The sequence below is a fragment of the Prionailurus bengalensis genome, chromosome A3 (assembly GCF_016509475.1).
Source record: "Prionailurus bengalensis isolate Pbe53 chromosome A3, Fcat_Pben_1.1_paternal_pri, whole genome shotgun sequence".
In the NCBI taxonomy this organism is placed as follows: Eukaryota; Metazoa; Chordata; class Mammalia; order Carnivora; family Felidae; genus Prionailurus; species Prionailurus bengalensis.
Window position 1 is genome coordinate 105,317,054 of NC_057354.1, and position 125,188 is coordinate 105,442,241.

The 125,188-nt window shown below is 47.3% G+C and overlaps 5 protein-coding genes and 1 long non-coding RNA gene across 10 annotated transcripts; 2 read left to right on the forward strand and 4 right to left on the reverse strand.

Annotated features, from left to right (window-relative positions):
- Positions 1-4,775: 4,775 nt before the first annotated feature.
- Positions 4,776-17,764, reverse strand: TMEM127 (transmembrane protein 127). Its single transcript, XM_043604055.1, has 4 exons — positions 17,584-17,764; positions 16,860-17,177; positions 7,954-8,118; positions 4,776-7,174 (listed from the first exon to the last, which is right to left on the reverse strand). The coding sequence occupies exons 2-4, from the start codon at positions 17,101-17,103 to the stop codon at positions 6,867-6,869; spliced, it is 717 nt and encodes a 238-aa protein (XP_043459990.1). The 5' UTR covers positions 17,104-17,177; positions 17,584-17,764; the 3' UTR covers positions 4,776-6,866.
- A 140-nt stretch (positions 17,765-17,904) lies between these two features.
- Positions 17,905-22,324, forward strand: CIAO1 (cytosolic iron-sulfur assembly component 1). Its single transcript, XM_043604054.1, has 7 exons — positions 17,905-18,207; positions 18,789-18,937; positions 19,092-19,203; positions 19,306-19,394; positions 19,641-19,842; positions 20,474-20,561; positions 21,436-22,324. The coding sequence occupies exons 1-7, from the start codon at positions 18,069-18,071 to the stop codon at positions 21,674-21,676; spliced, it is 1,020 nt and encodes a 339-aa protein (XP_043459989.1). The 5' UTR covers positions 17,905-18,068; the 3' UTR covers positions 21,677-22,324.
- A 2,639-nt stretch (positions 22,325-24,963) lies between these two features.
- SNRNP200 (small nuclear ribonucleoprotein U5 subunit 200) lies at positions 24,964-53,807 on the reverse strand. The gene is made up of 45 exons (XM_043604057.1): positions 53,606-53,807; positions 52,930-53,093; positions 50,901-51,072; positions 49,995-50,187; positions 49,547-49,602; positions 47,841-47,939; positions 47,318-47,470; positions 47,109-47,208; positions 46,787-46,923; positions 46,114-46,197; positions 45,837-46,010; positions 45,401-45,538; positions 45,042-45,197; positions 44,337-44,507; positions 42,395-42,588; positions 42,069-42,192; positions 40,690-40,839; positions 40,336-40,446; positions 39,677-39,808; positions 39,307-39,495; positions 38,547-38,744; positions 37,991-38,143; positions 37,797-37,877; positions 37,199-37,282; positions 36,237-36,343; positions 35,782-35,900; positions 35,335-35,489; positions 35,033-35,222; positions 34,652-34,825; positions 33,070-33,230; positions 32,529-32,756; positions 31,982-32,173; positions 31,714-31,892; positions 31,374-31,525; positions 30,412-30,520; positions 29,494-29,602; positions 28,803-28,992; positions 28,544-28,708; positions 28,201-28,322; positions 27,836-27,979; positions 27,561-27,737; positions 27,092-27,252; positions 26,895-26,976; positions 25,504-25,596; positions 24,964-25,400 (listed from the first exon to the last, which is right to left on the reverse strand). Exons 1-45 carry the CDS (start codon positions 53,648-53,650, stop codon positions 25,257-25,259), a joined length of 6,411 nt encoding a protein of 2,136 aa, XP_043459992.1. The 5' UTR covers positions 53,651-53,807; the 3' UTR covers positions 24,964-25,256.
- A 9,919-nt stretch (positions 53,808-63,726) lies between these two features.
- Positions 63,727-97,977, reverse strand: NCAPH (non-SMC condensin I complex subunit H). 2 transcript variants are annotated; one of them, XM_043604059.1, is made up of 18 exons: positions 97,849-97,977; positions 93,473-93,692; positions 93,222-93,312; positions 92,223-92,315; positions 91,763-91,898; positions 90,744-90,868; positions 83,914-84,103; positions 82,215-82,306; positions 81,298-81,503; positions 77,217-77,365; positions 76,759-76,865; positions 75,553-75,675; positions 72,819-72,929; positions 71,438-71,614; positions 70,421-70,534; positions 67,884-67,975; positions 67,471-67,546; positions 63,727-64,253 (listed from the first exon to the last, which is right to left on the reverse strand). In XM_043604059.1, the coding sequence occupies exons 1-18, from the start codon at positions 97,865-97,867 to the stop codon at positions 64,194-64,196; spliced, it is 2,181 nt and encodes a 726-aa protein (XP_043459994.1). In that variant the 5' UTR covers positions 97,868-97,977; the 3' UTR covers positions 63,727-64,193. The 2 variants fall into 2 exon arrangements, with proteins under 2 accessions (XP_043459994.1, XP_043459993.1); XM_043604058.1 differs by having other exon boundaries at positions 71,432-71,614.
- Positions 97,978-98,278: 301 nt separating this feature from the next.
- LOC122497221 lies at positions 98,279-99,940 on the forward strand. Its single transcript, XR_006301057.1, has 2 exons — positions 98,279-98,381; positions 99,759-99,940. It is a non-coding gene; the product is annotated as an uncharacterized LOC122497221 (long non-coding RNA).
- Positions 99,941-101,631: 1,691 nt separating this feature from the next.
- On the reverse strand, positions 101,632-106,308 carry ITPRIPL1 (ITPRIP like 1). 4 transcript variants are annotated; one of them, XM_043604061.1, is made up of 3 exons: positions 106,015-106,308; positions 105,746-105,858; positions 101,632-104,903 (listed from the first exon to the last, which is right to left on the reverse strand). In XM_043604061.1, the coding sequence occupies exon 3, from the start codon at positions 104,887-104,889 to the stop codon at positions 103,246-103,248; it is 1,644 nt and encodes a 547-aa protein (XP_043459996.1). In that variant the 5' UTR covers positions 104,890-104,903; positions 105,746-105,858; positions 106,015-106,308; the 3' UTR covers positions 101,632-103,245. The 4 variants fall into 4 exon arrangements, with proteins under 4 accessions (XP_043459996.1, XP_043459997.1, XP_043459998.1 ...); XM_043604062.1 differs by having other exon boundaries at positions 101,632-105,182; XM_043604063.1 differs by lacking the exon at positions 105,746-105,858.
- Positions 106,309-125,188: the final 18,880 nt, after the last annotated feature.

A 125,188-nucleotide genomic window follows, 5' to 3' on the forward strand; every position in this document is an offset into this window, starting at 1 on the left:
GAGGCCCTGGTTCCCAAAATGGAAGTATTTTCATCAGGGGCTATAACAAAAATCCTATTGAACTTTAACCTTCAGGTGCCACCAGACACTTTGAGCTCCTTATGCCAAGGGACCAGCAGGCAAGGAGCAGGCGTCACCATCCTAGCAGCAGTAATTGACCCTGATTATCAGGAAGAGCCAGGGCTACAGTTACACAATGGGAGCAAAGAGGAAGATACTTTGTTAGCACCCAGACAGTCCAGCTGGCTGTGTCTTTGTTACACCATTGCTCAATGTTGAGAGTAAATAGAGAAGTGCAGCAACTATGGCCAGAAAAGAACACGGTGACTAGGCACTCAGCGTAAGTGCTTCCTGAGGGTGAGAAGCATCGAAAATGCACAGAAGAGGAAGATGATGTTATCTAGTTGGGGCCTCAAGACCAGCTGTTGTGGGAAATGTGGCTTATCCCATGAGCCATCAGCTTCCTGCAGAAAAATCAAGCTGCTCCCAAAACTTATACAAAGAAGTGGATCTGAGTAGTAAACAGAAGGAAGAGTGGACACCATGATGTGCCATTGCAGGTCCACCTTCATGACTGAAGAGCTTCTTGTTCCTAGGTACTTGGAGTGTTGTTGGCTGACAGCCCTCAGTTATCAGTCCTCTAGGAATTGCCCTCATGTGATGGAGCTTCCTCGCCCGAGGTAACACCTTCCTCTCTGGGGCATGCATCCAGTGACTTGCTGAAGCCAGCATATAAAGGCCTGGTCCCCCCACCCCAATTCAGGACAACTCAAAAGGCCATCATCCCAGCTTCAGAACTCTGTGGGGTCAGGCCTTTGTGGAGATGACTTTGCACCCCACTTTCTCCCTCTGACCAGGACTGCTTCCTTCCCTTCCTCCATAGGTGTTGAACCAGAGAACACCCCCAGTACCACATCACATGCTAATCTTTATCTCACAGTCTGCTGCCCAGGGAACCCAACTCTGTCCTCAAGATCAATAGTCTGTCTGTCCAGAGAACTGGTATTGGGAGTCGGCTCATGGACTCTCTTTGCCTAGAAAGTGCTAGCGGCCCTGAATACTCCCCTCTCCAGATGTCTTTCTCTGGTATCCCTTAGCAGATGCCCTTGCCCTCTGACCCATGCCTCCTTGTGGCAGGTTCCTTATGCAGGCTCCAGGTCCTAGACTAGACATAATCTCTCCCGGTTTGGGGATCTGGCAGTTAGGAAGCACCAACTTATTGGTTTAGCAGCATTTGTAAAAATCACTTCTCAGGCATTCCCCAGAGAGTTAAATGCGCCCACTCTAAATTAGTTAGGATTTGATGCCCATGCCTTGATCCCTTTTCCCCAGTACTTGGAAAGTAAGTTGTCTAAGACTGATGCAAACCCTGGGTTCCAACGGTCAGGCTAAGAGGCAGCAGTAATTGCCTTCTCCTTGCTTCAAAATGGTATGTAACCCAAAGCTCTATTCATCTATTATTTAGAACGGAAAGTATTTACAATATTTATCCACTTATTCATCCATCCGTATGTGAGATCTTTTCATAGCAGGCAGTTTCCCCTAATTCACAACCTAAAAACAATTCAGGAAAACATGTGTTCTTGTCATCAAGGATACAGCTTGAGCTGCCAGGCCAAAGCACTTCAGGTCAAGTCTTCCAGAACCAGATCAAAATCCCTTCGACAAAAGAGACATCCCGGTCCTTAAACAAGAGATTAGTAACAGCTTAGGGCTGCTTTGACCATCTTCACCACCTTTGGGGAGAAATTACCTGAGCCCATGAGAAGAACGGAGAGAGAGAGAGAGAAATGGTGTCTTGACATCATCATTTGAGTACTTGGATCCCGTCAAGTCACTGTTTCAGTTATGCAAACCAATAAATTCCATTTAATTAAGATAGTTCTGTGTTAAGAGTTCTGTATCTTGGAGCTGTAAGTATTCTGACAAAACCTTTGCTTTCCAGGCCCTCACGGGCTGGGTCCCTCCACCTTATTACTCTCCTCCTGTGGGTTATCACCACTTCAAAACACGGACTCATTGCTCCCCCCCCCCCAAAAGCCTGTCCCTTTCTTACCGTCACACCATTGATTACATTATTCTCATGAGAACCTGCCCATTCTTCAATGCCTGTATTAAGTCTCTCCTTCATGAAGCCTTCCGAGACCATTAGTCTCAAGGGGCATCAAACTGCTTTTGTCAGGTCTCTGCAGGTCTTGTAGATTTCCTCTTTCCTGACAGCTGGACTAGAAGGCCCTCAAGAACGAGGATTGTATGAATTCATATATTTGCATCCTTCACAAAGCACACTGTGTTCATTTGGTGAGTGAACATTGCATAAGAAAGCAAGCCTCCCTGCCCCTAACTATGTAAAAAAACAAGACATAAGGCCTGTGCAACCTAATAGTCTGTTGTGTTCAAGTGAACATATGCACAAATTTCTCTCACCACTCTTACTAGAGCACAAGGAAGCAAACAGGTGGGAAAGCATGAATAAGGGACGGCCTTCCCTTTTGAAAACGAAACCCACCCATCACCCCAGTGTTATTCCACAAGGAACCTCTCTGCCAATAGTTGGGGCACCAGAAATCTGGGTGAGAGAACCCCAAGAGGAAGGTAACACCAAGGTGGAGGACCGAGTTACAGGGTCTTGTCAGACCTCGCCATTAAGGGAAGGTCCTTTACAAGGCTAGCTGCCATTTTTGCTACAGAGACCAAGAGAACTGGAACCTTCCAAACAGGGCTGCCTGCAGGCCCGGTAACTCCAGCCCCATTCTCAGAGCCCTCCAAGCCCTTAAGTAAGATGGAACCACAGATGTCTCTTTGAAAGTTTTACATCACCAAACTCTCCAGAGACATGGTTGTCCAAAGGGCTGAGGGGCCTCTATGTCTTCTTGAACTCATGTTACAAAGCCCCTCACCATTCACTGTGTTTTGTTTTTTTTTTTCCCACTCAGCTGAGTGGGCAGACCAGGCCAACATAAATCCTTGAGCTTTAAGAAACCGCTGAAATCTCTTCTGAGGAAACTTCCCCTGCCCACAGCAGCAAAGCCAAGCGTTTTCCCCAAAGTGAGGAACTGTTACATTAATTCTCAAAGTGGGCACCTAATAGAATCCCTTCACTTTAGGTAAACCATTCAAAGAGTCATTTTCTCCATTCCACGTGCCTCCCAAACGTAACTAAAATGCCACTCCCAGAAAAAAATGCAGGGGAGAAGATTTCGGGCTATTTGGAAACAAGGGCCAAAAAGTTTTTTAGTTCCTTTATCTCCCCACAGAACCTTGTGACCTATGAGTTTAGTGGCTGATGGTGTAGACATCTGTGGGTGAGATGTCAGCTGAAGGTTCTCTAGTTATTTTAAGAAACTGCTCTTCCCCAAGACCCAACCACCTCTTCCTCTGTTCTCCAAGGTTCTCTCCTTGCTGCCCTTCACATCCTGCATCTTCTCATCTGTGAGCCCTTCTAAGCCCACACTGCTGACTCTGCCTCCATGCCATGAGATTGCTCTCTTCCCCTTCCGCAAGCTTCCAGGCCCCCACACCACTTCCCATTTCCCACACCCTCAGGCTCTGACACTTAACAGGAGTTGGGCCTCCGTCACACTGTCACCAGTCATTAAAAGAAACCTGGATCCCTCCTGTCTCTTCTCAAAACCTTTCCAGGATTCCCCACTGCTTTTAGTGCCTTCAATGGGCCTCTCACCTTTCTAACCTCTTCTCTCACTACATCCGGGCCTCCAGTTGTGCTCCTGCTCGCCATTCCTTCAGTGGCAACTCCCCACACCCTGCCTCCAAATTCTCACGGTAAGCCTGGTTCAAGCTGCCCTCCTCCGTGAAGCCTTTCGTAATCGCTCAAGTCATAACCAGCCTCCCCTCTTGACACAGCACTTTCCCCAACTGTCCATTAGACCACTTACTTCACTGCCTGTTTGTGAACAAGACCATCTCCTGAACTAAGAATACAAAATTCTTGGAGACGGGGGCCACTGGTCATCTTGTTGCTTCTCATGGTGCCTAAGGGCGCCTCGTATACAACACGGGCCATTTGTAAAGATCTGAAATGAAAGGAGACAGAGCACATCCTAGCTTTCAGGAAAGATGTGTATTCTTCCAAAGGGGGAAAAAAAAAAAAAAAAAAAAAAAAAGAACACCTAAACAGGCTGCTCCTCAAAGGGAGCCCTAAACCCTTCTGCCATGATATACATTTGGCCTAGTGTGTCGTCGGCTGAACGAAGGGAAGATGGGTGGCCACGTGAGGCGTGGACACTAAAGGCAGGATCCTTCTACAAGTTACACTCCTGGAACTGTCTCCACTCGCATGCCTCTCCTTGTAAGTAAGTAATCATTCCCTGTGGTTTCAAAAGGAAGTGCAGCAACTTCTCCAAGTCCTAGCTCTAAAGAAGTCTATTCCTTTCCGCATCATGGCTGGGGTTCAGAAGCAGCTTTCTCTTCTGCAGCTAACCAGCAGCTGCAGAGAAGAGCTCAGGGTCTGAAGACAGGGACCGGGCTGGAGGTGTCTATTGCTCCTACCCTTGGGACCCTGGTGTGGAAGGTCTCAGGATTGGGGGGGGGGGGGTGTCTTAGGGGTGAAAATGCCTTGCATGGAGTAAGCACATGCAAGTCCCTTCTTTTCTTTTTATTTGATTACACGCTTCATCAATTTCTCCTGCTTCTCTAAGAGGAAGGCAACAAACCAAATCAGGGAAACTGCAACAGAAAAATGACAGGGAGCCACTGGCATTTACATTCTTATTTGTAGTTTGTTTTGTTTTGCTTTTTAATTTTTTTTTTTCTAGAAAAAAAAAAAAAAACACAACCAGGGGGATATATATGACAAACTATCAGTGTCAGGATGGCAGGGAAAAAGAGAAAGGCCAGAGGTATGGGGAACTAATAAAAAGTGGGTTCCAAATCACATGGAACGGTCCACAGGGTCATGTCTGGGTCCTCATGAGATGACTGGTCACTTTGGCATGCGTGTTTGGTGCCCGGTCTCTTGGTCTGCCTGCTTGGACACCCACGGTCTGAGAGAGCTGGCCACACCCTGGAGATCTGCCAAAGGCAAACTCGGACTTTACAGACAGACGTAAGACTTAATTTAGCTCCTTGGCTTTGTGCTCAGGTATCATACTGCGGTCTTTCTTGCCGAAAAGTCTGGAAGAGTGTGAGAGTCACCATGGGACACACGTTGGCACCACAGTGAACTCCAGGCAGCCGCTCACTCGTGCGCAGACACGGTCTTCACCTCCCACGCAGGCATCTGTCCAGATGTCCCCAGGACGACAGGCTGAAGAAGGACGAGCCACAAGACAGTCCCTTTCTAGCCCCAACTCAACAGTGGTATCCATTCTCCGGTCTTGTTTGGTCTGTTGCCCGTGAAAGGAAATTGGGATCCAATCTGCTTTTCAGCTCGGCATTGGACACTGATTCCAAAGAAGCCCGGCCATCTGGATCCACGCTGAAGATCTCTCACGTTTCTCCCACTTGTGCCCCAGATCTCAGGGCAGAGTTTCCAGCCAGACCCAAAGCTATGTGTGGCAAACAGGATAGCCAGAGTGATGGCTGGGCAAGGAAGAGCCAGCGGCACACTCCTAGACCAGACAGAGTACATTCGAGAAGAGAAGAGGGGCATGCAGCAAGCCGTTGCCCCAAGTCACAGTCCAGGGGACACACTGAGCCTGAAGGACACAGCCAGGTCCGTTAGTCTGACAGGGTGGTGTTGACACCTCACGCGATGGGACCCCACTGGTGGCGGTTCCTATGTGGAGAGTGGCGGGTTTCCTGCCCTACTGTGGCCCCTGTTCCTGCACGGAGGCCAGGTTACATCTCAGTGCCACAGTCCTGAGGAGCACCACGCTGGCCGGCCAGCCAGGCCACAGTCCTCAGCCCCTCGGGGGCTGCCAGGGCTCTGGGTTCCACAGGAAGGGCCCAGGGAGCCGGGTCACTGCAGGGGAGGGAGCAAGGGAAGAGGCTGCATTCTGCTGGGAGAGGTTCAGGGAGGAACTACCTGGGAGGAGTGGTGGCCCCAAACACTGCGGAGCCGAAAGGAATGGGATACGTGTCTGAAAAAACGACAACAGTCTGGTCGCTAGTTTAAAAACAATGTTGTTGCTGTTGGTTGGTTTTGCTTGATCCTTCTAAAACCACTCACGTTTTAAAAGGTGAAGGGGCTAGGGAGATTTGGCCCCCCTCACTCTGATCCTTTATGGGCACCAGGGGGGCCTCAGGCCCACGCCAGCTGCTGCTCTCTTTGCCTGGGCGCCAGTCACCCAAGCAAGGGCAGGGCGGGGAGAGCGCTGGCTCTGCTTCCCGACAGCAATTCCTTCTTCCCATAAAACCAGAACACACGTTATGGGAAGTCCAAAGACTAAAGTGCAGAGAATTCCGTGGAGTGGACGGCCCGGTACTGGGGCCCTCCAAGAAGGAATGGGGGGGTGGGGTCAGTCCAGGGTTACAACTGTGGGACAAACACGGACTGTTACGAAGTAAGCCTGCAGGGCATAGCCCCCTTTCCCTTTGCACCTGCTGACACTTCTATCTGGGACTGTCCACTGTCAGCAGCATCCCAAGGAAAGTCCCAGTTTCGAAGATACGGCCCATGAAGGGAGAAAAGTTGTATGACCATCCCTGGTTGGTAATGACTAGTGACCGCGAAGGGACAGGAAGGTGACAAAAGGGGAAACAGTGCATTATATAAAATCTGCGAATCCCAGGTTTCGAGAGCAGGGATACATGAACAACCTTAAAGGCAGAGTCTCTCCTGGGAAGGTTTGGTGAAATGGTCAGGATCCTACCAGTGAGGCCTGCTGGGGACAGGAGCTCCTCTGGGGGTGAGAAGCGCCGCAGAGTGGGGAGGGGCTGCTGTGGCAGAAAGCCCTCGGCCGGCATTAGGGTGTGTAGGCCGGGGGCGGCTGGAATTGGTTGATAACCTCATACTCTGCTGGGTAGGGCTCGTTCTCCTCCATCTCGGAGAGCAGCTCTAGGGCCTGCTCCTCCTCCTCTGTGGGGTAGTGGCGCAGGAGGTTGGCTGCTGTGGCCAGGATCGAGGCTCCACCGGCTCCTGCCACCAGGTAGAAACTGACAGCAAAGGTGACATAGACCTGGGAGCCATGGTACTTCTTATGTTGCTGCTGCTGGGCCAGGATGAGTTCAGAAGCCCAGTAGGAAAAGCCGATGACGGTGGCACACTGCAGGACTGGGGGACAGAGCGACAGCATGGGAATTAGTAGGCACCCTGCAGCCAGGATGCTCAAAGAACCAACTGCAGCCTCTCCGCCCAAACCTCATTCTCAGAGAACCTGCCCGGCTCCAGACACTGCCATGGGGAGCTCTCTTGGCCAGGAAAATTCTCGGGCTGGGGCTGGGCCCAGATGCCCGACCCCTTCTTGGCCAGTCAGTCTCTGCGTCTCAAGAATTTGGAATTGGGATATCAGGCTGCTATAAGTCACTGTGTGTTTGAAAGGGATAGACCAGCTCGTGCAGTTTGGGGGTGGAATCGGCACCACCACAAGTCAAATCAACACAGCAGCCCAGTCATGAGGGAGGACAGAGGCTGCACCTAATAGAGAAAGGTGGCATGCAGGGAAGCAGGAAGAGAGAATGCGATGAGACCAGGTATTCCAGGGGAGATACAGTGAGACAACCCGGTTTCCTTCCCTGCTTGTGCCAGGCCCCGTGAACCCCAGCTGAGCCTCCACTCCAGTTCTTAGAGAGCACAGAGATTTCTTGTGGCATACGAACAATATTCCCTCTCCACAGCTGGGCCGAGTGGCTTTGTGGCCCTGGCAGGCATAAATGCGAATGAAAGAAACAAGCTGCTATTACAACTCCATGCTTTGCGAAAGGCTAAAGCTGAAATAAGAATCTGGAATGGTGTCTGCTCACAGAAGCCCCTAGGACCCCAACTGCAACTCCAGACGGGGTGCCTCCACCCTGTGGCAGTTCCTTCCCCACCGTGAGCAGGCCCAAGCGTACCTGTAAGGATGTGGGCGAAGGCATAGCGACGGGTGATCTTCAGAGCTGGATGCTTGGGCCCAAAGACATCTAGGAGGAACGCAGAGAGACTACACAGGATGCCCAGGAAGCAGAAGGCGGCGATGACCCGCAGGAGCAGTACTGTCTGGGGATTCATGCAGAAGTCTGTAGGGGAAGAACCAGATCTTCAGGGCCCCAAGCAACACCCTGGTGCAGAAAGCCTCCCGCTGGGAGGCGTTTGTCCCCCTCTACCACAGTCCTGGGGAACCAGGGGAGTACTGGACCGAGCAGTCTTGGCTCCTGCTCCAGCTGGCCTCCACAGGAGATGGAACAGCAGACAGGAACCCTGGTCACTGCTCCCATGAGCCTCAGGTCCTTCTTCCCTTTCCAACAAAATCAGCCTGAGTGAAGGGCTCCACTTCCTCGTGCTTGCCACCCTCTGCTAACCATTTGTAAAGACCTTGACGATTAGCCTGACATGGTAACCCACTCTGCTAAAAGCGTGCTTTGGGCTGGCAGGAAAAGCCCACTGACTTCTGAGCTGGGACGGCCAAAGAGGCTAAGGCCAGAGGCCGATTAATGTTGACTATCTAGCCACTCATTCATTCCCTTGTTCAAAAAGAAGTTGAAGCAGTTTAGAAAAACAGAGAATTAAAAGAGTGCTAAATAAACCAGGAAAGATGGCAGACTAGTATGTCACATTTATTTTTGCTCCCTCCTTGCACGCTACTAAAACAAAAGAAAAAAAATTTAAGGCATAAACCCACACAAAGAGGAGAGGGGCAAAACAAAATTCTGGAAATTAAAAGGAGTTAGAACTACTCAGAATGGACTTAACGCACCAGATAAGCCCAAGTAGCCCACTAGATAAGCTTCTCCCAGATGGGGGAAAAGCTAAGAAGCAATTCGTTTACGCCACAAAAGCCTAACAGACTCAGAAACTGACAGCCCCCGACACCTTCTAAAATGAGGGCAAAGCCATTGAGGGGTGCATGCTCTACCCAAACGAGGGAGTGAACCAAGAAAAAGGAAGATGCTGAAACAAGAGCCCCAACACTCAGAGTCCCCAGGGTCATGGAGAAGGGAGGTCCCAGGATGACAACCATCACCAGACACAAACAGCAAACTTCTAGAACTTTAGAAACTTCTTTTAGAAAAAAAAAATCATCTAGACAACACTGTTCCATTGTATATCTATGCAAACTACTAGAGCTCCCAGAATCACATAGAATAAAGGCCCATCCAAGAAGAAACCATTTTAGGCTTTGGTAGAAAGAAATGGGCCTTCACTAACTCTCCCCCTTCTATTCTAACCATGGGCAAATTCTTCTTTCATTTAGGCCATGGGTCACCAACTGATTTAGGGCAATTTGGAAAGGGCCGGCAGGACTTAGACTGTAGGCTTCTTTCCTGAGTCTTGATCTGACGCTGAGGCTGACAGGCTGTGGGATGATGGTCATCAATCTAGTTCACATGAAAATCGCAAGGGTGCTGGCTGAGAGCATGTTCCCAGGCCCCAGAGATTCTGAGCTCTCAGCCTGAAGCAGGGCCTAGGGATCTGGATTTTAGCAAGCAGCCCAGGTAATTCCCAGGCAGGTGGGCCAGGCCTTACATTCCAAGAAAGACTGACCCCAGACCTATGACGGAAAGTGGACTGCTGAAGAATAGTCCAGGAACCTGGAGAGACGACCTGAACCCCACAAGGCAGGCTCAAACCAACAGACACTGGCATCACTGGATCTTGGGCAGAGGGTCTGGCCTCCCACCCTGAAGAACCAGACCAAGAGGCTCTGGGCCTTTGTGACAGCATGCATTCCCTGCCTCAGGCTCAGAATTCACCCGGCAGATGTTGGCTGAGCTCACACAGGACTCCTATGCCTCCATCTGGCTGCAGATCATTCATTAAGCCGCCCCAGAGCTATCTGCCGCTCTCTTGTCAGCTGACCATCTGTTTTGGGTCCAATCATCCAGCCTGGGAAACCGTCTGCTGCTAAGAGGCTTGCCTATGAGTGAGCTCTGCCAGCAACCAGGACCAGCCTTCGCTTAACCCAGCCCTGCATCGCCTAAGACAGCGCTATGGCCTGAAGGACTCTAGAAACCCACAGGCCTCACTGAAAGAAAAGCTCGTGGAGGCAGGAGGCTGTCTCCTGCCTTTGCTTGAATATTGTTAAAAGCTCTCTGAGACAGTTCTTCTTGGGCTCCACATGGCACATAGCAGGGACGGGACAGGACGGGACAAAAGTGTTCTTCTAGTGCTTCCAAGAATAACCTGAGAGCGGCGGGGTGTAAGGGCTGACATCACACTCTGCGCTGCAGCAGGCTGTGTTCTGATTTCAGCAGCATTACTTAATGTGGCCAGACACTCTGAGTGGTGCTTTAATTGTGGTTCTTAAAAATCAACTAGGGGCACCTGGGTGGCTCGGTTGATTAAGCATCTGACTTCTGCTCAGGTCACGATCTCATGGTTCCTGTGTTTGAGCCCCACATGGAGCTCCACACGGAGAGTATGGAGCCTGCTTGGGGTTCGTTCTCTCTCTCTCTCTCTCTCTCTCTCTCTCTCTCTCTCTCTCTCCCTCTCTCTCTCTCTCTCTCTCCCCCTCCCCCACTTGCACTTTCTATCAAAATAAATAAATAAATAAACAAACCAAATTTCGGAGTGCCTGGGTGGCTCAGTTGGTTGAACATCTGACTCTTGATCTAGGCTCAGGTCAAGGTCTTGAGGTTCCTGAGTTCAGGCCCCACATCAGGCTCTGTGCGAAAAGCACCCAGCCTGCCTGAGATTCTGTCTCCCTCTCTCTCTGCCCCTCCCCTACTCACACACATGCACGCACATGTGCACGCGTGCTCGCTCTCTCTCAAAAATAAACTTAAAAAAAAAAAATCAACTACATTTTAACAATTAGTTTTAACTGAAAAAAGTAATACATCAGTGCTTCAGACACTTTCTTTGGCTGCATAGGGAGTACAGGATGTTCGTTTTATTACCATCCTTAAAAATGTACATTTATTATATATACTCCTACGTCTTATGTTTCATAATACACTTACTTCGATAATAACGAAGACTTGCACGTGATAAAAAGCTTCAGAGAGGACGTCCCTCCCCTTCCAAATGCCCAACTGCCCCACCCAAGAGACAAATATTATTGGTGGTTTCTTGTGTACCCCTCCAGGAATAGCCTGTATGCACAGATGGGTCATACATTATTTTAGTTGGGGCACCTGGCTGGCTTGATCAGTAGAGCATGTTACTCTTGATCTTGGGGTTGTGAATGCAAGCCCCACATTGGGTGTAGAGCCTACTTTAAAAAAAAAAAAAAAAAAAAAGTGTTACTTTAGGTAAGCCTCACTCCACACTGGGGGACTCATCACACAGCTCAGACGAGGAATCGGAGGCTCCAGGAGGTCAAGGGACTTCCTCCAGGTCGCACAGCAGAGTTAAGACTCCAAACCCGCATCCGCCTCCCTTGCATCATGAGGCTTGGAATCACCAAGCACCAGACTTAGCCGTTTCATTCTTTCCTAATGGAAGTAATCAATCAAATCCTAAAGAGCGGTATTTGAACGAAGGGTCAGAAGTTAATACGAATGCTGTCAGAGCCATCCTCAGAGCCAGTGGCTGCTGGGCTCACTAACGGAACAGCTGGAAGCATGAAAGCTCTTCTAGGCAAGAAAGGTTTGGGTCATTGAGCCATGAGAAGTGGGAATTACTGGGCAAAACCTGCTCGGTGTGGTCTGGGCTTCTGCAGCCATCGGTCTGGCTCTTGAAAGCAGTGGGGACGCCAGAAAGGCACCGAATCCTGGACCGACCACAGACTCTGTGTTACCTTGAGCAAGTCACTTAACTGCCCTGCTCTCTCATCTAGCAAATGAAAGCAGTACCACCTGCTCCCTCTCTGAAGGGGTGTGCTGAAAGAGTCAACTCACACCATGCCAGGAATGGGCCTGTACGCACTGCCGCTGGCCCACTCCCTCGGCACTGGGGCTGTTATGGCTGGGCCACAGCTGGGTCATCCCCGGCGTGCCTTTCCTCCTTCCACTGGTACTTCCTCCTCTGCACATGTCAGCCAGTGTGGGCCAGGGAAAGAGCCGACTAAAGCCAGACTGAGAATCTGCCCACAAGAGTGATAATGTGGTACGGAGAAAGAGCTTTTGACCCAAAATTCAAATGAGTTTTGTTTCAACATGACTGCCTGTGAGTAAACCCTCAGGCGTGGTGGGGAAGCGAAATATAAACTTCCCTTGTAGGAGCGCCTGGGTGGCTTAGTCGGTTGGGCGTCCGACTTTGGCTCAGGTCATGATCTCATGGCTTGTGGGTTCGAGCCCTGCGTTGGGCTCTGTGCTGACAGCTCAGAGCCTGGAGCCTGCTTTGGATTTGTGTATCTCCCTCGTTCTCTGCCCCTCCCCGGCTTGTACTCTGTGTGTGTCTCTCTCTCAAAAATAAATAAAGAAAGAAGTAAATAAACATTAAAAAGTGTTTTAAAAAATAAAATAAACTTCCCTTGGAGTGATGTTTACAGATACCCCAGGAGTCTGCCTCATATCCCAAGAAGTCTTTCATCAGAGAGTCTCCGAGCACACAGAAAAGCCAGGCAGAGTTATTGCAGACATGCTTAGAACTCAGCTCAGACTCTCCCAGGGTCAGGATCTCAATGTCTGTTTCTCTCCTCCCCTGCCAGACATCAGTATGGCAGGGAGGGCAACGAATATCCACTCCCTTGAGGGTTGCTAAAGGGAAAAAAAAAAATCCCCAAATGTTATGTATGTATTATTTTTTTTAATTTTTTAACGTTTATTTATTTTTGAGAGAGAGAGAGAGACAGAGCATGAACGGGGGAGGGGCAGAGAGAGAGGGAGACACAAAACCGGAAGCAGGCTCCAGGCTCCGAGCCATCAGCCCAGAGCCTGACGCGGGGCTCGAACTCATGGAACGTGAGATCGTGACCTGAGCTGAAGTCAGACGCTTAACCAACTGAGCCACCCAGGCGCCCCAAGTATTATTGTATTTGTGGAGAGAAATGGCATATGGGGCAGGGTCCTAATTTTAAATTCAAACCAGTGGTACAGTCTACTACACTCTAGTAAGTCAGAGAACACATCCTCTTCTCCAGTTGTGCTGTTTATTTTGGTAATTATTGCTGACTGTCCCCTCCAGTCACCAGGGAAGAAGGCAGCTGCTGTGTAATAGGATCCCAAGGAACTGACTTTGCCCAAGGTCACTGGTGAGTCACTGGGCTGGATTTGTTTTGAAGGCCCTGGCTCTTCCTGTCTACCTGCCCATTGCTCTCACCCCCTCCTCCTGCAGGCAGGAGGGTTAAAGTGGCTTCTGGACAGTTCCCTTCTTCTGTCTCATCCTCCATCCCTTCGCCCCTCACTGGAGTCCCAGCGAGTCAGAGGCACCTCCCCATTGCCCCAATCCTTCTCAGAGTTCATCTATCCCACCTGCACAGCTCACTGTGACTTTTTAGCTTCCAGACAGGCTTCTGACACAGGACTCCAACAAGGCCCTCTAGTGCCTGGCTGGGTATTACCACAGATACTAAAGGTTCTAGCTGAGCTGCCCCTGGGGACAGGCCCGGCAGGCATTGAAAGTGCCAGCTGCATTAGTCACCACTCAGCAGGCACACTGGCCCTCCCTGGAAGGGCCTTGATCTTCGTGGCTTGTTGTCAACTGTGATTCATTGACTTCAAATCCCAAACTTCCTCATTCTCCAAAGATGCTTCCTGAAGCTGTGAGCTGCCCTTTGCTGGCCACACTTGATAGCAGGGACCGGGGCTCAGAAGGAACAATTATCTGGGGCTCTGCTGCCTGGGGCCACTAGCAGTCTGAGCATATCTATGGACCTGGGCCCAGGGTGAAGAGCTGTGTGAGAAGCAGGCACCCCCTGGAGAGTGGAAGAATTCAGGACCAAATCTTTTGAGCCAGCCAGCATTTGCCAAAGCCTTCTGGGGCTCTGCGAGTGACAGCAAGAGGGTGAGTGGCTTTGCCTCAGGATCACCAACTTGAGCTGGAATGCTGAGGCCACGAGGGATAAGCAGCACAGCTTTGGCTGGGCTTGTGAGAAAAACTCTACTAGAATGGGGAGATAACAAGCCTTGGACAGCTCCAATAGAAGGAAAAAGAAACCTAGAGTGCGCAAAGTACGGTGCTAAGAGTGGAGGTCCACCACCACCTGAGCCTGAGACCTTTGTGAAGTGAGGTTAGGACGTTAGGACAGTACTTACCAAAGAAAGATATTCGGAAGAAACTAAAGGCAGACATGGAGTGCGCTTAGCACAACGCCTGGGACTCAAGAAGGGGGGCTGAGAAACAGGAAGGCACTGCTCCAAACAAAGCCTGCCGGCCCCATCTACTCCCCTTCACCTGCAGAGACCTGGTAGGGCCTGTTCTCCCTCTGGTAGCAACTATAGGCATCAGATCTGTGCCCCACAGCTCTGCTCCCTCCGGAGATACGGAATATCCCAGGCTTTCATGCTAGGACGTGGGTTAGGCCCTAAGGATCAACATAATTGCACAGGAAAGCCCATGTCTAAAGGCCCACGGGGTACCAAAAACCCAACAGGTACAGAGAAAAGGGAGAAGAGAAGCCATCAGGGACCTCCTGATTCCTTGCCTTGTTCTCTGAGAGTTCATGAGGTACAACTGACACCTTCCTTATTAATGGACGCCCACATGTTCCTAGCTTGCAATGGCCAACAAGGTGGCCACAGAAAAGTAGGTTGAAACTATCCATGGGGTAAGATCGCTAAATGCATGAGTAAATGTAATGTAAAGATTAAGGCAACGTGCTTTATAAAAGACCAAATCTGGCTTGAAAACTACTTAAAGAGGGTAAATATATACGTCAACAAAAGAGAACCTGCATCAAGAATTTGTTTTTATTTTTTAAATGCCTTTGACAAGGATGCATACCAACGTGGACCACTCATGAGATCATTCTCTATGACACGCAAGTAAAACAAAGGTGAAGAAACATAGGAGACAGCATCATTTTATACTGGACGCGATAGATGTCAGCAGCCTCAGCTCTGCCCCCAGTTGTGTGACCCTGGAGAGATCACTTCACTTCTCTCAGACACAGCTTGCTGGGCCTCTGAAATAAGGACATGGGACCAAAGTGCCTCTCCCTCCATCACACAGATTCTGTGAGCCTCTCCAGTAATGATTTGAAAGGGGGGAAGCACCATGAACTCTCTCCCAGTTTGCAGGGGGACAGGTTACACTGGAACAGCAGGTGATCAGTGGCAAAGATCTAGATGAAGTAATGGAAAGGCAGCAGCTGTGCTCCAAGGTAGGTAGTGTGCTGAGGGTAAAACCGTCCAGGCTCTACTCAAGCTGGATGGCTTTTCTGCCACCAGCTACACGCCAGAGAAAAAGCTGCACGTCACGAGGCCTCCATCATGTGTATAACGTGGGTCTCAGTGAGCCCAACCAGCAAATTTCATCACGGTGAAATGTAGAAGTAAACAAGAAACCCCCATCCTGTTCTCTACAAAACTATCCTAAAACATCGAAAACTCCAGAGAGATTCAAAATAGCAAGAGAGGGGCGCCTGGGTGGCGCAGTCGGTTAAGCGTCCGACTTCAGCCAGGTCACGATCTCGCGGTCTGTGAGTTCGAGCCCCGCGTCGGGCTCTGGGCTGATGGCTCAGAGCCTGGAGCCTGTTTCCGATTCTGTGTCTCCCTCTCTCTCTGCCCCTCCCCCGTTCATGCTCTGTCTCTCTCTGTCCCACAAATAATTAAACGTTGAAAAAAAAAAAAAGAAAAAAAAAACAGCAAGAGAACTCTTAGAGAAAGACAACATTAGGCTCTAAGGATAGGGTTTTTCAGACTAGGCCTGCAGAAGTGGCATATAATCCAAAGCACAGGAGAGAATTTGACCTTTTCACTAAATCCCAGTGCCTGAATCCTTAAAGAGGCAAAGTGGAGATAGCTAATGCTTCCGATACATAGGGAAGTAAACATCTGGAATGCATCACAGATGGGGGTGGCCCAGGGAGAAAATATGAAGACCTTCATAAACGGTTCAAAAGACCTTGGAGGTAATGAACTGTGCTGTTACTAAGGGCTTTTGGGGATTCTCTGACCATTTTGGGGGTAGAAGCCAGGCAAGTGCAGTCCTGCTTCCCACCACACAGCCTTTACTTTCATTACTGGGAGACAGGGCTGGGCAGGATAACCTATGAGGCTCCCTGGGACAGCCCCCCACCCCCCCCATGCCCACACCCACCTCCGGAAATGTTGGTCTCCCCTGTGCCCAAGTAAAGAGAACAGTCCCTTTCTCCTCTCCTGGCCACCGGGCTAGGAAGCATGATGAAGAACAAAGCAATCTTACTTCACTCGAGCCCACCCGCTTGTCAAGGTTCCAAGAGACAAATTCCGATTGTTTTACCGAGGGGGCAATGGAACTGACTTCTGGTTATCGAAAATGCCATAAACTCCCTTTTTCTCTAGCAAAAACCCAGTTGTGATAGAACTCTAAAATATCTATTGAAATCTGGCCACACTAAAAGTTCCTCTTCCTCCCTCCATCTGGCTGCCCCCAAAGAAACCTTCCTATATTCCGTAGGTTCCTCATAAAGGGGCAGCTAATTGTGATGCCTAGCACCCTTATCAGTTCTCGATATACAGCGCCCTTCCTTAGGCAGAATCCTAAAATAACAGCAGTCCAGATTAGCACGGCGTGAGAAGTAGGTGCCTGGCTGAATAACATCAGAATTAATGAGGGGCCAGACCCCAAACAGAGCCACCTGGTGGGCATGTACACCAGGCAAGAATGGGGGTGTTTTCTTAAAGCCAAGTGCCTGCCCCTGGCTATCTCTGCTCCAGCCCGCACCGCATTCTGTTCTCCACCAAGGAGGTCCCTATCGCTCAGAAAGAAGAGGGCCGGCGCGCAGCGCCCTCACCTTTCAGCAGGTCCGGGTGCACGTAGCCCAGCACGTCGGAGACCCCCAGCTCCTGACGAGAACAGGTGCCACCGTGGATGTGCAGCCAGGCAGGCTCCGCGAGGGCAGTGCACAGCGCCGTGATGGACAGGGCACCCGGCAGAGCCGAGGCCAGACTACGCTCCGGCTGCTTGGGCAGAGCGCTGCCTCCAGGGCTCCTCCGCCGGCGCCCGCCGGGCAGCCCTGCGCCTCCGGGGGCGTACATGCCCGGGGCCGCCCGCCGTCGCTCCGCGGTCGCTGCTGTTCGCCGCGGACCTCCGCAGGGCGCGCTGAGCCTGCCTGTCCCGGGGAGGAGAGCAAGGCAGTGGGTTCACGGAAGGGGGGCTGGCGCAGCGCTGTCAGGGCCCACACTCGAGAATAGGGGGTGGGACCTGGGGCCAAGCCTAGACAGGAGAGCTGCAGGGAGTCGGGGGGCGGGGACAGGGTCCCTGGAATGGGGCTGCGGAGGTGAGGAATAGGGACCCGGAGAGGGATGAGGGCCGGCCAGGTCTGGGCAGGCCAGAGTAGAGGCGCTAGTATCTGCTACTGATGAGAGAAAGATCCGGGGTCTCGGCCAGAGAGTGCCGAGGGGTCGAGGACCGGGCTGGGCCGCGGGGATCGGGGACCCGGGATCTGGAAACAGTCCTCTCGGGGTGCGACCTGTGGCCAGAAAGGAGCCTCCCCTACACCGACTCCTGTTCCTCACCGGTCAGCAGGCCTCAGGGCCGGTATGGCGCCGCTCAGTTCTGTCAGGGGCTCCGCAGCTGCCGGGGGCCGAGCGATCTCAGGCCCCAAACCCGCAACGCCCGGACCGACCCGGGCCCGATCCACTTCCGGCTTCCTCCACCTCTGCCTCCGCCTCCTCCGGCTCTCCGCCCCGTCCCCTGCGCGCGTCACAGCCCGGGCGCGCCGCCGGCTCCCTGCGCAGGGCCTCACGGGACTGGTAGTTCGAGACTGTCCCGCGGTGCTTTCCTCTTGGGGTGGGGGGAAATTGACTACAACTCCCAGAGGGCAGCACGGCCGCAGCAGCGGGCACTTCAGTTCCCAGGAAGACCCGGGCCTTCGGGCGGAAGTGGCGGGACCCGAAGGCTTTGGAAGGCCGGAGTGGGCGTCGCGGGGGTTTGCACCAACTGACTCGTAATCGGCGCTCCTGCATCTGCCCATCTCCTCCGCACCCTGCTCCGGGTCGTCATGAAGGACTCGCTGGTGCTGCTGGCCCGCGTCCCGGCACACCCGGACTCCCGCTGCTGGTTCTTGGCCTGGAACCCCGCGGGAACCTTGCTGGCGTCGTGCGGTGGTGACCGTAGAGTCCGCATTTGGGGAACAGAAGGTCTGTCCCGGCCTCGCTGCGCGACCCTTGCTGCCGTGGGTTCCGCGTGCGCGTAGTGTGGGTGCCGGGCTTAGGGAGTGCGCAGCCTTGGGGGCAAGCCGACCCTGAATGCGGTTACAGGCTAAAGAGGAGGAGGGAGAGGCCGCCTTCAAGTTGGCCACTCTGGGAAAGACTTTTTGGGCAAAGGAGTCGGCAAGTATTGGAAGCAAAGACGTCAGTAGGCTGGAACTGTCGAGGAGATTGTGATAATTGCTGAGGCCGGAAAGGGAGAAGAGAAGGGTGGTAGGAATGTATCGTGCAGAGTAATTTGCGACACAGGGGTGAAGTTTAAATTTTATCCTGAGAGCATTTGGGAGCCATTGACAGTTTTAAATCAGGAAGGTGACTCCTCAGGTTTGTTTTATAAGGATGCCTCCAAAGGAAGTAGAGGAAGTTACAGCTTTCTGAAAGCATGTTGTTAAATATGCCTGTTGAGCCCAGCATGGCTCCCGCACTAGCCCCTATTATCTAACGGCATTGATAGTGCTTCTGCACGTTCTAGTGCACCCAGCTCCAGAGACTGGCCTGTCCTCTGCTTTTAGGTGACAGCTGGACCTGCAAATCTGTCCTTTCCGAAGGCCACCAGCGCACTGTGCGGAAGGTGGCCTGGTCTCCCTGTGGCAATTACCTAGCCTCTGCCAGTTTCGATGCTACCACGTGCATTTGGAAAAAGACCCAGGATGACTTTGAGGTAACCAGGCTGGATGGGAGCAGGATTGTTGCCTTTTTGCTCCCTAGGGCTATTTCGGGAACCTGAGCCAACCTGGACTAGCTGGGCTATACCCATGTGAAGAACCCCAGGGGTCTCAGCTGTTTGATTCTTATCTCTCTTCCCTTTATCACAGTGTGTAACGACTCTGGAGGGCCATGAAAATGAGGTCAAGTCAGTGGCCTGGGCTCCTTCTGGCAACCTCCTTGCCACCTGCAGCCGAGATAAGAGTGTGTGGGTCTGGGAAGGTGAGTCTAGGTCCTTCCAGACGCAGTTGCAAGCCAGTGAACAGACTCTATATCCCTGACAGGGTCAGCTGGTGGGCTCCTTTTTTTTTCCCCTTCCCACAGTTGATGAAGAAGATGAGTATGAATGTGTCAGTGTCCTCAACTCTCATACACAGGATGTCAAGCATGTGGTTTGGCACCCAAGCCAAGAGGTAAGTGTGAGGTGAGCTGTCTCGTTGGGAAGAAATTTTGGTGTGGAGTGTTATGCCCAGCCTTCCTTTCCTCTTCAGCCTCAACCTGGCTTTTATGGGGGATCTCTATCTGTGGCTAAAAGTATTTTTAATCCCTTTATAGAGACAGATCCCTGGGACTGTCCTAGCTGGGAGAGATCTTGGAAATAGGCACTTCCTGAGCCACAGAGACAAGTGCTGTGTTCCCTCTCTCCCCCACACCCCCAGCTGTTAGCCTCTGCCAGCTATGATGACACAGTGAAGCTCTACCGGGAGGAAGAGGATGATTGGGTATGCTATGCCACCCTTGAAGGCCATGAATCCACGGTGTGGAGCTTAGCCTTTGACCCCAGTGGCCAGCGCCTGGCCTCTTGCAGTGATGACCGTACTGTGCGTATCTGGCGCCAGTATCTACCAAACAACGAGCAAGGTGAGGGGCCAGAGAGCTAAAGGAGACTCCTCTTTCGTGCGGTTTATAGTCTACTAAGGGTCTGAGACATATAGATGAGTCACAGCAAATTGGGGTAGAAAGGGCATGTGCCACGAGAGGGCTCCCAAGTGAGTACGGGCAGAATCAGGGAAGACTGTGGAAGAGGAGCCATTTCATCTGAATTTGAAAGTGTACAGGATTTTAACACGAGGAATTTAGCATGAGAATTCTGGGTGAATACAGAATAACATGAGCAAAGGCATTGAAGGCGTAAAAGCCTAGATTTATGTCAGGAACCCTGATTCCTTTAATTGGAGGATAGGGTGTAAAGGATTCTGGGAGAAATAAGGCGGGTTGGGTGGCTGGTTGGTGGTCTTTTAAGACAGGCCAACTAGTCAGACATAGTCTGTAGCAAAAAGTTTTTAAAAAACAGGACGTTTCCTTCTCAGCATTCTGGAAAAACCCCTGTCTGGCCACCGTATGTAAGGCAGATCAGTAAGGATGGGGACAGAGGAACGAAAATGAGGTCTCAGATTGAAGGTGGGGGTAAGGGAGGGCAGACTAGGATCTCCTCCCCTGAGATGCCCGGGACACAGACATGTCTTAGGCTCAAGAGAAGTCTGTTGTGCAGGGGTGGCATGCAGCGGCTCTGACCCCAGCTGGAAATGTATCTGCACTTTGTCAGGCTTCCACTCCAGGACCATTTACGACGTTGCTTGGTAAGACCTCCATCCCCACATCCGCCCATTTGGAGAGATTTTAGAGAAGTCAAGACCCCGTGCATCTCTCTACCACCTTTGAGAGTACATGGAAATGGAGAGCAGCCACTTTCATTTATTGAAATCGGGCAGACTATCTAGCTCAGAGCTGGCTGGCCTGAGGTTCACAGGAGCGGGGAACAGACTTACAAACCCAGGCCTGTACCTATGTTAACATCTAGGCTGTGAGGGCAGCACCAGCCTTGTGGTAGGGGTGGGTATGGGGGGTGGTCACGGCATCATACCGTCCAAAAATATTTATTCTTGAAATTGGGACTCATGGCTGGGGTTTTTATGGTTGGTAACACTGACTCTACCCTTATGGAGTCTAGAAAAGCCATACCATTCATCTAGGAGAGTCCGTCAGAGGGCAGTTCTGGCCATAACTATCTGTCTGTAGGAAAAAATCCTAAGCAATGAAAGAGTTGATGTGCACCTAAGCCTTATTTATATTAGCAAACGTTTGGGAATAACGAAAGTGACCTTAAATAAAGTATGGTGAAGTTCAGTGGCCTAGTACTGTTCAAAAAAATGGTTAAGAATAGCTCACGACAAGGGAAACTGCTTAGGCTAAGTGAAGAAAGTGCAGCTCAGAATCGTGGAGTTTTGGGGTTGACCGGGGAAACCCAACCTAGATGGCAGCACTTGAATTCAGGGGGGACAGATTTGTGGATGTGGTTAGTTAGGGAAGCTTTTCAATAATAGGCGTTTAGCTGAGGCCTGCAGTTTGGGAAGAGCTGGCCAAGGACTGTAGAACCAATCTCTTGTGCCTAATTTGCCAGGGTGGGGATGGAGGAGCCACTTGCATACTCACTGATGCACATGTTCCTCGCAGGTGTCAGCTGACAGGGGCCCTGGCCACAGCTTGTGGGGATGATGCCATCCGTGTGTTTGAGGAGGATCCCAGCTCAGATCCACAGCAGCCCACCTTCTCCCTGACAGCCCACTTGCCTCAGGCCCACTCCCAGGATGTCAATTGTGTGGCCTGGAACCCTAAGGAGCAGGGGCTGCTGGCCTCCTGCAGTGACGACGGGGAGGTGGCCTTCTGGAAGTATCAGCGACCAGAAGGCATCTGAGCTACCTTGACCTTGGAGAGGTACCTTGACCTTGGACAGAATCATGGCTTCCCAGAAAATGCCGTAAGACTTTCCCAGCCCCAAGAGGACCTAGAAAAGCATCCTTGACCTTCGCTTAACTTGGCTCTCTTCCATTCACACTTGGGTAGAAGTACAGAGTCAAAGAACTGCTCACTCTCCCCATCCTTTGACATGGGACCCTTGGTAAAGAACTACAGAACATCCGGTGCATTGTGGTCATGCCACAGATCTTGCTTGCTTGAGGGCAGTGTTAAGTTTTGGGGGATGAATATAGTATTTATAATCACCTTATCTCTATGTAGAAAGGATGCCTCTTAGGCCTTTCAGAAATTGGAAGCTTTGTAGAAATAGGTCATCTGAGTCCCAAGTCCAATTTTATAAGGACATTCACAATTTAAAAGAATTCCATGGTGAGTCCTTTTCTGAAATTGGTCCTGCCTTCCTGATTTCTGGGTAATCCTTACAGATAAGACGTTCAAATCAAGGTTGAAGGAAACTTTTTAACGTAGGCCGGTTTAGAGTAAGATACACTTCTGCTTTCCCTTAGAAACCCTCGTGTATCTTCTGTGCCATATGCTGTGGTGGCAACTGAAAATGCTGAAAAATAAACGAAGACATGAACACTAAGAGTTATTATTGGCTAGGCTGTACATTCTCAGTGGGGCTAAAAATTAGTTTCTGAAAATTTTAGCAAAAAAAATCTAAGAGACCGTTTGTGACTCTCTAAAGGGCCACCAGTTATTAAATTTTCATGGTGGGGGCAAGTAGGAAAAAGCTGGCTAATAAGGCTCATTAGAGGCATAATGAAAAAAGGTAGAGAATCACTCCATAGGCAATCAGTTCTTCAGTGTCACCCAAGTTGTCTTCTGCAAGTCACTTCCAAATGGGTTTTGACTTGAGGACCATCCTCAGAGCTACAGCCTTCGCCTGATTTTTTACACCACGAAAATTATGACCTTAGACTTTGAAAACACACCTGAGGCAACACCTAGCACAATAGCTCTCAGAGTGTGGTCCCAAGAGCCTTTCAGGAGATCTGAGAGGTCAGCTGTTGGCACCTTGGCAGGAATCAAGGCAGTGGCAGCCAATACCAGTGGTCATGGTCTTCAGTCACCTTGCTCTCCTGGTAAAAAAAATACTGGTAACCTCACTTAGAAATATCCTGGATAGAACCAGTAAAAAGTTTGTTAAATCTTGACCCCTAAGAATGAGCTAATATTCTGACAGTGGAAAGCATGATAAAGCCATTCTGTACACTGAAGGTGGTCTCGACAAAAAGTTGTACAGTTGAGTTACAAGCTGAATTAGGTCTTCATGGCATACCATTTTTACTTCAACTAGCAAATTGTTATTTAGAATTGGCTATTTGGCAGACATTTGCTGGGAAACAGATGGAATGAGACTTTCACTTCAAGGGAAACTGACAGTGTTGCCAGTGAAAAAATAGAGCTCTCAAGCAAAAATTAGACTTGTATTGCCACCATGAACTTGACATCTTCCCAACACTTAAGACTTTTCTGATGAGATTGGCGGTACTAACAGATGTGATTTGTATGATGAAATGGGTCATTTGGAAGATTTGCCTAAATCCATGAACCAACATTTTTCAAATGAGTAAGGCGCGATGTCACGAAATCATTCGTGGGTAAGAGATTCATTCAAAGCGGGTTTTAACAATAGAGGACAAAAAGTTTATTACCGATGAGGTTTCAGATTCCACATTGCCTTTAAAAAACTATCACTTGCATGGGGCGCCTGGGTGGCGCAGTCGGTTAAGCGTCCGACTTCAGCCAGGTCACGATCTCGCAGTCCGTGAGTTCAAGCCCCGCGTCAGGCTCTGGGCTGATGGCTCGGAGCCTGGAGCCTGTTTCCGATTCTGTGTCTCCCTCTCTCTCTGCCCCTCCCCCGTTCATGCTCTGTCTCTCTCTGTCCCAAAAATAAATAAACATTGAAAAAAAAAAATTAAAAAAAAAAAAAAAACTATCACTTGCAGGGGCGCCTGGGTGGCTCAGTCGGTTAAGCATCCGACTTCGGCTCAGGTCATGATCTCACGGTCCGTGAGTTCGAGCCCCGCGTCGGGCTCTGTGCTGACAGCTCAGAGCCTGGAGCCTGTTCCAGATTCTGACCCTCCCCTGTTCATGCTCTGTCTCCCTCTGTGTCAAAAATAAATAAAGGTTAAAAAAAAAAAACTATCACTTGCAGAGTCTCCCCGTAGTATCTAGTAGCCAATCGCCTGAAAGGCTTGAAAAGCCCCTCCCTTTTCTGACTTTATGTCTGTATAAAATCAGCTTTACGTCATTTCGCTTCAACTCAAAACAATATACAAAATTGTAGAAACAGCTATGAGAATGCCTTCCATTAAACCAGACATTAAAGATCTGTAGGGGCGCCTCGGTGGCTGTCAGTTAAGCATCTGTCCAACTCTTGATTTTGGTTCAGGTCATGATTTCACAGTTCGTGGGATTGAGCACCCCCCACCCCCCACACACATTGTGCTCTGCACGGACACAGAGCCAGCTTGAGATTCCCTCTCTTCCTCTCTGTCCCTCTCCCACTTGCATTCTCTCAAAATAAAAAAAAATAAAAATAATTGTAGAAGTGTAAAATGCAGTCTTCTCCCTGGATTTGTTTTGGAAGGTATTTTTCATAAAAAATTACTTTTAAATGCATTAAGTTTTGTTTTAATCTTTAGTAAAGGTCGACAGATGATAACATTTCTTTGGGGTTAATTTTTTGTAGTGTAAAAGGGGTCCTAAAGTCATATTATTTGAAAACTACTGGTTTAGAGAAACTGAAAATTATCTCTAACTTTATGCACATTTATTCCTAAAGAACGGAAGGCAAGAATTTGAAGAGGAAAATTTGTAAATCTAAGATCACAAAATTGCTTTACCAAGACTGGGCCCTACCGAGCTGGTGCATTTTAATCCCCTTTTTCTGCTACTGCCTCCTTAAGGGAGGGAAAACTGCAGATCGTGAGAGACTAACATTCAGTGTTAGTTCCCACAGTAGTGCTGATATCTGGGTAACAACTGAGGTAGTAGACAAGGGCATAAATCTGACCAAAGAGAAGCTATCTCACATTGATCCCTCCCTCACACTGACTAAAATGGCTGTGGGTGACAGCCCACCTAAGCAGTAGCCTTATCCTCTAGAGGTATTCATTATAAGCAAGTTCAATGGCTAAAAAAAAAACAAAACATCTTTTTGGCCAAGGGCCTTAGGTAGAAAAAGAAACATTTCTTTGGAAACACTGCAAAGACAAGTGGTTTCTCCAAGTTATTTTATTAGAATGTTTGACAAAAGGAACTACACAGAACATGGCTAAAAATGCTGTACACAGTTTATGCTTGACAGTTACGGGACACCTGCAGACACTGGATCCCAAGTCTAGATGGCAAGGTAACAAGAGGGCAAAGTAGCGGAGGGGGGCCGGGACAGTACCTGCACTGACTGGCCAGACCTCACACGAACAGATCCGGTCCCCACAGGACTGTACATCTTCCTGATTCAGGTGCAACTCTTCTCTCCTCTTTGCAAGAGTTAAGTGCCTCTGGACTCAGTCTGAATCACTGTCTGTCTCCGCTTCTTTCACATCCACGCTGAATTTGTATTCCTGGTCACATCCCATGTAAGCGTCACTCATGAAATACAGAGTGTAGTTGTGGGCGCCAGTGGCTGGGGCCACAAAGTCAAGCTTCACCTACAGAGAGCAGAAGAAATCCAGGTGAGCATGAATGCAGTGGGGGAAGAATTCTCACCCTGACCCCAGCTCAGAACAAATGCCAGGGCCAGCACACACTCACCTTGGCCTTCTGCTGCAAGGTCAGCCTCTTGATGGAGATGAGGCTATTGGACTTGGCATCGCCGATCACCACCCACCAGCCCTCTTCACGTTTCTGCAGGGACCAAAAGCCAAGAATTTCGACATGTAAAACTTGACGGCCATGAGACCATAGGAATGATTATAAAAGCAGGAAAAAAAAGCCCAGACAGAAAGCTTTCTAAAATTTCCTCAATTTGTTATAACTAAGATTTCAAAACTATCGAAAGGTATCTCAAATGAACTCCACTTTTAAGTAGCAAATGAACTCATTGTGGGTTCTGTCTCATTTCCTTATTTGTTCCAGAATGTCTTCTCCCATTCAGTCCTTGTCACTGAATCCAAGATTCCACTATTAGAGATCTAGCCTTTGTGGCCAGGCAGCTGAGTTCTCAGAGATCCTTTTTAAGTAAACACATATGCCAGATAAGCAAAACATGTTAACATGGAGATAAGCTGCCAACAGAGAGGATCCAAAGCAGGCCTTGCCTCTATCGAAAGCCTCTCTGCTGGCCATTCCTGTCAGAAAGCCCAGGTGTTCGTTTAAAGCACTTTCCCCAGAGCCTATTAAACAACTAGTTTGTAAAATAAAACATTACAACGTATCTGGTTTCTGCTTTCAGTCTTCAATTACTCTCTCATATAAGGAATCAGACTTTTTTTTCTGGTGGTAAAGAACCAAGTAACTGGAAGCAGAGTGGGGCGTAGTGAGAGAGGAGAGAGAAGAAACACGGACTGGAAAAACCCAAGTATCCCAGAGCCTTTAAAAACAAATGCATCTTAACAGTCATAGAGAATGACAATATAGAAGTGATGTCTTTAACAATGATCAGTCACCTACTAAATTGTTTTTTTTTTTTTTTAATTTTTTTTAACGTTTATTTAGTTTTTTGAGACAGAGAGAGACAGCATGAACGGGGGAGGGTCAGAGAGAGAGAGGGAGACACAGAATCTGAACAGGCTCCAGGCTCTGAGCTGTGGGCACAGAGCCCGACGCGGGGCTCGAACTCACAGACTGTGAGATCATGACCTGAGCCGAAGTCGGACGCTCAACCGACTGAGCCACCCAGGCGCCCCCTAAATTGTTTTAAAGCAAAAAACAATCAACAAAACCATCCATGGCCCCAAGATTCTCAGCTTTGTGTCTTGTCATGACTCTAAATTTCCCTTCCCCAGTGACAATGCACCCTTGAACTCTGTACTCTAGCCAATGGCTAAGGCCTCCAGAAGACACCTCATACCACTACTTAAAAACGGAGTTGGAGATTCCTTTTGACCATTTAAAAATCTTAGTTATACCAAACTGTCTTTCACAGGGACATTTCAAAAAGCTTTCTATTGGGTTTTTGTTTTTGTCCAGCTATGAAAACACACCTGTGGAAAGAGAGGTGCTATCACAGGGCCCGTGACCTCCTCCTCTCGCTCCAGCTGCACCAGCACCACAACTGGCCCGCCACTGTGGGAGAAGAGCAGGGCAGCACATCAGCAACGTGGCAGTGGGGTCAGAGCGCACTGTCATGTTGTGCCCAGCAGGGACCCTGGGGCAGGGCACCTGGCTGACCATGGCTCACCTGCGGATGCTGTCCTTATCCACCACTTCATAAGACAGCTCAATGTTAGGGTAGCGGTTGCAGAAACGGGCCACGTCCGCGATCTGGCTGTCAGACAGCTGAAGCAACGCATTTCGTTCTTCATCTTCCATCTCCATGATGTCAAAAACACTCTCCACTCCCTGCAGTGCGTATTCAGAGGTCAGGGAAGGAGAACGCATACTAATGGCAAACGAAACCTGGCTCCAAACAACTGCTGGTTCAACTCCTATGCTATCAGATCATCTAAATACACGATTTCAGAAAGAACACAGCCCACAATTGTCCAATCGTCAGGCTCCCTAGTACCTCAATACGTAACACCCTCAGGGGAACCAGAACTAGAACCCCCCCTATACTGTGACTCCCCTCCCACAACCGCCACAAGTCCCCTCCTTCCCCTAGAAACTTGGCTCAGCCACCCAACAATCCGGGTCCAGACTCAGCTCACCTTGTCTGTACAACGTTTAATATGCTCTGAGGTGAAGTGTGGCAGCTGTTTCAGGTATGAGTCCTTGGACCACATGGCTTGGGTGACCATCTGGGCCAGCTCCATAGCTGCCAGAGCAGGGCTAAGCCACCCATTGCTGGAAAGGACATCCACACAGGCCTGGATGAGCCGGATTGCCTGAACCGAGACAGGAGTGCAGGACAAGGTAGGGTTGGAACCACTTCTTCACAGGCCACCACTGGCCCCTCCACTCCACACCCGCACACGCACTATACCTTGCTAAGAATTTCCTCAGTATCCGACTGCAGCTCGGCACTCAGCTGCATGCGGGACAGGTGAGCTTGCAGAAGCAGGTTGGTCTTGACATGTGGGTCATTGAACTTAGGATTATTCAGCTTATGGGGGACCTTCTGAGCCAACTGGAGAGTGGAAGAAAAATAGCTGGTGATGAACAGGTGACCCTGCCTGAGAACAGCTCTCAGGCCCAAAGTACCACCTGCCCCAAGCTCACAACCCTTCAAAACAGAAGTGTGGGTGATGTGTTAGGATCTTCCTGTGGTGACAAGGACAACATGTGCTCTGGGCACACAGGCCAAGTTTCAACTCTAAAGATGTCCTCCTGAATCCAAGAAGCCCTCACCTGCCGCAGGAGGTTATCTTCATGGTGCCGGATGGGAATGTTCTCGTACTCCGCCGCATTGGAGATGATTTCAATAAGCCCTCGCACCTTGGTCTTGGCATTCAGGGACATGCTGAAGAGCTCTGACAGCCAAAGAGGAGAAACGGGAGGAGTCAAACGCAAGTAGAAAAGGAGCAGGCAGGAGAGTTAACTGGGTTACTCCTCCCGACCCTATGATACATCCCTGGAATGTGCTTCCAGGGCACTGGAAGCCCTGTGCTCTCTCATCCCAGTGGGCTGCAGACCCCTGCATAAGGCTTCTTTAGCTTGGGCTCCCCAGACACAGCCCCTGCCGGCCCCTCACCAATGGTGGTGTAGTTGATGTAATAGTAAGCAGCGATCATGCCCAGGTTCAGAGGTGCCACATCCATTTCATCCTCAATGCTGATGCACTTGGACTGCTCTAAGTCACTCAGGGTCTGCTCCACAAGCTCGGACAAGTGGTCAGACAGGTGACGGTGGGAGATCCCTGCAAAGGTGAGAGAGAAGTGGGGAGTCACAGGGAGACTGGCCGGCAAGGTCTATGAGCCACAAAAGGATACCGTGCTCCAAAGTCCACTGACCCTGCAGGTTGTAATAATTGGGGTTCTGTGTCATGCGGCGGTACAGAAAGGTCCAGGTGAGGTAGTCCACAGCATCCTGCTTGTTCTCAATGGTCTTGGTGACAATTTCAGCATTGAAATGGTCATGCATACAGTGGTCCAGGTGGGACTCTACTGGCAAGGGCTCATATAAGAACTTTTTGAAGAAATCCTACAGGTTGGAAAAGGACAGACAGTAATACTCAATGACAACATGGTTACAATAAAGGGCCAAGGGCAAATCAACAGGGAACGGCCCTTGTGTGACAGACATAGCTAATACAATAATGGAAGAAATCAGCTGCAGAGACAAGGTGAACTAGGTCTGGACCTGGAATGCTGGATGTGTGTGTCCGTTCCCACCGGCATCACTGGGTATTTTTATGGTGGGAACAGGGATACAGCAAGTCACACAGGCCTAACAGTACATGAGAAACCACCCAGAAGGTGAAAACCTTGACACATGGGAGTCCACAGCAGTAGCAAAAACAAAGGGCTACAAAATTCCACGTGGCTAAGAGGTTTATTACCAAAGCAATGTGGAAAATTAAAAAAAAAAAAAACAAATAAAAAACAGAAGTTGACAGAAAAACTGTAAACAATGAAAAGCATCTATTAAAGAATCTACTCTGAGGCCCAGGATCTCAAGAGGGTGCACAAGGCCAGGACTGACCTTTTTGGAGCCCTGGCACATGATAACACAGCGCCCCTCATCATCCTGCAAAGGGCGGTTGGCATGGCCCACCATCTGAAGCACGTCGTAGATAGGGTAATCCACATACCTGGTGACAGAGAGAAGAAGGCAGGTAAAAGGTCCATCACCACAGAGGCCATACTCAGGAGGCTAAGACTACCTCAATGTCAAAGAATAAAATGTAAATATGGGACACAGTGGCAAATCACAGCAGACATCTGTATTTACGGCTTCTTGTGCTCAGGTACTAGCTTTACTTGTTTAGAGATCATTACAGTTTTCAAGTTTAAGAGCTGGGACTCTGCTGCTCAGGGTCCTTGAACCAAAGCTACCAACCCATCGAGTGCCAAAAGCAAGTGACTCCCTGTTAAAGGATCAAATATGTAAGTCAAGCTCCCCAAAGAGGTGTATACTTCAAGAATTCTCAAGTCACCAGACTTAAATCCATACCTAGACGCAGTTTTAGGCATTAAAAATAAGCCCATAAATAACAGTCACTTAAAAAAAAGTCTACATTTTGAGAAAAAAAATTAAGAGTTAAATCATTCAATTTTTTTCAGAGAAAAAAGGATCCTTCTACATCTCGTCACCACAAAGGTATGTGACTTGGACCATATCACCTTCCCAGTCTATAAAATACACGAGTTAACTACCTAATCTCCAGCTCAAACTTCCTGGTTCTCTAACTTGCTGAAATGAGAGGAAGATCATAAAAACAAATGTGAACCTAAGTCCTAAGACTAAAAGAACTCTCTGACACCTGGCTGTGGGGGAACCTCAGCTGACTGTTTAGTTCCCTAACACTTCTTTTTCGTAATAGCTAATTTCCAGATCTTCAGATGTTATGTTCATTTTAGGAGGAAGGTTCCCGTTAATGCACAGCACAGCTAGACTCACGCATGAATCTTGCCATTGTAGTACTGGGTGTCCATGATGATCACCAGGTGGGCGGCCACATTCATGCCCCAGCAGAGACTCCGGGAAGCTACCACCACCTGGATAGCCCCTGGATAGTAGAGAGAAGAAGACTGAGTGCAGGGCTCACTGGGAGCCTCCTTCTGTGCAGATAGGGGCTTATCCTGTGCTAAGTTTCAGAACTCAGAGCAAAGTGTGCTGGGAAATGAGCCCTAATAATGGCGAAGGGTTAACACAGTACTAGAAAAGGGAGCTCTATGCTGCTGTTGCCCTGCTTGGGGGCCTATCCTAGAGGAAACAAGGTAATCTTGGAACCGAATCCGAAGCCCAGAGAAAGACAGGCTTCGCCATCTGCCTGGGACACTGGCCTTGTTGACTGGAAAATGCTAACACCAACTCATTAATAGGCTGGCTCAGTACCCGGCAGCAAAACTGAGCTGAGTGTACATCAAACCAAATAGATTCAAGGGCCAAAGCGTGCCAGTAAGTGGTTCTGGCAGGAGCAACTCCATTGCAGCTCCAACAAAGAACGTCAGAGTGACAATACTCTATGTGAAATGCCAGAGGTCAACAAGGGACAGTGGCACACAGGCCACCCAAGGGAGACTCTACCGTTTACTACATCTCTAAGGTCTAACAACCTTGGCGAATCTGGTATCCATAGAAAACCAGGTCTACTGGTCAAAGGTCTAGAAAACCAGGTTCTGAAGTAATACGACCGTATGTGCCTGTTTTCTCAGCTAGCCAGTAGGGATAATATCCTACCTATACCACAAGGTTACTGGGAAAATCAAATGAGATAATACGTAAAACAATCAGAAAAGTATTTTGAAGGTGGTTAAGTGTGCAGTAGGGAAGTATCACCCACATCCTAAAGTTTCGTTCCTACCACCTGTGACACTCCCAGATACAATCTCCCTCTAGGCCACAGCACTTTTTTTCACCTGAGCTGAAGAGCTGTTCTACCAGGCGTCGCTCCATGGGGCTGAGCCCCTCGTGCAGGTAGCCCACTCCATTTAACAGTGTTTCCTTAAGCGTGCTGTCACTTAGTTTCTCCAGGTACGGGATCAGATCCTTCTCCGTGCAGTGCAAAAACCTAGGCAGCACGGGCACTGATTTAGCTCAGAGCAGTTCCAATCCCTTGCAAGACCCTTCCAACTGTGCGGTTGCCCAGCCCCTGGCCCCAATGGGGCTAACCCCCACCCTCATAAACAGAACACTCTTCAGGATCAGCCAACCTCACTGACCCAACTTCCCCCCCCCCCCCCGCCCCCACCATCCCACCTCTGCCGCTGGATATCTGCTGCACATGTGGTGAGAATGTCAATTGCAGTGAGGCGGGTCTGCTTTCGAGACGGAACAAAAACAATGACAGGCTTCTTGGGAGAGTGTTTGGTGATAGCATGGTACACGGGCTTGGCCATGGAGAGCAGGCGAGTTTGTGTATGGCTAATGTTGAAGCCCTGGAGACCGAGGAAAACGAAAAGACAGAAGTTACAATACCTGGTACTTCAACAAGAGGCCACGCAGGAACGGGGAGAGCGGGCCCTACCTGGATGTGCAGCTCCAAGGGCACAGGGCGCACGTTAGGGTGGAAGTTGAAAGTCGAGGTGGCACTGCACCCCAGCCAGTGGGCCACATCCTTGGCATTCGAAAGCGAAGAGCTAAGTGCCACAATGCGAATGGGTCGCTCAATCTGGGAGGAGATGTAGCGCATCCGGGAGCAGATCACTTCTAAGACAGGCTGGGACAGAGGCGGGGAGTCACTAGGGGCCCAGGCTCTCTTTCCCCATCCTCCACCCTGACTTAGGCTTTCTGTCTAGTTCAACCACCTCAAAACCATCACCTAACTCTTCCTTCTAATTAAGGGCTCTCCAATCTTTGGTTCTACCTCCTCCATAGCAGCCAATCTTCACTAAACAATGCTATTTTCCAAGAGTACTACAAAAAAGGCTCACAACGTCCTTTTGGAATAGGGTGACAAGCAGAATCCTCCTGGGAGAAGCACCTAGTCTATGGCCTCAGACCCAAACCTAACTCCCCAAAGCTAAGGACATCAGCCAATCGCAGCCCCTCCAGTGTGCAAGGTTAAGCCATACCCCATTCTCGCCCCCAATAAGGTGGACTTCATCCACCACGAAGAGGTTGATGTTTTGGACATTCTTGCGCTGCTTCCACCGCCGAGAAAGAATGTCCCACTTCTCAGGGGTGCTGATGATGATATTGCCCTTGCCCAGAAGCTTCAGGTCTGTGCTAGTCTCCCCCGTCAGGAGCACCACCTTCTTGTTGAGCCTGTCCTGGAACTTCTCATACCAGTCCATGTAAACCTGGCACGCAGGGAGAGGAAGGGCAGCAAACATCAGGCCATGACAGGCATCGTTTCATTTGTAATGAGAATTGCCTGAGAAGCCAAATAGAGAGACCTGATGGTCTGTAGATCTCAAGCTACCTTATAATCCCACACTGACCTTTAAGAGTATTTTTCTTTAGGACACAAACTGGGGACATGAACAAAACAAAGCAAAGGGTCTCGCCCCAATTAACCCTGCAAATTTCAAGGGCTTAGAAAATCTTGATCGGGACTCAGATAAAAATAGCTTCCAGGAAAATTCACACGTGACACAGCAGCACGCCACATACCTGCTCTGCCAGAGCCTCCATGGGAGTGATATAGACACAGCGTCCCTCTGAGTTCTGCAGCAGCATCCGCAGGATGGCAAATTCCGCACAGATGGTCTTGCCGCTGCCCGTGGGGGCCCCCACGAACACATTGTCATCACTGTTGTAGACGGTGTTGAACACTGGAAGCCGGCAGAGCAGCAGTGGGAACATCAAAGAGAAAAGACACTCAGACCACTCCTCAGAACAGAGGACACCCGGAGAAACTCAGCCAGTCGACTGCCAAGTGCCGTAAACGAAGGGGGAGGCATTAGGGCCTCTAACTGCAGCCAGCCTACTACACTACACCTCTCCCCTCATGCTCTCCCTCTCATACACAAGCAACAAGCGAAGAGCCCAAGACCAAGAAGTCCAGTAGCAGGGAGATCTGCAAGATGGCAGAGAAAGTAGACCAAGTATCCGGTGCTTCTCTGCCAGTCTTCTCAGGGACCAGGATACGGAACAAAAAGGAACTGGCTACCATTCTCTGGCTACCCTCCGACACTCTCCTTGAAAGAAGGTAAAGCCTCAGTCCTGGCATCAAGACTGGTTAAAGTCAGTTGGGGGGGGCACCTGGGTTGTTCAGTCGGTTAAGTGTCCAACTTCGGCTCAGGTCATGATCTCACAGTTCGTGAGTTCAGGCCCCCGCATCAGGCTCTGTGCTGACAGCTCAGAGCCTGGAGTCTGCTTCATATTCTGTGTCTCCCTTTCTCTCTGTCCCTCCCCCGCTCACGCTGTCTCTTAAAAATAAACATTTAAAAAAAAAAAAAAAAAGATTGGTTAAAGTCCAAGTTCTGTTTATTAAATGATTCAGTTGAGGTGCCTCTCTCTGCCTAGCTTCCTCATCTGTAAAGCAAGACACTAATAATAGTATCACAAGTAGTAAATCCCCCATAGGATCAGTGAGAGGAATAAAAGAGAAAATAACCAGATGTACTCAGCCAGAGTACTTAGGAAACAGGGCATGCCCTGTGAACATGCCTGTTATTTAAAACGACAGACAGGGGAGTGCCTGGGTGGCTCAGTCAGTTGAGCATTCGACTCTTTATCTCAGGTCATGATCTCTCAGTCTGTGGGTTCAAGCTCCATGTCAGGGTCTGCGCTGACAGTGCAGAGCCTAGTTAGGACTCTCTCACTCTCTCTCTCTCTCTCTCCCCCCTCTGCCCCTCCCCTGTGTGCACTCTCCCAAAATAAAAATAAACTTAAAATAATGCATTAAAAAAAAATAAAGGGAAAGGAGGCTTCAGTCAACACTGCACATGCTGCACACACATGAGCAACAGGAGCACAGATCCAGCCTCCTGAGCCTGAGAAAGAACAATGCACCATAATACGACCTTGTTCTGACCCTCCTCAATGAGACAGGCAAATAAGCAAAGGAAATCTAAGAGTAACCAAAGACTGAGAAAGGAAGAAGTCCTAGTATGCTCCAACAGTTGCCACTGATGAGCTCCCACACCTACCTGAGCGTCCTACGTCCCTTCTTGCCACTGAATATATCTGTCTCTACGGAACCTTTAAGGTCCTCCAGAGGAATGAACCGCGTGGGGATGGAAACACCTACCTTGGGTCTGGATGGGGTTGAAGAAAGGAAATTTATCCTGGTAAAGGCTCTCAAAAGCACTGTTTCTCAGGGCAGACACGGGCAAAGGCTGCAGGTCCAGAAGCTCAGTTGGAGGTGGGTACTTCTCCGGTAGGATCAGGTGCCGGAAGGAGACAGGCAGCTGGGTCTCACAAGCTGCCAGAACAGAAACGGGAGAGGTCATAAGCACTCCTCTCTTTACCTAATGACCCCTCAGAGTCCCTCCATGCACACTGAAAACCCCAAAGCAGCAGCAGATAGTATCACTCTGACCCCACCAAGTCCAGTCCAGCACGAAGTGAAAGACACTCTTGATTCCCCCAGAAGACCTGTCCCTATGGGACCGTACAGAGACACACTCACAGAGCCAGCGGTCAGACACCACTCGGATGAAGTACTGAGGGGGCAGCGGTTCAAAGACAGGAACGAAAAACGTAATGAGGTGCTCATCCTGAGCATACTTGGCCTTGAGTAGAAAATACTCATGGTGGAGTATCACCTCACTGTCTACATCCTCCACCAGAATCCAGAATGCCTCTGACGAACCATGGACCTGTCAACACAAGCACAAGTAAAAGGAACGTGAGCCAGCGTGGACTTGCACCTCCAATCCAGCTCTCCTCAGGGGCATTCGCGAGTAGTCCCTCCGCCAAGCAAAGCCTCACCTTTTCATCCCACTGGAAATCCGGCGTGATGGTCAGCTCCACTTTTAGGGTGGAGCGTGTGATAGGTTGCAGGTGCACCGACAACTCCAACTTGGGGAAGAGGTGGACGTACTTGTGGATGGTCTTCCCCATTTTCGGCATGCGGATAAGCTCCCCTAGAAGGACAGGAGGGTACGGGGGCTGCAGCCCAGCCTTCCAAGCACAGCTGCAAACCGGGCCTTGAGGGCAAGTGGCAGAGTCCGCTCTGGCGGGCAGACTCCTCCTCCCTCCACTCTCAGTGCAGTCCAGAGGAGTCAAAGTCCCGAGACCAAGAACTAGCCACGTTACTTCAGCAGAATAGGAGAAGTGAACACAGGACAGTAGGGCACCAGGCCCCGGAGATAGAAAGCAAGAGGGCTTAGAAAGATTTCTGAGCAGTAAGGACAAGGAGGACAGCTCCCCACACACCTATCTCATTATGATTCAGGTCATACAGACGCTCGAAGGGGAAGTTTTTCTTCTCAATCTTCTTCACTACCTCTTCAGGGAGTTTCCGGAACTGGCGCAGAGGACACATGGACTGCCACCTAGCCAGGAAGGAAACATTAACTGTCAGTCCCCTGTGAAACAAACTGCCTTTGTCATGGCTTCCAATTAGCTGTGACCACACAAAACAGTCATTAAAGGAAGGCATCTGGAACTGTACCAGCAGTGAGACTTGAAAGCCATCACTCATCACCACTCTCCTCCCACCCCCAGGCTCCACCTCAAAGGGCCCTCCCTCTTCTCAACTTTTAGCCAAGTTCAAGTCCCATTTCATGAGTGAGGACCAGAGATAAGAGCACTCCCAGGCTTCCCCATGACATCCTCAGCCTGGGGACCTTAACTCATGGTGACCGGCTCCCAGCCCAGTAGGTCCTTACATGCGCTTGTCAATCATCTTGCAGAGGTTCAGTGTCTTGTCTGTAAGCTGCGCCCAACCTCGATTCAGGACAATTTCAAAGATGGCACGCATCAACCTGCCAGCCGACTAGGAAAGATAAAGCATTCCCTCTGTTAAGTCCCCATCATCCCCAACCTAATAAAGCCACTCGACACATGGCTTAATTACCTCAAGCTCTGACGCAGTCGGTCACACTACTCAAAAATAAAGTCCTCTGTAATTACTCCCCCACCCTTTTTAAAGACTTTTTTAAAGTTTATTTATTTATTTTGAGAAAGAGGGAGAGCAAGGGAGGGGCAGAGAGAGAGAAAGAATCCCCATCTGTACTGTCAGCACAGAGCCCAACACGGGGCTCAAACTCACGAACTCATGAGATCATGACCTAAGCCAAAATCAAGACTCAGATGCTTAACTGACTGGGCCACCCAGGCGCCCCTGCCTTTCCCCTTTTAGGTAGCAGATGTTTGCTAAATGCAGAATAGTTAGAAAAGGGCAGCTCGAGCTTACTGTACAACATCGATTTTAAAGTTCGGCTCATTTAGCACTCAGGGTTCTAGCAAAAGCAAGGATGCCAATGACTTGCCCTCAAAGGTAAAGACGAAGCGTAGCTAGCTAATAGAACCTTTTGCCATTTCTGGATTTACACATGAGCCTAGCCATAGTGGAAAGTCACTCTCTGTAGAGAAGCAGACATTATGTCTTGTGGCTCTCCCTATGGAACCTGCCCAGCACTCTCTCTTAAGGCCCTACCTCTCCTCATGCTCAAGATCAGCGACACAGAGTGGCTATGCCATATCCACATAATCAACGAGCCAACTAGAACAAAACTTGGCCTTCTCCCCTCCTCACTAGCGTCAGCCCTGTTTTCTCCAAGACACACAACAGCACAAGGGACTGGAACTGTTTAGGCCTCTTCTCCTGGCAGCACAACTGCGCTCTCACCTGCGTAACATACACCATGTCTGCCATCAGCGCAAAGCCCTCCAATTTCAGCTGTGAGATGAAGGCTTGGAGAAGCACATTGATCTGGAAAAAAGCAAGGTCAGCAAGAAGATGGCCAGTCACTGAGGTGCCAGGTGAATCACACTTCTGCTCTGGGATCCATGGATCATGCCGAATCGGATCCACAGCTCCCGCTTTATAGGCATTAAATAACTGGTACTCCACATAAAGAACATGTGGAAAGGATGCAAAACCCAGGAAAACTGAGCAAGTCATCGAACATGAACGTAGATTCAAGGTTCACTTTTTTTTTTTTTTAATTTTTTTTTTTTTTTCCCAATGTTTTTATTTTTGGGACAGAGAGAGACAGAGCATGAACGGGGGAGGGGTAGAGAGAGAGGGAGACACAGAATCGGAAACAGGCTCCAGGCTCTGAGCCATCAGCCCAGAGCCCGACGCGGGGCTCGAGCTCACGGACCGCGAGATCGTGACCTGGCTGAAGTCGGACGCTTAACCGACTGCGCCACCCAGGCGCCCCTCAAGGTTCACTTTTTACAAACCCATCCAATCCTTATGCCAAGCAGAGGAGTGAGCTCACCTTTGCGCTGGGTTCCTCAATGCTCTCCTTTACAGGGATGGGCACCCTCTCCAGCAATTTCTGCAGCTCCAGCTTCTCCTCCTGCCACAAGAAGGGAACCGGTCAAGGAAAAGCCAGGTGACTAAGGAGAGAACCCATCCAGTGACTCAGCAGTGAGTACCAACCACCCATCCCAACACGCTGTGTGGACTCACCTCTCTCACGGTGATGTTCTTGAACTCTGAAGACAACGAGAAGACTCTGAAAAGCTCAATTTCACTTAGGGTGGGCTTCAGCAGCTGGTTGTAGGTCTGTACTGTGTCATTGGTGATGTAGTAGTGGCTGGCTATACGACCCAGTTCTGTCACCTATGAAGGAGGAAGACTCAATCCAACGGCGATCGTTAACAAGTGGCAACCTCTCACTGTAGACAACAGGTACCCACTGGAGGAACTCACAGCAACAAGAGTTTCTGGCCCAAGCACATGAAGAAAGATGGCACAATAAACTGACCTATGGTGAATTGATGCCCATACAGAAAAGACAGTTGAATGAGCTGCCTCGACTCAAGTGACAGAAGGCAGGCACCCTCAGGTTCTACTATACCATTATAGAGGTTCCTAGATTCAAAGGGCACAGTCTAATCCCACCTGTTTTTCTACACAATGGGCAATTACACAGGCAGTGCTCAAATCAAGAAAACAATTTAAAAAATTGCCTGAGATCACCACTTTTACTGAGACCTGTGGCTCAATCCCTCAACCCACTCACCTGGAAGTTGCCTGTCTTCTTGTCATACTTGACCAGATTGTTCTTATCCAGCATCAAGGCAGCAGTATGAACCAGATCCAGTCGGCGCTGGTCCAGCAGGGGATCTCCCTTGAGGTCATCATGAGAGATGCCATAGAGGGTTGGGGATCGGAGCATTCGGATATACAGATAGGCATATCCAAGCCAGTTCACCGCATCCTACAAGAGAAAACTCGCTGGTCTGAGCATGGAGAAATTATGTCCAAATGAAAAGCTCCCAGAGATCACTTAGAAATTAATTCCAAGGACGCCTGAGTGACTCAGTCGGTTAAGTGTCTGACTCTTGATTTTGGCTCGGGTCATGATCTTACAGTTTGTGGGAAGGAGCCCTAAGTTGGGCTCCACGCTATCTCCACACAGTGCAGATTTTCTCTCTCCCTCTCTCTCGGCCCCTCCCCTGCTCGCATGCACATACTCTCTCAAAATATTTTTTAAAAAAAGAGAGAAATTAATTCCCAACTAGAAGAATGTATGTCTTCTGAAGGTTTCTAGTATCTTATTAGAACGACAGAATTCTTTCTGAGATCTTGGTAACAAGGGGAATTGTCAGCCACAGAGTTGACAAGCTTCAGAGAGACTGCTTATGTTGAAGATGTGGGGCACAGGGTTGGAAGCCCCTACACGTTGGTGGTCCACAACACCACAATGGAGACCATCCCACCCTGGTATCTTGGCTTCTCTGGAGAAGGCAAGACGCATGACGGGCAGAGCCCTTCCCTACCTTGGCATTCTGGACATTCCCCAGCACGATTTCCGCATTGAGCATGTCAGGCAACTTTGATACCATCTGGCTCTCGATAGGAAGTTGCTGATTGAGGAGGGACAGGTAGTACTGTAGCTCCCCATGAGACGTGATGAGTATGCCTTCACCTTTGGTGTCATACTGGGGTCTTCCAGCACGTCCCAGCATCTAGGTCAGAAACAGGTTGCAAACCTTTTAAGAGAGTTATGGCCACAGAGCCTACGGTTTTGTTCCCAGACTTCTACTTTACAGAACCCCACCTTCCATCTGCCACCTTTTTGGCCTCTTTGCATAAATTTTATACACAGGATACCTTTCCCCACTGAAAATAACCTCAAAGGCTCTATACCTGCAGAATGTCCAGTGCCCCCAGTTCTGTCCACCGCCCCTTCTCCGGACTGTACACCTGGGTGCCTTTGATGATGACTGTATGTGCGGGGAGATTCACACCCCAAGCCAGAGTTGCTGTGGAAACTAAAACCTATAGAAGCAAAGCCAAGATAATAAAGAAAAGACGTTACCACCACAGGGTTAGTATCCCCAAGTTCTCTTAGAAACTGGCCTTAGAGCTTCTAGGACTGAGGTGGGTCCCACACTTGTCAAGGTAACACTGGAATAAAGAGGAAAGGAGTCCCTTGGTTCCTTGTCTATTCAATAATTAACATTCCACAGTTCTCGAGATACTTAAGAGGTAAAACTGTAGACTAATATTAATCAACTTAAAGTTACCAGACAATTAACAATACACCCTGAGAGAGAGAACATACGAAGTCCTAACCTTACGACATCTGGAGTCACTGACACGCTTCCTTTGTTATGCTTCTCAAACGCTTTCCTAAAATCACTCATCTTCCCTGATGCAGTAGGTGAAGAGCTGGGAGAGGTGGCCGAAGTTCTATCTACCGTACCTCCCACAACCCTCTAACCTGGTTTACCATAAGGTACTGGGTGCAAACATGGCATCTGACACCTGAGGTCTTCTGATGCCTACGCTTTGCCCACACTCACCTGAATGTGTTTATCAGCAAAAAGATCCTCTACCAGTGTCCGGTCAACTCTGGTCATGCCTGCATGATGAATAGCAAAGCCATATGGCAGAAGATCCTTCAGCTCCAGGTTCTGTGGAACAGAAAAAAAAACAGGTGAGGAGGTGAGCCTCGCTGTGGGAACTCCACAGAGACTAAGTAGATCTCTTCCCTCGAGACCCTGCCCCTTACCTATTCCACAGAACCAGACCCAGACAATCAACCTTCACCTGTGTGAAACAACAGCACCATGATGCAGTTGAGGACTGTCTGGACAACCTCGGATTGAACCAGTTACCAGGTAGGAAACAAGAGAACCGGGCCTGTCTCTCCTCACCTTGCACTGCTCAGCTTCCGTCCGAAGGACTTCTGTGGAGGCTGAGCCCTCTCTCAGAAACAGACCCAGAGTGTCCTTCTCTAGGCACATGTCCCGGATGGCCCTGGCCGTCTTCCCAGTCTCCTTCCGGGAGTGGACAAACACCAGCACCTAAGGAGAAACCACAGTTTGCCACAGTCAAGAGACGCAGCTACCACTGTCACTCCTCTGGCCCCATGGCGCCAGCACCAGGAAGCAGAGGCTACACTGTTATGAGGCCAGAAACCCCAAGAAGAGCAATGGCAGGAAGGTATACGGATTCAGAAGCGCCTAAGACCCTGTGTGAATAAAGTACAAAGTACAGTGGCAGAGTCCTGTAGCTGGGAAACTAAGCTAACTCTTAGCAACCTATCTTTAAAAACACATTTAAGTAGAATATAGATGCAAATTCAGAACTCCCAGTAATAAATCTGTGTTCAGGCACCTGACAGGATTCTAAGTCACCTGAAGAATGTGCCTGCAAAGTAACAGCTCATATACTGTATTCAGTGATAGGCACTAGCCTTTGTAAAAGGACTTAGGAAGTCCCAGTATAGACTAGTACCATTTGGTAGGAAATAAAGTCCTCCAAGTATTTAGTGCCGAGAAAAGATTTGTCTTGGGGCACCTAAGTGGCTTAGTCAGTTAAGCATCCAACTCAGTTTCATTTCAGCTCGGTCATGAACTCAATTTTGTGAGTTCAAGCCCCATACTGGCAGCGCAGAGCCAGCTTGGGATCCTTTCTCTCTCCACTCCCTTAAAATAAACTCACTTAAAAAGAAAGAAAAGATTGGTCTCTTCATCTAGATTCATAGGCTTTTTTTTAACAGATAAAAAAATATACACACCCTTCCACTTTCCCTTGGTTTTTGTCTTGGTTAACGTGACCAAATGGTGTTTAATTTAAAAAAAAAGGATTTTCTAATAAAATGTCCTCTTTCACTAGTTTTTAGTTTTCAACTTTATTTTCACTGTAAGCCAGCCAAATCTTTTATGGAAGGACCCTTGATAATGTAGAGAGACAGACTGATTATCCACACCTGGGGATTTCTTTTTTTGGAGTTTTTAAATTACAAATTCAATTTCCTTAATGGCTATGAAACTATTCAGGTTATCTTCTTCATCAAGGCTGAGTTTTGGTAGTTAGTAATTTTTGAGGAACAGGCCCCTTATTTTTTCTAGGTTGTCAAATGTACATGTAAAGTTATTCATAACAATCCTTTATTATCCTTTCAATGGCTACAGGTTCTATGTTGATATCCAATTTCATTCCTAATACTGGTGATTTGTCTTGTGTCTTTTCTCTTTATAGAAGTCAAAAATGCAAAAGAACAGAGTTTAATAGGAAACCATAGATAGACCTGATTTTTTCCAGCATGTTCCATGATTTTCTCATAGACTATTTCATTCATGATCTGGAAACGCTTGATAGCTTTTTTCTCTGTGATACCCACATAAGTCTGTTCCAGAGGCACTGGGCGGAAGCTAGAAATTCAAATTAGATAAATGAGGTTTTTGGCACAAAATAGTGAGGAAACAGTTATTTTCAGTGGAAAGGACATTCTTTCCTGGATTCACACCACATCAAAACCCAAAATCCGTCTAATACCCAACCCAAAAGAGCTCCTTGAAAAAGGGGAAGGGCATCAGGAAGGTCACCCTAATCTTCTCCCAGTCTTTCTTGTACCTGTTGTCAAAGTAAAAGAGGCCCTTGGCAGGATCTACACGCAGAAAGGTAGCCACATCTTCATAGTTGGGGAGGGTGGCACTAAGACCGATGAGTCGGACATCCTCTTGGGTCATCTCAATATTTCGGATGGCCCTGGCCACCAAAGCTTCCAAGACAGGACCTCTGTCATCATGGAGAAGATGGATCTCATCCTAAGGAATGAGGGGGTGGCCAATTACCTCTAGGGCTAGAAAAATGTAGTCCTCTTTCCTAACAGACCTATCCTGTAGTACATACCTACCATGCCAAATAAAGAAGAAAAGGGATCCCAAGCAAGAGAAACCCAAAGGGTGAGACAATACTCACTACGAAATACCCCAGAAAATAACATGCTCTGACCACCAAGCTGCTTTGCTAGTTTACTGAAACCTAATGCTTTATGGCAAGAAAATCTGATACTTCAGGTAAATGAGTTCATTATAACTTCACTCAAAGATTAATTTCTTTACTAAAAATGAAGCTTCTCAGCAAACTTTATTTATATCAAATAAGGCTTCACCCCTGGGCAGTCATTCTTACTACTCTGTGCTTGCAAAAGATATGCATCAAATGATGAGTTCACATAGCCTAAGGCAGTGCTTCTTGAATGTCAGCATGTAGCAGAGAATCTTACTAAAATGTAGATTATGTTTCAGTAGATGTGGGATGAGGTCAGGGACTGCACTTCTAACAAGACTTTGAGTAGCACTAAAGCAGGGGCTGGCAAACTTCATAAAGGGCCAATCAGGATTTTAAGCTTGTGGGCCATACAGTCTCTGTTACAAACAGAGCTGACCCTTGTACAGTGCAGGGGTTATGGATGCTCCACACAGTTGAGAATCCACTTACAACTTTTGACTCCCCCAGAACTTAACTACTGAGAGCCTACTGTTTACCAGAAGCCTTACCAATAACATAAACAGCTGATTAACACATATCTTGTACATGTTTTCTATACTGTATTCTTACGATACTGTAAACTAAAGAAAATGTTATTAGAATCATAAAGAAAAAATACATTTATAGTCCAGTACTGTATTTACCGAAAAAAATCATCATAAAAGCGGACCTGCAGTTCAAGCCTGTGTTGTTCAAGAGCCAATTGTACTCAATTCTGTCACTGAAGCACAAAAGCAGCTGTAACAATATGTAAATAAATGGGTATGGCTGTACTCTGATAAAACAAAATCCAGTAGTCACAGCCTGCCAAGCCCTGCTCTAGAATGCTGAAAATCAACATGTGAGGTCTCCTTTCTGCTTTCCCAGACAACTTAAAGAAACTACAACCAGACTCAAGGTCATTCTTCTCTGGGTGCTCTCTGTACATTTGGAACACAATATCCTGATTCCTTCCTCGTTCCCCTTGGGAATGGATTATTTATTTATAAAGCCCTCCTGGGAGGAGGACACAATTAGTTTGTCTGTTTACATTTATTCCAAAACATTTCGGACACAAAAAAACACATAAAGAACAACATGGCAAACACCATGCACCTCCTCAGAAATCTTTCACTTAGGGGCAGATTCTCATTTAACAGTAACAGCAGGGGCGCCTGGGTGGCAGAGGCGGTTAAGCGTCCGACTTCAGCCAGGTCACGATCTCGCGATCCGGGAGTTCGAGCCCCGCGTCGGGCTCTGGGCTGATAGCTCAGAGCCTGGAGCCTGTTTCCGATTCTGTGTCTCCCTCTCTCTCTGACCCTCCCCCGTTCATGCTCTGTCTCTCTCTGTCCCAAAAATAAATAAACGTTGAAAAAAAAAAATGTTTTTTTAAATAAATAAATAACAGTAACAGCAATACTAACAACAGCTGTCATTATAAAGGCTAGTGACTAGAGGAAAGCACTGAAGAAACAGCGTTAAAATTCAGCAAACCCTCCTCGACCAGGCCTGGTCTCTACGTGCTCAAGTACTCCCTGCTCACCAGAATGATGAGCCGCACGAGCTGTGTGTAGGTGCGCTCGCCACCCTTGCGGGTAATGATGTCCCACTTCTCGGGGGTGCAGACGATGATCTGAGTGGCGCTGATCTCCTCCTTGCACAGCTGGTGGTCGCCAGTCAGTTCTGCAACAGTGATGCCATAGGTCGCCAAGCGCTAGGTGGAGGAGAGGCACGTCAGGCAAGAATGCTTGAAGGGGGCCTTGCCACCACACTTTATCTGGGAAGTCTGAATGTAGGGTACTGGAAGGAGGTATCGACCCAACAGGGAAATATCATATGAACACAAACACGTATTTCTAAAATAAACCCAAGTTTACACTCAAGCAAATGAAGCAAAGAATTTCTGGGATGTCTGCACAAAGAGGAGGAAATGGAAACTCGTAGACAACAGGACCTGGAATAACACCGCTAGGTCTAATGTCAACCATATCCTATGAGCATTTCATAAATTCTTCAGTAATGTAAATGATAACAGCAGAAAACTGACTCAGAGACAATTAACAGAAAAATGCTAAATCCTCACAAAAGTCCAAGACAGGCCCAGGTCGCTCTTGCTTCAGAAATACTCGGACCCTGGGTCAAGCTCCACCTTGAAGTGGAAGAAAAACACCATACAAGACATTCCAGAGATGCCCCAGTACAAGCAGTGATGCACTAGACCTGTTCCCAATACCTTTCTACCCCTTACCTTTCCGAAACTGCCCACCATCTCCTGCACCAGAGATCTCATAGGAGCAATGTAGATGATCTTGAAGTCATCCACGTTGATAGTGCCATCCATGTTAATGTGTTTCCCTATCTCTCGGAGCATACACATCAGGGCCACGTTGGTCTTACCCGCACCCTAAGACAGAGTCAAGGATGAGAAGGCCTGTTTACCTGTCCTCACTTCTACGGGCTTATCGGCAAAACAGACACCAGAGCACCTCCTAGGACATCTCTTCCATCAAAAAGAACTGGGAGAGGATTTGGGTGAAGATGAACCATCTTGCCACCAAAAACATACACCACTTCCCACAGGAACAAAGCAGCCAGGGCAGTGCTTACAGTAGGGGCGCACAGCAGCAGATTCTCATCTGTTTCCAGAGCAGCACGGTAGAGTTTACTCTGGATCCGATTCAGTGTTTTGAAGCCCTCAAATCCAGCCTGGGCATACTTCGGCAGCTTCTCCACTGGAAGCAGTTGCTAGAAGGAAGAAATGCCATGCATGTCACACACTGGCAGCACCCTTGAGCAGGCTGTTTTTGCGGGATGGCCAGGATTGTACTTCCTGGCGCCCTCCCTGAATAACTCTGCACTGAAGGCCAGATGAGAAATTCAATATTGTCCCCTGGACTCAAAATCAAAACGGGAAACTCTGAAGCAACTTCCATTTCTGGGATAAACTATCTATGACACAAGGCCACATTTTGGCCAATGGGTTGAAATCCAAACTGGAAGGGAGATGAACTGAGCAGAAAACTGAGAAAAATAATTCACTCACTTCTTCTGAACCAAAGGGCTTGGGCTTCAGAGCAGGCACATGCACCTCTTCATAGCCCTTGCGCTGGCGACGGAAGGACCCATCAGGAAGCTGACAACGTTTATTGGCCATGAAGTGGCTCCCCTGGGTAAAAACCAGGTCCTCCAAGTCCAGAACCTGACGCGGAGCCAGTGCCTGGGAAGATGGGGGTAAAAAAACAAAAACAAAACACACAGTGAACAAAGTGAACAAATAAGTTTTCCATCCGGCATAGCCTTAGAAATGACCCGATACTTACCTCTCCACCCTGGTCCAGATCCATGGTTTCCAAGTCTGTGTCCATTCGGGACTGTCGTACTCGCTCTCTCCGAGACCTTTCCTCCTGTGACAGGGAAAGATGTAAAGTAACAATTATTCACCGTTGTAGGTTCTGGTCCCTTCCAACCCCTGCTTAGCGAAGCCTGACTCACAGGTGCTGACCAGTAAGTCTCCAAACAGAAAGATGGCCCTTTATGTTCAGACATTTGCCACAGGGACCACCAGAATGATGAAAGCAAACAGCTTTAAAGGGACAATGCACAGCGCAGGGATTTCAAAAGTAGACATTCAGCAATTCAGCATCAAGGGCTATCCCTAAAGGTAGAAGCGTGGGTTCTGTGTTCAGCCAACACATGTGTTCTGTCCCAGCATTTTCAGTAGATACCATGATTTATTGTGTAAACAACAAGTGAACCGTCCATGGTGCTGGTGAAGACCACGGGAAGTCAACAGTCTCTTGACCACACCAATGTCAATGTGTAGATTTTAATCTACACCAGTGACAAACCTCAAAGAATTCAGAGAAATTACTTCTTCAATTCCCTTTTCTAATAGGAATTCAGCTCTACGCTACAATCTTCTAAATGAGGTCTCCTTTCCAAATCAAACAGTCTAGCTCCGGAATCAGACAGATAAACCAACCCGGCCCTTACCCGGATCAGATCCTCCTTCTCGGTCTCATGGAGCTGGTAGAGGAACTTGGAGAGCTCTGGATCAGCTTCCATCTTTCCCATGATCCTTTCCTTTTCCGCTTCACTCTGTGCACTGGCCAGTAAGGTGCAGTATAAAACTGCCAACAGCAAAAGGAAGAAAGGGAAGGTGAGAAGAAAGGGGTAAGGTAAAATCAACCTTCAACCTTGGGGGAGAAAGCAAACTAAATGAAAGAAGCACTGAAGCTATGAAAATTAACAAAGCCTCCATCACACATGCACACACACCACGTATATGCTCCAGAAGAGACCACTATATACTCACTCATCATCCTGTGCTGTCGCAACACTTTAATAAAATCAAAAGTGTTGAAACCAAGGAGCAGAACCAGCTGGTTCTCACATTCCCGATCATCACTGGCCGTCTGCAGAGAGAAGGTAACACCATGATTAAGGACGCAGCCATCTGCCTCCATCCACCATCCCATCTGCTAAGATACATACAATGAACACAAAACAACGTCTTGGCTGTACCTTCAAAATCTCCAACACTTCATCTGCCTTCTTCTGTGACACAATGGCATCATCATAGAAGCGACTGAGCTGCCGCTGTAGCCAAAACGCATCAATATCCCGAGGATGCAAATCCTTCTTCTTAGAACTCATCAGTTCCCCCGACGCTACAAGCTACAAAGGTAACCAGGCACTTAGCTCACACCATGTCTGTCTGCACCAACGGCTTTCTCATCATCCTACAACAAAGTTCTACCTGCCACCCATAGCCTACGATCCTTTGAGGACTTTCCAGAAGGAAAAAAAAACTCTGCTACATTGAGCTCAGGAGCATACCAAACTAAGATTTCACCAACACATGCCTTTGGAAAGGAGAATGAGTGACTGAAGTCTTAAGAAAATCAAGACACTGCATGTTTATTACGGCTCCTATAAAAGGGTAGCTTGGTAAGTAATATATAACAGGACCTACATATGAGAAACAAATGCTACACCCAGAAATCCCCTGACCTTGCAGCAATAGGCAAAAACAAACCGTACTTACATTAGCTGAAAGGGTGCAGCGCACCACGGCCTCATCCCCTTCCATGTCATCATCAGATGCCTCTTCTCGAACTTCCCCATACACATCTTCATCACCTTCCTACAGAAACAGCCCAACCCCAACTCATGATTTGGAAGTGACTCTGGCATCAGTACAGAACTTCTCCCCTGAATCACTTAAAATTGGATCCATGGTTGGAGCAATGGTTGGGAGGTAACCAATAGCTTACTGGAGCCAGGGTCAGTCTTACTCCACAGTACATTTAATTGAATGACCTCATTACTCTTAAGTCCACTTGGCATGGATTCATTAGATGCTTCTACTCTCTCTTCTGCTTCTCCTCTTAGTTTACTAAACTCCCTTAAATTTATTTTTTGCGAGACACAGAGGCAGAGAGAGGAAAAAAGAGAATCCCAAGCAGGCTCCACACCCACCAGTGAGAAGCCCAATGCAGGGCTCAAACTCACGAACCATGAGATCATGACCTGAGCCAAAGTCGGACGCTTAAATGACTGAGCCACCCAGGTGCCCCCAAGAAATTCTGATTAGGTGGTAAATCTCAGTGGCTGCTGCAATTGTTACTTTAACATGTACAAAATATGCCTGTGCTCTTGGGCAAAAGTGCATTCTTTTAAAACTGGCACAGGAGCACCAGGGTGGCTCAGTTGGTTGGGTGTCCAACTTCGGCTCAGGTCATGATCTCACAGCTCATGGATTCAGGCCCCATGTCAAGCTCTGTGCTGAGGCTCGAAGCCTGGAGCCTGCTTCAGATTCTGTGTCTCTCTCTTTCTCTGCCCCCCACCCCCATTCGTCTCTCTCTCTCTCTCTTAAAAATAAATAAGCATTAAAAAAAATTTTTTTTTAAATGGCAGGACACAGTACTGAAAATTGGAAAATTATCACAATAAATTAAAATGCATTAAAACATGGTGATGTATGCCCTCAATGGAGGTGCATGCTGTACTTTTTGTCTTTTTGCTAATCCACATAATTTACTTTAAATTATTATATGTTTAGGGCCACCTGGGTGGCTCAGTCAGTTGAGTGTCCGATTGCGGCTCAGGTCATGATCTCACAGTTTGTGAGTTCGAGCCCCGCGTCAGGCTCTGTGCCGACAGCTCAGAGCCTGGAGCCTGCTTCGGATTCTGTGTCTCCCTCTCTCTCTCTCTCTCTCTCTCTCTCTCTGCCCCTCTCCCATTCACACCGTTTCTCTCTCTCAAAAATAAACAAACAGGGGCGCCTGGGTGGCTCAGTCGGTTAAGCGTCCGACTTCGGTTCAGATCATGATCTCGCAGTTTGTGAGTTGAGCCCCACATCAGGCTCTGTGCTGACAGCTCAGAGCCTGGAGCCTGCTTCCGATTCTGTGTCTCCCTCTCTCTCTGCCCCTCCCCTGCTCATGCTCTGTCTCTGTCTCAAAAATAAATAAAACGTTAAAAAAAATTTTATAAAACAAAAATTAAAAATTAAAAAACAAATTATTATATGCTTACATTTGTAAGTTCAAGTTTGCTTTACAAATCCCTAAAGACAACCGCAGCAAATTCTTAGCAACATAATATTTATGCCTGAGTTAGACACCCATAAAACAAACACCATAAAATTTATCTGGCTTCAGTTAGGAAGCTTCTTTACGCCAGAAGTGGTCCCCTCACCTTAACAATTTCAAAAAATAAAAACAGACTGCATCCATTTGCTTTATCACTCACCTCCTCATCAGACTCAAACTGAACATTCACACCATACGTCTCATCAATGTTGTCATCTGCAACGGTAAGAAGTAAGAAAAAGAATAGTGAATTAGTGTAATGAGGCACTTTGGAGCCAATTCCTCCCCAACTGCCTGCTAGTTCTGGATATGGCCCTGCATCGCCTGCTCAACCACCCGAACGTGCCACTCCTGCCCCCACACAGGCTCTGCCCAAGTTTTCCCCCAGGTTCTATACAAAAGGGTCTTAAGAGTAAGAAATGGCTGCTGTATCTAGGGATTCTGATTCACCAATCACAACTCTTCAAACATCACAACTCTTCAAACACCAAAGAGGTTACGAGAACTCACTGACACATGCAGAGGTTTTAATGACTAAGGCTAGAAAATCAAGTTTAGAAGTCAAAAGCAATCATTTAATAAGATAAGGACATAAAGAACTCAGTTACCCATATTCTGGATTTCCTTGTCTCCACCGTAGTCTGTGATCTTTTTGCCCAAGTTCACTAGCACATGGTATCTGGTATCATCTGTCTGACCCAACAGCAGGTCAATCTCCTTTCTCCTTTCCTTGTCCCGAAGCTTTTCATTCTTTAGAACAGCTAGAACTTCATCAGCTGCCCCACAAAGGATATCACGTGGCTAGAGGCAAAAAAAAAAAAAATTTAGAACAAGATCTAGAACATCACCGACCAGCTCCATGTGACAACAGGATGTGAACAGCCATGCCTCTTTAAACCTTGCCCACCAGATTGACTACTTTCATCACTACTGATAAAAAATCCCACAACCGAAGGAAGACTCATCTGTTTTTAAAAAGATTAGGTAGGTGGTCTTAAGAAGCAGGACCCAGGTTCCACAAGTCTGGCACATTTCTACAGATGGCAGAGGTGCTCCTCAATGCTCCTCTAGCCCACCAAACTTTTGGTAATTCTTTATCCTCACCAGAGCCTCTGAGATGCATAAAGACCCTTAAACTAATCACACATATATAATGCTCAAGAGCACAAATTTCAGATATAGAATATCCAGGCTCCTATGGTGGCCCTGCAAAAATACTACCTCTATCACGTAGGAAAATTACTTAACTATTCTTTGCCTCGTATCTCTCGCCTGTAAAATGAAAAATAAATATTAACAGGGCCTAGTCATAGAGCTGATGTCATAGAGGACTGAAAAAGAGAAAACACGTAAAGTGCTATTCCACACAAAGCCAAGTGCTCAGTAAGTATTAGCCACTTCCACAAACTGCTATCTTCCACAAAGAAAAATCCACAGTCAAGGTTCTTCTGATACTTCCCAGTTGCAATTCTCTCCCTCTCCAAAAACATGGTTTCACCCTCTGGCTTCCTCACCTGGTCCCCAAGGGCAGCTTGGATGAAGCTGAGTAGCACCTCATAGGTCTCCCGGGTCTCTTTAGTCTTGGGCTTATAGATGATGCCCACCATCTCATCGATGCCCTCCGAGAGCAGAGTATAACCCTTCATCTTGTTAATGTCATGTCGGTCCTCATCACGCTTTCTTCGCCTAATGAACACATGACATTGAAGAGGTAGAATCTCCCCACAAAGACAAAACTAAATCAAGCCTATCCTCCTCTCCTCAGCTTCATGGCACACAGGTAATGTTTAAAAATATGAATCTATACCTCAGCAAATGATTCCCACTTGGCCATGTTTATGCGGAAAAAGTAACAAGAAGGGAATCCTCTGTTATGCTCTCACTAAACACACTAAATGTTGCAATGAGACAGCCTCCTCACTCACTTGAAAAAGGACAACCCTTTTTGGGTTGTTGGCATAACACTACAATCGAATTTCAACTTGCCACACCTCAGACACATTTCTTTTTCTGGCCAGAGAAACTGAGGATCCAAAGGAATCTACTACCATTAATTCTCAACAAATTATAACAAATATGTAAAGGAAGCCATACTCTGCAAGGTAAAGAAACCATGATGTATTTATTCACTTCAAATGTAAATAATCAAGGGGTGCCTGGCTGGCTCAGTTGGTAGAGAGCATGCAACTCATGATCATGGGGTTGTGGGTTAGAGCCCCATGTTGGGTGTAAAGATTACTTAAAAATAAAATTGTTTTTTTAATTTTTTTTTTTTTTAAAGAGAGCAAGAGAGCACACATGAGCAGGGGAGGGACAGAGAGAGAGAGAGAATCCCAAGCAGACTCCATGCCATCAGCATGGAGCCCAATGCGGGGCTCAAACTCACGAAACCCTGAGGTCATGACCTGAGCCGAAATCAAGAGTCAGAGGCTTAACTGACTGAGCCACCCAAGCACCCCAAAAATTAAATCTTAAAACAAACAAACAAACATAACTAATCAAAACTGGGCCTCTGAATTACTGAGGTTTCATCATTGAAGAGGAAAAAGAGACAGAGATGATCAGAGATTTCAAAACACAAGGATGAGGGGCGCCTGGGCAGCTCAGTGGTTGGGCGTCTGATTTTAGCTCAGGTCATGATCTTCCGGTTTGTGAGTTCGAGCCTTGTGTCTGGCTCTGTGCTGACAGCTCAGAGCCTGGAACCTGCCTCGGATTCTGTATCTCCCTCTCTCTCTCTGCCCCTTACCTGCTCACTTTGTCTCTCTCTCTCTCCCTCTCTCTCAAAAATAAAAAAATAAACAAAAAAACCATAAAGATGAGGTAAAGTTCAATGATTTTTAAGTTTTGAAATATATCCCCCAGGGTGCCCAGGTGACTCAGTGGGTGAATCACCCGACTTTGGCTCAGGCCATGATCTCGCAGTTTGTGAGTTTGAGCCCCACGTTGGGCTCTATGCTATCAGTGTACAGCCCACTTCAGATCCTGTCTCCCATTCTCTCTGCTCTTCCCCTGCTTGCGCACACACATGCACATGCTCACTCTGTCTCTCTCTCTCTATATATATATCCCCTCAAAAGTTAAAAAAAAACAAAAAACCAAAACACACACAACAAAACCCAAAATGAAACAAAAAACCTGTCTTTCTTACTATGGATGCTTGAGCGTTAATCTATAACAACAAAAGTAGGAAGTGGTCAACAGCAAAAGAAAGAAGTAAGGGTGGGAAGTTCATAATGGAAGAAAAGGAGTTACTCAGACAGAGAATAGCAAGGGTCCTGAAAATATCGTGGAGAAAATTAATATCCCTCTATGGACCAGAAACACATACGTTAGAAAAAGATCTAAAAGTTTTCTCACTTCAGGTATGCTTATTGAAGCCAAAGACCCTGTTAAGTCTCACGTTCCATTTTTACCTTCACTAAGTTGTTTGATTGCCCCCATGTCTCATCTTACACCAAACATTTCAGCAAAAAAGTTGGTCAAATGCTCAAGCAAAGAGGGACTCTGGATCTGAAGAGAAATCATTTTCTCCCTGGTACTCACTTGGCTCTTCTTTCCTCCTGCATCTGTGGTTTGGTCCGTTGAGCTTTATCTCCCATCCGGGTGCCCTCCAGCTTCCCAACCAGGGACAGCACCTCTCCTGTGGGTTCATCCCGCCGGGTCCGGTCAATGAGCGAGCGGTCAGCTTGGAGGACAAGATTCGAGTTCTGAAAACGTCAAAATACTATCAAAGCTCTGCCACCAGTAAGGCCACTTGTTGTATCACAGGAATACAATTTTGATGATATCAAAATTAGTAAGAACTGGAGCAACTGAGTGCCGACACGCACAGTGGGAATAAGAGGTTTTCCTTAAGACGAAAGAGCGCCATGTGACTGCGCGGGGGGAAAGAGCGATCAAATCAGTGGAACGACCCTTGTGCCTAACACTGCCCGTAATAATCCACCTCTGGGAAAAGCGTTGGGTTCGCTGGGTGGGGGAAATAAACGGGGGCGGGTATAGCGCTGAGGGGACAGGGAACAAACACTCCTAGCGGAATTCTTAGCCCATAACACCCGCCCTAGACCCTAGTGGGGCGATTCGTGTCATCCTGTACCCCCCACCTCAGCCCGGGTCTGATTTCCTCTCCGCTTTCGTGGTTCAACTGCAGGCCTTCTGACTTGCCTCCCGCTCCCCACTGGGCTCCCTAGCCCGGGCCCTCCCCCGAGCCCACACGCACCGCCTTGTACTCGTACTGCAGGCTACGGGCGGTCACATCCGCCATGGCCGCGGCTGCCGGGGGGTCTCAGGGCTCAGCTCCCCTCACCGCACTTCACGAAACGCAGTCGCTCTCCTCTCCCGCCCGGCCCCAGCGACGCAGGACTGACGCACAGGACAGGCACGGAGACGGGCTCCTTTCCGCTTCCGGGTCGCGCGCCGGAAGTATGGGTGGGGCGTGTCTCCGGAGAGAGTGTGTCGCTTACCCGCGCGGCCTTCTGGGCGTGGCCGGCGCAATCGGGGAGGCGAATCCCGGAACCCCTAGACTCCGGTTCCAGCCACCCCTTGGGACTTAAGACCCAAGGGCTTCCCGCCTCGGGCTGCGGCCTTCGGCCTCTTCACATCACCGCGAAACGTACGCCTTTTCTACGCACTTCTTCCTGACTCTGGCCACTCTCTTGTAAGCCGTACTGGCAAGAAGGGCCTAATTAGCTCCTTTTCCGGTTGAGGAAACTGAAGCACCCAGCGAGCGGTTTAAGAGTGTGTGTGTGTGGCGTCTGGGTGGCTCAGTCGGTTAAGAGTCTGACTTCTGCTGAGGTCATGATCTCACAGCTCGTGAGTTCAAGCCCCGCGTCGGGCTCTGTGCTGACAGCTCAGAGCCTGGAGCCTGCTTCACATTCTGCGTCTCCCTCTCTCTCTGCTCCTCCCCTACTCACGCTCTGTCACTCAATAATAAACGTTAAAAAAAATTGTGTGTGCGCGCGTGTGAATTACTGGTATCTTCCCTTTGGGTTTCAATTACGTTTTTAACGATTGGAAGAATTGTCCCCCACCCATCCCACCTAAAACCCATGCTTGCCTACAAGACCCTCCTTCTGCATCTGCTGGGGCCTTCTATTTGCTCCTAAATGCTTGTCTCATTCTTTTGCAGAGCCCAAGGAACATTGTGAAGGTAGCTGCCCTTTTGGTAGGAACAGCTCCTTGAAGTCAGTGACTTAATTCCTTCCTCAAGGGCAAAGTTCCAGGGCCAGGAGGCACTCCTGCCTTCCTACCCACAATGAACCAGTTCTTGCCTGTGGAGTGGCAACTAATAACTGAATGGTTATCTCACTTAGAGTCTGTTTGCTTTTGAAAGAGAAATGAAAGGGAAGATGGGTATTAAGCAAAAGGCATTCATCCTCTGTAGCAGTCTCCTGGGCCAAATTTGCCCTGCAGGGGTATTTTGTTTGGCTCTCTGTTGGCTCCTTACTTAAAAATTGGGATAGTTCATGAAAAATCTGGGTTTTTAACATCTATGGAGAAATCAGAATACTGGCCACATGAGACCCACATTCCTACATGGCCTGCATGCCCATTGCTAGTCAGCAACTTGCTGTCCTTAGAGGATACGCATGCCCCCCACCCCCCTGCTCTGCATGTAGCTTGCAGCCCTGCCCACGTTTTTGTTTGTCTAACTTCCAGGGGACAGTCAAGTCCTTGCTGCAGCTCTGCTCCTCGGTGGCATTGTGACTTTGAGGCAGCTACCTGGTCTGTCTGGGTGAGCCTCATTTTGTCATCCTTAAAATTGAGGCAATTAAACTTTCCTCATATGAGTGTTGTGATTAAATCAGGTAGTGTGTTTAAAAGCACCAGTGAATGTATCAAGGTGAGGGCTTACTGAAGGTTATTTAAATCTGAATCCTAAAGACTGACTTTTGTTCTATGGCCACCCTGTGGGTCACCCACCTGACACAAAAGAAGCTGCTATTTCAAGGATTCTGCTTTGCATTTTTTAAGTTTTTATTTATTTTGAGAGACAGAGTGAGCAGGGGAGAGGCAGAGAGAGAGAAGGAGAGAGAGAATCCCAAGCAGGTTCCACACCATCCTCAAGAAGCCTGATGCGGGGCTTGAACTCATGAACCATGAGCCAAAACCAAGAGTTAGACGCTTAACGGACTGAGCCACCCAGGTGCCCCTCAGTGAAGGTGTCTGTCTGTTTGTTTTAACATTTATTTGAGTGTGTGTGTGTGTGTGTGTGTGAGTGAGGGAAGGGCAGAGAGAAAGAGAGACACAGAATCTGAAGCAAACTCCAGGCTCTGAGTTGTCAGCACAGAGCCCAACGCAGGGCTCAAACTCACCTACTGCGAGATCATGACCTGAGCTGAAGTCAGACACTCAACCAGTTGAGCCACCCAGGCACCCCTCAGTGAAGGTGTTTTTTTAAAAAAAATTTTAACAGGATTATCCCCAGGAAGCTGAAGGACCCAGGAGCACCCTGACATGCACAGACCCTTGTGGGGGATGTTCGTTACCAAATTGGGCTCAGCTTTAACTGTCTTCCAGTCTATATGTGCCCCACCGTGCTGCCTCTCTGCAGAGATTCAGAATTCACTACTCCCTAGCGCCAGGCCTGGACACGGGGTTACCCAGGCTCCTGGGCCCTGCATTTCTGTACCTTAAGATCTGTTATTTCATTTAATTAGCCTCTCAAATATTACATGTGCGCTAAACTTTGTGAGCACTTTTAGGGACTCAGAGAAAAATGATGCACTTAGAACCTTTGAGAAGTTACATAGTCTTGCAGGACAAATGAAATGTACCAGTAACTGCAATTAAAAAGCCTAGTGTAAAGTACCAGAAAAGGAAAAGTCCATATGTCCCCCCCATACCTCCTCACCTTTCCCCCTCGTAACTAAAGCCCCCTCAACACTGCCTCCTGGCCAACAGTCTCTCCTTTGCTCTCCTGCCCACTGCTCCCTTGCAGTGTATCCAATCAACTTCCATCTCAGAAGAAAAAAAGAAAAAAGAAAAAAAAAAAAAAAAGCTGACTGCAGTCAGTGTCACAAGGGGGCGTTGTGAGAAATCAGAGAAGTCCCTTCTGATGGGAGAGAATGAGCAGGAATTTGCAGCTGTAAAGGATGGCTAGGATTTCAGTAGCGGCAGGGAGTGGGGGAGATTTCAAGGGCATACAGAAGCAGCAAAAGTAGGAAGGTAGGAAGGCAGGGACATATTCTAGGAACTGTTAAGGACAATTCAGATGAATGAAGTCCAAATGTGAGGAACGAAACAGTGTAATAATTTGGATAGATATAATTCAGAATCTCTTGAAAAAAATAATGCCATTGTAAAGAGCTTTTTCTTTATTCTTGGAGACGATGGGAAGCCATACAGATTTCCGGTTTGGGAGGGTTATGTTTGTTTTTGCATCTGTATAGCAGGTGTTTGATTAGAGAGACTAACATTTAGATTAAGCACAAAAAAAAAAAAAAGCAAAAAAACCCCTACCGTGTATCATGTGGCAAGCACTTGTAAAGTGCCACTTTAGCATACGTGGTCTCATTTAATCCCCATACAGCCCTATTAGATATATTTATTTCCTCCATTTTACCAATGAAGAAATCGAGCCCCAGGGAAGATAACTGACTTGCTTGGCCTCACCTGCCTCAAAGCCAGCCTGTCTCATTCCAGACCCTCTGCACAGGGGCTTCCTCACAGAGCTGGGTATGAGGAAGGTCATTCTCACAGTACGAGGCAATGTGTAGGTGGGAGAGTGGGATGTAGGGGAGACCAGAGACAGGGAGTAGAGCTGGGAGGCCATTGAAGAAGGCAGAGCAAGAGGTTAGGTGTGCCTGATGGGGGTTCCACCGGCAGGGGTAATGAAATGTTAGAAATGCGAGTGAAATTCAAAGGCACTTGGTGATTGTCTTTGGTGTATCCAGGAGGCTGTTAGGTTGCCTGAACTCTTGGGTTGGGAAAGAGGAGTGCTGGGTTGCCCAAAAGCTCCCGGTAACTTGCGTATTAGGTAGCGAAATGCCTCCTGACCCAGGATTGAACATTCACATTATAGGGTTTGAGTGAGGCTAAAATTAAACGACTCCAGTAAACACAGTGTCCTATGTGGAGAAGGGATTCAGTAAATCCCATGTGCCTAGAACAGTAACCCAGTAACACACACTTTTGAACTACTCCATTCATTCACTTCTTCATTCAGCAAAATTTTATTGTGTCCTATGTGCCATTCACCACGCTAGGTTCCAGGGCCGTACCAGCAACAAGACAGATATTATATGCAGATGCACATAAGATTTAACCATGTAGTGACATAATTTATTTTCTAATTAATTTATCTGGTGTATGTTTCTCAACAGGATCAGCTGCCTTTCCAGGTCTTCACCTTAGGAAGCAATGCCCTGGCATTAACCAAGAGGCAGTTTGATGTGGTGATTAAAAGCATGGACTCTTGTGTCAGACTGCTGGGGTTCAAATCCCAGCATCCCCCCTTACCAGCTGTGCAATCTTAGGCATCACTTGTGGAACGGAGATCGTCTTACCTACCGTAGGCTTGCTGGGCACCTAGAACTCCACCAGGAAGTAGAAAGGATCAAGTGTTGTCCACCATAGCTGCATTTCTCAAAAGCATTTATGAAGTACTTTGTGTTTGGAGGCAGTTTGTGACTCGAACACTGGCGGATGGTCTCATTTTTTTGTCATATCCTTGCTTTACTATAAATGGTCTTACCTGATGGCCCTGCCACACAGCAAACTTGGTTCCGAATGACTGTCGGCTCTTTCCTAGACTCTACCACCCCCCCACAAAGAAGATAACAGTTTGCCAGGATCAGGTGCATCCAGTAGCACGGTTGTAGGTTGGGTGGCTGTGCCAGAATGTTCTGTGTTTGGGGCCACATTGTCAGGCCAAGCGTGTGACCTCACCAGGTGACTTATTTGCAGGGCTTCCTGAGAACTCATGCGATACGCAGGTTGCTTGTTCAGAAATGAAATGATGTCCTAACTATATATAAACATAGGCAGTCGTCATATGTCAAGGCGTGGCTCATACTGGTTCTGTGATGGATCCATTCCTAACAAGGCGGCTGGTGGCCTGCAGTTTTGAGGACTGGCTTCTGCCACAGATGGAGGACAGACTCGTGTAGCAAAGCTGACTCTCCTGCTTGTACTGGGCAGTACCTCGGCTAGGCTTTCCCTTCCCTACCATCCCATTCCCTCCAATTCCCATTGCAGAGCAGAAGTTTCTTTTAAAAGAAAGCACGGGGAGGCCTGGCTGGCTCAGTCAGAAGAGCATGCAGCTCTTGATCTCAGGGTTGTGAATCCAAGCCCCACGCTGGGTGTAGAGATTACTTACATAAACTTAAAAATGAATGAATGAAAAAAAATGAATGAATGAATGAATGAGAGGGATAAAGGGAGACACAGAACATACCTGCACTGCGTGTTGCTGCATTCTTGCCCATCTTCCTCTCTGGGCCCTGATTTTCTTTCATCTTGGCAGCTCTAAGTCCGTGCCCATTCATTCATCTCTCCAAGCCCCGGACTGCTGGTTGGGACGAAAGCCAGATCCCAAGCCCCAGTCACTTTTTCCTGAAGCACCGTGGCCTTCAGCACGGACACAGTACTTGCCAGGCGCTTGTGACTGGGCCCAGGATGAGGAGGATCGTCAAGTGCAAGCTCTTCCCAGGGACAGACACCAGCAGCGGAGGGCAGGCTGAGTGAAGAAGGCTTGGAATGCTGATTCCTGCCAGAGACCCATGTGCCGAGGAGATGGGCAACGAAAGCATACCAGTGTGCCCCATCACACTGGTACCTCAGAAGCCGCTTGGGGCTCCTCTCCACGTGCTCCTCTCCCCCTCTCTCCACCAGAGGTAACCCCGTCCCTGACTTTTATATTAGCCATTCTCTTGCTTTTCTTCGTAGTCTTACTAGTTACGTAGGATCTCTCAACAACGTCTTGCTCAGTTTTAAGAAAATGAGTAGCAAACACCATACCCCACTGTGCAAAGAAAGGGCAACCTTGTCCCAATAGATGGAGGCATCAGAAGGTCAAAGCAGAATGTCTGCATCAGAGGCTGGCCTCGACTCCCCTGAGCATCTATGGGGCCACACCAGGCAGTGTGTGGGCGAGGCCACAAAGGAGGCCTGGAAGCACAGGGTTCAGGGCACTTGGGCACCTAGCAGGGTCTTGGTGTGGACCAGTATAGCTTCTTGGAAAGGGGTACGTGTGAGGGTTGTTCTGTTGTCTTTTAAACATCGCATGACCCATGGGGCGCCTGGGTGGCTCCGTCGGTTGGGCGACCGACTTTGGCTCAGGTCATGATCTCACCGTTCGTGAGTTCGAGCCCCGCGTCGGGCTCTGTGCTGACAGCTCAGAGCCTGGAGCCCACTTCGGATTCTGTGTCTCCCTCTCTCTCTGCCCCTCCCCTGCTCATTCTCTGTCTCTCTCTGTCTGAAAAAAATAAAAATAAATTATAAAAAGAAAAAAGATTTCCTCTGTTCTTTCTGGGCCCCCGAATTGTCATACGTGGGACCTACCTGGTGACCCTCCCAAGTCCTCTCCATTCTTTTCCAGCCGTTGGCATTTTTACTCCAATTCGGGGACATTGCTTCTGTTTTATCCGTCAGTCTCAGTAGCACCTGCCACACCGCACACCCCTCGCTCCACATCCCTGCGTCCCTTGTCAGCCTGGAACACCTGGGGCAGGTCTCAACCCTTCAAGGCAGACGGCGGCCACCTCCTCCCTGGGCTTCACCTTCAGGGTCAGTTGAACATTCACCAGCATCTCACCGAAATAGGTGAACAAATATAAATAAAGCCTATTTCAAAGAGAAGCATGAAGGAAGGATTCCAGAATCCTTAGAGATGAGACCTACCCTGTGCCAGGTCTGAGGTAATCATCCTGATGAAGTCGGGGGGGTCACAGTGGGGTGATCCGGAGCCAACGGCCAAGAAAGAATTCTCGAAGACATCCTTGGTGCAAAGAGGTGACTTTATTAAAGCACAGGGACAGGACCTATGGGCAGGAAGAGCTGCATGGGGTTGTGACGGATAACTCATTATATACCCTCAGGTTGGGAGGGGGTCAGGGATAGAGTAAGTCTCTAAGGTATTTGGGAAGCAAGGTTTCCAGGACCTTGAGGGGCTCGCTGTTGCTAGGGAAACACCATTTATTACCTTTTAGTAAAACCTCAGGCATAAGACCCTTCAGATGTATATGGGGGGGCCATAAGCTTGGAGTATGATTGCCAGCATATATCTTGGGGCAGTTGAGATAAAGGAAGTAGACTTAACAGGATCCTCAAGGTTGGGATAATGTTAAGCCAAGGTTCTCTTTTGCCCCTAGCATAGTGTCCTCATCGAGGCAGCTGAGTTCCTAGAGGAGGTCAATCTGCTGGTCCTAAGGACTTGTCAATGGGCTACAGGCAGTAAGGGAATTTTATTTTACATTTGCCTTCATTTCCCACATCATCATGGCAAGCACTTAAACCCCTTTCCTTTGTTCTTGGGTAACCGGGCGTGTCCGAGGACTATCACACACATTCCACCTGTGACGGGGGTGCTGTTAGCTTGTATTTTGCCGTCAGCCTGCCCCCCACGCTCCCTCATCAATCCCTCGGCTCCAACCCACCCTCTATTCTGTGCCACTCTGCAAGCTCCATTTCTGCTTTGCGAGCCACTCCCAGCCAGGCTATGCCAACGGGAGGCACTTGAACGAGACTGCAGGGCTGGAGAAAAAAGGACTCGCTCCTTCCTGTCCGCTTCCTGATCCTGTGAGCATCACCCAGCGGTGCTTCCTCATGTCAGTAGCGACCCACCGATCTTCCAGCACCCAGCACCAGCTTCGCCATGTCCCCCTTAGACACCATCGTTAGCCGGGCAGCACCCTTCCTCAGGGGCCAGTTTCTGCTCTGCAGAGCCCTCTTCGAAGTTTTCCTTTGGTCCTTTTGTCTTCCCAGCCCTGGGGCCGCTGGTTGCTTCTAGCAGTTGCTACTTTAGATGCCCTATATACCTAGCAAACAGGTCTTTATAGTAAGTTCTTTATTCATGTTCTAGGTTTCTGTCTCCTGACTAGATCCTGTTCCAACTCCCATCTTTATTTTACAGAAACTGTATTTTACAGGAGGTGACTGCAACCCAGAGGGACACTTTTAAGGCAATATCCTGAATTCAGTGTTCCTATTCATCTGTAAGAAGCGGGGATGGTTTCCCAAACGGGGCTTCCATTTTGGCAAAGGAGTAGTTCTCGCGTATTTTTGCTCAGGACACCCCCACTGGTGAGGCTGAGCATTTCAGCCTCGGTGGCTTCATCTGTCTTTTCCACACTGGCTGCATTTCCTCCTGCCACAGGGGGACTCTCCTCCATTGTTTTTGTGTCCTGATCGCACCTTCAGCAGGAAGAGGGAGGGCATTCTGATGCCTTAGTGTTTCCTTCCAGGGAATGGCCTCCTCCTCCTCCTCTGATTCTGCAGGATTTTTAATTCCTAAGGAACTGTGACCAGATCTCACTCTGGAAAACCCAGTTGTAAATGAACTCCACTCATCCTTATCCAGGAAAAACAATCTCTAATGTTAGGGAAACGATTTCTGTTATGAAAAAGTACTCTGCACTCGGACTCAGAAGATCTGGAACAGCTTGCTCCCAGAGCCTCCTGACAAGCAGGGAAAATTGGGAAACCGTTCTATTTCCTTCCTGGGGAAGTAAAAAAAAATATCTTGTTTAGCAGAGCTCCAGAAGGAAACTTTCCGTTCAGGCATCCCCAAAGGACAGAGGAAGTTTATCTTCATTGGAAATGCGACCACCACCCCACCCCCCACCGCAGCTCCTCGTAGTCTGAATTATTATTGCAGAGAGGGTGCAAGGACATCATAAGCAAGAAGAGACACTTAATCCAGAATGAACAGTGTTGAGATATCAACCCACTGAGAGAGGTACTACGTGGCCTATGACAGAGACACAAATGCAGCACTGTCCCATTTAACCTGACAAAGGTTTTTTTCCCTCTGATTTGAGACTTTGTGCATATGGAAATCTTACAAAGGTATGCAAATGAAATCGCCTTTTCCTTCAGATTTTTTTGTTTGTTTGTTTGTTTGTTTTGGGAGGGAGACCCTATGAGTGAGGAAGGGGCAAGGAGAGAGGGAGACACAGAATCCAAAGCATCTCCAGGCTCCGAGCTGCCAGCACAGAGCCCAATGTGGGGCTTGAACCCACGAACCGCAAGACCATGACCTGAGCCAAAGTAGGACGCTGAGCCACCCAGGCACCCCATGTCATAAATCATTTTTATCAAAAAGAATAAAATGTGAACTCAGCACTGTTGGAAGAATCCGAGGCAGCTTGGTGACTGGAGCCCAGAGGAGCACTTTGCTTCTCTAGTCAGCTATGAGCAGTGCATGTGGTACACCTGATGTGCAGATGAACAAACACAGGCTCTTCCTTGCTTTACTGAACAGAATCATCCCTGGGAAACAGGACTAGAGAGGAGTGTACGGGCTTGGCTGGTTGCACTCCCAGAAGCAAGAGCAGAGCAGGAGAGGCAGCGCTCACCTGGCAGGGGAAAGGCGTGGGGGGCTTCAGCCCCAGCAGGACAGGGATCCTCACTCAGCATCACTGCCTTTTCCTCTAACGCATGTTCACAAGTCTACCCTCTCAATGTGGCAGAACAGGTAACATTTTTTGGACACGATTTGGGAAGCACGTTCTGGGGTGTGTTTTGTGTGGTTTTTGGCTTAGAAATAAGTTCTTTATTATCAAGAGCTATTGCCAATCAAATACCTCACTGCTTCTGATCCAACATCCAAGATCTCTATTTACCCAGTGAGTGGTGACAGGGTGCTCTGATAGACGGAGGACCTGCCAAGGAGAGAATTACTTGGATCAATGTCTACAGGCAGAGCCTGTGATCTGAGCAGCAGATAGTACCAGTGGCTAAGAACAGACTCTAAGAAGCACATTAGTTCAAGATCAGTCTCTGACAGCTGTCTGCCCTTAGGCAGGTTCCTTTACCTTCAAGTACCTATTTCTCCTCTGTAAGATGTGAGTGATGAAACTATGTTCCTCACAGAGATGCTAAGAAGGCTGAGTGAAGTAATCCACGGGAGGTAGCCGCTTAACAAAGGTTAGCAATTTTTACCACCATCACCCTCCAGCAGAATTCATAGGCCCAATGGACCCAATCTGGAAATCTGAACCTCCAGCCAGTGGTTTCTTTCTCCTCTACTGTTACAAGACCAATCTTCTCAGCCCTTAAGTGTTTCCTGCCTTTACTGACACACAGGTACCTCATCAAGCTAACAAGACTGCAACCCCCTTAAGGGAAAGCACCAGCTCTAAAACTTAACTAGAAGATAGTCAAATATTTTGTCAAGCATATGATTCAGAATGATTTTATTTAAGCAGACATAACATATATACATTTGTAAGTGCACAGACGATGTATTTTATGTACATGGCTTAGACAGCTGTTTAAAGACAACCAGTGCCTACTGGGAAATAATTTTCTACAAAAGTGTGGAAAAAAACAAAGATCAACTGAGGAGGCAAAAACTAGACATGAATTCAAAACACGGATATAGGTTTTCATAATCAAAAACAGTGCCCTCACCATCTCCTCCCTGTGGTCACCACAGGGCAGGAAACTTTAATCAAAGAGCTTCAGGGTGCTGGTTCCCAGACCGTGAGGAAGAGAAGGGAAGAGCAACAGATAAAAAACCCGGCACTTTGGTAGTGGGCTACAGCCTTGCCACAGGCCTGCCGCACTTGCAGCACCCAGAGTGGGGACGTCCTGGTCACCGAAGAAGCGATGAGCCCCTTTCTGCCAACTCTTCTCGGGCAAACTCAATCCCCTTGCCTCACAAGAATGTCGGAAAGGTCCTCAGTTCCTTCCAGCTTTAGATTCTGAAGGAAGATCAAACACATGAACAGATTCTAATCAAGGTAACAGGGTGGTGACTACAAAGAATGAACTTAGTCCCATGATTGTAAGAAAATTATGTTATAGCAAATATCATTTGCATAATAAAGCTAATTGCAAATCCTTGCCAACTGCAGGGGGAAAAAAGGCAAAAAGAAAGACTTCCTGGTGCTGGTTCCTGCAACAACCTCTCTCTGTAACGGGCCCAAGAGCTAAGCTATTTGCTCTGGAAGGAACGAAAAGTGGATGGGAAGCCACCAGGAGACACAACACATGCTTGTTAACCCTGTCCATGTGTGGCCTTGTCCAGGCCCTCCCCCTCCCTGCCCCATAACCTCATCCCTGAGGACGGCCGTGACAGCCCCCTCGCTCCATCTGCTCAGGCCTTTCCCTACCTCTCAGCTCTTCTCCCACCTAACACCCCCACTCTCCCACCCTATGAATTCCCCACCAATCCCAGGCACTTGTTTCCTTTAGGACCAAACAATTGTCAGAGGCCTGTCTTGCCTAAGCTCACCACAAGCATACCTCCCCTCACTTGGCACTGGAGGCAGGCACGATGTGCTGGCACTCAGCAACCACACCACCCTTTCTGGTGCACCTTCCTGTACTGCTAACGATGGAAAGCTGAAATCATACCCCCCTGAAGTGTGACTTCTACGACTCAGGTTCCAGAAGCGGTTCAGGTTTGGCTAATCAGTCACACCATATTGGCACTCAGGCCCACAGAGGTAGAGGAGACCCAGCGTCCACCACTGCACCCCAAGCCCCGTCGCACTTCTCAGGGGAGCTCATTCCCAGAGTGGCTGATGAAGAGTCCAGATGGGAGTGAAAGACAGGGAGAAAGAAGGCCACAAGAGAGTCATGTTCTGGTATTAAGCGTTGTGAAATTTCTCTTGGTGGTTCTAAACTGAGTTACCACACACCCCTACAGACTATCATGGTAACTGACAGGGTCAATGTTACAGTCAAATCTTCTCAAACAGCCCAAAGCCAAGACCCAGCAATGGCCTCCCTCAGCGCTTAGCCCAAGGGTTTCTGGTCTGGTGCCATCTCCCCATCCTTTAAATGCTGAGCGCTCTGGGCCCCTAAAGACACACTCGATCACAGCACAACAATCCCGGCCCTAGTGTTGGGGGAAGCAGCGCAGTGCTGGAGCCAGAGCATTATGTGCCTCAGTGAGGCCACAGAATCACCGATGCTTTTTAGCAGGGTTTCCTCGGCCTGGTCTATTTGGGAACCGAGTGTAGATCATACAGCCGCTCTCTCACAGGGAAGAGGCAGGCTTCTGCAGAGACACACAGCCCAGGGCACCACCGATTCTCAGACTGGCGCAATTGAGTGAAATCAGTAACATTCTTCATTTGGACTCAAGATGAGGGTTTCTGAGCTTTGGAGGCACCCTGTGCTTTAGGAGCCTGTGTGTGCTAGGAGAACACACCCAGAGGGAGAGTTCACCAGCACCTACGTCCGTAAAGATGGTGTGAGGTTCCAGGCCTCCCCCAGAACAGCTTTACAGTCACACTTCTGAATGTCAGACAGATGGATGGCTTGTGTGCCCTCCTCTTCAGATGGGGAATCCTCCTCAGAGCCATTTGTGGATTTCTTGTCAGGATGATAATATCTTTTTGTTTTTTTTTTTCCTCCTAGTTATTCTTTCTTCATGTAGTTTGCTTCTGACATTGGATAAGTTGGAACATGTCAAGAATCACACGGAGCCATTCTCACTGCCATCTCCCACAACCACGGATGGGGCTGTGTGTCCCCTAGCCTTGTCTTCAGGACTTCTGAACAGGGCACATGATCTCTCCGGTCAGCCACTGCTGCTTACTACCTTTCACCCAGCAGCCATGTGAGTTCAATGTTCCTGGGTCAACAATCAACCACGGTGGCTCTAATGTATAAGCTCTTCCCGTCAGAAGCTAAGCTGGGTTGCTCTGTTCATGCCTCAGTAGTGAACGCCCGGGCCCAACAGTCAGCACCGTAGGTGCACACGCGCAGCACCTGTCCTGGCTCACTGGCTCTTCCACATCTCTTCCCTGCCCAGCCTCAAAACTAGCTTCTGCCAAATGGACACGTTCTTCTTCTTCAGTGAGGTCATGACCTTCGAAAGAGAAAAAGTGGTTGGTCCCTGACTCCCAGTGGGAGGTCCGCGTGGATAGGCTGAAGGCTATCCTACACGGGTCATCCTGCAAGGGAACCTCTCGCCTTCAGGCCCAGCAGTCGGTCCAAGCAAGCCCAGAGCCGCGAAACAGCCGATCATCATTGCGTCATTTTAATTACGAGGCCAGAGGTCAGGCACTGGCACACAGGAAATCCTGGGTGCTTCTGCAGCACCCCATTTTTGCTGGCATTCCAGTGCAATCTTATCAATCCTCTCAAACCACTCTTCAGTGTTCAGACAGGCGCCACACTCTCGGCTCTGGGGCAGGGTTCCGGTCTTGGAGGAGGTTAGAATCCACAGCTGTGGTGCACGGTAGCAGCGAGACATGCCCAGCCCTAGTGATGCTCTACTTCAAGAGCCAAAGTCTACGTGAGGGACCAGCTGCCTAAGGACACGAAAGGATACAAAGGGCACAAAGCCTCACGCAGTGCCACTTGTTGGGGCTTGTTGCTGGCTGCCTCACCGGGCTGCGTCCTGGGTAGCTGCCACCACACTCTTGGGAAGATGGGTCCCTGCCCGCTCTTCTGGTGACTGTGCCACAGCTGCTCAGTTCTGCTGGCTGGCGTGGCACACTGCGGAGCCTGGCATTGTTGGTGGTGCAGCCCTGCTGACCATGGCCTCCATGTCTCACTATCCTCTCCCTGCATCAATTTTCCTTTCATCCTCACCTGGCCCTCCGTCCTCCACCACATCTCCATGTGTCTTGACTTTGGCACCGGCAGGATTTGCCCTCTAAAGCCTCTGACACCCAAAAATACAAAAGCACTTTATGTTTTAAAGTTGGGAACTGACAGATCACAATTCAGCACCTAAAAATTTCCCCAGTTGGGTCTTCCTCATTATTTTCATTGCTAATCACACCCAGTGGCCTTTTTCTAAGTTACTTCTAAGTGCATGGTTAATCCTCTGGGTTGGAAGTACTGCATAAGTCACTGTATTTAAGATGTCCTATGAGGTTGCCCGTGAGAGATCTAATTAAGAGCTCAAACAGGTTGCTATGAACAAAGAATACTCCCACGCTGACCAGATTTACCTACCTTTTCATTGGCCAAATGTAGGAGACAGGCAAAGGCCAGAGGTATAGAGAGGTTCTGAGCCATGAGGGGAGGCAAGCTATAAAACAAAGAGGCAAGTATTTAGCTGGGTCGCTGCAGTTCTAGGAACAAAGGCTCTTTCATCAAGTATGAATACACATGTCCAGTGAACAAACTAAGAAGAAACAAAGAAATATTTCAGATGCATTTTATAAGCAGGTTCTTCTAGTTTCTCATTTGGAAATAAAATATCACTTGTCCCATTCCAGCCAATGGTGCAGAAAAATGCCTTTTTAAAAGTTGGTCTCTATTAACTCATTTCACAATGCAAAGAAGACACAGAAAAACTGCCCCAAGTATTAAAAGAGCAGAGCGTGTGCAAAGGGTCCGTCAGCCCTGCGGTCACTGGCACGCACCTCTTCTGCAGGTCCTTTGTGAGCCGGCTGAGCATCTTCTCATCAGCCACCTTTCCCATGTCCCCTTCTTTTCCAGTTTCACTGTGGTTTGTCTAACAGAAGAAGGATATTAACAACTCCGATATGTAGGACCAGTTCACTTTCGAGAAAGCAACATAAACCTAAAGATTGTATCTCCAAAAAGTCTACATCTGAATGAAACCACATTTTCTAAGTTACATCTTAAAGAAAAGGGACCCATAAGGGGACTCCATTCCTTAGCCCTGCACCAGGACACTGACTACCAAGTGATGGTAAATGTTGATGTCAATGTCAATGTAATCCCAGTAAAGGAAAAACTGCAAAAAGTCTTCTAGTTTTCTCTGAGGAAAAAAAATACAAACAAACAAAAGCCATGATCATTTATAGTTTCAACTGGCCTAACGCAGCCAAGGGCAGCACAGAATCCATAATCCATACGACAAGCAGTTATCAAAGGATGTCATGTCTCGTATTTGTGTTACAATAATTCAGAATGTGTACATGGTGGGTGGGATGGGGAGGCAGGACAGGATGGATGACAGTATACATAAAACAGTTATAGTTATCAGAAGTAGGTGTTCACTATACTATTCTCTCTCTACTAATATGTTTGAGTATTTTCGTGATAAAAGACTTTTTAAAAAAGAATAAATTCTTAGTTAACCATAATCCCTGGAGTAGAGGGTATTCTAAGTTGTTTAAATTCAAAGTTTGGGGTGCCTGAGTGGCGCAGTCAGTTGAGTGTCCAACTCAATTTTGGCTCAGATCATGATCCCAGGGTTGTGGGATCAAGCCCCACATCGGGCTCTGTGCTGAGCATGGAGCCTGCTTAAGATATTCCCTCTCTCCCTCCCTCCCTCTCTCCTTCTCCCTCCTTCCCCCCACCCCCCGTCCCTGGTCACATGCTGTCTCTCTAAAAATAAAATAAATCTGGGGCGCCTGGGTGGCGCAGTCGGTTGAGCGTCCGACTTCAGCCAGGTCACGATCTCGCCATCCGTGAGTTCGAGCCCCGCGTCAGGCTCTGGGCTGATGGCTCGGAGCCTGGAGCCTGTTTCCGATTCTGTGTCTCCCTCTCTCTCTGCCCCTCCCCCATTCATGCTCTGTCTCTCTCTGTCCCAAAAATAAATAAAAACGTTGAAAAAAAATAAATAAATAAAAATAAAATAAAATAAATCTTTAGGGGCGTCTGGGTGGCTCAATCAGTTAACCATCCGACTTTGGCTCAGGTCATGATCTCTGTGAGTTCCAGCCCCGCAGCAGGCTCTGTGCTGACAGTTCACAGCCTGGAGCCTGCTTCTTGTGTGTGTCTCTCTCTGCCCCTTCCCAGCTTGTGCTCTGTCTCTCTCTTTCAAAAATAAATAAACGCTAAAAAAAAAAACAAAAAAAACAAAAAAAAAACAAAAAAAAAACCTTTAAAAAATAAACAAATCTTCAAAATAAATATATAAATAAACTCAAAGTTTACGTAGAACCCCTTTGTTACTTTTTTTTTATTTTTAATTTTTTAAGATGTTTTATTATTTATTTTTGAGAGAGAGACAGAGACAGAGTGTGAGCGGGAGAGGGGCAGAGAAAGAGGGAGACACAGAATCCAAAGCAGGCTCTGGTCACTGAGCTGTCATCACAGAGCCTGACGCGGGGCTCAAACTCATAAGCTGTGAGATCATAACCTGAGCCAAAGTCGGACACTTAACTGACTGAGCTACCCAGGCACCCCACCTCTTTTCTACTTTGTAAAAAGCGCATTTCCCTTACATTTGCATCCTATTCAGTTTTAGGCATATGATTGGAGCCTTAGCTGATATGTAGGACTACACAACTCAGGGTCCTCAGTCAAAGCCTGATTTTCACTTCTCAGCCAACAGGAGAAGGTATAGGAGAACGGGCTGGGTTTGGAAAGCTCAGAACATTGCCTGAGCATTAGCGGTCCAATAGAGAGGATGGAAGGATTCTGGTTAACTGAGAGTTCCATTTAGTTGGAAAGAGTCAGTCAAGGTTTCACCTTGTTCTGAAGGAGAAAGAGACAATTTGACAAAATTGTTTTTTACTCTTTTCCTACTTTGATTATATTTCCCAAATTAAGAAGTATTAGATCAAAGGGCTTAAACATTTTATGGCATCTGAGATGTTAGAATTTGCTTTCCAAAAGGGTCATTTATCAACTTAAATTGCACCAGCAGTGAGTAAGTGCTCCAAGCTTTTCCTCAACTCTGTACTGAAAAAATTGTTTAACTGCTAAAGTTGCTATTTTAAAGGAGCCTAAAATGCTTTCATCTGTATTTTTTGATTACCAGCAAGGCTGAATAATGTCACGTGCACTAGTTTACCATCTGCATCGCCTTTCGTGTGACTTGCATGTTCATATACTTGGTTCATTTCTCTTTCAGAAGGTGTGAAGTTTCTTTGTATTTCTGAATGAATGCTTTCTGAATTCACGCCATTGATCTTAGAGCCTTAACCATGAGCTATTCCCCTCCCACATGCCGGGCACCTAGAGAGTAAGCAGAACATGTTACCTCCGCGTCTGCATGCTTGGAGAACTCTGTCAGCAAACTCCACATGCTTTGCTTCAACTTCTTCATGTCCATCTTTTTGGCAGTCTTGGCATAATGAATTTCAATTTTATTTACCTGCAATAGATATATAACCAAGTAAAACTAAGTAAAATTAAAAAAAAACATTTACCATCAACCCATTGTAAAATCAAAAGTCTAGAGTTCAAATAAAGAATCTAGTTTGGTTTGGGGCGCCTGGGTGGCTCAGTCGGTTGGGCGACCGACTTCGGCTCAGGTCACGATCTCGCGGTCCGTGAGTTCGAGCCCCACGTCGGGCTCTGGGCTGACAGCTCAGAGCCTGGAGCCTGTTTCGGATTCTGTGTCTCCCTCTCTCTGACCCTCCCCCGTTCATGCTCTGTCTCTCTCTGTCCCAAAAATAAATAAACGTTAAAAAAAAAAAAATTAAAAAAAAAAAAAAAAAAGAATCTAGTTTGGTTTAATCCAAGGAGTTCTAGAACTTCCTTTGGATATACCAAAATAGAGTCCCTTCCTTTAATCTTATTTCTTGTTGATCAAGTATAATCTACATTAAGACTAACCTGGAAAGAGACATAGGTCAATCAAATATATATGAAATCACCAAGCCTGTCACTTGGTATGGGACAGATGCTTAATGCATGATAATTTAATACAAATTGAATCTGGCCAAGATTTTCCAGAGACAAATAGCTAGCCTCACGCAATCAGCACAGAAACCGATTTTCCCTGCCTGCAGCCTTCATTCACATACTTTACCACTTTGCTCCTAGTTATATGGTTTATCACAATCTCTGGAGAGATGACTAGTTCTACACATACTTAATTAGCATCAGCTCATTCCCAACACAGCCCTACTTAAGAGTCAGCCACTTAGAGAGCAACGACTTAAAATGGAGGGGGAAAAAAAAAAAATCAAGCCCAGACCAATATGACTCTCATATAGGAGGCAAATTAAACAGATCTCAGGCAAACAATATAATTCTCAGCTTTCACCTCTACCTTCTGAGGTTCAGCTACCAGATTCGACTCCCCATAAGTGGTGATGTCCAATCCTTGGACTTCAGGGATATCATCATTCTCTTGTGTTGTTTTAGGTGGATGGCAAGATGTAAGGTCAAAGGTCCCAACTGGTCCCGCAAATAAATCATCCGACTCTTCATAATCACTGTCAGCAGCCTGGGCAAGAAAACAGTTCTTCAAGTTTGGCAGAAGCTGAGAGGCTAAGTCTGAGACGCTTAGAAGTATCCTTGAAAAAGACTGTATTTACACATCAAGAGCAGAGCACCTGAGAGTTCATTGTGTGAGTCAAGCCTACGATGGACTTCTAGGTGCCTCTACTTATCTTCCTGTTATACATAAACCCTAAGAGGAAAGCTTCTGTTAACTAAGACCTCTAGAGCAAGTTAAAAGGAATTCAATAATCACAACTGCCAGTATCACCTTTGGCTTCAGGCCAACTTAAGATTTCATTTTATAGAAAGCATTCTTGAAACACTGGAGATCTGACCCACATCCCTCACCCAATGTGAGCACAAGAGTCGCCAGGGGTCTCCAGCCGGCCACAGGATTCCTGTCCGGGAGCCATGAAAAATTCATTCTTGGACCAAGGCTAGCAGGAATGGATCAGATCTCTGGGCTGGGACCCAGGACTTGTTTTTAGCAGTGATTCTTTTTTAGGGTGATTCTTAAACACCGGGAAAGTTTGAGAAGCACTCAAGAGGTCTGGATTTTCACTAAAACGTAACAACACAATTCTCCACGTAAGATGGTAAGGTGAACAAACTATTCTGCAGTTCTTGTCCCTCTCCCTACAGGGACACAGACGAGGCTTAATATTTTCCCCCTTTCTGTTATTTACATTTGCTATCTCATTAGTGGACTCACAATAGGAATACTGAGATTATTTAGCCTAAACCTAGATCTAAATTTGGGGAGTAGCTTGTATAAGTTTGCAATGTAAGAACCAAAATCAGAGCTAGAAGCCTGGTCTCCTGAATCTACCCCATAGACTTTTTGCCTATCAGATCACACCATCTTCACACGTCTATGTGCTCTGTCTCCCTAGCCGAAATACTAGCTCCTCAGAGCAGGAAGAGTATTTTCCTTTGAAATCCCCAAATAGCCAAGATAAGTGCTTTGCACAGGCTAAAGATATTGACTGGTTTATTGGAGTATGATCATTCGTTTCCGCATGTAGGACTGGCGGCAAAGCAGGCCAAGGTGTTGGCTGTTTCCTCAGCTTTGCTCATTCCCTGATGCCTGGGGCAGGGCAGGCAGCCACAAACTCCCCACCTCATTTAGAATTTCCTGCAGCTTTCTACCATATAGGAAAGAAGGCTCTTCCGCTCAGAAGAGAGGACAGAGCTCTTCTCTCCTTTACCTGTAATCCAGGGCAAAAGTTGGAGGTGTCGTTAGGGTTGTTGTAATCATAGTCTCCAATTTCTTCATAATGTTCAGTTCCTGCCCTCTGGCCTTGGGCCATCTTAAGTAACTAGAATGAAGGAAAGAATAACAGTAGAAAGCAATTTCTTGGAAAGCATCTCTAAACTAAGATGGGAAATAACCTTAGTTCTTATGATCAATCTCCTAGAATTATAGAATTTTAGGGGTGCCTAGGTGGCTTAGCCAGTTAAGCGTCTGACTTCATCTCAGGTCATGATCTCACGGTTCGTGAGTTCGAGCCCCACGTCGGGCTCTGTGCTGACAGCCCAGAGCCTGGAACTTGCTTCAGATTCTGTGTCTCCCTCTCTCTCTGCCCCTTCCCGGCTCATACTCTGTCTCTCTCTGTCTCTCAACAATAAAAATGTAAAAAAAAAAAAAAAAAAAATATATATATATATATATATATAAATAAATAGAATTATAGAATTTTAGAGTTCTAAGGGCCCTGAAAAGTCATCTTAATCCTGACAACTTCAACTGCACAGCTCCGTTCTAGAGCAAGCCCTGGGGTAGCAGGGCTTGGAGACTCCATCCAACCCAAATAAACCAGAGAGCTGGTGTGCAATTAGGTCTGTGCACAACTTTATTGGAAAGGGTTTCTTCATTAAAAACAAAACTGCCTAAAGCTATTTGAAAAGAAGTCAACTTGGTTGCCGCTCGAGCAATTCTGAGAAAACCCATTCACAATTTTAATTCACAGGCAGCCTGTCTCATTTCTGGGACAATCATAAGAAGAAACATCCAGCTTTTTTCCCTGTTGTTACACACAGGGTCCTTGTTCTGCCTTCCAGAGAGAGCCTCAGAGAACAAGTCTGCCTCCTCCTTTGGGAATGCCTGTGACTACAGCCCTTCAGATATCTGCTGATCGTTAGACCAGTGATTTTTGCCTGAGGGGTTTCTCTGGGGAGAAGGACATGAGGCTGAAGGTATGTAGTTTACAAAGCATACTGAATATTTTAATACAACCCTATACCCAAAAGCAGCCAAAAAAAACCCCTTCACAATGTTTTTATAATACAAATCCAAAAATGATATTCAACAATAGGCATTTATTGTCTACTTTCTTCCACTGTTCCTCCTATAACCCTATTTCTAAATCTCTCTCCATTTAGGATACTCTCCTCGAGGCACACTCTAAATTGTCCATAGTCTACAAAAAGTGTTTCAGGAAGGGAACATGACAGCGGTTGCTATTAGAATCCCCTTGCAAGATATTAAACTGGATGGGTGGTTGATCTGTATAGTCTCTAACCAAACAGTGCTTATTAATCCAGCATCTAATTTCCAGGGTTTCCAGAGCTTAACAGTCATTTTCCCAGTGTAGCTCTGCTGGGAAGGTCAGGGATCTCCAGCTCCTGCTGCCTGGCTGCCCTACCACACACAGTGAATTTGCTCCCATGGACAGTCAGAAGCAAAAGTTCTTTCTCCTATAAGAGACAATCATAAAACAAAAAACAAAAAACCACCCCCTGGAATGCAATGTCTCAATGACTTTGTTCTACCACCTTAACATCTGAATATGCAAATTCCCACCGAAGGCCACAATCTTCAAATGTTCACAATAAGGGCTTGAGGGAAAAGGGGGTGGCTTGTGGCCGCAGAGAGCAGCTCCAGGCTGGGCAGGGTTTGAGAAGGGTCCTACCATCCCGCTCTTCCGCCACAGGGTTCCACTTTCTGATCAGAACGAGGGGGCTAGCATCTTACCAATACTGACCATAGCCATACTTTCTCGTACTGCGGTTTTGTATCTCTTTCTGCAATTTTAAGAGTATTTCTATTAAGTAAACAGTATTGATTAAAAAGGAAAATAGATTACTGTTGGTTTACAAAAAAACACAAAGTGAGATATCAGTGATTTGGGGGAGCTGTATACATATCATTACGGTCTTGTACAGAAAGAGGCAAAATAAGGAAGAGGACACTGAAGACAGTTTGTGTATATGATGCCACAAGACTAGAACCACCAGGAATGCAAATGAACGGGGTCTAGATAAATGAAACCTAGCTTGAACCACTGACTGGTTACCCTGGCAACAGTGACACGCGCTTGCTACCAGCATCACCAGAAGAACCACGGGCAGATGAAGCGAACGGCGACTAGGTACAGCGCCAAGTGGTCTGGAGTGCTCATCTTAACAGAGGAGCCAGGAAGGTTGCGCAGCACTGGAGAACTCCCTGAGGACTGCACAGTCAGACACTGGCACCTACATCACCCCTCATGTCACAGTCTACACCCCGTCCACACCCTGACCATGAGGAAGGCAACGTGGGCTGGGGACAGCATCTGCCTAGTGAATCCACCACCTCAACGAGAAAGTAGAGAATCAAGCAATAACTAACATCTTGTAAGAACCTCAACAAAAGATTGTTTATCGCCCTAGCATTTCAGCGTGTAGGGCTCAATGTCCATCCGGAGGTCTAACCAACTGATGTATTTCAAATCTTTGGTGTGCATCTATCCCATAAGCTTTCCCTTTAGCTCTGCTATACCCACTGCGTCTTCCAGTAACTGCCCTGGGCTAACACACATCTCTCCTCTCGCTCTCTCCTTTTCCTTAAAGGCACTGTCTGACAGTCACACTACCCATCATCCGATACCTCTGATGCTATCAGCAGGCTAGACAACAGCAGCAGCCTGAACGAACCAAGGAACAGTCTTATCCTGGTCTTACCCTGGTTCCTGGTTTGAGATGCAGCTGGACAAGATTATCAGTCTCATAGAGGAAATCCGTAGGAAGAGTGGTAGCTCTCCAATTCTGATTCTCCAAAGTGGATTTGGTCAGAATAGTAGCAGCCTATTAAAAAAAAAAAAAAAAAGTTTTTAGGCATCTTTAATAAGAATGTTCAAAACATATATATATGTATTTTTTAAGGAGCCTGGAAAGGATTTGGGCAGCACTAGTCTACTGTCAGAATTCCCAGTTCCATGTGAAAGAGTGATTTTGCTAGACATTATTCATATTCTAAACCTGATTCTATCTGTCACTGAGTTCGGGGTTTTTTCTCAATTCCTCTAGAGACTGAGGGAGAATGAAACCATCTATTTACTCTAAAACTTATATTTGTAATTAATTGTTTAAAAAATCACATCTGTGGGGCATCTGGGTGGCTGTTGGTTAAGCGTCCAACTCTTGATTTCGGCTCAAGTCAGGATGTCGCCACTTGTGAGTGTGAGTGCTGCATTGGGCTTCATGCTGACAGCACAGAGCCTGCTTGGGATTCTCTCTCTCTCTCTCTCTCTCTCTCTCTCTCTCTGCCCTTCTCTTGCTCACATACACTCGTGCTCTCTCAAAATAATAAATAAACTTAAAACAAAAATCACATCTAGGGGTGCCCGGGTGGCTCAGTTGGTTGAGCATCTGACTTCGGCTCAGGCCATGATCTCACAGCCCATGAGTTCAAGCCCCACGTTGAGCTCTGTGGTGACAGTTTGGAGCTGGAGCCTGCTTTGGATTCTGTGTCTCCCTCTCTCTCTGCCCCTAACCCACTCGCGTTCTGTTTCTGTCTCTCTCAAAATAAATAAATACTAAAAAAAAAAAAGAAAAAAAAAAATCACATCTGAAAAGAAAGAAGAGTAAAAAGAGTAATTTAAGAAAGCACATACACTAGGGGCGCCTGGGTAGCTCAGTCGGTTAACCGGCCGACTTTGGCTCAGGTCATGATCTCGCAGTCCGTAAGTTCAAGCCCCGTGTCAGACTCTGTGCTGACAGCTCAGAGCCTGGAGCCTGTTTCAGATTCTGTGTCTCCCTCTCTCTGACCCTCCCCCGTTCATGCTCTGTCTCTGTCTCAAAAATAAGTAAACGTTAAAAAAAATTTTTTTTAAATAAAAAAAAAAAAAAAAAAAAGAAAGCACATATGCTAATAAATCTAGCACAAACCTTTGTTTTTCGAAAATGTATGTCAAAGTCAATATCATCATCAAAGTCAATTTCAAAATCTTTCTTTGTATTCTTCTTTTTGTTTTCTGATTTGGAGGCAGCATCATCTGCAGAAATGAACACAGACATCAATACTGTTCACCTCTGTGGACAATATTTACCCATTCTGCAAGATCCTTATCAATGGCAAAATACCATTTTTATCTGAACAACATAATGGCATTAGGAAAGGCAAACCACATACCTATTTCATCAACTGGTAATTTGTGGTCTTGCTAACAAAACACAATAAAAAATATGCTGATGAATCCCTTCCATTCAAAGATAGAATGCAAAACATATAACGCTGGCAAGCCCTTCAGAGTTCTAGAGTCCTGCCTTGTAAGCTTGTGGTCATTCCCACATAAGCTGGATGGTCACTGACACTATGTGTTCAAGTTCCATCTAGAAGTACATACGTTTGAGTCGGGGTCTAAAGCGCCAGTGATCCGGGCCAGCCCACATCGACATGGTACGGGGACTAAAATAGGAATATTCTCCAGGTTTCATGGACAGAAGGGGGCACATGGTCCTAATGTCTCCATCCCCAAGGGGAATCATTTCTTCCCTGTAACACACATGAAATCACATTTTTACATGTACAACCATGTACATGTCAATATATATAACACAATCATGCATTTACACGTAAAGCAGCATGTGAGGCAACTGAAGACTACCTACTCAGTTTTCACAGATGGGCAGGATTTCTAAGAGTTAGTTCAATATAAATACTTCATCGTTAAAAATCCTTTAGTTTTTACTTAGTCAAAGTGCTTTTGCTTCTCTTAATTTTATAACAATATGATCATAGCTATACAAGGAGGTTTTAAAGTGCTTCATAAAATGCAAGTTTACCCACTTGAGAGACAAGAAAAGTGGCAGAGAGAAAGTTGGACTGCACAGTTAATAAAATGCCAGAGCTGGGAGTTGGACACAATTCTCTGAATCAGCTTCAAGATCTTTCCATATGGAAGATTTCCCACCACACAAGATGATAATCTCTCATTCTTTCTTCACCATCCTTCCAAAAGTGAGGGCTCCAATAACACTAGTGTAATGTCTACCAAAAGTGAAAAGATGTTATTCTAATTTGTCCCCCAAATGATCGGGGTGGGGGAGGGGCACTTGTAATCCGTTAAGCCATTTTAGCTTTATTCTTTGCTGTGTGTGAAGTCTAACTGGCCAGTCCAGCATGGCAGTTTTGGGTTGATTTTTCAACCTTTCTACAAGGTATTAGAATGTGCGAGGTAGCTTTCTCCTAAAGGCCCCTGACACATCAGAAAGTATGTTAGCGCTGCTATACTGCCCTCTAAAGGTAAAGGTGACAAGGAAACTTCAGGCACCAAGGGGTTTTTCATCCATACTGTGCGATCCATATACACAAATCCTCTTTACATCAAACCTTATGGAATAAGGTTAAAAAGTTTTAACAGGGGACTTCACCTGTATCTACAGAATATTTATTTAAAAACTAGGAAACTGGATTTGTATAATTATTGTGCAATTAAAACTTAATTTTAAAAATAAGAATATGCTCAAAAAAATTCACATTTCCAGTCTGTAGAATGCCCATGTTACTGATAACAACTGTACTACACTGTGAGCTCCGGAGGGAGAAAGACGATGCCTTCAGTAGAATCTCTGCTCAATTCTCACAGATACTGTTCTGTTTTGGCAGTCATGCTGGGAATTTATTGGGAACTTATAGGCAAAGCTATAAAGAGCTTGGCCCCCATCTCCTGAGAATCTGTGGGCCAGGGCAGGGCTAAGGCCCTTGAGGCTTGAACTCTAGCCATTTTATCTTACGATACACAATACTATGTGGCAGGCACCCTACTGGTCCTAAGTCCCTGACTCAACAACCAACCTACTTCATGGTCTATCCAGTTTTCAAGGCCTACCCCCCACCCCCATCAAACTTCTCTAATCCCCTCTGGGGGAACTACTACTTCCTTTACCTGCTCCCCCACCACAGGGCTCCTCCTTCAATTCAACACCAGTTCAGCACATCGCACTTTAACCCGCAGGGTAAAGGTCTCCTCCCAGTTGGTTTCTAGCGCATCACCCGGCACTTAGCAAAATGCTTCATTCTTACATGCGTGGAGCGGGCTGTGGTGGGCCCCGGACTATAGACTAGGTCTGTAACCACAGCAAGCACCTGTACACAGAGAGATTGGCTAGAGCACACGTGGCCCACTGCCGCAGGAAGAGGGAATGCGCCCAAGATGCTGCTGGACATACAACACTTCTGTCAGGCCCGGCCTCATTAACAGATGATGTGCACAGTTGTCCAAGTGTTGCCATCCAGGGACCAATAACATGGGGCATCCTACAGAACACTGGAATTTATAATTCAGCACTGCCATAACCCACCTTGAGCTAGAGTAGCCCTTAAAGACCTTTTAGTCCAGTACAGTGTCGTCATCACGGGTGCACAGCACAATCACCCAGGAAAAGTTTGGGAAACGTGACGAAGAGCCTGGCTTCAGGGACTCTCAGTGAAATGCTCTGGGGTGGAGCCTACTATCCAAAGTTCATTACATGCAGCCAGAATTGGCCAAAGGTGCTGAGTGATACCCAGCTCCATCCCAGTATTTAACTTCTCTGAGCCTGTTCCCCCATCTGTGAAGTGGGGATAACAGGACTTAATGATAAGGTTGTTGTAAGGCTTAAGAAATGACATTTTCTTGGGGCGCCTGGGTGGCGCAGTCGGTTAAGCGTCTGACTTCAGCCAGGTCACGATCTCGCGGTCCGTGAGTTCGAGCCCCGCGTCAGGCTCTGGGCTGATGGCTCAGAGCCTGGATCCTGTTTCCAATTCTGTGTCTCCCTCTCTCTCTGCCCCTCCCCCGTTCATGCTCTGTCTCTCTCTGTCCCAAAAATAAATAAAAACGTTGAAAAAAAAAATTATTAAGAAATGACATTTTCTGCACTACGTAAATTATGTGAGGTAATGCAGGTAAGGCACCTGGCATGGGTCTGGCACAAAGCCAGAAAAATATAGCACTCATGAGCTCAGACGTTATTATTATCTAGTCAAAACCCTTCATTTTATGGATGAGAACACAAGACCCTAAAAGGTGATGCCACTTGCCTCTGCCCCACATCTCACATCTATCAATGACAGAGTCAAGTCTGTGCAGTTTAAATATTGACTGAGCTCTCGGGAAAGAACAGCACCAGGCCAAGGATAGGGATTTCAAGACGGACAAAACCTTAGGCTAGAACCTAAGCCCCCTGGCCCTAATGCACTCAGTAGGATGGACTCTACGATTTCATTCTGTTTGAAACTGGAGAGAAATGGAGACGTTTATTCAAAATACCAAAATGGAAGTAACTAAAGCCCTTTGTTACCATCAATTCCTCAGACGCCAGGAAAAGTAACAGTTGTTCTCTGACATTTGAAAATGATATTAAAAGAGCTAATCCCACCAACCTGCCTACCATTTCTCACTTTGTAGAAGATAGGATGGGAACGGGGACAAGACTGCAAGTATAATAATAGTACAAATCAGGAGAAGAAAGGACGGTGCCAAAGGTCTTAGATGGTAGTTTTGCCTTGAGGTGCTAAATGTTTAGCCCATCACTATCTACTCCGATTTGAAGAGACATTATCAATCAAATCATTTCCCACATAAGCAGACAAATTATACAGAACAACTTCTAAGTTGTTTTACCCCATAGCAAACCAGCTTAGCTGTCCCCAGTCACAGGCACACAAAACTGCTGTAGGCACAGGGACTGTTCGTTTGTAGTCTTATGGAATCTCCCACACCCAAGCCTATTCATGACCTTTAGAGGCCCTTGGTACTACGTGATTATGATGCTTCCAAACCATATTCAAAATTAAAACAATACTAATCTCTTCAGTACGTATAAAAAGGCCCAGAAAGCTCTGATTTTCTTCTATGCCTACTAGAGTAATAAAAAATTTAAATTACTACAGGCTAATTCCTCCTGCCCAATATGCTCAGTTTTATTTGCTTATTTAGTTTCCCCTGCTTTGCTTATCCCTGGTCTGCCTATCTGGTAACTGAACACTGCCCAGCCCCCCTTCTTTGCTTGACCCTGAAGAGGCAGGGGCCACTGTTTCTGTAAGCAGCACATAAGCCTGTTTGTGTCTATAACTGACATGCAGTGATGTAGCCAAAAGCCAGACTATGCATCATGTGTAGAAAGCAAGCACACTCTGTGCTACCAAAACATGTAACAAGAGCCACCAATGAAGTAGCTCCTGTATCCCGGGTACTTTTTTCCAGCACTTTACATATTTTAGTTCTATCCTTACAAACTCCCACAGTGTCAGTTTTATAACCACTAAGTTGCTGAGCCAAATTCACAGGCAGGTGTGATTCCGTGAGTCAGAACGGCTCAGCCTGTGTGGACTACATGGCCAGCACGCCAGCCTAGCCAGTCTCAGAGATAAAATTCGACTGTCTCAGCAGGGAAAGAACAAATGGAAAACTCCGCTGGGAACATCTGTGGCCCTGAGAGCCTTACGGGCAGCTATGAGTGTGGCAGGGTTCCTTCCAGCTCCTGAACTCAGCGTTGTCCCCAGCCATGCTGTGCTCAGGCTCGTCGTTCGCATCAAAGTCGTCCTCCATGGGCCCTTCAGGAAAATCCCCGCAGTCATCCTCCTCTACCTCGGCGTTGATGTCAAACACCTGTTCGTTTTTCTTGAACTTGTCTACCAGGGCAGACACGGACTGGAGAGGACAAAGAGAGGGTTCTCTAGTACTCCCCGTTCCCACGGCCACCCCAGCCACCGATGGAGGAACAGAATCCTTTCTCATCCCAAAATTCGAGTTTCTAGCCTCTCCTCCCACCTCCCCGGAGCCAACGTTCTCACGATAGTAAAGCGCTGAGGAAGTTTATATTGTGCAGCACAGGATGAAGCTGTATTGTCATCAGGCACATTTTGTAAAACATGAAACAGGAATCTGTATCCATTAACTACATGTTTAGAGAAAACTGTTTTCCATGGAGACCATTTATTCTGGAAGTGGTAGTATGTAGGCTAAAGGGGGCCATACTAAAAATATACAGAGGAAAGCTCTACACATGACAATTTCTCAGGAAACTCTGTGCCAAGGGACTCAACCCTGAAGAGCAGGAAATTCCTTGAGCCTGACAGCAGCCTGAGACCAGAGGACTGGAATTAACCATGTTAGAGGGTAAAGCTAATTAAAAAAATGCACACCCAGGAATGACAGGGCTGCCTCACCCTCCATTCCTAGCCCCAGGTTTTAGTCCTTACAGAAGTGCCAAGGGAAATATTTTCTATACTCTTGGCCAAATAAAAATGATGCCACAGTTTTGGTTCTCACTGGGCAGGACTTGTCTTGGGCCATCTCACTGAAACCATGAGCAGTTGGACAAATGCCCAGAGCCCTTAGAAGTCTAAAAGTTGAACTCACCTCATTATGTGCCTCGCTGTCCCATTTAGTGAACTGGAACCCGGCCAGGGAAGGGCAGATCTGGCAATCTTCCACACACTGTTGCAAGGGCGCTGGAGAGAACAGAAGATGGCAAAGAGGGACGATGGCAAAGAATGTGGATGGAGCACACTCCTCCCTGCTCAGAACGACCAGAGCAGCACGATGGAGATGGGAGGCTCAGTTGCCTCTTGTTCTGTGGCAGAGGCTGGCTGGAGGCCAAGCTCCAGGTCACAGACTTCTGTCCAGGGAGAGGGTGGTGCTCCAAAGACATACCCACACTGGAAGCAGGCTCCACATTGGCATTCCAAGAATTACTGAAACATTAGGGCAGAAACCTGAAGCACAGACATTTGACTCTGAAATGGACTCTGTGCCCCTATGCTATAGCTGGGAAATCAAAAACCCTTCCTGAAAAGTGTACCAACTGGGTGGCTCAGTCAGTTGAGTGTCCAACTTCAGCACAGGCCATGACCTTGCAGCTCGGGAGTTTGAGCTCTACGTTGGGCTCTTTGCTGTCAGCACAGAGTCCACTTCCGATCTTCTGTCTCCCTCACTCGCTCTGCCCCTCCCCTGCTTGTGCTCACTCTCTCTCTCTCTCAAAAAAAAAAAAAAACAAAAAAGTGTACTAACTGCATAACCAATCATGCAATGCTACTTATTTTGGTCCCAAACTAAACTAGTTACCTCACAAGATTAAAGTCCCAGTTGGGAGCATAAACTTGGAAATAGATCATGAGCACAAAACAGCTGTACTTAGAAAACTTTAGATGAGAATCGGGGTGCCTGGGTGGCTCAGTCGGTTAAGTGTCTGACTCTTGATTTTGGCTCAGGTCATGATCTCACAGTTCATGAGATCAAGCCCTGCATCAGGCTCCATGCTGGGCGCGCAGCCTGCTTAAGTTTCTCTCCCTCTGCCCCTCCCCTGCTCACACATGTGCACGTGTGCACTCTCTCTCTCTCAAAGCAAAAAACAAAAATAAGAAAAAAAAACTTTATACAAGAATAGAAAGGATGAAAATGGGCACCGTAACATCTGTGTGGGACCAATTTCATGCAACACATAAAAAAAGACTGCACACAAGTGTAGCTACTACATTCCCGCACCTGCCATCCCCCCACTCACAGCTGTCACAATTTCTCAGAAGATTCAGAGAGGTATGGACGGTAGGATGGGAGGGGGGATAAAACCCTTTCCAAGCCAGTATTAGGAGTTAACAAAAGGACAGATCCATTCTCAGACCACCACAGTGGAGTCTGAAAATAATTCACAATGCCCTCTTCTCCTCAGGACCCCCTAAATTGGTAACAAAAGAACAAGGCCTCCCTGGCTCACCAAAAGCCTATTTTAAAGCTCCTTTCCCAAGTCCAAACTGTGACAGGCCAGGCTTAGCCCAGGGCTCTAAAACGTGACTGTGCAAGCTGGCTGCTGACAGGGGCACACGAGGGATGTGACACATATAGACCAGGTGGGCATCAGCTACTTACTACTCTTAGACTCCATGCTGCAGAGAGGAAGAGAAGTTAGTTTCTCCCAAAAGGATGCCCAATTTGGCATTCCAGAGGCACCTTCTGGTAATTTAGCCAAGCAACATAATGACAGGCTTATTATAGTCCAGGGCTGTACGGAAACTTTTCTGATGACTGAAATGCTCTGGTGAGATGCACTATGTGTACTCACCCTTTAAATCTGTCATTTCTACCCAACCTAAATCTGGCAACTCCAGGGGTTCTTCAGTGGAGAGAGTCTGGACATCGGAAGGAAACAGCAGCTCACTTCTGTAGTCATGGCAGTGGAGGGTCGAGAGAAATACCCCCGCTGTGCTGCACTCATCGAATGAGGCTGCTGTCTTCTGAAACATGGGATCGATCTGAACGTAAAAACAGAGGGAACCGAAGAATTATGGAATGCAGCCAAAGCAAATATAAAATCTCATTCACTGGACCCTGCTTATACACAACTGCATATGCTGGACTGAAGTATCTCTGCACATGATCCAAACAGGTCGAGGGCTTTCTGATAGGTAGAATCTCATCCTAGCAGATACCAATTGAAAAGGAAGCCTGGGGCGCCTGGGTGGCGCAGTTGGTTAAGCGTCCGACTTCAGCCAGGTCACGATCTCCCGGTCCGGGAGTTTGAGCCCCGCATCAGGCTCTGGGCTGATGGCTCAGAGCCTGGAGCCTGTTTCCGATTCTGTGTCTCCCTCTCTCTCTGCCCCTCCCCCGTTCATGCTCTGTCTCTCTCTGTCCCAAAAATAAATAAAAAAACGTTGGAAAAAAGAAAACCTGTATGAGGGATCTGTTCACAAGATCCCATTATTACTCTGAACAGAAATATTTTCACAGATTTGAAGGAACACACTAAGAGATTGAGGGGAAAGACAGGCAGAGTCAGCAGGACTAGATGGATGGGTAAAACATGGAAGAGGCTGTAAGGAAGGCTCCCAAGGTTGGGATAAGGAGTAGGAGTGGCACGGCCACATGACACCAGTCCCAAAGGCAGAACAGGGCACAGAGCACGAGAACAAGGACAGAGCAAGGCACACGCACGTGTGGCAAGAGGTTAGAAGTCACCTGATTGTACAGGTGGCCCTGCGACAGGAAACAGGTTGGGTACTGGATTCACAGGTTTTATGTCTCAGGATGTAGCTACTACGGAGAGAAGAGGCCTCAGGTGGGATGACAGATGTGACTCTCTGGCTCTTTCCTGGCCCCCTTAGCTCTTAGCCTGGCCCCACCAGAACCAAGACTCTCCTCTCACCTTCCCAATAAACCTGTCTCACCATCCTCCTAGCCCGAGTATCACATATATCACCTCCACAGTCTTCCTGTCTCCCTACCGCTCACCCAGTCACACAGCCTGGCAAGTTTTCCTCCCCGCACATCTCTACCATCTATCCCTTCCTTCTTCACCCCTATTGCCACCAATACAACCCACGCCTAAGTTAACCCTTGCCTCTGGTCTTTCTCATTTCCCATTCCAAAAATACTAGTGTTGCTATTCCCACTCCCTTCCTAAGATGCTACCCAGACCATTGGCTTCCCACCTGGAGCCCCACACCCTTTGAGGTCCTGTGTGGGTAGTTAATGAAACTCAGCATTTCAAAGAGTCAATGCAGAAACTGTAAATGCTAAAATAAAACTGAAAAACACTAGTTTTCCTCACTTTTGTCTAGAATTACATCATGCTAGTGTAGGAACAATGGTCTTGACTAACATCTTTGAGTAATTTGAGGGGAACATGAATTATTGCTAACTGCATAGTTTGGGTAGATAAAGCTTTTGTCTTTTATGTATTTATTTATTTTTTAAGTAATCCCTACATCCACCATGGGGCTGAAACTCACAGCCCCAAGATCAAGAGTCACATGCTCTAAAGGCTGAGATAGCCAGGTACCTTGGGTAGATCAACCTTTTGAAACAAGGGTCCACAGCAAGGAAAAGAGAGAGTAAAAAGAGACCTTGGTAGACAACAAACTGCATGGTAAAGCCTAGGTGGTTTCAGCTGTGTGAGTAAATACTAGACAAACTCTAGTTTGGCTCTAGACAAACTTATAAACCACACAGCTGCCTAGCTGCCTAGAATCACCTTCCTGGCAATCTCCATCTGAAAATACCTACCTTTCCTTTAAGGCCCAGTTTCAAATTTCACCTCTTCCATCAATTCTGACCTCCACCCACTCTGATTTCCTATACTATGTGCCTTGAACTTCCTTTCATTGTATCTATTTGTGCTCTCCTGGTTTAAAGAACTGGAGCATAATCAGGTTGGAATGTCTCATGACAGCAAACATTTTGCACACAGAGAGCTGTGTCCAAAACAGATCAGCTCATACACAAATAAGAGTTCTCAACTGGTCTAGACACACCCACAGAACATTTGCTTTCTCATCTCCATGCCATCTCCAAGAGAATGTGGGTTCAAGAAACCGCTGAAACTTCAAATTTTAGGTTTGTGACAATCTCTCCCTCTTGTTTATCTTCCAAATTGGGCTTTGGGCCATTACGGCAGATTACAGAGCAAAAAAAAATACTTTCTAGGATGGGGTACTTGGTGTTTCTTCAAGACTAATGATGGGGCTCCTGAGTGGCTCAGTCGGTTAGTCATCCAACTCAGCCTGGGTCATAATCCCACAGTTTGTGAGTTCGAGCCCCGCATTGGGCTCTCTCCTCTCAGCACAGAACCAGCTTCACATTCTTTCTCTCTCCTCTCTTTGCCTGTCCCCACCCTCAAAATAAATAAACTTAAAAAAAAAAAAAAAACCCAACAACAAAAGACGAATGATTTCACTTGGCCTAGATGTAGCTGACCACCACAGGCTTAGAGGGAGCAGCACTGCTTGCTCTCTCATTCTCTCTTTAGAACAACGGGAAAGGGTAGTTAGTGCAAGCTTCCTCGGGCTCCCTGGAACTGGGTCTACCTGGTCAGAAAAAAGATGATTGGAAACAGAATTTTCTGTAAGAGCTGAAGTTGGATGTAAGAAGGGGAAAAATGGAGCACTGGGGAGGGGACAGGAAGGTGGGAAAGAATTATATGGCTTCTCTTCAGATGTATGCAACGTATTACTATGGATAAAAAGCAGTTTGCTAGGAACAGATTCACTACCACAAAACCCATATGTGGACGGGACTAATGTCACCTGTTCTTACAATTTAACAAAGTGAGATTCAGAGTCTTTTCCCAAACCACACAGCTAAGACAGTGGAACTAGGATCTGAACTTTACATCACCTGCCTAGAAATCTGGCACTACCCAAGGTCAATGCTGACACATCGATAAATACAACTCTCTCTCCCCAAAGCACCCGCCACCCTTGTTTTTCCCCCTCCCTCTTTGGCCTTGGCCTCAGTGGATCCACCTTCCTCAGGCCCCATCCTGCCAATTCACACACAGTCCTCACACTAGCACAGGCTAGAGCCTCCAGGCAAGTCCAGAGAAGAACTGCCCCACCACTCAGAATAAGACTGGCAAGGCTCCTCTCTCCTAGCCCCCCGCATGCTCAGCCTCTACCACTACCATCTGCCATGAGGCCACCAGGACTAATTTCATTATTACCCTCTATTTAGTTTATTTATTAGTTACGTATAAAAGACCCAGGACCTCCCAGGATTCTACATTTCCCAGGCTCTAAACCCTATGCAGCTCTGACATCCCCTTTTTGGGCCCCACCCCCCTCTCTTAACAATTGATAATTTCTGCCAGGGCCCTCTAGACTCGGTCAGTCATCACCGAAATTCCCTACATTCCCCACTTCTTTCTTCACCTACCAGCTGTAACTCATTCATTTTCAATGGGGGTGATATCATTCTAAAGGAAGTGAAAACTGGTTCTGGGAGAGGGTGAAAAAAAAATCTGAGAAGTTATAATAACTTGTGGTTCTAAGCCTCAAACTTACCTGACAAAATCTTATTCCTTTATAATGCATTTCAGGGCAGGGGGTAGGAAGACAATATCTAAAAAGGCTCTGGAGGAGGAAGAGAATGACAAAACGCCGAGGGGCACTGCTCTAATGCAACCTGCTGTCTGCCCAAGGACACTGCTTCCCTGCAGGCTCACCAGTGCGGCTGCTTCCTCTTCCGCAGTTCTCCAACTGACCGCTGGCCTAGATGTGGGATAGGTGAAGTTCCTTGTTCCTCATCGCTGCTTCCAGATTACTCTCCTTCCCAAGTCCTAAAACCCTCAGCTTTGAACATAATATAAGGTCAGACCTCACCACCCTCTGCCCATATGTTTTTTAATCGCCTTCTAATCCCCAGGTCTACCCAATTCTTGGGAGATCTTAATATGCACTCTTGGCTCATTACTATTCTCCAATTTTACTGCTGTCATAGTTTTTGGTGGTTTCAATACCCATCTATGCATGCATCCATCCAGCACTCTGGCCTCTCAGTTCCTTGATATCCTCTCCTTCAATGGTCTTGAGCTTCATCCTGAAAATCCCAGGACTTCCAGAGATCCCAGCATGAACCCCACACCTCCTGTCTTTTACTCCCTTTCTTCTTCTCTGAATTGAATCCTAACCATGACTGCAGCCTCTCTGTTGCTCAACTCTAAGTGCCCCTGAGTCACCTCACATCTTTCCAGCCACCACCTTCTTGTCTCTAACACCAAGAAGTCTTTGACCCATCAGGCCCTACAACCACTGATCATACGGCTTTATGCTGTCCCTCTTCTCCCCATCAAAGTTCCATAAACACCGATCGTAACCACCCCCTCACACATGATCTTCACTCCAGTGCTCCTTTCTAGCTGTGTCACATTGGTTCAGCTGAACACAATCCTGTATTAAATCCAGCTTTCTGCCCGCTTCACGCTCGCACCCACACAGCTAACCACTGTCGGAGAAACACACAAAGTCACGTTGACTGAACTTACTTTATATTCATCTGCCACGGCCTTCAAGTCAACCATGAGTATTGTCTGGCAAGCAAACTCTACTTCCCCGGTCCACTCGCTCACCCACCCTCCTACCTTTTTCTCTCCTCAAACCTTTACCTTTCCTCTTCCACACAGTCAGTTGATGGTCTGGCTTCCTATTTTCAATGGGGGGGGGGGGGGGGGGGGGGGAGGTGCTGGTGGGACACAACCAGAAGGGACTACCTGGAACGCTCCCACACGTGCACACTTGCATGCCATCTCTCACCAGCCATGGGTGCTCCTTAGCCAAATTCTGTCGACACTGTCCATTCCCTTCCCTTCTCACGAGCTCAAAGACTCTACTTGAGCAAGTCTCCTCCATTCTCCACTAGACTGTTCCCATCAACAAGTAAACATGCTGTTAATTCTCCCATTAAAAAAAGCAAAAACCAAGAAAACCCTCTAGACCTTACTTTCTTCTCCACTTGCCACCCATTACTCTGTTCCAAATTACAGCAAAACTCTTCAAAAGAACAGCCTATAGTGTCTTCATTCCTCTCTTGCCATTTGTTTGCCCCCAATTATTAAGAAAAATTTCAAGCCTACAAGAATGTTGAAATAGTAATAAGAACCTCTGTGTAACTTTTATGTAGATTCCCCATTGGGTAACATTTTGCATATCTGCTTTCTCTCCTTGCCACCCCCACCGAACCTTTTTGGAAGTAGATATTGTGACACTTTACCTCTCTGCCAGTTATTAAGGTATTGCTTCTCAGACCCAAACCAACTTTGTATTGTCCGCTCTGTGATGCTAGCTCTAGGACCACATTTGGGCTTTGCCAGCAGCTCCCTGTTCGGCTCCACCAGTAGGGGACACTAGAGGGAGCTTGCAAGGCTACAGAAGGGACTTGCTTCTTTCTGTAGGCTTCCTGTTGCTGTCACCCAGCAGGACTTCTTCACCCCAGATGCACCAGCTGAGTTCAATTTGTACTTTTACTCACACTCACAGAACCAGCCTCACTGTGTGCCCCTCACAGACACCAGCACCAACCAGAATGCCTTCCTCAGAGGTCTGGGTCCTGGGTCCCATAAGCCCCTCTTCCAAATTCAGGGACGCTGAGCCAAGCAGCACCCCTTCCTTGGTCTGAGTTTCAGCTCCATAGGCCCTTCCTTCTCCAAGAATACCAGTGGCCCCAGGTTGCCACTTTGGGAGAGCTGATCACTCCCTCCTCCCTGACACTTTCTCATTTGGGCGCCACACCCTCCTGGTCTTCCTCCTACCTACTGAATGTTTCTTCTTTGGCTCTTTGAATTAAGATTGGGGTATCCCAGGGCTCAGTCCTCTTTCTACATATGCTCATTCTGGTGATCAATTCCAGTCTCTTGACCTTAACTGCCATTTACAAATGTCATGGAGGTAGGAGAATGTAATCTAGTCCACTGTTGGTGGCATAGTAGATTGGTACAACCCAATGGAAATTCTATGACTCAGAATTTTCTTAGAGATACATCCTCAGAAGAGCACAAATATGTACAAGAATGTTCACTGAGATACTGTTTTTAATAGCAAAATTTTTAAAAAGCTTGTACCAACACCTTTGCTTTAAATTAACTATGCTAAAGATAAATGAAGCCTCTGGCTGCCTATAAGCAGATTCCTTAGGATTTGCCAGATCGTAAGGCTGTTTACAGCAAGGACTCTGGAGCGAGGCCACTTAGTTTCAAATCCCAGCTTGCTTACTAGCTGTATCATTTTGGGCAAGTTACTTAACGCCCTGTACCTCAAGCGAGGTAACACAGCTCAGCTCACAGGCTTTGGGCAGTACAGGGTGCCCAGTAAATGCACACTAAAAGTTAGCCATCATTATCTCTGCTGCATGTACTAGGAAAGAAAATTAATGGTATGATCAATTAGAGTCCTTGGTAATTTGCCATCTCTTTCGACTCAATCATTCTGAAATATTGTGGGGAAAGCAGGGACTTATACCTGTCAGTCTTCACTATAAAGCTAAGGGATGATAATGCAGATGCCCCTCATATATTTTACTCCCTTGAGGCCTAAGCAAACGCATACCGGGCAGGCTTGGCTCTGCCGAGTTTCAGCCACTGAGGCTCTGAATTAGTCAGAGACCACACTGCACACAGTTCCTCACCTCACACTTCCGATCTGCTTCAGAGACATTGAGGTTGCTTATATTCTGCTCGATGGTTTTGCAGGAGTGCTTCTTCTTTGGCTTTTGAGCCTTTTTGGTTGTTCCTGTCTCGGTAGCACTTCCATCTGAAAGAAGAAATAAGACTAGGTACTGCAAGGATTGCTCTGGAGCACGTAACTTAACTAATTAACTCATGTTCTTCAAACCTCTAAAGACCGATCATAATTGGAACGTGCCATTCTCTCAAAGCAACAGGCTCATCTAATCCGCAGCTTCAGCGACGCCTGGGTGGTTCAGTCAGTTAAGCATCTGACTTGGGCTCAGGTCATGATCTCGTGGCTCGTGAGTTTGAGTCCCATGTCAGGCTCCATGTGACAGCTCAGAGCCTGGAGCCCGCTTCGAATTCTGTCTCCCTCTCTCTCTACCCCTCCCCTGCTCATGCTCTGCCTCTCTCTCAAAAACTAATCCACAGCTTCGGGAGAAACCTTAAGTATTTGGCTTCTAATACAAGCCAATTTCTAAAGCCCCCCCCAAGTCAGAAGCTCCCCCACTTGGTGATGCTTACTCAATCTTGCCTAAATAAAAGCCAAAAGTTTTTGTTTTTTTTTTTTTTCAAAGTTTATTCATTTTTGGGACAGAGAGAGACAGAGAATGAACAGGGGAGGGGCAGAGAGAGAGGGAGACACAGAATCGGAAACAGGCTCCAGGCTCCGAGCCATCAGCCCAGAGCCTGACGCGGGGCTCGAACTCACGGACCGCGAGATCGTGACCTGGCTGAAGTCGGACGCTTAACCGACTGCGCCACCCAGGTGCCCCAAGTTTTAATAAGGTTCTTCTCTTTTTTGAAGAAAAACAACTCTAGGGCTTAAGGATCTTCTCATATACAATTCTGAAAATGTTCATGTCTTCAGTCGAATGAGATTATTGATTTCCTACGACTTCATTCCAACATATTACTCAAATCACTACCTGCTACATCCTTAAGAAAGCCCCTTAAATCCAGATCCGAACCCACATACCTGCATCATGGTTCTCTACCTCTGGAGATGGCGCATCTTTGCCCAGCCCCCCGAGGACTCTGTACACATCGGCATGGACAGCGTCCACCCGCACAGCGTAGATCTTGGTGCTGGCATCCAGAGTGCCAGCGGCCACCTAGTCAAACAAGCAGAGCTATACTCACTGGAGGCATAAAAAGGAACTGCTGAACAAGCAAAAACACAGCAAGCTTTGTAAAATATTTACTTGCTCTTAAGAAAAAATGACAAAGATTCCCCTAAGACTGACAGGGAATAAACAAAATATAACAGAAAGAGATCTCTATTTCATCAGTTTAGGAAAGAAAGTAAAGAAGCTAATAAAATGTCTTATACAAGGAAGGTTCTCATGTATTTGCAGAATTCAAGTACAGGGTTGTGCGAAATATCAGAAAGAATCATCATTAATTCACATCCAAGAGAAGGTGAACATCCTTCTTACTTTAAAGTTGGTCGGTTCGGTGTCTTTCTGTTTAAGAATCTCTGACATGAAATCAATCAAGTGCAAACCAAAAGCATTCTTGGTAGTAATTTTCTGAAAACAGAAAAACGTAGAAAGGTTTGTTATTTATAGCCTAGGCTCATGTAAATAATGCTACCCTAATAGAGGAAGCTACGCTTTTACAAAGTAACAGCCCACATCTCACCACAGGTATCAATTCCCACAAACACTTGATGACAGGGCTAAATCCATACACGTATCTCCCCATTCTCAAGGCCCAGAGGGTGACAGCACACTTCCTGAGTTTTCACTGTACGCAGACCCTGTTCTAAGCACTGCACACAAAGGGACTCGGTCACCCTCAGAACAACTCTAGGAGGCAGGTACTAGTCACATTCTCATTTTACAGCGGACAATGCAGCAGAGTGCTTAGGCGACTTGCCGATACTATACAGCTTGTGAATGGCAGGGGCTGGATTCCAACAGAGGCTAGCTCTAGAACTCACACTATTAACCCCTAAGCAATGCTGCCTCTCTAGATACACTGCAGGTGGCAGGCAACCTTATCAAAAAGAGCATCAAAGGCCCATAAAAACAGTAAAAGCATGCAGAAAATATTAGCATTAAGAGTCGCTGGACAATGAAAGCACATAATTATCATCAATTGCGTGTTCTCCACAGAATCAAGGATAGATTTCCCTTGTGATCAAGTTGCAGTATCTTCACTGCTAATCCAGCAGATACTCACATTTTTCTTTTTTTTTAATAATTTTTTTAAAATTTATTTTGAGAAAGAGACAGCACAAGGGGGGGAGGGGCAGAGAGAGAGAGAGAGAGAGAGAGGGAGGGAGGGAGGGAGAATCCCAAGCAGGCTCCGTGCTGCCAGAGCAGAGTCTGACATAGGGCTCGAACTCATGAACCAGCAAGATCATGACCTGAGCCGAAACCAAGAGTCGGACACTCAACCAACTAAGCCACCCAGGCGCCCCAGATACTCACATTTTCAGTGGATAGTTTGATACAGGTGGAGTAATGTTCTGTAATCTGTGTATTTGTAAATTTAGGAATCGTGGCTGAAACGTCAATATTCCTACACGAAAAACAAAAACAAAAAACTCTGGCAAGGATCCATGATACCGTAACTTTTCAAAATCTGGATCCAGAATCCCACATGGTATTGTGGAGATGCCAGACCCACGTAACCCACGTCAGAACAGCCACCCAATGGAGGCAGCCCCGAATGCACTCACCTGCTCGATGGGGAGGCTAGCAAATGAGGCGAGTCTGCGCTGAACTGCAGGTCCAGGACTCGGGAGCGCCTCCGCTGAAGTCGCTCCTTTTCGTCATCATTCTGGGGAAAGTCTTCAAGGACGGGGGTGCCAGGAGTATTGAGAGGGGCCTTCCGAGGCAGGGGCATCGAGAACACCCGTTCTGAAGGTGAGGAGGTACTGTGGGGGTGCCCACGGATTTCTGAAGAAAAAGGTATTCATTGTGGCTGACGATGATGGAGCAAAACACTTGCTCAACAAACCATCCACGGAACATTTCCTATTCTAAAGTGGACTTGGGGCCTCTCCTGGGGTGGAAGTTCACTGCACATTTGCCACCAAGATCTTTTCCAACTCGAATATTCCATGGCTAGAACCTCTATAGTTTACGTTTTTCTTGGCATGATGGCCTTCTGATGCTTCCTTGACAAATTAATGAGGTCTGAAAGGAGGTCAAATTCGAGAAGGGCTGAGAATCAATCAGTGGATTTAACCACCTGGAGGTTTATTAGTGACCTCGACAATAGCCGTTTTCCTAGGGTAGCAGCGGGAGGAGAAAGTCAAACAGGCATAGATTCCAGGGAAGATAGGAGAAGAGAAACTGGGAGACAGTAAATGGAGACAAGGTTTTCAAGGACTTATGTTGTAATAAGGAAGGACTAAAATGGGAGGGAAGCAGTTGAAAGGGAAGTGAGGTTGAGAAATTAATTTTAAGATGGGAAAACTCCAGCTTAGTAGAGAGAATGAAGCAAAGAAATTGTATTAGTTTCCTATCGCTGCTATTAACAAATTACTACAAACTTAGTGGTTTAAACCAATACAAACGTATTCTCTTGCAGTCCTGGAGTCAGAGTCTAAAATCAATGTGTTAGCAGGGCTGTGTTCTTTCTGGAGGCTTCAGGGAAGAATCTCCTTCCCTATCTTTTTCAACTTTTAGAGGCTGCCTACATTCGTCCCATCACTCCAACCTCTTGTTTCTGTCATCACATTGCCTTCTGACTGTGAACCTCCTGCATCCCTCTTATGAGGACCACTGAGATTACACTGGGCCCATCCAGATTATCTGGGATAATCTCCCCATCTCAAGACCCCTAACCTAATCATATCTGCAAAGTCCTTTTCAAATTATAATCTTGTGTGTGTGTGTGTGTGTGTGTGTGTATATACATATATATATATATATATATGTATATATATATATATATATATATATATATGTATATATATATATATATATATATATATATATATAGTAGTCTCTACAACCAACATGGGGCTCCAATTCACAGCCCCAAATTCAAGAGTTGCATGCTCTTCCAACTGAGCCAGGCAGGTGCCCCAGCAAAGTCCGTTTTACCACATAAGGATACCATATTCAAAGGTTCCGGGTATCTTTGGGGGGGGGGGGGCACTATTCACAGCGATCATGCAGAATAAAGGGTAAAAGTCACTGAACAATGCATTCAAGGAACAATGCATTCAAGGAAGTAAGAGCATTGCTTTTCCTTACAGAAAGCCCATCCACAGCAAGAGAAAGGAAGCCAGACAACACAGACAGAGATACAGGTAAGGGAGCAAGCACAACGGTGCATTTGTGGATGTTCCTTTTGGACTGTTTTAATTTTCTTAGTAAAATAAGAAGCACATAAAAACCAAAACGCAGTAGCTAAGGGTGAGGGCCAGGGAGGAGGTACTGGAGATTTCAGGAGAGAAAGGAAGGCATGGAATAGCCATCTAGGAGAAGGAGAGTGGATGAACAAGGGAATACAGCATGCTGCTGGGCAGCTTTAGGGTCCTCTTGAGACCATCAAGTGAGCAGGGGCAAGGGGAGAGTAGGCAGAGTTGGAATTAATCAGGATTGTGATTTTATCAAGAAAGTATAGAGGCCAGAAGAGGGCAAAAGGCTAGAAGGGGTTAGAAGCGTATGAAACAGTGATTGACCAGGGAATGTAAGCTAAGTAAGGAGGGGAACAAGGACATGAGAGACATGAGGGACAGACAGTGAAAAGTAAAGAATATAGGGGCTCCTGGGTGACTCAGTCAGTTAAGCGTCCAACTTCAGCTCAGGTCATGATCTCGTGGTTCGTGGGTTCGAGCCCCGCATCGGGCTCTGTGCTGCCAGCTCGGAGCCTGGAGCCTACTTTGGATTCTGTGTCTCCCTCTCTCTCTCTCTCTCTCTGCCCCTCCCCTGCTCATGCTCTCTCTCTCTGTCTCAAAAAAAACCAAAAACAAACAAACAAAAAAAACCCAAACATTAAAAAAAAAAAAAGTGATATACAATTAACACTAAGTGTTGCCCATGTAAGGGGAAGGGAACATAAGTGGCAAAGGGGGGGGGGGCGCTAGGTGGCTCAGTCAGTTAAGCGTCCCACTCTTGATTTCAGCTCAGGTCATGATCTCACAGTTACGTGAGTTACAGCCCTGAGTAAGGCTCTGCGCTGACAGCACAGAGACTGCTTGGGATTCTTCCTCTCTCTGCCCTTCCCCGGCTCACACTCTGTCTCTCCCAAAAGAAATAAACTTAAAAATAAAAACATTAATTGGGGCGCCTGGGTAGGCTCAGTTGGTTAAAGTGTCTGACTTCAGCTCAGGTCATGATCTCAACTGTTCGTGAGTTCAAGCCCCACATGGGGCTCTCTGCTGTCAGTGCGGAGCCCCTTCACATCTTCTCTCTCTCTCTCTCTCTCTCTCTCAAAAAAAAAACATTAATTTTTTCAAAAGTGGTGCACAGGGATAAAAGGGAATAAATAAAATACAAGAAGAACTTCACATGTTCCCCTGATAGCTTCCCACAAGCTGAAGAGTATGTTTAACATGAACTCTGAGGTGAGGTCAAAACAAAGGAAGAAAGGCAAGAAAAGGAAGGAGGCAAGAGACATATTTAGGGAATGAATCAAGAGGACTTGTTACTATCTGGGTGAGGGCACTTCCAGAGAAGAAGGGGAGTTGGACCTTGAGACAAAAGACTTTAACAGAAATAGGAAGCACTGAAGGAGGAACCTAAGAGGGAAACTCAAGATGGGGATCAGAGGCACGCTTCAATTCTTGGAATACTCCTCAGATTTCTCTCGTTCAGATGATTACTGAGCTCAAAGACACTTTCTACATCTACTTCCTTACCTCCCATTCGTTTTTCAAACCTCTAGGTCTGGCTACCACCCCCACCACTTTATGAAAACTATCTTGTTACTATCACCTACAACTTCTGGCTACTCTTCAGGCTTCATCTCTCTGTAGGGTTTCAGCAGCATGTGAAACAGATGAAAACCCTTCAAGTGCTTCTTGAAACACTCCTGGTTTCTATGTCACCGCTCTCTTCTGACGGATTTTCAAGCTCCCCCTTCTCTATCTAGCTTCTAAACGCTGGTCCTGAGTGTCTTTTCTTACAGGGTCTCCCTAGCGTTCTCACCTGTTCCCATGGTTTTATGATCTATATGATGATGATGTCCAAATTTGTTCCTGAGTCTGCGGGCCACTTCCCTGAGTGGCCCATATCACTCCCCGGAGTGTCCAACTCTTATCCCAACTGTTTACTGACCCCTTCAACAGTCTCTCACGAGAGTCATTTACCACGTCCAAAACGTAACTCTAAATTTCCAAACCTTTTACCAAGACCTGCAAAGGCCCTGCCTACCTCAAGGGCCTCACTCACTGTTCAGGCATAATGTTGCTAGTCCTAGCGGAAGCCATTGCCCTTTTATCGCACCTGCTTCTTCTATCCAGAACCCGTTCCCCAGTCTCTGCTCTAAGACCTTCCCTGCATCCTCAAATGAAAGGGGCCCCTCCCCTTACTCTGCTATTCTCAATCACAGCACTCAGCCTCATGCGCAATTCTTTCGTTTGTTAACTGGCTCCCCAGCTAGAATACAAGCTCCAAGAGGTTGGGATCTTATCTGTTTTGTTCTTTACTGTATCTCTGCACCTGACAGAGGGTTTGGCCCAAAGGGAGCGCTCAGCGCCTACTGAATGAATGCAAAAATACATGCACGCGTACGCGAAGCGTACGGCAGGCCCAGGGAAACCACCGTTTCAACGGAGAGACACCGCGCACGGCATAGAAGCCTACAGGAAAGGTCGCCCCACACCCAGCGACCGTACGGAGGAGTGGGGATCGGCCCACGCGCTCCGGACGCCGACCGAAGCCGCGTCCTGATTGGCGGGGCGCACCCCTCCCCCACTCTTCCTTCCCGCCTCTTCCTCTCGGCGCCTGCCTCTCCCTCCACCAGCAGAGCCCAAGACCAACAACTAGGCCGAGAATATCCGCACCTCCCGCTCAGTCCGCCCGCCGACCCTGCCCGCCCGGGGCACCGCTTCACGCCGACCCCTTCCAGCGGCACCCCGCACCCGCTCGACCTCACCTGGGCAGGGAGGCCCCATCTCGCTCTCCCTGTCTGGAGCTGGTTTTAAATCGCGCGCCGAGACGCTTTAACGGCGTAACGGCCGCGGTGACGTTTGCCGTGGGCGGGGCCAGAAGCGGGCCTGCGCAGGCCGCCGCATCCTCCGCCCGTAAAGGGGGTGTGCCGGGCTGTGCGCTAGTGTGCTGCTTGGAATGGCTGGTTTCCTGCTCGGTTCCTGTGAGCGCACTGTAGAGGGTCCATGGACTCCCTGAAATAGCATGAAAACTCCCTCTTTTCGAGCTTAGACGCGGAACTGGGCACGAGCCCACTAGCTGGGCTCCAGCGCGGAGCAGGACGGGCGAAGACACTGCTTTCACGCAATTCACTTTCTAACGATGGGGGCAGATTACTAGGAAACAAGGTTAATTTCTCATAGTGACCTGTATTACGAGGGCAGCAAAACACTAAGGAGGTAGAAAGCGATGGATGGGGTATGGGACAGAGGTGAGAAGGAGACAACAACACAATGGACGGATCGGGCAGGCGAAGGACAGGTGCAAAATGTCGTATATACAGTTTTGAATGAAGGCCATCATTTTTACTCACATTCTTGTGAAAAGCTTAATGGATATCTACACCTCCCCCCCCCCCCCCAACACACACTCCTACCCCTGCCACACTAAAGAAAAGGTTAAGGTCAGAAATGAGATGGGTATAATTGGCACCTATCCGTTCTTCATCTGATCCCAAGAATCGTATTATGGGAGGAAAGGCCAGGGCAATTTCCCCAAATATCTCTAGAATATCCTATAATTTCTTTTTTTTAATTTATTTTGAGAGAGAGAAGGAGAATCCCAAACAGGATCTGCACTGTCAACACGGAGCCGGACCTGGGCCTTAACCCCATGAGCTCTGAGGTCATGACCTGAGCCAAAATCAAGAGCCTAACTGGCCGAGCCACTCAGGCACCACTCTGCCCCCATTATTTCTTACAACACACATCTGGCATTTGATGCAGTGTTTCCCCTCAAGGGTGTTATTGGTATTCAGGGTGAAACAATTCTTGACACGTGGGACTCTGTAGGACTGTTCAGCAACCTCCACACCATTTGTCCGCTGAATGCCATCAGTGCCCCTCCGTCATTCAAAGTACTACCCTTTGTTGGAAACCTCTTCATAAGCCTATTTGCTTTTGCACAAATAGTGACCACCTTCAAATCTTTAGCGCAAGGCAGTGTGGAATAGAGAGGAGAATGCAGGTTTACAGTGTCTTTCAGCGAATGATTCTACCAGCCACCCAGGGACCCAAATCAGCACCCAGGAGCCATCCTGGATGCCTTACTCTCTATACACAATCTATTGTTGAACTCTTTTTACTTCCTAAAAAGCTCTTCAGCCCTGCGTCTCTTTTTCATCCATATTACCTTCTTGCTGGTCTGCAGCAGCCCCACACCTGCTTGGACACCCTCCTCATTACACCCAGGGTGGTGGTTGCTAAGTACCTGTTGCTAAGTACCAACCTGTCACTTCCCAAAGTCTGAAACCATTCAAAAGTTCCATTGCTCTGGGAACTTGTAAAGTGGTCTAGAAGGCCCTACAGGGTCTGGTCCCTGCAGCCTCTCCAGCTTCATCTTGCACCTTGCCTCCGCTTACTTCCTGCCCTCCAGACACTTGGACCTTCCATCAGACTCTCCCTCATCATGCCCATTCCCACAAGGCCTCTGCACGTGCCATGTGCACATGTCCTCCACATAGGATCTCAACCCCATCTTCACCCAGTTGGCACCTGTCAAGTTTCCGCTCACATCACTGCCTCAGGGAAGCCTTCCTTGATACGCTCAAGTGTCCTTACTGGAAGTTTTAGTGGAACTTGTCACCTTTGAAATTTCACATCCGCTGGTGTGACTATTTCATGTCTATCTCCTCCACAGGTTGTCAGTTCCGTGAGGATGAAGCCATTGTTTTCCCAGGGCCCGGTGCTAGCCCCGGACACAGCAAGTGCTTGAATATGTATTGAATGTGTGAAGTGGGAAGACAAGCTTAAATCCTCGGTTGGGCATGTGAACCTCTCCGGGCCTCATTTTCTTCTGTTTATAAAACATTGAAGATAATACCCCTTCACTGGACTGCTTGGGGCTCCCTGTGCTGGGAGAGAGAGCCAGCTCCACCCCCTGCAGGCGGGTCATTCACCTCCAGATCTGAATGCCGTCTTTGTTTCTCGAGGGGTTAGTTGAGTGGAGAGTGCCAAAAGATTGAATGATTTATCAGTGGTTTGAGTGGTATGCAAAACTCAATTGCTCTGCACACACCCCAAGTAGTGCCTCCCGCCCCCACTCCTGGTCTGCCAGAAAAGCAGTACTGGGGCCATTCCCCTTCCCCATTTCACTCCTTACCAAGATCTACTTCCCCGAAATGAATGGCAAAAACCTTTAGGTGAGGAACAATACTGTTATCGGTTGGCGACCTGAACAATCTTTCGGCTTCAAATTGGCCCTGACCTTCCATCCTGCAGCTGGCTTGTATCATCATGTAGTTCATGATATAAACAAGTCACTGGGGCTCAACAGGCATGTAGTGCAAATGGCTTTACATTCATTTTGGCCTCTGAGCAAATGCCTTTAATTTTTGTATGTGATACGAAACTCCTGACCTAAAGACTGGGCTAAGGACCAACAATTTCTGTCTTCTAGAATTTCTAAACAACATACCACCCTTTATCTTAATGTAGTGCTTTTAGCTTTTCAAAGCATGTTAACTCCTACATCTTGATATTCCCAAGACCATGCTGGAAGGTTGCTAGGACATGCACTTTCCTCCGGGCTCTGCCTTTTACTAGCTATGTGACCTTGGGGAAGTTGTGTACCATTTCTTTTTCTTTTTTAAATTTATTTTGAGAGAGACAGAGACAGCGCGAGTTGGGGAGGGACAGAGAGAGAATCCCAAGCAAGCTCCCCACTCTCAGCACAGAGCCCAATGCAGAGTTCAAACCCAGGAACTGTGAGATCATGACCTGAACCGAAACCAAGAGTCGGACGCTTAACCGACTGAGCCACCCAGGCGCCCCAGTGTGTACCATTTCTGTGCCTCAGTTTCCTCATAGGTAAAATGGAAGGGATAAAGCCCTCACTTCATGGTGTTGTAGTGTGAGGACTAAATGAGTTACCTCACTTAGAGGTAACTTAGCATTAAGAACAGTGCCTGGACCATTGGCAATGCTCAATGAACGTTAAGTATAACCATTACTAGAACTCCTGTTGTATCCTGGGTGCCGGCCAGGAATTGTTTTAGAATAAAGCTCAGCTTCCTAAATTATCTAGAGAAGTTTCCCCTTTCATTGTAAGAGTATTCCCAGAGCACAACAGCTCTGTTCTTTCCATTACTACTTGTTTTTTCTATACTCGTTCTTAACACCCTCTGCCCCACCCAAGCTTCGCTGACTGTTCCCTTTGTTGTCTTCTGTTCGCTCCTGTTTTCTTACCTCTTACTAGACTGGAAACCACAGAGCTCTAGAACATCATACTTTCAACTTGACAGATTTGTGCCTCCTACAGCTTCTGCATGTTGTTTGTAGTCTTTTAAATTGGCTGATATTTTGGTTTGGGCACCATGAAAATGAATAACATTCTGAATTATTCTTTCCTGGCTACTGGCCATGCCACTGGGAAACCTCAGGGCAGACTGGTTCAAGGTGCACTGAGAAATAGCAGGATGTACTGGATGAAGCTATCAGGAGAACATGAACATCTTGGGAACAGGCATGTGAGAATACTGGTCTTCTGTGTGTGTTATTATGTAGATTCCAACTGACACACAAAATAACTTCCTTTATTGATTCAGAACTAAAACATCAACAAATTGTTTTCTAAACAAAAAGAATATGGATGTTTCTAAAACATCAAAATCCCAACGAGCATGGAACCAACCATCACTGCATCTTAGCTTGAAAGCAGTACCTGGCAGGTGTCAGCAGATAACACGGGAGCACAGCCATTAATGTGTGGTAGGAGCCTCAAATATTGACTCGCATCAGCTTCTGGGACATAAATTTGTAATTTAATTTTGCCATGGGAGGGGTGTGGATACAGCAAAAGCCCACAAGGCCAGCATCTAAACCCCCCTGTGATCGAGTTAAATGTGAGGCCAGGTTCTCCTCCCCAGATCTTCCTGGCATGCAGGGAAGGAACAGCATTGTTATTTCCAAAACAACCACACCCACAACTACAGTCACTTTTCTTAAGCCTCCTCATCAGGATGCCCAGGTTTTTGAAAGAAGGGAAAAATCCACCAATCGTATCTTCAGAATCACGACTTTGTTGGAGCTGGACTGCTCCACGGTCCCTTCCTGTCCGACCCTGGCAACGGGCCTGGATTGTGATGATCCTGCTTTGCAAAACCGCAAACATAGTTCAAAAAACTCCCTTTGTCATCTTTGAAAAGAGAATACAAAGGCATTAACAGACTGAGAAAAAGCACGGCTACACATGGGGGTTAAACCTTTTCATTTGACCAAACAAATGGCTCCCTTTAGAAACACTAATTGTTCATCTCAGAGCCACCCGCCCCCCACCCCGCCAAAAAAAAAAAAAGACTGTCCTCTGTAAGGGTTTCATAACATTGGTTCCAGGCTTGAGAAGCTTGTTAGATGCTGGCTATGTCATTAATTTTAGGAAATACACTAAATTTACTAAATTTACACAATTATGAAATAGATCACCATTGACTTAATATTTGTGAATCAGTGCTAATGAATTCTTTGGCTAGTAGTGGGAGTTTTCTTTCAGATTCATAAAAACAGCTGTATTATATTCTACTTCATATATTATATGAAAATAGGGCTAAATTAAGAAAAAGGAAAACAAACATCTTGGTTATATCTTCAAATAGAGAAGGTCGGAAAAATTAGATCCTAACATACGAGCAATTGCCTTCACAGGTATTTAGGATAAAATGATGCGCTGTCAGCTTGGATGTGAATTAAACTAACAGTTCAACCAGGAAACCAGGTTGCAAGGAATGTTGCTGGGAGTCATTCACAAAAAGGAATAAGCTGCGACGGAGGTATTCTCTGGTTCTCTTTCACTTCCAGTGTTGATACAAAACACAACTTCACAGGCCGCCTCTGGATTTCAACTCTAGCTGCAAGATCCTCCTATAACACCCGTTTCCCTGGGCCCTCTTTGGGTCATGCTAAAAGGCAGGAGAAGAAAACCTCAGAAGACACACTGTAGATCAGACCCTACAGGTTGGACCCCATCCTTATGAGCACTTCGGGTACCCCGTAAAGTGTCTTCATCTATCATAGCGCCCCCCACTGGCAAGGTAAACATCACACATACCACTGACGTGTCCTGAAAAATAAACTCTTTGGCAGCCTGAGGAATCAGAAACACCTTCTCCCCTTTTTTAATGGCCTTTACATTAATGTGCCCCAGCCAATGGGGCACAGGGCAGCGTTTTCACTTGGGTCAGAAGGTTGTGGAATTCTTCCACTGCCTGTGAGTGTGCCATGGGGTTTAGCACTAGGTGTTGGAAGAGATTCACAGGCTCGGCATTCCGAAATGTCTTAGGGATCGGGATGGTCAGGGGCAGGAAGGTGTTACCAATGAGGAAATGATGGAGGGACCGTTGCTGGAGGCCACGGCCCAAGAACCAGAGGATGTCCTGGAGCCGCTGGGAGAGCATGCTGTGCTGCCAGTCTGTTAGGGGCAGCCGCAGCAACAGGTGCATGAGGGCCGTTTTGAAGTGGTAAGAGGTGAGGATAGGACGAGATGCTCCCCGGGGTAAGCTCTGAAGGTCCCGGAGACTTAAAATGATCTGGAGGCACTTGAGGTGGCAGGTGTTCTCCGGAGCAAAACGCCCTACCAGCTTCAGGAACAAGTGTTCACAGGCTGCAGAGGACTCAGGCCAGTCCACACTGGTGAGCTGTTCCTGGTCAGGAGCCTGACTCACCAAGTAGACCAACGTGTCTTCCCGTTGCACCCCCAGAACCAAGTGGATCGAGAGAAAGCGGCCTGAGCGGTAGTCCAGCCTGAGCTTGCAGGAGGTGGTAGACGGTGGGAGGCTGAGCTTAAAGTCATACTTGTGGGCCACAAGGGCCCAGGCATTGCCCATCATGTTCCGGAACCACTGTACTGTCTTGCACACGTCCAGGTGGGAGCCAGTGCAGAGAGCCACCTTGATGGTGCTGCTACACTTGCTTAGGAGAGCCGAGCGATCCCTGTGGTGGTGCACCAGGCACAGCACGTCCCCCAGAATCTTCTCACGCTTGCACACACATTCCGACTCCACCAGCACAGAGCCACAGCGGCGGCCTAGGGTCGGATCCCTCATCTCCAGCACAAACATAGTGCCCTGCGGAGGGACAATGGGCACCAGGATATCAAATTCCTGCGTCTCGTGAAGGGTTCCCCATTTCTCAAAGGCAGCCCCGATGCCCAGGCAGTCCTCCAGCTGTGGGTGAGCCTCCCGGCGGCTGAGCACCCGACAGGCCTCAATGAGGTCATCCACAAAGCTCTCTACGAATTCGCAGGTGCAGGACAGATCACGGGTGACATTCTGGACGTAGTGTTTGTAAAAGGATTCCAGGGCCTCCCTCGAGGGGAAGTCAGTAAGCCAGTTATAGGAGGTGACGGGCACAACACGGACTTCCTCCTCCTCCTCATCGCTGCTGGAATCAAAGGCCGGCTCATGCTGCATGTTCTGTCGCAGGAGCTCAAAGACGAGAAAAAGGCAGAAGAGGCCAGCATTCCACAGGTTTCCCAGCAGCCAGCCCAGTGGCCCCTCCTGGCCATCAGCCTGGAATGGCCACCCCATGTCTTGCTTCCCCAACACTAACTGGTCACTGGATGTGTCTCCTCTCCAGAAGTTCTCTGCCTTCTGCTTCTGCTCGGCTGCCCGCTTTCTCTCTTCAAACTCTAGCTCCAACTGGCGCATCTCCTCACTCATCCGCTTCTCCAGCTGCCGACTTCTGGCTAGTGTGTCCAGGTCCATCCGGTCGCTGACCATCAAGGGGTGGTGAACAACATACATCACTGCCAGGAACAGAAGGCTTATCACAGCCATGGAGGCCTCTGCATCTGGAGAAGTTAGGAGGGTGGGAGTCAGTGGTGATCTTCGGGGTTCATCTGCTCTCCAGTGCGTACTCCCCAGAGCCCTGGAACCCCAAATCCTGGAAGGTACTCAGGACAAACAGAAAGCTCACAGAGCTGGGCATGGACAGAGCAAGGGTCTGCCCAGGAGGTGGTCTGGGAGAAATGGGATCAGCAAGATGTGCCACTCAGTCTTTCTGCTTTCCTTCCACATGGTGTGGGTGGTATTTAGGCTTCCAGAGTATGGACCCAGGACTGTTTTCATTCCTGTGTAGAATAGGGAGGGGGACCCTTGTGGTAGGGTGGCCTCACCCGACTCATCAGTCCACCGTGGGCACCAGGAAGGCACCGTGCCCTGCTGATCCCAGAGGGCCTTCCACTGGCAGAAAGTACGGATCTTCCTGGGCAACACCTTTCCTCTTGCCAGGCAGCCAACCCCAGGCCCCCAGCTGTAGCATCCCACTTCTGTGACTTCACAATCCTCATTCTGCTCACCCTGTGTCATCAGACCACTCAGCCTCTCCTCCCTCGTGCCCAGTGGGGCAACTGCCAGTGGGCACCAGGGAGGTACAGTCCTGCCATCCTCCTCTCCACTGATTCCTGCTGTGCTCTCTCTCTCTGAGGTCCTAAGGCTTATTATGCTGCATGCCCCTTCTTCGATGGGCCAGACGCAGAGGCAGGGAAGGCTCCACCTCTCAGCCCAGGAAAGTTCATGAAGAACCAGCTGCCCAAAGCCACTTGACAGTCAGCAGTCATCGGATCCTCTGCCTCCCCACCCACCACGAGGCCGGAAGCTTCTTGCATTCACCCCCACAAATTACTGGGCTTACCGAGATTACGAGATTACGAAGGACTATGCCGTGTGGGCGCTGAAGCCAGGTGGAGGGACTCTCCTCCCTTTGGAACTTGGCCTTGCTTAGTCTCACTGCCCGCTCCAGGAGCTCTGTTAAAATTTACAAGGTACGGGGCTGGGCTGTGGTTCAAAGCAGGGTGCCCCCTCCCATTCATAACTTCCCCAAATTCCACGCCCAGAGATCTCTATTCCCATCCGCCTACCCTTCTGGGGGTTTCTCCCAGGACTTGGGGCCAGGTTACTCACCGTCGGTGTTAGCGGGAACACGGTCTTAAAGAGACAGTGCGGCCTGACCGCCCCCGCCTTTTTCCCGGCGGGGTGGGAGCTCCGTGTGCCTCGCCGGGGCCGCCCGGGGGAGTAGCCCCTCTCTCCTCTCCCGGGGAACGCACCATCTTGTCCGAGGGCCCGATTGCCAGTGCGCGGCCCGCCTGGGAGACCCCACCGCGCCGGGCGCCGCTCCGTGGGCGCGGGCCCCGCACCGCGGATCCCGCCGTCCAGGCTCCGCCCCTCCCAAGCTCCTCCTACCCCAACCCCACCGCCCAGCGCGCAGCGGGAGCGCCGCCCTGGGGCCCCGGTGGCCCTGATCGCGTACGCGCGCCTTCCCTCCGCCGCTCCGACTCCCGCGGGGTCTTGTGCAGAGCGGAGGGGTCGCGGTCTCGGACTCACAGCCGAGGGGCGCGCACGCCCCTGGGGGTGGTGCCAGGGGCAACTGCAGTGCCGGTTGCCGGCTTCACGGAGCTCGGTTCGCCGAGGATATACTCACTGGGAATTTGGAACGCAGCGTACCTGTACAGCGAAGAGGATCGTGGCATGACTAGGAATTGACGGGTGGGGGGGACAGTGCGCGTCATTCCCTCTTCGGGTTCGTCCTGCGCAAAACTGCACAGGAGCTGAGGTGTGTCGACAAGGTCCATAAGGTGCCTCTCACCCCCAGCCCACGCCCAGGCTCAGGTGTCTTTCCCCACCTCCTTTCTCCTATGGAGGTGGTTGTCATTAAAGGACCAGACAGAACGCAAAGACCTGGCTTGAGGCCTTACTTGTCACTCACTACGTAGGAGTAAGAATCCTAAACCTCCGGGGTAGCTCTGTTGATGAGATGGCGTATAAAGGAAAACTTCATGAAGTGTGGAAACTGGACAAGATTTATAATACACTAAGATATCCCAACAGAAGGGATTTCCCAGAGAGGCTGAAGAACCCCCAGCCTTCCTGTCCTGCGTCAGCTAACCAAGGAGAAAAGGAAGTGATATCTTTCCATGCTTATTAACTAAAGTCCTTCTTCCGGAAGACAATCAAGTTTCAGGCCTCCTTATCCAGTGGCAATGTAGAGGTGGCCCCAAACAACTTGGACAGTGCTTCCAAAAACACTTATTTCCCTGTGGAGGAGGAAAGACTGTCTTCTGGCTGACCATGACTGAAGTTCCAAAGTTAATTTTTATGAACTTGAGGGCTACTACCAGTAAGCATTAGTGCTATCAGGCAGTGACAATGAAATTTTCTATTATTTTTTTATGACAACGTTGGGATGAAAAAAATACATTTCAGGGTGTGCAAAACAATGGTGTTTAAAACCACATGTTTAAAAATGTGTCATGATCAAATAAGGGTTTGTTTCAAAAGTGATTGGCATGTCAGAAGACATTTGCTCGTTCGTGCTCATGAAGTTGGTTGCTATAGCAGATAAACTCCAAGCTGGAGAAATATTCATCCATGTAAATATCACACTTAAAGCAGCAAGAAGCCCTCTAGCAGTGAACATTTCTTGGCCTGTTTTTGGTGATTTTTCTTCTTCAGCATAATGGGAAGTGATTGCTGGCTTAGTGGGATTATCGAGTCACTTGGACACCTTGGCATTGATGCTAATTGGTGATTGTACACAAATGACATGAGGAAACTGGCACTGGCCACTCATTTTAACAATTGAATTCCACTGTGGTGGGATTGACCCTTGTCAAGGAAGGAAACATGGTAGTTTCCCCTCCAAATAGTTTTATTTTTATCATTGGAAAATAAGACCTAGAACGTAAGTACCTTCATAACCTATGTACGATTCTGCCTCTTGGCCTGCAAAACCTAAAGTGTGTTTGAGACTATTAGTGTTTTTTGGGGCACCTGGCTGGCTCAGTTGGAGAAGTATGTGACTCTTGATCTCAGGGTCATGAGTTCGAGCCCCACATTGGGTGCAGGGATAACTTAAATAAACAAAAGTAAAAATAAAGACTATTAGTGTTTTGGTGAGAAGAGTTGCTCAAAGAATTGAGAATGTGGGTAGAAACATCAATAATCAATTTAGGGGCTCCTGGGTGGTTCAGTCAGTTAAGCGTCCAACTTGTGATCTCAGCTCAGGTCTTGATCCCAGGGTCATGAGTTTGAGCCCCGTGCTGGGCTCTGTGCTGGGCATGAAGCCTACTTTATTTTTTATTTATTTAAAAAAAAAATTTTTTTTTCAACGTTTATTTATTTTTTTGGGACAGAGAGAGACAGAGCATGAACGGGGGAGGGGCAGAGAGAGAGGGAGACACAGAATCGGAAACAGGCTCCAGGCTCTGAGCCATCAGCCCAGAGCCTGACGCGGGGCTCGAAGTCCCTGACCGTGAGATCGTGACCTGGCTGAAGTCAGACGCTTAACCGACTGCGCCACCCAGGCGCCCCTGAAGCCTACTTTAAAAAAAAAAAAAAAAAAGAAATCAATTTAAAAAACAGGTCACATGATTCTGAGTGATTTTTGGTGCTGGGCATGAAGCCTACTTTAAAAAAAAAAAGAAATTGGGGCGCCTGGGTGGCGCAGTCGGTTAAGCGTCCGACTTCAGCCAGGTCACGATCTCACGGTCCGGGAGTTCGAGCCCCGCGTCAGGCTCTGGGCTGATGGCTCGGAGCCTGGAGCCTGTTTCCGATTCTGTGTCTCCCTCTCTCTCTGCCCCTCCCCCGTTCATGCTCGGTCTCTCTCTGTCCCCAAAATAAAATAAAACGTTGAAAAAAAATTAAAAAAAAAAAGAAATCAATTTAAAAACAGGTCACATGATTCTGAGTGATTTTTCTTTGGCTTGATGAATCGGCAAATGTTACTAATACCGCTCAGTTATTGCTGTTTTTTGTTGTTGTTGTTGTTTGTTTGTTTTTGAGAGAGAGAGAGAGAGAATCCCAGCAGGGGCAGTCCCAAGATGGGCAGAGAGAGAAGTGGGGCTTAGCTGAAACGGGGCTCATGTTTTACCTGAAGGTGGACTCGTGTTCACCAGATGTGGGGCTTGAACTCACAAACCATGAGATCATGACTTGAACAGAAGTCAGATGCTCAACAGCTGAGGCACCCAGGCGCCTGAGTTGCTGCTGTTTATTCAGGAAGCCAATGCAGAGTTTGCAATTACTGAAGAATTAGACTTTATGAATAGTCTGCATGGGACAACTACAGGCAGGAATATTTATTTAAAAAATTTTTTTTAATCTGTATTTATTTTTGAGAGAGAGAGAGGAGAGACAGAGTGCGACTGGGGGAGGAATGGAGAAAGAGGGAGACACAGGATCTGGAGCAGGCTCCAGGCTCTGAGCTGTCAGCACAGAGCCCGATGCGGGGCTCAAACTCATGAACTGTGAGATCAGGACCTGAGCTGAAGTTGGACGCTTAACCAACTGAGCCACCCAGGTGCCCCAAGAATATTTCAAAGCTGAGAAAACACTAATTCAGTACAACCTGACGTGGAATCTGTTAATATATGTTACAACCGATGGTAATAAAAAAACATGGAACAGAAAAAGGCTTAGATAGGCAAATTTACAAAGCTTGTGAAAATGTCAGGTGTTTGAAGCCTATGGTTATTCGTCATATTATTCATTGGCAGGTACTTTGTGGAAAATATTTGAATCTGTCATGTATTTGTGAACCACTAGTGTCAATGGTAAACTTTGTTCATTCTCATGAACTTAAATATCGTCAGTTCTGGGAAGTTCCATCAGAAATAGATACTGAGTATCTTGACTTGCCCTACCATCATTATCAGTTTACAATCTTTTCGAGCTTGGGGATGAGATTAAAATTTTTCTAAACAAGGGGCACCTGGGTGGCTCAGTCGGCTTAAGCATCCGACTTTGGCTCAGGTCATGATCTCACAGTTGGTGGGTTCAAGCCCTGCATCAGGCTCCCCGCTGACAGTGCAGAGCCTGCTTAGGATTCTCTTTCTCCCTCTCTCTCTGCCTCTGCCCCTCCCCCACTCATGTTTTTTTTTCTCTCTCTCTCTCTCTCAAAATAAACTTAAAAAAATGTAAAACACATTTTTTTCTAAACAAGAACTGCCCTCAGCTAGTCTTACCAAACACTGAACGACTTTGGAAATGAGCTTTTTGTTGTAGATTTGAGACTGTTTCTTAATGAAGTCAACATAAATTTACAAGTCAAAATGGCATTTACATGTGAAATTTATTCTCGGACCAAATCATTTTAACAAACAGTCACAAGTAATACCAAGCTGCTTTTTACACTTCCAGCGCTGTCAAAAGATTAAACAAGAAGCAAGATGTCCATTCCTACCTAAATTTGTAGCAGATATATTTTCTGAGCTCAAACTACAGTTCCAGCAGAGTTAGTCAGACATCAGTGCAAGTGGAAAGAATACTTCTATATTTCAAAATCCATTTAACTTTGCAATTGAGGATCTTCCACACAATCTTCAATTAGAAGTCATTAATCTGGGGGGCACCTGGGTGGCTTAGTCGGTTAAGCTTCCAACTTCAGCTCAGGTCATGATCTTGCCATTCGTGAGTTCAACCCCGCCTCCGGCTCTGTGCTGACAGCTCAGAGCCTGGAGCCTGCTTCAGATTCTGTGTCTCCCTCTCTCTCTGCTCTTCACCCACTCACACACTGTCTCTCTCTCTCAAAAATAAGTAAACATTAAAAAAAAATTTTTTAAAGAAGTGATTAACTGGGGGGTGCCTGGGTGGCTCAGTGGTTAAGTGTCTGATTCTTGATCTTGGCTCAGGTCATGATCTCACAGTTCATGAGACTGAGCCCCGGATCCAGCTTTGCACTAACTGGAGACTGCTTGGGATTCTCACTCTCCCTCCTTCCCTCTTTCTCTCTTCCCTACCCCACTCATGCTCTCTCTCTCTCTCTCTCTCTCAAAATAAATAAACATTTAAGAAAAAGAATTGATTTGGGGCGCCTGGGTGGCGCAGTCGGTTGAGCGTCCGACTTCAGCCAGGTCACGATCCCGCGGTCCGTGAGTTCGAGCCCCGCGTCGGGCTCTGGGCTGATGGCTCGGAGCCTGGAGCCTGTTTCCGATTCTGTGTCTCCCTCTCTCTCTGCCCCTCCCCCGTTCATGCTCTGTCTCTCTCTGTCCCAAAAATAAATAAAAAACGTTGAAAAAAAATTAAAAAAAAAAAAAAAGAAAAAGAATTGATTAATCTGTAGTGTAATGACATACTAAAAAGGCAAGTAAGAATCTAATATAAGAATGAATACTTTCAATTTAATATGAATACATTCATATTAATTCATAATATGAATATGTTTAATATGAATATGTTCAAATTAATATTTAATATGTTGTGGATTAATATATCAATTTTTGTTAGTAACTATTGAAAAACATTTTCAAAGAGGCAATATGTAATATCTCATTACATATCAGCATTAACAGATGAACATTTGCAATCAATGTGGATGATAGGAAACATACACTTTGAGCCCTAATTAAGTGACATGTTATTTCCAAAAAATAAAGGAATTCCATTCTTTTCATTAGTAGCCCCACATTACAAAAAAAAAAATGCACTTAACAATTATTATTGTACTTTGAATTTTGTCAATAGAATTTTGTGGAAATGTATTTTCTCTCTTGTTATGTAAACGCCTACATAACATCCATGATTCTGCCTCTTGGCTGGTAAACACTAAAACATTTACTATCTAGATGGCCATTTACAGAAAAAGTCAAGTGTCCTTTACTCTTTTTTTTTTTTAATTTTTTTTTTTAACGTTTATTTATTTTTGAGACAGAGAGAGACAGAGCATGAACGGGGGAGGGTCAGAGAGAGAGAGAGACACAGAATCTGAAACAGGCTCCAGGCTCTGAGCTGTCAGCACAGAGCCCGACGCGGGGCTCAAACTCACGGACCTCGAGATCATGACCTGAGCTGAAGTCGGCCGCTTAACCGACCGAGCCACCCAGGCGCCCCCTTTACTCTTTTTTTTTAATGTTTATTGATTCATTTTGAGAGAGAGCACGCGAGCAGAGTGCAAGCAGGGGAGGGGCAGAGAGGGAGAGAGAGAATCCCAAGCAGGCTCCATGCTGTCAGCACAGAGCCTAATATGGGGCTCAAACCCACTACCTTGAGATCATAACCTGAGCTGAAACCAAGAGTCGTGTGCTCTACCGACTGAGCCACCCAGGTACCCCTGTCCTTTGCTTTTAAGTAGCAAAACTTGCACATTTCCCCAAAAATTCATTTTTAAAGTTTTGTCTTTTTGTAAAAATGACACATGTTCATTGTAAACATGCATATTCTATAGGAGGAATAGGAAAAGAAGCTACTCTCATCCCACACTACTCAGAGATAAGTGTTACAGATTTGGGGAGTACCTTCTAGGCACGATTTGTGCCAGTATTTCCAAAAATTTGCCCCTTGAAACACTAGTGGCTCAAGTTGACCCTCATCAAAAAGATTTGTATGATGTTTCTTAGTATCATTTTAAAAACTCATAAACACACAAAAAAATTGTGAAAAATTTGGAAAATACAGAAAAGTTAAAAAAAAAAAAACCAACATTAAAATAAAATCACCCTGAGCCTGGGTGGCTCAGTCGGTTAAGCATCTGACTTTGGCTCAGGTCACGATCTCAAGGTCAGTGAGTTCCAGCCTTGCATCGGGCTCTGTGCTGACAGCTCAGAGCCTGGAGCCTGCTTCGGATTCTTTGTCTCCCTCTCTCTCTGCCCCATCCCCGCTTGTGCTCTGTCTCTCTCTGGCTCTCAAAAATGAATAAATGTTAAAAAAATTTTTTTTTTAATCACCCTTCATCCTTTGGTATCAGTTAGGATCCCCAGCAGGATTTGATTGCATACTTATGCTGGGTAATTGAGGGGGGTTTGATCAGGGAACAAGAGTTTCAGGGTTTGGGGAAAACTGCACAGGATGATTATGGTTCCTGGAGCCAGTCCAACAGGGAGCCTCTCTCTGGGTAAGGGTGAGGCGGAGGGGGAGTGATTTGTTACCAAAACTTAAGAGGGTAACTATGTGGAGAGGATGTCTGATAAGAAAATGTGGTCTTCAGTTGAGAGGATGAAGTCAACCCTGTGGGGCACCACAGGAAGAGAGCTGAGTTCTCTCAAAACTCATTTCCTGCTGATGCCTCCCATTGGCCAAAACCAATTGAACAAGGGAACAAGGGAGCCTTTTGATTCAATCCTTCTGGGTCAGTGCATGCCCTGGGGCACAGAGCAGGAATGAGAAAGAGGGGGGTCTGCAGGAGCAAAGAGAGAATATACACAATGTCACAGTCAAAGGTACCCAAACCCAATGAGCACCAGTCGGTGAGCTCAAACTCAGAGATGAAGCTGCCTTAGCTACATACAAACACATTTGAATCCCACATTTAGATCCACTGCGCTGTTCTCTAAAAAGAAACAGAATTCCTTCGAGGGGGATGACACAACATGTCAAGACATCCAAAAAGTCAGGTGAGCCTATAACATCTTGCTGAGGTTAGAAAATGAGAAGCCCAGGGGCGCCTGGGTGGCTCAGTCGATTAAGCATCTGACTTTGGCTCAGGTCATGATCTCACGGTTTGTGAGTTCAAGCCCCGCGTCGGGCTCTGTGCTGACAGCTCAGAGCCTGGAACCTGGTTCTGATTCTGTGTCTCCCTCTCTCTCTGTCCCTCCCCTGCTCATGCTCTGTCTCTGTCTCAGAAATAAATATTTAAAAAAAAGAAAAAAGAAAATGAGAAGCCCACTCAGACCTGTCTCAGGTGATGTTAGAAAAGGTATGAAGAGGCCACACAGAGAGAACTCCCACTGCTAGTGTGAATGGCAGATGACACATGAAAAAAATGTTAATTATTGGCATAACTTGAGCCATGGATCTGGGAAAATACTTTTTTTTTTTTTCAACGTTTATTTTTGGGACAGAGAGAGACAGAGCATGAACGGGGGAGGGGCAAAGAGAGGGAGACACAGAATCGGAAACAGGTTCCAGGCTCCGAGCCATCAGCCCAGAGCCTGACGCGGGGCTCGAACTCACGGACCGCGAGATGGTGACCTGGCTGAAGTCGGACGCTTAACCGACTGCGCCACCCTGGCGCCCCAGGAAAATACTTTTTAAGTGATATAAAGTTTTTGGAAAAGATTGTTGTGATGCACCCATGTGTTTTCAATATTTTTACCAAAATTAAATCACTATATAAGTCTTAGACTCATGTTTTGGTCATTACACAATAAACCTAAATTCCTAAAAATTTAGGAATATGCTGTATGTATAAAAAATAGAATGTGTAAGTCCACATTAAAGTGGGAAATAGACAAGGGGCGCCTGGGTGGCTCAGTCAGTTGAGCATCTGACTTTGGCCCAGGTCATGATCTCACATTCATGGGTCTGAGCCCAGCAACGTGCTCTGTGCTGACAGCTCGGAGCCTAGAGCCTGCTTCAGATTCTGTGTCTCCCTCTCTCTCTGCCCTTCCCCTACTCATTCTCTGTCTCTCTCTCTCTTAAAAATAAACATTAAAAATTTTTTTTTTATAAACTGGGAAATAGACCATTGTCTGGTAAGTGAACAAAAAAGCAGGTTACAAAAGCATGCTATAGTTTAATCCCTTGCGTGTGTATTACATGCCTAAGAAAAAGTTTCAAAGGGTGGATTCCAAAATAACTTACAGTGATCCTCTGAGGATGGAGAAATTGATTACAAGTGACTTTTACCTCTCTCTATGCCTTTTTTGAACTATATAACAACGAACAGATAGTATTTTCACATTGTAAAAATTCCGTTCAGACAGTGCCCAGTTAATGAATGAATGGGATCTGTGCTCAAAGATCTAGCGTGTCTTAGTTGAATAGAGCTCAACTTGGAGTTTCTAAAGAAGCAGGCGCTCCCACGCTGACGTGTTTAACCCAGGGATCCGATTTGTGCTCGGGCGGCGTCCTCGCGGTTCCGGAGACCCGGCAAGAGGCTTCCTCCGCCCGGTCAATTCACTGGGCGCCACGAGCGCCCTCCCCCAAACCGGGACAGCGCCGCAGCCACTGTAACTGTCCCCGCAGCCGCCTTGGCGCAGCCATGCTCCCGCCGCCTTTCCGCCCTCTCCAGGCTCTCAGCCCCACCCCCTGCCCCATCCAATCCCCCGCGACACATCGGTTAGAGCGAGCGACTTTGGGGGTCACAATGACGCGGGCGCATGGTTGCCAGACCCTGGAGAGCCTATGAACCAGGATCTGGGCCAGCACTTCGCTCCATGTCACATGCAGATGGGTGATAAGCGGGTAGATGCCATAGATGGAGACAAGGTATATTAGTTTCCTGGGGCTGCCACACATTTTTGGTGGCTTAATACAATAATACAATAAAAAAAATGATCCACTCTGGGGCACCTGGGTGGCTCAGTCGGTTACAACTTCGGCTCAGGTCATGATCTCACCGTTCCTGAGTCTGAGCCCCACACTGGGCTCAGCCCTGACAGCCTCCCTGAGCCTGCTTGGGATTCTGCCTCCCTCTCTCCCTGCCCATCCCCTCTTGCTCTCACTCTTTTTCAAACATAAATGAACATTGGAAAAAAAAAAAATTATCCACTCACAGTTCTGGAGGCCAGAAGTCCAAACTGAAGGCACTGGCAGGGCCATGCTTCCTCTGAAGGGTCTAGAGAAGAAGCCTTCCTTGCCTCGGGGTTTCTTACTTTGTAGTGGGATCATTCTGATCTGCAACTCCACCTTCATATCTCCTTCCGTGTGCCCTTCTCTGTCTCCTACAAGGAGGGTGTCTTTGGATATAGGCACCAACCTAATGCAGTATGGTCTCATTTTTGTCTTTACCTTAATCACACCTGCAAAGATCCTATTTTCAAACAAGGTCTCATTCCTAGGTTCCGGGTGGACGTGAATCTTCTGGGCGGTGGGGACACTATTTAACTCAGTACAGACATGTACTATCTGTATAGGTCTACACAGATAGATGGATTAAAAGGCAGACCCCGGATGGGGGTGGTATGAGAGGCTGAATTGTGTCCCCCTAAAACTCTGTGTTGAAGACCTAACCCTCAGTATCTCAGAATGCAACTCTATTTGGAAATAGGATCTTTGCAGATCGACGATCATGTTAAGATGAGGTCATCAGGGTAGGTCCTAATCCAGTATGACTGGTGTCTTTATAAAAAGGGGACCACCTCACACCCTTAGGATGGCTACCATAAGAAGCAAGAAGAGAGAGAGAGAGAGAGAGAGAGAGAGAGAGAATTACAAGTGTTGGTGAGGATGTGGAGAAACTGGAACCCCTCTACACTGTTGGCAAGAATGTAAAAGGGTGCAACCACCATGGAAAGCAATGGAAGTTCCTCAAAAAAATTAAAAATAGGACAACCAGATGGTCCAGCAATTCCACTTCCGGGTCGGTACCCCAAAGAAGTGAAAGCAAGGTCTTGAAGGGATATTTGTATATCCATGTTCATTATAGCATCGTTCTCAATAGCCAAAGGGCAGAAGCAACCCATGTGTCCATATGGAACAGTCATACAAAATTATCTTGACCCAGAGTGGAGGGCTGAGAGATCCGTGGGCAAGCCCTGGCTCTGCCACCTGATTGTTCTGTAACGTGGGCAAGTCACTTCCTGTCACTCTGGTCCTGGGCTCCTGATGTGTAAACACTGGGCCTGAATGGACCTCTTCCAGCTGGCATAGTTTTCATCTATTGAAAACAATGGCCCCAGTGTACCAGCCAGGCAAGCGCATGCCTTTCGTGCCTCAGACTCATTCAGCCTCAAGAACTGCGGGGGCCAGTTCCCCCAGGGTGGGTCGGGGACACTGATGTCAGATCTGTGATGTCAGCACCACACACTGGCTAAAAGGACCCATGCCCCCAGTCTCTCTCAAGTTGTAACCAAATGGTTGCCTGAAAAGACACCAGAGGCTGAGATGAGGGTCCCTTCTCTGCTTTCCTACATATGATGCAATCAACCTTGTGCCTGGCACCCACCAAGCAGGCCTTGCCCTCACCCCATCTGCCTCCCAGAGCACATGCGTTCCTCCTCACTCAGCCAACCCAGAGTCCCTGAGGCTCCTAGCTAGGCTGGAACTGGCCTCAATTTGGCCTCCCAGAGTACGGCCTCCTCCTGCTCTGTCTTCCTCTTGTTCTCAAGGATGGCCCCGCTTGTCAGAGCCCTCCTCTCCCTGGTTCCCAATCTGCCATTCTGCCCTGGACTGTGGACTGATGCCTGACTTGGCCCTGAATGTTAACACATGGCATTTGCAAGGACATTCCCTTACACCTAGGCACTAGCTAGATTCTCATTTCTCTCTACAAAGGGTATCTGCAAAAAAAATTTTTTTCCCATCTTGGGTTATTTCCTTGAAAAAAAAATATATATCTGGTTGGTGACATTTTCTCAGACTCTAAAATTGTAACACACATGTTATAGTAATTATATGAATCTTTATGGGACCACAGGAAGTGAATACTAAGGTTGGGCTGTCCTGGCAAATCCAGGTGAATGGTCAACGGGACTATGATCTCAACAGTGGAATTCCTTGCTGATCCCCAAACCCTGGACTTTGCCCCATCCCCTATTCACTTACTTCCCAAAAACTCCCTCTCCTGTCTTCTGGGTCTAAGTGTCTCCTCGGTGAGTGTCTCCCAGCACCCAGCCCTTGAAACAAGCAGGTGTCACATTTTAGGGAATGAATCGATGGCTTTGGACAACCACTCTCCCCAATCCAGTCAGTGTCCCTTTCTTGTCTTTTTTACCCCATCAGACACTCCACTCCAGCGAGGCCTTTGGCTTCTGTCCTCAAAGTGCATTGTTATAGCACTCCTTGCTATGAAGGAGACACAAATTATCTGAGTTGGGAAAGAAAGAGGAGAGGGGGAAGAGGGACATAGAAAGGTTAGAGGCTAGGGTGAGTCCTGATGGAGGGGCCCATCATTGCTCTGCCTAAAACCCCCAGAGGGGGCCAAAGGGAAAAAAAAATCATTTCCCCCCTACCCTTCTAAGTTCTCTGTGCGGGACCTTGTAATAAGATTAACAAGAGAAAGAATTACATAATTGTATTCACATGCATACTTCATGTATGCATTAGGAGACACCTAGGAAAAAATGAGTAACTCTCCAAGATGGCTTAGAACTCAGGCTTAGGGGCACCTGGGTGGCTCAGTCAGTTGAGCATCCAACTCTTAATTTCAGTTCGGGTCATGATCTTATAGTTCATGGGATCGAGCCCCACATCAGGCTCTGCAAGCTCTCTCTCTCTCACTCTCTGTTCCTCCCCCACTCACTCACTCTCTTAAAAATAAACATTAAAAAAAGAACAACAACTCAGGCTTAAATACCACTTATCAGACAAAAGAAAGAAGGGTGTGGGGGAGGCCAGTTATGAGAGATGACCAGGAAAAGTACAGAAAACAAGAGTGAGGTTTGTTCTGCATTTAAGTGCCTTCTTCATTAGTAAGAGTTTATTTTAATTAAAAGCAACTTTTAAAATTTTTATTCATTTTTGAGAGGGGAGAGGGGCAGAGAAAGGGGGGGGGGACACAGAATCTGAAGCAGGCTCTGGGCTCCAAGCTGTCAGCACAGAGGCCAACGTGGGGCTCAAACCCATGAACCGTGAGATCATGACCTGAGCTGAAGTCGGACACTTAACTGACTGAGCCACCCAGCCTCCTCAAAAGTATATTTTAAAGTCATTCTTCTCTTCCTGGTTCAGAGAGGGAGACGCCTTTATAAGTGGAGTTTTCTTTTATAAATATAGATTTCTCTTACAAAAGGGAAACTTCTACTCTATTTTCAGAGCTTCTCCTTTGCCTGCTACTTCTCAAAATTATCAGCTCAAAATTTTCCTAATGCCAAAGATATCCTAACGTATATTTTTGGGTGGTACTTTCTGGTCTTCTATGGAGTGAAGGGGATCCTGATAGTTTGAACATAAGAGAGATGGAGAGGGGCTGCACAAGATCTCTGCTGTGTGTAAAGAGACCTGGGGACTGCTCCAGCAAGCTTCCACGGGGCCTCAAAGGAGTGGAAGTGGCAGAGGGCATGCAAAAAGGTAGACCTCTGGAGCCCAGAGCTGTACTCGGGACCTGCATGAGCCAGCAGATGGGAGCAGAGGGCCAAGGAGTGAGTTTCTTCCAAGAACTTGGGTGCAGCCTTGGAGAAAGGGGTTGTGGGAAGTATAATAAAAAACAAAATCTTCTTCCAACCCAGAACACCTCTCCACAAAGGTATTAGGACAAAAAACAAAAACAAAAACAAAAACAAAAACAAAACCAACCAGTTTTGTTATTAAATAAGCATTAAATCAGTGAAGGAAATCAGAATGTCACCCCAAAACATACTTTTAACATAAAAATTATGTTGAGCTGAAGGCAATTAAGAAGCAAAAAATGCAGTAAAATCTCTCTCTACACTTCCCCCTTTCTGACTAAAGGCAGGACATAAACTCCTCCCTTACTGAGGACAGACTTATCAGCCCAGAGACAGCACCAGAGGAACCTGCAAGCACACCTCACTTCATGAGTTTCCTCCTGTACATTTACCTTCCTACAGTTTGCTGCCCTTGGAAGCTTAAAAATGCTTTCCTTTGGGGGCGATTGGGTGGCTTAGCTGGTTAAGCATCTGACTCTTGATTTCAGCTCAAGTCATGATCTCACAGTTCATGAAATCAAGCCCCCATGTCAGGCTCTGCACTGACAGTGGAGATCCTGCTGGGTATTCTCTCTCTCTCTCTGCTTCTCTCTGTCTCTGAAAATAAAACAAAAACCTGCTTTCCTTTGTCCTGTCATTTCTCCACAAATTGATTGTTCTTTATTGAAGGTGCTTCATAAGCTAGAGTTCTAAGCCGCCACTTCGAGTTACTCTTTGTGTAGGTTTCTTCAACTATACAAATTAAGAAATTTTTGTTTTGTTAGCGTCCCATTTGAAAAATCCAAGATGGGTAGAAGTAAAATTTTGCCTGCCCTACCCCAGAATGTGCACTACCTCCCTTGACGTTTGAATTTTTTTTTTAATTTTTTTTTCAACGTTTATTTTTATTTTTGGGACAGAGAGAGACAGAGCATGAACGGGGGAGGGGCAGAGAGAGAGGGAGACACAGAATCCGAAACAGGCTCCAGGCTCTGAGCCATCAGCCCAGAGCCCGACGCGGGGCTCGAACTCACGGACCGCAAGATCGTGACCTGGTTGAAGTCGGATGCTTAACCGACTGCGCCACCCAGGCGCCCCTGAATTTTTTTTTTTAAAGTAGGCTCCATGCCCAGGGTAGGGCTTCAACTAGACAACTGCCCCGCACTCCCACCCCCCAATCAAGAATGCCAGTCAGGTGTCCCAATGTTTGCATTTCATAAAGATAGCTCCCAGGCCCCTGATGAAACATTCCTGAGCTGTGAGACTGGCCAGAGTGCTAGTGGCTTGGTCATTATAAAGATTTACGTACAGGGGTGCCTGGGTGGCTCATTCAGTTAAGTGTCCACCTTTGGCTCAGGTCATGATCTTGTGGTTCATGAGTTCAAGCCCAGCATCAGGCTCTCTGCTGTCAGCACAGAGCCCGCTTCAGATCCTCTGTACCCCCCCCCCAACCCTGCTCTCTGCCCCTCCCCTGCTCATGCTCTCTCTCTCAAAAATAAACATTAAAAAAAAAGATTTACGTACACTGAAGAGGACAGAAAAAGACATTCTGAAAAGAAAGGGAGTGGGAGAAGTCTCTCATCAACAAGGAGAATTAAGCCTCTTATTTGTAATTTGTGTCTGGCCTTATGGGGTCCTGACTGAGCCAACCGACACTTGCCTGGGCTTGTCCTGAATTGACCAGGGTAATTTCTGCCACACAATGGGATGGAAACTTAAGCCAGGAATTCAATGTAAGTGGAGACATTTTTTTAAAGTGGATTTTATTTTTGCACCTCTGAATTCCTGCTGTACACCATTTAAAGCATTTGAAGCTAAATGAGGTTTAATTCTCACAAAAGTACATGGCTTCTGACTGGGAAGAGGTATGGGAGCTACCTCTCAGGGAGATAAGTAGACACCTGCCTTCGCTCTGACACCTGGGCAGAGGACACGGCACAGCAAGTGGCAGTCACATTCCTGTCCCTGCAAACACCCGCCAGTCACACCTTGGGCAGGAGCCCTGCCTAATACCTTGGCTCCCACTGCCTCTTGGCTAAAGTCCAGGTGCCCACCCTGACTCAGGCCCCGGTGATGTATCCTAGTCCATCCTGACCCCTGGGCCACTCTGAGTTCCTTTTGGTTCCTTGAGAGCACCAGGCTGTTCCCTGTGGTGAAATCCTGCTTACCCACCAGGTGCAGCTGGAAGGACGTGGCCTCTGGGGGCCTTCTGTGACTCTCCCAGGACTGGGTTAGGTGCCCCCATCATGTGCCATCCCTCCCATTACCCCCTGAGAGAAGCTCTTTCTTTCCATCTCTGCTGCCTAACAAAATAGGCACCAATTAGAGCTGAACGAATGGATGGTGGGCAGGCGGGTGGCCAGGGCCTCTCTCACCCAGGGCAGCCCACACCTGGTCATCTCTCATGCCCAGTAGCGTGCAGTGAGGTCTACCTGATGAGCAGGAGGGGCTAGGCAGGGTCCAGGAGCTGATCTGTGTATGTTGCATCCAGCACACTCTGCTTGGCCTCCTGGGCCAGTGCATTCTGCTTCCTGCCTGTCAGATGCAGAGCTGCTTCTTGGCTCATGTGGTGAAAAGGATGGATGGACAGACAAAAGGACAGAGGGACAAGTTGGGGGGGGGGGGTATGCATCAGGGCCACAACCTCCATCCCGGGGGCTCCCTGTATCTTTCTGCTCTTCTTATCTGCCCTGGCAGGGATGGTCAGGCCAGGCCAGTGACCGGCAGGGTGACTAGGAGAGTGCTTGACTCACCCTGGGCCTATCCAGCATGACAGAGCCCAGAACCTGGGCACAATTAAAAAAAAAATTTTTTTTTTAAACATTTATTCATTTTCGAGAGGCAGAGCACAAACGGGGGAGGGGCAGAGAGAGAGGGAGACACAGAATCCGAAGCAGGCTCCAGGCTGCTGCGCTCCCTCCGTTAATTACTTGTGGAGACACTGTTGTATTAGGCAGGACTTACTGTAGGCAACTTGAGTTCGTCTCAGTAGGTGAAGGGGTAAGTAAGGCAGGGCTTACTCCATTAATTTTGACTAAAATGGTCCCTTTTGGATAGAATTAGCACTCTATAGGGAAGGAGAAACTTTTCCTTTTACACTCTTAGGTTCTGTACCCAAGCCCTGCAAATTAAACCAACAAAAGACAGATTAGTAGGAGAAAAGGTATATAAGTTTTATTGTATGTGCATGGGAGCTTCACAGAAAAGAAGTGAAAAACCCAAAGAAGCTGTTAGATTCTGGCACTTGATATACTATTTTAAAAAGGGATAAGTTATGGGAAAGAGACAAGACAAAGGAAAGGGGGGATGGCTCCTAGGGGCTGTAAATTGTGGGGAAGTGACTAGGAAATAATTGTGGGCAGATCAGGGTTGTTTAGGAAGATCTGTTCTGCAGACTCCTCTCTGCAACCTCCAGTCTTGTTATGGGAGAGGGAACACTTTTACAAATGGACATTTACGTTCTGCGTTTTGGCAGAAAGGGTTAGAGCAGAGAGTTCTTTTTTTAAATGTTTATTTATTTTTGAGACAGAGAGAGACAGAGCATGAGCAGGGAAGGGGCAGAGAGAGAGGGAGACACAGAATCGGAAGCAGGCTCCAGGCTCTGAGCTGTCAGCACAGAGCCCGATGCAGGGCTCGAACTCACGAACTGTGAGATCGTGACCTGAGCTGAAGTCGGACGCTCAACCGACGGAGCCACCCAGGCGCCCCTAGAGCAGAGAGTTCTACCTGTGTCCACTGTTTCTCAACTGCCTTCAGCTCTAAATAATCCTTATGCCAAACTGGCATATTTTGGGGTGGCATATTCTGGACCCCTTCAACCGCATTAGCTGAACAGAGCATCGCAAACCTACCTACTTTTGGCACTCTGTTTTTACATGGTATAGAGAAGCTAAGTACATTCAGGTCTGTTAACAAGCATGAAAAACTGTACTATAAGCAAACACGTTTCTTTCTTTTTTTTTTTTTAATTTTTTTTTCAACGTTTATTTATTTTTCGGACAGAGAGAGGCAGAGCATGAACAGGGGAGGGGCAGAGAGAGAGGGAGACACAGAATCGGAAACAGGCTCCAGGCTCTGAGCCATCAGCCCAGAGCCTGACGCGGGGCTCGAACTCCCGGACCGCGAGATCGTGACCTGGCTGAAGTCGGACGCTCAACCGACTGCGCCACCCAGGCGCCCCTAAGCAAACACGTTTCTGTTCATAAAATTTGCTAGTCTACTCATACAGAATGCTGGCATGTGACAGTTCACTACTGTCTACTATTTTCTCTGTAAAAGAAAGGCTACAAACAGTTAAAAATCATAACTAGTATATATAGTTAAAACTACTAGAAATAATAAGGATGAAGAAAAAAGACCGCGCATGAAGAGTATGCAAGAAAAGTAGGACATATTTATCGATAAGGAAAGGTATGAAGTATGAAGGATGTGTTTTTGTTCTGGGAAAAAGAGAGGCATTTTCTTTTCAAATAGAATGACTGGTTGCTCCAGAACGAAAAGAGGAAACTGTAGAAAAATAGACAAACACTTGAATGAATATAGGAAAACTGTAAAAGGTTTGCAGAAAATAGACCTTATCTCACGTAGTCAAGCTGAATAAGACTTGAATGGATTTGTTTCAAGGTCTTAAAAAAAAAAAAAAAAAAGAGCCTTAACCACAAAAATACACTGGTGCAAATACATTTGGTTTTCTCTCTGTTAGAATGACGATGTTTCCTTAGAACATCATTCTGCTCTCAAGAGATTGTAAAAGCTTTCTTCTTAACCTTTTGAGTCATCTGCCTAGGACACCAAGATCTTAATCAGAATAATTTCAGGTGCTTTACGCTAACCTTTATCGTATCTTTGACTAACCAAGAAGAACCAAGACTTCTCACATCGAAAAGGGCTAACGTGTTTTACATTTTTGACAATTTCATCTTCCCCAAATCAAGTCCTAAATGAAGTTTGTTTGACCTCAGACTAACTTTGGCATTTCCTAGAGAGTTCCTGGAAAATCTCAAAGGCTCTGTTCTTTCACTTTGTAGACAAACAGATGCTCGAGTAATTAGGTTTCTTTGATTTGTTACATTGCATAAAAGGGCGTTGTCAAATAGAAGTTTTAACCTTCCTAGATTTGCTTGGGTAAATATTAACGTAAATATTTTGGAAATTGTATAACATTTACAAAAATTTGTCAATACCTTTGCTAACCATGGTATGGCCTAATATAATGCCATTAGTCCAAATCCTGGTTATTTTTGTTATGTGTCACAGATGCAATGGCATGTTCTTATCAAATGAACTCTCATGATCTTTAGAAGTCAACAGGTTCATTGAACTCCTAACCCAGGGTCAAATGGAACAAGAATTGATTACATGGGGGGCACCTGGGTGGCTCAGTCGGTTAAGCATCGGACTCTTTTTTTTTTTCCCTTAAGGTTACTTATTTATTTATTTATTTTGAGAGAGAAGAAAGAGAGAAGGGGAAGCCCAAGCAGGGCTCTGTGCTGTCAGGGCGGAGTCCGATCTCACGAGCTGTGAGATCATGACCTGAGCCGGATGCTTAACCATCTGAGCCATTCAGGTGCCCCAAACATTTGACTTTTGATCTCAGCTCAGGTCTTGATCTCAGGGTCATGAGTTCAAGCCCCAAATTGGGCTCCTCGCTGGGTGTGAAGGCTACTTACAAAAAATAAATTGATTAAATGGAACTGAGTCAACAGATTAAAGGATGATTATGGCTATTTTTTAGAACACTGCTAATGCTTTAATGTTCTCTTTTCCAGACATAAGGAATCCCTTTCACTTAAACTGTCTATAACTTATACTAGTTAAGTAGATTACACTTTTGTGAGAGAAAGCACTTACCTTTTCTCCCTCTCTGATCCCTTGAGAATTTGGAAACTCTTATTGAATATTCTTATTTCTATGGCAATATAATTACTTGAATAAGTTCAATAAGAACCTGTTCTTGTAACAGGAAATAACTGGTTAGATTTGGATAACATTAAATATCCAAGGTTTTGAGAGAATGTCATATTTCAGAATGATGCAGAGAATCAGATAGGTAGGACCATACGGTTCTAAGAAACCAGGTTTAACTTTATAGAGCCAATGCTTACAAGGTGTTCTGGGAA

Coding starts and splice junctions, on each gene's coding strand:
- TMEM127 (XM_043604055.1), bottom strand. CDS start 17,103: ATGTACGCCCCCGGAGGCGCAGGGCTGCCCGGCGGGCGCCGGCGGAGG. Junction 8,119..16,859: donor GCACCCGGACCTGCTGAAAG/GTGAGGGCGCTG, acceptor CTTCCCCTACAG/ACTTCTGCATGAATCCCCAG. Junction 7,175..7,953: donor CTTCGCCCACATCCTTACAG/GTACGCTTGGGC, acceptor TCTGTCCCCCAG/TCCTGCAGTGTGCCACCGTC.
- CIAO1 (XM_043604054.1), top strand. CDS start 18,069: ATGAAGGACTCGCTGGTGCTGCTGGCCCGCGTCCCGGCACACCCGGAC. Junction 18,208..18,788: donor CCGCATTTGGGGAACAGAAG/GTCTGTCCCGGC, acceptor CTCTGCTTTTAG/GTGACAGCTGGACCTGCAAA. Junction 20,562..21,435: donor ACCATTTACGACGTTGCTTG/GTAAGACCTCCA, acceptor TGTTCCTCGCAG/GTGTCAGCTGACAGGGGCCC.
- SNRNP200 (XM_043604057.1), bottom strand. CDS start 53,650: ATGGCGGATGTGACCGCCCGTAGCCTGCAGTACGAGTACAAGGCG. Junction 34,826..35,032: donor GGTGTCTGACCGCTGGCTCT/GTGAGTGTGTCT, acceptor CTGTTCTGGCAG/CTTGTGAGACCCAGCTGCCT. Junction 29,603..30,411: donor TACAATGGCAAGATTCATGC/GTGAGTCTAGCT, acceptor CTCTGTCACCAG/GTATGTGGATTACCCTATCT.
- NCAPH (XM_043604058.1), bottom strand. Junction 91,899..92,222: donor CCGAACCGACCAACTTTAAA/GTAAGAAGGATG, acceptor TTGTTTGACTAG/GTGGCCGCTGGCACTCTGGA. Junction 67,547..67,883: donor ACAAAGGACCTGCAGAAGAG/GTGCGTGCCAGT, acceptor TTTGTTTTATAG/CTTGCCTCCCCTCATGGCTC.
- ITPRIPL1 (XM_043604060.1), bottom strand. CDS start 105,420: ATGACACAGGGTGAGCAGAATGAGGATTGTGAAGTCACAGAAGTGGGA. Junction 104,904..105,227: donor ACGGTGGACTGATGAGTCGG/GTGAGGCCACCC, acceptor TAACTTCTCCAG/ATGCAGAGGCCTCCATGGCT.